The 144179-nt window shown below is 43.4% G+C and overlaps 4 protein-coding genes across 27 annotated transcripts in view; 2 read left to right on the forward strand and 2 right to left on the reverse strand.

The window, feature by feature from the left end:
• LOC106569536 (F-BAR domain only protein 2) overlaps nucleotides 1-38279 on the reverse strand; it is a 78764-nt gene extending 40485 nt beyond the window's left edge. For 21 of the 22 annotated variants that reach the window (XR_006758429.1, XR_006758433.1, XR_006758431.1 and 18 more), the window contains exons 1-6: nucleotides 38039-38279; nucleotides 13162-13253; nucleotides 3362-3436; nucleotides 3046-3187; nucleotides 2007-2159; nucleotides 1006-1110 (exon numbers count right to left, since the gene is read on the reverse strand). Coding sequence is in view for 17 of the 22 variants with exons in the window: in XM_045692628.1 (XP_045548584.1) it covers nucleotides 1006-1110; nucleotides 2007-2159; nucleotides 3046-3187; nucleotides 3362-3436; nucleotides 13162-13253; nucleotides 38039-38071 (600 nt within the window). In the remaining 5 variants the exon portion in view is untranslated. Of the gene's footprint in view, nucleotides 1-1005; nucleotides 1111-2006; nucleotides 2160-3045; nucleotides 3188-3361; nucleotides 3437-9522; nucleotides 9599-13161; nucleotides 13254-38038 lie in introns of all 22 variants that reach the window. The other variant, XM_045692617.1, reaches the window with a different exon arrangement.
• A 7831-nt stretch (nucleotides 38280-46110) lies between these two features.
• LOC106569531 (transportin-1) lies at nucleotides 46111-96336 on the reverse strand. Of its 2 annotated transcripts, XM_014140980.2 has the most exons (25): nucleotides 96152-96336; nucleotides 95907-96020; nucleotides 94584-94659; nucleotides 91739-91888; nucleotides 90651-90757; nucleotides 71819-71952; nucleotides 71209-71290; nucleotides 68032-68154; nucleotides 63534-63652; nucleotides 62653-62713; nucleotides 62080-62269; nucleotides 61726-61878; nucleotides 60562-60787; nucleotides 59308-59479; nucleotides 58835-58921; nucleotides 57372-57479; nucleotides 56593-56751; nucleotides 55602-55689; nucleotides 54317-54415; nucleotides 54111-54206; nucleotides 50249-50324; nucleotides 48974-49073; nucleotides 48704-48778; nucleotides 48434-48573; nucleotides 46111-48265 (listed from the first exon to the last, which is right to left on the reverse strand). In XM_014140980.2, the coding sequence occupies exons 2-24, from the start codon at nucleotides 96009-96011 to the stop codon at nucleotides 48466-48468; spliced, it is 2694 nt and encodes an 897-aa protein (XP_013996455.1). In that variant the 5' UTR covers nucleotides 96012-96020; nucleotides 96152-96336; the 3' UTR covers nucleotides 46111-48265; nucleotides 48434-48465. The 2 variants fall into 2 exon arrangements, 1 of the variants encoding a protein (XP_013996455.1); XR_006758437.1 differs by lacking the exons at nucleotides 46111-48265; nucleotides 50249-50324.
• Nucleotides 96337-101338: 5002 nt separating this feature from the next.
• On the forward strand, nucleotides 101339-110286 carry mol1a (Mps one binder kinase activator-like 1A). Its single transcript, NM_001140270.1, is given in 6 exon segments — nucleotides 101339-101418; nucleotides 104325-104491; nucleotides 105306-105399; nucleotides 107050-107183; nucleotides 107317-107480; nucleotides 107881-110286. Coding segments are annotated over 6 exon segments (651 nt in total). The 5' UTR covers nucleotides 101339-101404; the 3' UTR covers nucleotides 107959-110286.
• A 124-nt stretch (nucleotides 110287-110410) lies between these two features.
• On the forward strand, nucleotides 110411-119355 carry dck (deoxycytidine kinase). 2 transcript variants are annotated; one of them, XM_045717704.1, is made up of 7 exons: nucleotides 110411-110706; nucleotides 111208-111323; nucleotides 114872-115065; nucleotides 116610-116757; nucleotides 116953-117068; nucleotides 118392-118491; nucleotides 118991-119355. In XM_045717704.1, the coding sequence occupies exons 1-7, from the start codon at nucleotides 110616-110618 to the stop codon at nucleotides 119105-119107; spliced, it is 882 nt and encodes a 293-aa protein (XP_045573660.1). In that variant the 5' UTR covers nucleotides 110411-110615; the 3' UTR covers nucleotides 119108-119355.
• Nucleotides 119356-144179: the final 24824 nt, after the last annotated feature.

The following is a 144179-nucleotide window of genomic DNA, read 5'->3' on the forward strand; positions in this document are numbered from 1 at the left end:
CCAGGGTCAGGCCAACCGTCAGGCCAACTGCCAGGGTCAGGCCAACCGCCAGGGTCAGGCCAACCGTCAGGCCCTATACACAAACTCGAAACACACACAAGTGATTTCACAGAAGACGTGTGCACCCGTGCCATGTTTAGAACTCATGTTCACATATGCTGAATTTGCGAGGAGCCATGGACTGCTGTTGTCTCTGGGGGAAAACAGAAACGCTGCCCTAACTCAAACCAGTTTGTCCGTGTGGCTCGCTGCAGTGCAGGATACGAAGGGTCAAATTCTGTTGTCTGATTTGAATTTAGAGTTTATCTAATCAGTCGTTCAGATGGTTCCAATCAGAGTTTTCCACAATGATTCCGTTGGTGAGGAAATAACACAAGCTGAGACGATGCCGAGCACAGAACACACACAGCATGGAATACTGAGCAGTAAACACGCACACACAAGAGCAAGGGTCTTAAAACATGCACACAAAACTAGAGTACAGTACACCACACACAAAAACAAGAAACCCACACAAACATATTGTCCTGTGGTACTAGAAAGTGGATGGAATACCAATACAGAAACATATTGTCCTGTGGTACTAGAAAGTGGATGGAATACCAATACAGAAACATATTGTCCTGTGGTACTAGAAAGTGGATGGAATACCAATACAGAAACACATTGTCCTGTGGTACTAGAAAGTGGATGGAATACCAATACAGAAACACATTGTCCTGTGGTACTAGAAAGTGGATGGAATACCAATACAGAAACACATTGTCCTGTGGTACTAGAAAGTGGATGGAATACCAACACAGAAACATATTGTCCTGTGGTACTAGAAAGTGGATGGAATACCAATACAGAAACATATTGTCCTGTGGTACTAGAAAGTGGATGGAATACCAATATAGAAACACATTGTCCTGTGGTACTAGAAAGTGGATGGAATACCAATACAGAAACGCATTGTCCTGCGGTACTAGCAAGTGGATGGAATTGCAACACACAAACCCACACCTGTGCAGTTTCAGCCATCTTCTGTTCAAACTCGGACTTGGCTGTGGCGTATTTTTCCACAAAGCTCTTGTAGGTTTCCGTGGCTTTCTTGGCCTTCACTCCAGCCTGCAGAGATCAGAGATCAGAGATCAGAGACAAGACAGACAGACAGACAGACAGACAGACAGACAGACAGACAGACAGACAGACAGACAACAGGAAAATGACCATCTGTTTTCACGTGTCACCATCAGCCTCAGTCACACAGTCCTCTACAGAGCACCAGATCTCACCAGAGCAGAGACACCCATGTGATCTCCCACCTCACATCGCTCTGTGTTGCTCTCTCCTAGTGTAGTTTAGTGTACAGTACCTTGTTCACATCTCTCTGTGTTGCTCTCTCCTAGTGTAGTTTAGTGTAGTGTACAGTACCTTGTTCACATCTCTCCGTGTTGCTCTCTCCTAGTGTAGTTTAGTGTAGTGTACAGTACCTTGTTCACATCTCTCTGTGTTGCTCTCTCCTAGTGTAGTTTAGTGTAGTGTACAGTACCTTGTTCACATCTCTCCGTGTTGCTCTCTCCTAGTGTAGTTTAGTGTAGTGTACAGTACCTTGTTCACATCTCTCTGTGTTGCTCTCTCCTAGTGTAGTTTAGTGTAGTGTACAGTACCTTGTCCACATCTCTCTGTGTTGCTCCCTCCTAGTGTAGTTTAGTGTAGTGTACAGTACCTTGTTCACATCTCTCCGTGTTGCTCTCTCCTAGTGTAGTTTAGTGTAGTGTACAGTACCTTGTCCACATCTCTCTGTGTTGCTCTCTCCTAGTGTAGTTTAGTGTAGTGTACAGTACCTTGTCCACATCTCTCTGTGTTGCTCTCTCCTAGTGTAGTTTAGTGTAGTGTACAGTACCTTGTCCACATCTCTCTGTGTTGCTCTCTCCTAGTGTAGTTTAGTGTAGTGTACAGTACCTTGTTCACATCTCTCCGTGTTGCTCTCTCCTAGTGTAGTTTAGTGTAGTGTACAGTACCTTGTCCACATCTCTCTGTGTTGCTCCCTCCTTGCGGAGTCTCTCCTGCTCCACAGTTTTGGCGTTGTAGTTCTCCTTGGACTTCTGTAAGGCTACACCGGTGGTCTGGATGGTCTGGACTGACTCCAGGGTGGACGCCACCTCCTCCTTGGTCTGAGTAGGACAGAGGAAGACAGCAACCATTGAAACAAACATTCATTTTAGTGTCCTTGTATGAAAAGCCCATGATTGAAACCACTAAATGGAAGCAAAGATCATTATAATGGTAGAAAGTAGCTTAGCTAAAACGGCAACTTGACATTCTGTGTGTGTGTGTGTGAGTGAGTGAGTGAGTGAGTGAGTGAGTGAGTGAGTGAGTGAGTGAGTGAGTGAGTGAGTGAGTGAGTGAGTGAGTGAGTGAGTGAGTGAGTGAGTGAGTGAGTGAGTGAGTGAGTGAAAGTGTTGTGTGAAAGTCTTTTTTGTTATGCTGAAAGCTCAAACCCAACTCTGCTAATTCACAGGCATTGTTTGGTTAGTTAGACCTGCTGACACATACATGTCATAGGAGGTTACGCTCCGCTGGTTACTCCAGGCAGGATAGAGAACACACACATTCTCTCCAGAATCCATCAGTAGAATCACTTCCCCATAGCAGTGACTGAAAGAAGTCAACTTTATTGATCTCCAGAGGGTAAATATAGGTTCTCACCAGCAGCAGCCTACACAGGCAGAGCACACCAGCAAGGACAGACTAGTTGACGCAGCAGGTAACCTAGCGGTTAAGAGTGTTTGGCCAGTAACCGAAATGACGCTGGTTCGAATCCCCGAGCTGACGGTGAAAAATCTGTCGATGTGCCATTGAGCGAGGTACTTAACCCTAATTGCTTCTGTAAGTCGCTCTGGATAAGAGGGTCTGCTAAATGACTCAAATGTAATGCCTTAAGGAACAAAGTGGCGTGTTGTGTTGTGTGATTCTGCCTGCCGGGCTGTTTGTGGGTCTGGGCTTGTTATAAGGAACCTATGTGATGTGTGGTGTCGTGTTTGGTTCTCCGTCCCGCACCTTTTTGTGGGCCTTGGCCTGGTCATCCACGTACTTCTGCACATCTTTGATAAGCTCCTGTAGCTTCCGCACCAGCTCCAGGTGGCAGCTGGCCAGCTTCTCTGTGGACGTCTTAAACACATCCCACACCGGGGCAAACGTCCTGCAGCAGACAGACTTTATTAACTGGAGTTCAGTAGATCATTCATTCTGTGAAGACTGGTCTCATCATTAAATAGAGAGGGTTGATATGGGACACAAATGCCTTCTCTTCACCTGACACACGAGCATGGTGTGTGTGTGTGTGTGTGTGTGTGTGTGTGTGTGTGTCTCTTACCCGAGCTGAGAGAAGTTGCCAGCTGACTTGGCAAGTTTGGTCATTGACCTGGCATAGACCTCTTCTATGGTAGCCCTAGAGGGTCAAAGCACAGAACTTCATTACCTTAATCATTTTTAGCTACTGAATCAGTAACCTCACTCAGCATGCGTTCCAAATGACACCCTATTCTCTATAAAGCGCACTACTTTTGACTAGGGCCATTTGTGATTCAACTTTCCTCTAGTGAATCAGTTCAACCATAATAAATCCATCAACACAGCACTAAAACCCTCAAATCATCTACCGGTTGAGTGATTACAACAAGTACTATACATGTAAGTCAAAGCACAAGACAACTCCACACCCACTGAACACTCACAAACACTTGGAACATAAACGTTTGAGTGTTAGTCACTTTGAGTATTAGTCAAAGCAATGCCCAACCAAGTGTGGTCATCTAAGTGGAGAGCTCTGTTCATCATGGTCTCCCATTTAGTCTAATGTCGAAGCACAGAGAAGAGATAGCATCCCATCCCTCCCCTCCCATCCCTCCCTCCCTCCCCTCCCCTCCCTCCCATCCTCTCCTCTCCTCTCCTCTCCTCTCCTCTCCTCTCCTCGTCATGCCCCGTTGTCCTGCATGGAAGTGACAGAACTAAAAAACTTAAAACATTGTTTTAGTGGAGGCCTGAATAATGCATATGTGATTTACTTAGCCTCCCACTGCAGTCAGGTCACCACAGGAGGGTCAGGCAGGGACAACCAGGGGACAGGCACACACACTCACGCATTCACAGGGAGGCACAAGCGCGCACACGCAAATACAGAATGCACGCACACACACGATCTCACTTTACTGACTGATATCAGTGTAACTTACATGTACACATGGCTTCCATCTCACTTTACTAACTGATATCAGTGTAGATGCAGCGGAACTCTACCAAAGGTTTGTATAAGTTCTTCTTGACAGGTTACCATGGCAGGTTACCATGGTTTGTCAACCTTTTTGCCATCATCATTTGTGGCACCCTCATCACAGGAAAATGACATCGCCCAGTTCCCAAAACCACAACTCAAGTCAAAGAAGGATTCCCATTGGTATATGCACATTTATGAACGTGTGACGTGGCTCACTCGGCCAATAGGCTTCTTCCCCTGAACTCATTCACACACACAATGCCATAACTCCAGAGAGTAAAAGCACTCCAAGTGTGTAAATACACTCTGGGCAAAGACAGCTCTCCCCTCCTAACTAAGACAGACCTGCCTGCACCCCTCCGCTCCACACTCAAAACACTCACAGATTCAACGTTACAGATGAAACGCCTCTCAAATCTATTTATATTTGACTTATATAGATGCTAGTGAACACCTGCCTGCAGGACGAATATTGGCTGTGTGTTATAGTAGCCCTATATCAAACTTTACACATGGTACAGTACTGTAGGTGCATGGTCTGTTTCTAGCCACCAGAGGGAGCCACAATGCAGCATTTCTGAGATATGAGAGACTTCCTCAAAGGAACACAGAAAACCATGGGAACACTGATTCGGATTTTAGTTTTTTTTATTGAACATTTATTATACTAGGCAAGTTAGTTAAGAACAAATTATTAATTACAATGACGGCCTACCCCGGCCAAACCCGGACGACGCTGGGCCAATGGTGCGCTGCCCTATGGGACTCCCAATCACGGCCTGTTGTGATACAGCCTGGAATCGAACCAGGTCTGTAGTGACGCCTCTAGCACTGAGATGCAGTGCCTTAGACCGTTGCGCCACTGATGGGTAGGTAGGTGTGCAAGTTGAGTCTCAGTTACACAGAACAGTAACGATACAGGCCTAACCTTGAGATGTAGGCTAGTGAGCTACCTGTGACCCATCTACACCACAGACTGGAAAAAGATACGGTATAGGAGAAGTCTACGCCTCCGCTAACAGGAGCTTCCTTACCCACAGTGTCAAAGCAAACTGCAAGCTGTGGAAACTTTACTGTTTGGGTGGTAGCCTAATATTTACAGTCTGTGGCAAAACATAGTGTGGTAAATGCAGTGTCTGTTTGAGTGATGAGCACATTTTTGTGTGGGCCAGCCCATCCTGAATTCCAACAGGAGACCTTGAGCAGACGAGGTTATAAAAATAGTCCTCAAACACAATGAAAGACATCAAGGCGTGAGAGGAATTCTAAAGGAGGTATGATTAAGCTCTTTATTATGGCTGAGAGGCTACAGGTATGCAGTCCACAGCCAGAGTGTTTTACAGTCTATGGAGGGTTCAGGTGTGCAGGTGGCCTAAATCAGGCCTAAGCCTGGGAGAGTAGGCGACACCTCATGCTCCTTCCACAGCTAATTCTCTCTGTTATGGGTAGAGGACTGGATTTCCTTAGGTTGGATTAATCAAACTGTTTGCTCCTGGGTGATATAAAATACTGTACTTCAATATTAATCTCCTTTCTCCATAGCCTTTCGTACTTACCTAAATATAATGTACCTACATGATACTTTTCATTAGTAAACAAATGACATTATCAAGTTAATCAATCACTTAAAGAATTGTGAGACTAGGTTTAGACTTCCTATTTGCTATAGGAGGGAGCCTGTGTTGTAGTCAATCAATTACTTGAATTATATTTAGGTGAGTACGAAAGGCTATGGAGAAAAGAGATGGTCGAAGTACAGTATTTCATAACACCCAAATCAAATTTTATTTGTCAAATGCCCCGAATACAACAGGTGTAGAACTTAGAGTGAAATGCTTACATACAAGCCCTTAACCAACACTGCTTTAAGTTAATAAAAAATAATAAAAAAATTGATAAGTAGAAAATAGAAAAAAAAAGATTTAAAAAAAAAAATTAAACAGCAGCTGAAAAATAACAAGCAAGGCTATATACAGGGGGTACCGGTACAGAGTCAATGTGCGGGAGCACAGGTTAGTTGAGGTATTTGCGGTAATATGTACATGTAGGTAGATTTAAAGTGACTATGCATAGATTATAAACAGAGTAGCAGCAGTGTAAAAGAGGGGTCTGGGTAGCCCTTTGATTAGCTGTTCAGGAGTCTTATGGCTTGGGGGTAGAAGCTGTTAAGAAGCCTTTTGGACCTCGACTTGGCGCAACGGTACGTTTGCCGTGCGGTAGCAGAGAGAACAGTCTATGACCACGGTGGCTGGAGTCTGATAATTTTTAGGGCCTTCCTCTGACACAGCCTGATATAGAGGTCCTGGATGGCAGGAAGCTTGGCCCCAATGATGTACTGGGCCGTACACACCACCCTCTGTAGTGCCTTGCGATCGGAGGCCGAGCAGTTGCCATACCAGGCAGTGACGCAACCAGTCAGGATGCTCTCGATGGTGCAGCTGAAGAACCTTTTGAGGATCTGAGGGCCCATGCCAAATCTTTTCAGTCTCCTGAGGGGGAATAGGTTTTGTCGTGCCCTCTTCACAACTATCTTGGTGTGTTTGGACCATGATAGTTTGTTGGTGATGTGGACACCAAGGATCTTGAACTTGGTCTCAACTTGGTCCACAACAGCCCCGTCGATGAGAATGGGGGCGTGCTCAGTCCTCCTTTTCCTGTAGTCCACAATCATCTCCTTTGTCTTGATCACGTTGAGGGAGAGGTTGTTGTCCTGGCACCACATGACCAGGTCTCTGACCTCCTCCCTATAGGCTGTCTCAATGTCGGTGATCAGGCCTACCACTGTTGTGTCATTGGCAAACTTGATGATGGTGTTGGAGTCGTGCCTGACCATGCAGTCATGAGTGAACAGGGAGTACAGGAGGGGACTGAGCATGCACCCCTGAAGAGCCCCCGTGTTGAGGATCAGCGTGGTGGATGTGTTGTTCCCTAGCCTTTCCACCTGGGGGCGGCCCGTCAGGAAGTCCAGGATCCAGTTGCAGAGGGAGGTGCCCTTAGCTTAGTGATGAGCTTTGAGGGCATTATGGTGTTGAACACTGAGCTGTAGTCAATGAATAGCATTCCCACATAGGTGTTCCTTTTGTCCAGGTGGGAAAGGGCAGTGTTGAGTGCAATAGAGATTGCATCATCTGTAGATCTGTTGGGGCGGTATGCAAATTGGAGTGGGTTTAGGGTTTCTGGGATAATGGGATTGATGTGAGCCATGACCAGCCTTTCAAAGCACTTCATGGCTACAGACGTGAGTGCTACGGGTCGGTAGTCATTTAGGCAGGTTACCTTCGTGTTCTTGGGCACAGGGACTATGGTGGTCTGCTTGAAACATGTTGGTATTACAGACTTTGACAGGGAAAGGTTGAAAACGTCAGTGAAGACACTTGCCAGTTGGTCAGCAAATGCTCGGAGTACACGTCCTGGTAATCCGTCTGTCCCTGCGGCCTTGTGAATGTTGACCTGTTTAAAGGTCTTACTCACATCGGCTACAGAGAACGTGATCACAGTCCTCCGGAACAGCTGGTGCTCTCATACATGTTTCAGTGTTACTTGCCTCGAAGTGAGCATAGAAGTAATTTAGCTTGTCTGGTCGGTTCATGTCACTGGGCAGCTCGTGGCTGTGCTTCCCTTTGTAGTCTAATATTTTGCAAGCCCTGCCACATCCGACGAGCGTCGGAGCCGGTGTAGTAGGTTTCAATCTTAGTGCTGTATTGACGCTTTAACTGTTTGATGGTTCGTCAGAGAGCATAGCGGGATTTCTTATAAGCTTCCGGGTTAGAGTCCCGCTTCAAGAAACCGGCAGCTCTACCCTTTAGCTCAGTGCAAATTTTGCCTGCAATCCATGGCTTCTGGTTGGGGTATGTACGTACAGTCACTGTGGGGACAACGTCATCGATGCACTTATTGATGAAGCCAGTGACGGATGTGGTGTACTCCTCAATGCCATCGGAAGAATCCCGGAACATATTCCAGTCTGTGCTAGCAAAACAGTCCTATAGCTTAGCATCTGCTTCATCTTACCGCTTTCTTATTGACCGAGTCACTAGTGCTTCCAAGTTTTTGCTTGTAAGCAGGAATCAGGAGGATAGAATTATGGTCAGATTTGCCAAATGGAGGGCGAGGGAGAGCTTTATACATGTCTCTGTGTGTGGAGTAAAGGTGGTCTAGAGTTTTTCCCTCTGGTTGCACATTTAACACGCTGATAGAAATTAGGTAAAACTGATGAGTTTCCCTGCATTAAAAGTCCCAGGCCACTTGGAGTGCCGCCTCTGGATGAACGTTTTCCTGTTCGCTTATGGCCGTATACAGATCATTGAGTGCGGTCTTAGTGCCAGCATCGGTCTGCGGTGGTACAAGAAATGTAGTTGTAAACTCTCTTCGTAAATAGTGTGGTCTACAGCTTATCATGAGATACTCTACCTCAGGCGAGAAAAACCTTGAGACGTCCTTAGATTTCGTGCACCAGCTGTTTACAAATATGCATATGCCACCGCCCCTTGTCTTACCAGAGGCTGCTGTTCTATCCTGCCGAAAAATCTTAAAACCAGCCAGCTGTATGTTAATCATGTCGTTGTTCAGCCACGACTCATAGAAACATAAGATACAGTTTTGAAATGTCCCGTTGGCAGGATATACGTGCTCGTAGTTCATCCATTTTATTATCGAATGATTGTACGTTGGCTAATAGGACCGATGGTAAAAGTAGATTACCCACTTGGCGACGGATCCTTACAAGGCACCTGGACCCTCGTCCACGATATCTCTGTCTTTTCATCCTGCGAATGATGGGGATGAGGGCCTTGTCGGGTGTCTGGAGTAAACCCTTCCCATCCGACTCGTTGAAGAAGAAGAATTCCTCCAGTACCGGGTGAGTAATCGCTGCCCTGATATCAAGAAGCAATTTTTGGTCATAAGACACAGTGGGAGAAACATTATATAACAAATAAGTTACAAATAACGCAAAAAAAAAAAACATACACAATAGCACAATTGGTTATGGGATCTTAAAGCGGCAGCCATCTGCTCCGGCGCAATTATTAAACCAGGAGTAAACAGTTTGATTAATCCAACCTAAGGAAATCCAGTCCTCTTTCAGCTCTCCTTAACAGAGAGAATTAGCTGTGGAAGGAGCATGAGGTGTCGCCTACTCTCCCAGGCTTAGGCCTGATTTAGGCCACCTGCACACCTGAACCCTCCATAGACTGTAAAACACTCTGGCTGTGGACTGCATACCTGTAGCCTCTCAGCCATAATAAGGAGCTTAATCATACCTCCTTTAGAATTCCTCTCACGCCTTGATGTCCTTCATTGAGGTCTATTTTTATGGCCTCGTCTGCTCAAGGTCTCCTGTTGGAATTCAGGATGTGATTAATGAAAAAAGGCTTTGGCTAGAAAAACCTCTATTAGTGTCAATGGGAAATGTGTGCAAATCTCAAGTTAGCTATTTAGATTTGGGTCAGGCTCTGAATGGCAAATTACTCAAGTCCAATGGAAAAGCCACAACACTTAAATTTGCATAACCATTGAACAGGAGACTCAAAAACTACACCTGCACTGAGAGATAGCAAGACTAAACCGAAGTAATAAACTAATATATGCCAATTAGCAGACACTTTTATCCAAAGCATACAAGACATGTTTTCTTAAAGGGAATCCTATTTCCCAGAGTGACCAAAAACATCACCCATAATATTTTTTCACAATTAAATTCCTCAGAATTTTTGAAAATGAACCCTCTCTCATCTGTTACTATCAGTGAGGCTGCATGCTTGGATTAGTGGGGGGCGGGGAACAATATTATAATGAGCTCAGATTGACACGCTCATACAGCGGGGGAAAAAAGTATTTGATCCCCTGCTGATTTTGTACGTTTGCCCACTTACAAAGAAATGATCAGTCTATAATTTTAATAGTAGGTTTATTTGAACAGTGAGACAGAATAACAACAAAAAAATCCAGAAAAACGCATGTCAAAAATGTTATAAAATGATTTGCATTATAATGGAGGGAAATAAGTATTTGACCCCTCTGCAAAACATGACTTAGTACTTGGTGGCAAAACCCTTGTTGGCAATCACAGAGGTCAGACGTTTCTTGTAGTTGGCCACCAGGTTTGCACACATCTCAGGAGGGATTTTGTCCCACTCCTCTTTGCAGATCTTCTCCAAGTCATTAACAGGGCTCCGGGCAGCCGAGCGGAAATGGAGGAAAACTCGCCTCCCTGCGGACCTGGCATCCTTTCACTCCCTCCTCTCTACATTCTCCTCTTCTGTCTCTGCTGCTAAAGCCACTTTCTACCACTCTAAATTCCAAGCATCTGCCTCTAACCCTAGGAAGCTCTTTGCCACCTTCTCCTCCCCCCCTCCTCCCTCTCTGCGGATGACTTCGTCAACCATTTTGAAAAGAAGGTCGACGACATCCGATCCTCGTTTGCTAAGTCAAACGACACCGCTGGTCCTGCTCACACTGCCCTACCCTGTGCTTTGACCTCTTTCTCCCCTCTCTCTCCAGATGAAATCTCGCGTCTTGTGACGGCCGGCCGCCCAACAACCTGCCCGCTTGACCCTATTCCCTCCCCTCCAGACCATTTCCGGAGACCTTCTCCCTTACCTCACCTCGCTCATCAACTCATCCTTGACTGCTGGCTACGTCCCTTCCGTCTTCAAGAGAGCGAGAGTTGCACCCCTTCTGAAAAAACCTACACTTGATCCCTCCGATGTCAACAACTACAGACCAGTATCCCTTCTTTCTTTTCTCTCCAAAACTCTTGAACGTGCCGTCCTTGGCCAGCTCTCCTGCTATCTCTCTCAGAATGACCTTCTTGATCCAAATCAGTCAGGTTTCAAGACTGGTCATTCAACTGAGACTGCTCTTCTCTGTGTCACGGAGGCTCTCAGCACTGCTAAAGCTAACTCTCTCTCCTCTGCTCTCATCCTTCTAGACCTATCTGCTGCCTTTGATACTGTGAACCATCAGATCCTCCTCTCCACCCTCTCCGAGTTGGGCATCTCCGGCGCGGGCCACGCTTGGATTGCGTCCTACCTGACAGGTCGCTCCTACCAGGTGGCGTGGCGAGAATCTGTCGCCGCACCACGTGCTCTCACCACTGGTGACCCCAGGGCTCTGTTCTAGGCCCTCTCCTATTCTCGCTATACACCAAGTCACTTGGCTCCCTCATATCCTCACATGGTCTCTCCTATCATTGCTATGCAGACGACACACAATTAATCTTCTCCTTTCCCCCTTCTGATAACCAGGTGGCGAATCGCATCTCTGCATGTCTGGCAGACATATCAGTGTGGATGACGGATCACCACCTCAAGCTGAACCTCAGCAAGACGGAGCTGCTCTTCCTCCCGGGGAAGGACTGCCCGTTCCATGATCTCGCCATCACGGTTGACAACTCCATTGTGTCCTCCTCCCAGAGTGCTAAGAACCTTGGCGTGACCCTGGACAACACCCTGTCGTTCTCCACTAACATCAAGGCGGTGACCCGATCCTGTAGGTTCATGCTCTACAACATTCGCAGAGTACGACCCTGCCTCACACAGGAAGCGGCGCAGGTCCTAATCCAGGCACTTGTCATCTCCCGTCTGGATTACTGCAACTCGCTGTTGGCTGGGCTCCCTGCCTGTGCCATTAAACCCCTACAACTCATCCAGAACGCCGCAGCCCGTCTGGTGTTCAACCTTCCCAAGTTCTCTCACGTCACCCCGCTCCTCCGCTCTCTCCACTGGCTTCCAGTTGAAGCTCGCATCCGCTACAAGACCATGGTGCTTGCCTACGGAGCCGTGAGGGGAACGGCACCTCCGTACCTTCAGGCTCTGATCAGGCCCTACACCCAAACAAGGGCACTGCGTTCATCCACCACTGGCCTGCTGGCCCCCCTACCTCTGAGGAAGCACAGTTCCCGCTCAGCCCAGTCAAAACTGTTCGCTGCTCTGGCACCCCAATGGTGGAACAAGCTCCCAGGACAGCGGAGTCAATCACCACCTTCCGGAGACACCTGAAACCCCACCTCTTTAAGGAATACCTAGGATAGGATAAAGTAATCCTTCTACCCCCCCCCTTAAAAGATTTAGATGCACTATTGTATAGTGGTTGTTCCACTGGATATCATAAGGTGAATGCACCAATTTGTAAGTCGCTCTGGATAAGAGCGTCTGCTAAATGACTTAAATGTAATATAAATGTAACGAGGCTGACGTTTGGCAACTCGAACCTTCAGCCCTTTAAGAGTGTGCTCCTAATCTCAGTTCGTTACCTGTATAAAAGACACCTGGGAGCCAGAAATCTTTCTGATTGAGAGAGGGTCAAATACTTATTTCCCTCATTAAAATGCAAATCAATTTATAACATTTCTGACATGTGTTTTTCTGCATTTTTTTGTTGTTATTCTGTCTCTCACTGTTCAAATAAACCTACCATTAAAATTATAGACTGATCCTTTCTTTGTCAGTGGGCAAACATACAAAATCAGCAGGGGATCAAATACTTTTTTCCCCCCACTGTAATTGCCCCGTCACATACTCCCCCTGAAGTCATTATTTTGACAGAAGGGGAAGCAAGACATTTTCACATTGGGCTTTACTAATGAGCCAGCATGTGTCACTTTATCGATTGTACCATCAGCTGGCATCCTCCACACGTGACCCAATTTGACTGTGCTTGACCTTTAATGGACGGTGAACTTTTAAGTTAACTAGAAAAATTGTGTTGAGTAACTTTTAAAGTAAGTCTCGAATTCACCTCTATGATGAGAACAGCATTGGGTTAAACGGAACCCTCAAAACGAGGGTGAGTGGAAGTTTAACTAAGGAAGCACCAAATGGCATAGCCTGGTTACAAACATAATAGTTAGCACATGACACAGAACAAACAGATCCAGAACCAGCCTACCAACAACTTACCTTTCTCTGATGAACTCCGTAAGTTCCTTGGAAGAGATTTGACCATGCTTCATGTTGTGGTAGAGAACATCAAATCCATTGTTTTTTTCGCCCTGAGCGGAAAGAAAAGAATAAAAAAAGAAGAGATGATTAGCCTAGTCAACTGAAATACCGGTTCCTCCATGCTTTACTGCCCTGGCCTTCTCCACTATGAGCCTCCTCAAGGTCTGCATGGCTGTTGGTTGCATCGCCAGCAGCCTCGACTGGTCCACCATAGTCATCCTGGCCATAGTGTTTAGGTTCTACTATGCTCCCTACAATGGTTCTAACAATCCATGTACAGTTCTATGCTCTCTAAAATATGGTCCCTATTCGGTTTTATGCTCCCTAAAACGGTTCCAACGGTCTCTATATGGTTCTATGCTCCCTGGAACATTTGTACAATCCCTATACACTCAGTATGTCCTGAATAACGTTGATGGAGCAGGTTGAAGATGAGACTGTGTAGATTGTGACAGTACTGACTATAGACCACTATTCTGTGTGTTTGTGTAGCAGTAACCATCACTACTCTGGATTGGTGTCCAGTCGCAACAGTGGGTTTAAAAAAAAAATACATACACCACCCACCACTCAATAATTCATATGCCGTGGACATGTGTAAAACTGTCTGAAGTTTGGCTAGTGTTTGTTCAGAATCTAAGTAAAAACCTCAAACCAAGTTTATTCAACCCACTAGGTGCCTCAGCTGCAACCGCAACATACAAGCACATATTTATACCTTCTGACTAGGCAGAGTCACCTCCTTGCATGTCTAAGATAAACATTCATTCTCTGTTGCTAGGCAGGAACTCAGTCTGTTCCTCTTACTGGTATTGTCAAGCCTGCCTAAGTCCTCTGGCCCCTTTCCAGAGGTTTCTTCTCTTCAACTGTTGAGCTTAACTGGAGTTGAGTTCCACATCCCTCCTTGTCCTAGTTCTACAGAAACTGGAACTGAGACTAGATTGTTACCCTTCACCTCCTTCCTTAGAAATATTCACTTCACTGAGACAACATACACAACAAATTTTACCAAACCACATTACAAACAGCAGCTTTTCTGTAGCCCGGGTACCAGTCTCTTTAGCACACATTCCATTCCTTGTACTCCTTGTCATGCCAAAGTTGTTTAACATGACAGGAGTGGCAAGGAGTGGAATGATAGCTAAACAGACTGGTACTCAGACTTGCTTTCCTGACCTCAGGCTCTCTGTTTGAATCGTAGGCTATGCGTTAGGGAAGTTCAAAGGTCGTTTGAGGAATACCTGATCTGACTCCTACGCATTATGAGGTCAAACACAAAACTGACCTAAGATCAGTTTAGGCATCCGCATGCTTCCCACCAGAAACAGTTCAGAAGAGTTTGTGCATATATTATGACGACATTTTGTGACGTTTTTGTTCGTTTTGGACTTCGGCTAGTCGGGCACCCAAGCCTACGCCCCTTCGTCAGTGAATGGTCAACAATAGGGATTCATCAATAAAGTCTTTGTTGTCATTTAAAAGAGAGAAGAAGATTTGTTTTCATGCACATTTTTCCATTGAGAAATACTGCACCAAATCTTAGATGTAAAATTGCACGCCTAAGATCTCCTCTGTAAAAACGCCAAAATTACTGACAGATTTCTTGAGTTATATTTGATTAATTCTGATTATTTTGAGTAAATGTATACTGGCTACAGCGTCTGAAAATGGACAAACAGTACTATTCTCGTTTTTCAAGCGTAGGTATTTTAAGGGTGTATGTGAGCACACTCGTTTGGTTGACCTAGCCGAGTTCCAGCCCAACTGAAGCATGCTGATACCTAGAGGCTACTTCCTCCAGCAGCAAAGGGCTGCTCTGTGGCAGAGCCTAGGTATGTCCAACAGGGGGAAGAAATGAGCAAGCGCATAGTAACTGACCTGGATCCAACCTGGTTTATCAGGCCTACTCAAGGGAAACTCAGGAAACTAATTCCACAACTCCTCAACCTTTGACTTCCTCTTTAGCATGTGGCCCTGTATAACAGAGATCACATGCCAACAAAGACCAAATGTTCCTCTTACATGAATAAATTACACAATCAATAGTTATTTCTGTACTATGAAACACAATCAATAGTTATTACTGTATTATTAAACAATCAATGTACTATGACAACTTCAGTACAAATGACTAACAACTGACTGCCACATCCTACAAAACTAGCTTTGAAACACAATAGCAAGGGGATGAATAAAGGGACAAAACCTTGGCAGGACGCTGTGGTTCACCGTGTCAACTGAACTAACCCATGACTGCCACACAGCCACTTCCTGGTCGCTTCCACAGTCAGCAATTTGTATCAGTACCATACATCATCATGACACCCCGCTGTGCTCATTTAACACATGGGTTCATCCAAGAGGTCAGGGGAGGCTCATGCCAAACAAACCTGCAGCCTGGTGCAAATGACGATAGATATTTGCAGGGCAAAGAAAAATAATTAAATTAAGAGGAAAAGCAGAAAAGTAATTTCCTGCAGCCAGACAGAACAGTAATGATATAGAAGACTTCCTGTTAGAGTGTGGTTATTTAAAACAGTCCAGACTGTGTCAAAATTAAAAATACCAAATGGCACTCTATTCCCTATATAATAGTGCACTACTTTTGACCAGGGCCCGCACAGTGCTCTGCTAAAAAGTATTGCACTATAGGGAATAGGGTGCTATTTCAGACACAGCCCATGCCTCAGCTCTGTGGCTATAATCAATAGTGTGACTTAAGCTTTAGCACATGACTCACACAGCATGCATCACATAGGCTATCCTAGGCTAACAGCTGCAAATTCTGTCCCGTCTGCTAACTACTGTACAGACCTCAGTCACTGACTGCAATAACTAGATACCAGGGAAGCTGCAGAGAGTGAGAGAAACTTAGACAGAGGAAGAGACAGAGAGTCTGAGACAAAATACAACTCCAAAAACAGGAAGGGCTAATATTCTGTGCTTTTGGAATGCAGCAATATAAAATATATTAAATACAAAAGCAAAATTTAAAAAAACTAAAAAAGGAAGGAAACAGGTCTGGGCGTTTTGGCTTTTTCCACCCCACCAGTACAATGCCCCATAGTAACTTGTGAAGAACAGAGACACATTCTATACAAGGCAACAACTTCTGTGGTTTTGAGTCTGAAAACCAACCATGCTGCGTTATATCACTACTCAGAGTTGAAGAAAGAACAGTATAAAGAAGTGTGGTACTAGAAGTGGCACATGGCTCTTGACTTGAAATGCACCCTTTGGAGATTCATTGACCAAGTGATTAATATTCTAACCACACATTGTGAAATTCAAGACCAGTCATTACTCTTGGCCTGGCAGTGAGTGGCCTGTTTAAGACTGCAGTGCCCTCCACCCCAGTGAGAGATAGCATGTGGAGGGGTTGGGCGCGCATATCAATCCATGCCTCTGTGGAGTGAGACTGGAGATGCTCACAATGTCCAATTGAAAGAGCTCAAAGCTTCCCAAGAACTGAGAGAGCTAAGAGAGAGAGAGAACGAGAGCGGAAGTCGAGAGAGCGGGAGCCGGGGAGAGAGAGATAGCCGGAGAGAGAGAGGGAGCGGTAACTTAAATGTCATGAACAGTCAAAATCATGTTTTTCATGAAATTTGGTTGAAACCAGATCAAAGTATGATGACCAAAGTGGGTTCGATTACAGGCTTAAATTGTTTCTAGCCATTTTGAGCCTGTAATCGAACTCACAAATGCTGATGCTCCAGATACTCAACTAGTCTAAAGAAGGCCAGTTTTATTGCTTCTTTAAAATCAGCACAACCGTTTTCAGCTGTACTAGCAAAATTGCAAAAGGGTTTTCTAATGATCAATTATCCCTTTGAAATGATAAACTTGGATTAGCTAACACAATGTGCCATTGGAACACAGAAGCGATGGTTCCTGATAATGGGCCTCTATATGCCTATGTAGATATTATTATTGTATTTTTTTTTTAAATCAGCCGTTTTCAGCTACAGTAGTCATATACAACATTAACAATGTCTTCAATGCATTTCTGATCAATTTGATGTTATTCTTTTCTTTAAAAAACAAGTGAATTTCTAAGTGACCCCAAACATTGGAATGGTTGTGTATACATTTAACATACATGATACTTTTATATAAAGAAATCACATCAAAAATAATACATGACTGAACATAAGCTCTTTAATCCCACCCCTCAGCCCATCACCAGAGACCACCCTCAGCCCATCACCAGAGACCACCCTCAGCCCATCACCAGAGACCACCCTCAGCCCATCACCAGAGACCACCCTCAGCCCATCACCAGAGACCACCCTCGTTTGGTGCCATATTTCAACTGTGCTGTTTTACATACATTTGTGTCCACAGATTGTGAGCTAAAAGATGAAAACCTTTCCTACGAGTATTATTATATAACTTATTGGCTGACTACGGCTTTCCAAATCGACCAACACTGCTATTTGTAAGGTTCATTTTAAGTGAATGTTGTGATTTAACCATTCCTGAACCTGTGAGCTGTGAGTGTGGGAGTGAGAAATGGGGCATAAGACATTCTGTTGGTGGCAAGAAGTTTGTATAATGATTTAAATGACTTGTTTCTGCACTGATCAAGTTTGATAATAAAAGTTACTGGTCCCTTCCCCTATGTCAAACACTTGGATTCAGGAGACAATACAACCACAGTACAACAACATGCTACTTTTATACCACAATACACAGTGGTGAGCTTTTTGAAGTCGGTCCTTAGTACAAAATAATAAAGTTTTCAATTTCGGTAAAAAATGTTTTACATTAAATGCATTATGAAATTATATTAAAATCATGAGCTTTTTTAACGAAATTACAAAGCCAAAAACAGTGAAAATATTCCATTGTCTCTGTCAGGTCCACATTGGGTAGACAGAAAAATAGGAAATTACCAAACATTTCAGTTGTGTACATTACTTGGTTTTCATTTGATTACTTAATTATTTTTTAAATATAAATATATATATATATTTTTTTTTTTTAATTATAAAGCCATCGCCTCATCTCTGAGCAGCCAGCCAGCCAGCCAATCTAATGTTATCTTTGTGCTCTCCATACTGTGCGGTCTTTATTCATCCTATTTAGCTAGACTAGCCTGCCTAAGTATGCTGCAGAGCTGTCTGACGAAATCATTCTACTAGTTCTTTAAAGTAGATAAGGCATACTTTCACAAACTGTCTCTATCCCTCTCATCGTTGTGTACATTGCTCTCTCATGCGGTCTGAGTGTATCTAACATCGCAGGCATAAAAGTGTATCCGTCTCTGTCTGAGCCTTATGCTGTACCTTAGTGGTCGGAGCCGGAAAGAACAGGTGCAATTGGTGGTCATTACAGTTGATTACCACATTTCTGCGCTGAACTGTTGAATATTTGCTTAATGAAAACTACGTCCCTTCAACCCAGCGTCCCACATAGTTCTGGATTTAATCTCTCTAGAGCAGTGGTCACCAACCTTTTCTGAGTCAAGATCACTTGGAGTCAAAATGGGGGGGTTTAAATCGCTCACTACTAACAATACAACATGCTATGTTTATACCACAATACAACAACATACTATTTTTATACCACAATACAACATCATGCTATTTTTATGCTACTTATATGCAGCGTAAAAGACTGGATAGCTAGAGCGCTGCTATGCTTCTCTGCTACAGTCAGCAAAAAATGTGGAACAGTACACTTTGCTTCTTGAAAGTGCTGTATCTTGAAAACTTGATTGTTGTCATGCAAACCAATTTTGGGACTGTATCAACAGTAGACTAATGAACAAAATACCTAAAGATAGTTTTTGAGTGGATTATTCCTTTAAAGTCAAGATGGTGTCTGTTGAACTCTTGATTGGAACAGGTGAATGGAACCTGCTTAGAAGACACCCAAGATACAGTTTTCAACCGTTTAATACCTCTCATTTGTATACCTTTGTCAAATGTACTTTTTAGCCATCTATTGCTTTGGTATTAGTTTATCCTTACTGGAAATCATTCTTGCTTTGTCAATCATCATCATGGAACTATGTGACAAATCTGGGCCTTTTGTGAGTATAAAACATTTACATTTTTGTTGATGCCAAGAAACTACATCAAGTCTTTTCTTGGAAACATAAACAAATATGTTGGAACCTTCTCTGTAGAGTGTCTAAGGAAGTGGTTAGTTATTAAATAATGTTTAGACATTGCTTAAAAAAAAAGGTCAAATGCAACAGTTTCTATCTCAATATCAAATAATTTAGGTAACAATTAAGTACCTTACTGTGATTGTTTGTTTTCAATTAAAATGGTCAAAAAACAAAAATAGCTTCTTAGCAAAGAATTTAGCTAGGACTGTCTGGGAGTGGTCTTAGTGGGGAGGAGAACATTTTTATTGACAGAGAGGTTGGAACTCTTATTGGACTATTAACCAATATATACAACATTTATGAAATGTATGCATTCACTACTGTAAGTCGCTCTGGATAAGAGCGTCTGCTAAAAGACTAAAATGTAAATGTATATGTTGATGTCACCATGCAGGCCAAAACTCCATCCCAAGAAAATGGTCTTTTAAAAAACAACTCTTACACTAAAAGGGCATTATCATAATTTTCACAATATTATTCCAACCTCAATGTGTTTTTCTTTATTTTTACTATTTTCAACATTGTAGAATAATAGTGAAAACATAACTGAAATAACACATATGAAATCATGTAGTAACCAAAAAAAGTGTTAAACAAAGCAACATATTTTAGATTCTTCAAAGTAGAAACCCTTTGCCTTGATGACAGCTTTGCACACTCTTGGCATTCTCAACAAGCTTCATGAGGTAGTCACCTGGAATGCATTTCAATTAACAGGTGTGCCTTGTTAAATTTGTGGAATTTCTTTCCTTCTTAATGCGTTTGAGCCAATCAGTTGTGTCAATGTAGGGGTGGTATACAGAAGATAGCCCTATTTGGTAAAAGACTAAGTCCATATTATGGCAAGAACAGCTCAAATAAGCAAAGAGAAATGACTGTCAATCATTACTTTAAGACATGAAGGTCAGTCAATTGGAAAATTTCAAGAACTTTGAAAGTTTCTTCAAGTGCAGTCGCAAAAACTCTCCAGTGCTATGATGAAACTGGCTCTCATGAGGGCCGCTACAGGAAAGGAAGACCCAGAGTTACCTCTGCTGCAGAGGATAAGTTCATTAGTTACCAGCCTCAGAAATTACAGCCCAAATAAATGCTTCAGAGTTCAAGTAACAGATACATCTCAACATCAACTGTTCAGAGGAGATTGCGTGAATCCGGCCTTCATGGTCGAATTGCTGCAAAGAAACCACCACTTAAGGACACCAATAAGAAGAAACTTGCTTGGGCCAAGAAACATGAGCAATAGACATCAGCCCGGTGGAAATCTGTCCTTTGGTCTGATGAGTCCACATTTGAGATTTTTGGTTCCAACCGCCGTGTCTTTGCAAGACGCAGAGTAGGTGAACGGATGATCTCTGCATGTGTGGTTCCCACCGTGAAGCATGGAGGAGGAGTTGTGATGGTCTTGGGGTGCTTTGCTGGTGACACAGTCTGTGATTTATTTAGAAGTCAAGGCACACTTAACCAGCATGGTCACCACAGCATTCTGCAGCGATACGCCATCCCATCTGGTTTGCGCTTAGTGGGTGGGACTATCATTTGTTTTTCAACAGGACAATGACCCAACACACCTATTCCATGTGAGAAATTGCCAAGAAACTGAAGATCTGGTACAATGCTGTGTACTACTCCCTTCCCAGAACAGCGCAAACTGGCGCTAACCAGAATAGAAAGAGGAGTGGGATGCCCCGGTGCACAACTGAGCAAGAGGACAAGTACATTACAGTGTCTAGTATGAGAAACAGATGCCTCACAACTGGCAGCTTCATTAAATAGTACCCGCAAAACACCAGTCTCAACGTCAACAGTGAAGAGGTGACTCCAGGATGATGGCCTTCTAGGCAGAGTTGCAAGAAAAAGCTATATCTCAGACTGGGCAATAAAAATAAAAGATTAAGATGGTCAAAAGAACAAAGACACTGGACAGAGGAAGATTGGAAAAAAAGTGTTGGACAGACAAATCTAAGTTGGAGGTGTTCGGATCACAAAGAAGAACATTTGTGAGACGCAGAAAAAAAATGAAAAGATGCTGGAAGAGTGCCTGATGCCATCTGTCAAGCATGGTGGAGGCAATGTGATGGTCTGGGGGTGCTTTGGTGGTGGTAAAGTGGGAAGTTCGTACAAGGTAAAAGGGATCTTGAAGAAGGAAGGCTATCACTCCATTTTACAAAGCCATGCCATACCCTGTGGACGGCGCTTAATCGGAGCCAATTTCCTCCTACAACAGGACAATGAACCAAAGCACAGCTCCAAACTATGAGCTATTTAGGGAAGATGCAGTCAGCTGGTATTTGGTCTATAATGAAGTGGCCAGCACAGTCACCGGATCTCAACCCTGTTGTGGGAGCAGCTTGACCGTATGGTATGTAAGAAGTACCCATCAAGCCAATCCAACTTGTGGGAGGTGCTTTAGGAAGCATGGGGTGATATCTCTTCAGATTACCTCAACAAATTGACAACTAGAATGCCAAAAGGTGTGCAAGGCTGTAATTGCTGCAAATGGAGGATTCTTTGATGAAAGGAAAGTTTGAAGGACACAATTAATATTTCAATTAATAATCATTATTTATAACCTTGTCAACGTCTTGACTATATTTACTATTCATTTTGCAACTCATTTCATGTATGTTTAAGGAAAACAAGTGACCCCAAACTTTTAAACGGTAGTGTATCAAATGTCCTACCACTCCTATGTCCGCGCCACTAAGGTCTATGACAGAATCCTAAATCTAACTGAAGGGTGGGATGACAACCACCACGCTGCTCCATGTCCTGTGAAAAGAGGCCATTCTATGCCAGGGTTCTATGCCAATAAGAGGCATCCATTCTATGCCAGGGTTCTATGCCAATAAGAGGCATCCATTCTATGCCAATATAACCACATGTAGTCAGCAATAAGACTACAACTTTCCATATCCTGTGGAAGTTTACTTTATGGCTGAATTGCTGCTTATGTAAATGTATGGGATTAGAACTTGTCTATTCCACTTTCCCCTCCTACTGCAATAACGCTACAATATACCCTTTCTCTACCTACTATGTGTGTGCACGTGTGTGCATGCGTACCAAACCTGTTGGTACTGTGGTTTGGCAATGCCTTGTGAGAGAGAGACAGTACAGAACTGAACTCTGATGATCATGAATTCACACTAATTTCAGTCACAAAACGTGCTTTAGTTAACAAGAGGTGGCCTGTGGCTTTTCTCTCTGGTCTTAGCAATTATCTTTCTGAGCAACACCAACATTGTGTTAATTGTACCGTTTGCTTTAGGTCGAACAAATGATGCTAAATTTGATTTATGGGAAATAGCATCAATCTTCCCATTTGAGCCAACCATGAAATGTACACAATGGCAAATAAAATGGATTTGGCAAGTGAAAACAAAGGAAAACAGGAAATTGCTGTGCATAGAGCAGAACTATAGCCCCGGAGCAGAAAAGGGTAGCTTTGAAACTCAGACAAACTAGAATATAAGAGAGAATTAGCAATAGCAACCAGACTAATGAGCACATTAGCCAGCAGAAAAGAAGATGAATCTTCATCCAAATTTCATGATTTGATTCGTAAGATATGGAAAAACAAAACATGGTTTATTTTTCTCATGAAAATAAATAGCGCTACAATCCTTGGTTGAGGCAACGCCCTGAATCATCAACGCCCATCACTGTGTAAATAAATACTGCCCCATAAGTCCAAGAATGCAATCTCCGGTTCTTTGCTCTCGCTAGGCTAGAGCTTGGCCAGGAGCATTCTCTTGTTTTGTGTACATTTAGATCAGATAATATCAGATCAGAGATTCTTCAGTAGTGGAAACTGATTCAGTGACGAACCCAAAAGAAGCCTTAGAGCAGTGGGCAAACGATACTTGAAACCCAGGTGGACAGTCCAACACTGGCCAAGTGAAAGATATGGAAAAACATCCTTGTCTGTACAAAATGCACTAAGCCCTTGTTCAAACACCGCTCTATTACTGCAGTGAAGAAAAAAATGCATAACTTTCTCTTTGGAAGAGCAGGGATAGAATGCCACCTGAATCTCAATTGACCCAGCATTGTCCGGGTTAGTGGAGGGTTTGGTCGGCCGGGATTTCCTTGTCTCATCGTAGTGACTCCTTGTGGCGGGCCGGGCGCCTGCAAGCTGACTTGGTTGTCAGTTGGACGGTGTTTCCTCCGACACATTGGTGCACCTGGCTAAGCAAGCAGTGTGTCAAGAAGCAGTGCAGCTTGGCAGGTCATGTTTTGGGGGATGCATGGCTCTCGACCGTCGCCTCTCCCGAGTCCGCCAAGAGAATTGGATATAATGAAATTGGACCCATGAGCACCAACATGTGAGGTTCATAGGAGCACATTAAATTGGGTTTAAAATGAAAGTTATTAGTCTTTATTTTTGGGAAATTAGAAAACATCTACATGAAAGTCTGAAGGTATCTGAAATACATCACAACAAAATAATGTTGACGTAAAGACCCAACTAATATCAACACATATTTAGTTTGAGATATTGTTTACCTTTCTGTTACCTAAACCCCACATATCTTGAAGATATTTTCTAATTTCTCTCCCTCGTGAGGAGTGAGGATATTGAAAGTTCACAGAAGTAACAAGTAAGTCTGGACAGCCCCTACCTCTCCCAGTTCTTACTGACACCTACCCATGAGCCTCCTCTTTCCATTTATTTTAACCAGCATCCTCACCCACTGAGCACCGACCGATACCCGACATCCATGCACGTTGAAAAGTAATTGAAATTTGGTCAGTCCACCCTTGATGTTAATGTCCACAGCAGTGCCGGTTCTAGACCATTTCAACTGGGGGGGCCAAGCTGGGGCCAGTTGTACTGTTAGAGGGGCCAGTTACAGACGTTATTGTTGCCATATCGTTTTCTTCACGGCATTGCAGGCATTAGCAGGCAAAAGACCATGTTCATAATCATCATCGTTGCCACTGTCTAATAACGGATGTAAAAAAAGAACGATAGCAAAAATGTGTTATGTCAAATTATTTCATACTCCACATTTAGGGGGGCCACAAGGGGGTCCAAAATTGTTGTCACAGGGGCACTCCCCCCCCAGAACCACTAGTGGTCCACAGATGGACCAAATCTGAACCCATCATAAACACGTTTGGATAGTACAGTACAGTATGCAGAGCACATTAGAGTACAGTCCAGTAAAGAAAAATATAGTATAGTACAGTATATTGTGCTGTATTGTACTGCACTCTACTGTGCTGCAATGTGATGTCCAAACTTATTAAAACATGAAGAGAAATGACATTCATATCCATAATTATGCATTTCTGTGTTGCACAGATCACGGACCCATGAGGTAATTCCGTTACCGGGCGTAAATCCACTTCATTTAGTGCAGACCTAGTTCAATAACCAAAACACAAGGTGCCATGTTATAGCTGACACCCCATTCTTTTAAAGACATCTTTAAATCTTAATTCAGAGCTGATAAGAGTTTTTGGAAAATGTGGTCACATAAAAACCTGAGAGATTTTGCCGTAATTCCGTTTCCAAAGTTTGCTCTGCACAGTTCTAACACTAAATTAGTTTTAGTACATTTTTCTGTGGAAATTCTGTTAACATGGAATCGCCCATATTAATATATGTTAATTTCATGCAAATTAAAGGCTGCTTCGCTACCACTCCCACAACAGAAGCACAATCATGGCCTTAGATTCGCAGGTGCTCACGTTAGAACAAGCCCAGGGTCAGTTTCTGTGGTGGCAGAAAAGCCCAGTGCACACTACAGGACTTTCAAAATCCTAACATCACTGAGCCTCTCACATTAAACAACTGTCTTACCTGTAGTTGTTTTGTGTTGCCAAAGTCGTTTTGCGCACGCTAACCATCTGGCACAGATTGTCACACACTACAAGATTATTCACTTGGTCGTGAGGATTCTCTATACCACGCTGTCTCGCCAAAACAATGATGTGATATGATTTAACGTAGCTACGAGCAGTGGCTCAAAGCAGCCTCATAAAGGTTCAGTTAGACATTCACGCTTGCCATATAGAGTTGAAAGATCTAGCCAACGTTTTGAATTGAATAACATTGCTAGTGAACTTCAGAGCTGTAACGATTTGACACTTTGGTTAAAGGCAAGTACAATACACATACTAGTAGTAGTCATAGCTCCTGCTCCAGTCTATACATTCTGGGTGATGTGAAACAACGTCAGCATCTCACTGGCTTCTTCTCTGGCCAGCTCTCATTGGCTATTGCTGATCACGTTCTCAAAACTTGTCGTTGCACATCTCACAAGAGCATTGCAGATTGTGTCAATAAAATCAAACCTGTTTGAAAACATCTGGGACTGCTCAAAGATGAGATCAGAAGCCCTCAGATTGAGTCTTTAACCCGGTCAGAAACAAGCGTTGAGTAGGCAACAACAAAAACTTGTCTGGGACAGCAGTAAAAACACGACTTCTCAACACAGAGGTTTAAACATTCGTAAGTGATGGGCACTACATCAACATACAAATTGTTTTACAACTTCGGCTCTCTTCACAACATGTGTAAACCAAGACGCCTTTATAACACCATCAGAATATCTGCCTGCCGATGGTCGTGTGATTACAGAATATCTGCGAGGCATATTAACATATTATTACGCATAAACAATAACCATGGCAAGTACAGCTACCATCTAGCCACACTACACAAACAGGACATTTCCCCTTCTCCTCCAGGCATTGTGAACAAACTGAGCTAACCCCCCTGTCTGAAACAGAAGCCTGGTCTATGGGTGAGGCCTCCTCCTCAATGTACGCTATTCACAACAACATGATCATGTAGCTCCTACCATTCTAGGCTTATATATTTTACCACCGTCTCCACAACACCCCCTTCATAATCAAGCATTCTGTCATTAGAGGAATAGTTCATTTTCCAAGGTGCTCCCAGATACAATTGTCCAGGGCCAGGAGCTTCCCTAACAACGTGACCTGACCAGTAGAAACTCTGGCTAGTTATTGACCTTATTTATGAGGTAAAATATCAATTGACTCAACTCCGAGAGTAGCCTTTCCCATGTAACCCAAGTTACCCAACTCAATGTTGACCTAAACCTCCCAACCACAGATGCCAGGGGAGAGTGAAGAGATTCCTCCAGCTCTCCTCTCACATGGCTAGGCCCCATGTCGGTTGACCTCACAATTCAACCTCATGGCTACAACCCAAAACAAAAACATGCTATTCCTTTCTACAGAGTTAGAGATTAAAATCACATTTTATTTGTCATGTGTCGAATACAGTAGCATGGAGAGAGAGGAGCTATCCTATCCGATGTCGGCCATGATATTTTGTGATGACCACATATTCCATGCTCAGTGGAAGAGAACAAATAAAAGGCAAGACAAACAAAGGCAGCCATTATTATTTGGACAGTGGCTATTTACAGGGAGGGAGAGGGCAGAGGCTATGGTACTGTAGCTAGGCCACTGAACAAAAATATAAAAACGCAACATTTAAAGTATTTGTCCCATGTTTCATGAGCTGAAATACAAGATCCCAGAAATTTTCCAGACACACAAAGAGCTTGTTTCTCTCAAGTTTTGGCAACAAATGTGTATACATCCCTGTTTGTGAGCATTTCTTCTTTACCAAGATAATGCATCCACTTGACAGGTGTGGCACATCAAAAAGCTGATTAAACAGCATGATCCTTACACAGGTGCAGCTTATGCTGGGGACAATAAAAGGCCACTCTAAAAATGTGCAGTTTTGTCTCACAACACAATGCCACAGATGTCTCAAGTTGAGGGAGCTTGCAATTGGCATGCTGACTGCAGGAATGGCCACCAGATCGGTTGCGAGAGAATTGAATGTTAATTTCTCTACCATTTAGGTATGGACAGGCATATGCTACGGACAACGAACACAATTTAATTTTATCAATGGCAATTTGAATGCACAGACATACCGTGACGAGGTCCTGAGGCCCATTCATCTGCCGCCATCACCTCATGTTTCAGCATGATAATGGACAGCCCCATGTCGCAAGGATCTGTACACAATTCCTGGAAGCTGAAAATGTCCCAGTTCTTCCATGGCCTGCATACTTACCAGACATGTCACCCATTGAGCATGTTTGGGATGCTCTGGATCGACATGTACGACATGTGTGTTCCAGTTCACACCAATATCCAGCAACTTCGCACAGCCATTGAAGGAATGGGACAACATTCCACAGGCCACAATCAACAGTCTGATCAACTCTATGCGAAGGAGATGTGTCGAGCTGCATGAGGCAAATGGTGGTCATATCAGATACTGACTGGTTTTCTGATCCACGTTCCTACTTTTTTTTTTAAGGTATCTGTATTCCCAGTCATGTGAAATCCATAGATTAGGGCCTAATGAATTAATTTCAATTGACTGATTTCCTTATATGAACTGTAACTCTTAACGCATGTTGCATTTACACTACCATTTAAAAACTTTGGGGTCACTTAGAAATATCGTTGTTTTTGAAAGAAAAGCATATTTTTTGTCCATTAAAATAACATTAAATACAGTGTAGACATTGTTAATGTTGTAAATGACTATTGTAGCTGATTTTTTTAATGGAATATGTACATACAATGGATCTGATCCCAGTAGGTAACCCAAAACAACAGCTCCACAGAAGGGGCAGACGGAGTAGTCTTCTGGTCAGGCTCCGTAGATGGGCACATCGCTCCCGAGTATACTACGCGCCAATGTCCAGTCACTTGACAACAAGGTAGACGAAATTCAAGCAAGGGTTGCTATCCAGAGAGATATCAGATTGTTACATTCTCTGTTTCACAGAAACATGGCTCACTCGGGATATGTTATCAGAATCGGTACAGCCACCCGGTTTCTTCACGCATCGCGCCGACAGAAACAAACATCTCTCTGGTAAGAAGAAGGGCGGGGGTGTATGCCTTATGATTAACGACTCGTGGTGCAATCATAACAACATACAGGAACTCAAGTCCTTTTGTTCACCTGACCTAGAATTCCTTACAATCAAATGCCGACCGCATTATATTCAATCAATCCCTGTCCCAGTCTGGTGTGCCCACATGCTTCAAGAGGGCCACCATTGTTCCTGTCCTCAAGAAAGCTAAGGTAACTGAGCTAAATGATGATCACCCCGTAGCACTCACTTCTGTCATCATGAAGTGATTTGAGAGACTACTCAAGGATCATATCACCACCACACTACCTGATACCCTAGACCCACTCGATTTTGCCTACCGCCCCAATAGGTCCACAGACGACGCAATCGCAATCACACTGCCCTATCCCATCTGGACAAGAGGAATACCTATGTAAGAATGCTGTTCATTGACTACAGCTCAGCATTTAACACCATAGTACCCTCCAAACTCGTCATTAAGCTCAAGACCCTGAGTCTCGACCCCGCCCTGTGCAACTGGGTCCTGGACTTTCTGAAGGGGCCGACCCCAGGTGGTGAGGGTAGGAAACAACATCTCCACCCCGCTGATCATCAACACTGGGACCCCACAAGGGTGCGTTCTCAGCCCTCTCTTGTACTCCCTGTTCACCCATGACTGCGTGGCCATGCACGCCTCCAACTCAATCATCAAGTTTGCAGACGACACTACAGTGGTTGGCTTGATTACCAGCAACGACGAGACGGCCTACAGGGAGGAGGTGAGGGCCCTCTAAGTGTGGCGTCAGGAAAATAACCTCACACTCAATGTCAACAAAACAAAGGAGATGATCATGGACTTTAGGAAACAGCAGAGGGAGCACCCCCCTATTCACGTCGACGGGACAGTAGTGGAGAAGGTGGAAAGTTTTAAGTTCCTCGGGGTCCACCCACACAGACAGCATGGTGAAGATGGTGCAATAGCGCCTCTTGAACCACAGGAAACTGAAGAAATTTGTCTCGTCACCAAAAACACTCAAACTTTTACAGATGCACAATTGAGAGCATCCTGTCAGGCTGTATCACCGCCTGGTACGGCAACTGCTCCGCCCACAACCGCAGGGCTCTCCAGAGGGTAGTGAGGTCTGCATAACGCATCACCAGGGGCAAACTACCTAACCCTCCAGGACACCTACATCACCCAATGTCACAGGGAAGGCCAAAAAGATTATCAAGGACAACAACCACCCAAGCCACTGCTTTTTCACTCCGCTATCATCCAGAAGGTGAGGTCAGTACAGGTGCACCAACGCTGGGACCGAGAGACAGAAATACAGCTTCTATCTCAAGGCTATCAGACTGTTAAACAGCCATCACAAACATTGAGTCAATATGTTGGCAGCAGCCACTTGATCTCTAGCCACTTTAATAATTTGATGTAATAAATGTATCACTAGTCACTTTAAACAATGCCACTTTATATAATGATTACATACAGTATATACATATGAGATGAGTAATGTAGGGTACTATATACAATCTACTGCATCTTGCCATCTTGATGTAATTAAATGTATCACTAGCCAGTTTAAACAATGCCACTTTATATGTTTTCATACCCTACATTACTCATCTCATATGTATATACTGTATTCTATACCATCTACTGCATCTTTCCTATGCTGCACGGCCATCGCTCATTCATTTATTTATATGTACATATTCATACACACACACAAATGTAAAGGGATACGGTAGTTGTTGTGAAATTGTTAGATATTACTGCACTGTCGGAACTAGAAGCACAAGCATTTCGCTACACTCGCATTAACATCGGCTAACCATGTGTATGTGACCAATATTTGTATTTATCTTTTTATTTCACCAGGTAGGCCAGTTGAGAACAAGTTCTCATTTACAACTGCGACCTGGACAAGATAAAGCAAAGCAGGCTGGCAAAAACAACAGAGTTACACATGGGATAAACAAACGTACAGTCAATAACACAATCTGTATACAGTGTGTGCAAGTGAAGGAGGTAAGGTAATAAATAGGCCAATAGTGGCAAAGTAATTACAATTTAGCAATTTACACTGGCGTGATATACAGTTGATGTCAGAAGTTTACACCTTAGCCAAATACATTTAAACTCAGTTTTTCCTGACATTTAATCCTAGTAAAAAAATTCTCTGTTTTAGGTCAGTTAGGATCACCACTTTATTTTAAAAATGTGAAATGTCAGAAGAGAGAGAATGATTTATTTCAGCTTTTATTTCTTTCATCACATTCCCAGTGGGTCAGAAGTTTACATACACTCAATTAGTATTTGTTAGCATTGCCTTTAAATTGTTTAACTTGTGTCAAACGTTTTGGGTAGCCTTCCACAAGCTTCCTACAATAAGTTGGGTGAATTGTGGCCCATTCCTCCTGACAGAGCTGGTGTAACTGAGTCAGGTTTGTAGGCCTCCTTGCTCGCACATGCTTTTCAGTTCTGCCCACAAATTCTCTTTTGGATTGAGGTCAGGGCTTTGTGATCGCCACTCCAATACCTTGACTTTGTTGTCCTTAAGACATTTTGCCACAACTTTGGAAGTACGCTCGGTGTCATTGTCCATTTGCGACCAAGCTTTAACTTTCTGATTGATGTCTTGAGATGTTGCTTCAATATATCCACATAATTTTCCTCCTCATGATGCCATCTATTTTGTGAAGTGCACCAGTCCCTCCTGCAGCATTGCACCCCCACAACATGATGCTGCCCCCCCCCTCGGCTTGCAAGCCTCCCCCTTTTTCCTCCAAACATAACGATGGTCATGATGGCCAAACAGTTCTACTTTTGTTTCATCAGACCAGAGGACATTTCCCCAAAAAGTACAATCTTTCTCCCCATGTGCAGTTCAAACCGTAGTGGCTTCTTCCTTGCTGAGCGGCCTTTTAGGTTATGTCGATATAGGACTCGTTTTACTGTGGATATACATACTTTTGTACCCGTTTCCTCCAGCATCTTCACATGGTCCTTTGCTGTTGTTCTGGGATTGATGTGCACTTTTCGCACCAAAGTACGTTCATCTCTAGGAGACAGAACGCGTCTCCTTCCTGAACGGTTTGACGGCTGCGTGGTCCCATGGTGTTTATACTTGCATACTATTGTTTGTACAGATGAACGTGGTACCTTCAGGCGTTTGGAAATTGCCCCAAATGATGAACCAGAGTTGTGGAGGTCTACAATTTTTTTCTGAGGTCTTGGCTGATTTCGTTTGATTTTCCCATGATGTCAAGCAAAGAGGCACTGAGTTTGAAGGTAGGCCTTGAAATACATCCACAGGTACACCTCCAATTGAATCAAATGATGTCAATTAGCCTATCAGAAGCTTCTAAAGCCATGACATCATTTTCTGGAATTGTCCAAGCTGTTTAAAAGGCACAGTCAACTTAGGGTATGTAAACTTCTGACCCACTGGAATTGTAATACAGTAAATGATAAGTGAAATAATCTGTCTGTAAACAATTGTTGGAAAAATTACTTGTGTCATGCAAAGTAGATGTCCTAACCGACTTGCCAAAACTATAGTTTGTGAACAAGAAATTTGTGGAGTGGTTGAAAAACGAGTTTTAATGACTCTAACCTAAGTGTATGTAAACTTCCGACTTCAACTGTATGTGCAGATGAGGATGTGCAAGTAGAAATACTGGTGTGCAAAAGAGCAGAAAAACAAAAACAAAATATGGGGATGAGGTAGGTAGTTGGTTGGATGGGCTATTTACAGATGGGCTGTGTACAGCTGCAGCGATCGGTAAGCTGCTCTGACAGCTGTTGCTTAAAGTTAGAGGGAGATATAAATCTCCAACTTTAGTGATTTTTGCAATTCGTTCCAGTCATTGGCAGCAGAGAACTGGAAGGAAAGGCAGCCAAAGGGGGTGTTGGCTTTGGGGATGACCAGTGAAATATACCTGCTGGAGCGCATGCTACAGGTGGGTGTTGCTATGGTGACCAGTGAGCTGAGATAAGGCGGAGCTTTACCTAGCAAAGACTTATATATGACCTGGAGCCAGTGGGTATGGCGACAAATATGTAGCGAGGACCAGCCAACGAGAGCATACAGGTCGCAGTGGTGGGTAGTATATAGGGCTTTGGTGACAAAACGGATGGCACTGTGATAGCAAATTGGATGCAGTCTGAGTAGAATGTCGGAGGCTATTTTGTAAATGACATCGCCGAAGTCAAGGATCGGTAGGATAGTCAGTTTTACGAGGGTGGTTGGCAGCATGAGTGAAGGAGGCGGGGGGGGGAATTAAAGAAGCAATAAAAAAATTAAAATGGCCTTCTTTAGACTAGTTGAGTATCTGGAGCATCAGCATCTGTGGGTTCAATTACATGCTCAAAATGGCCAGAAACAAATAACTTTCTTCTGAAACTCGTCAGTCTTCCCTTGTTCTGAGAAATGAAGGCTATTCCATGCGAGAAATTTCCAAGAAACTTAAGATCTCGTTCAAAGCTGTGTACTACTCCCTTCAAAGAACAGCGAAAACTGGCTCTAACCAGAATAGAAAGAGAAGTGGGAGGCCCCGGTGCACAACTGAGCAAGAGGACAAGTACATTAGAGCGTCTAGTTTGAGAAACAGACGCCTCACAAGTCTTCAACTGGCAGTTTCATTAAATCGTACCCACAAAACACCAGTCTCAATGTCAACAGTGAAGAGGCAACTCCGGGATGCTGGCCTTCTTGGCTCTATTTGCTTATCACACTGCCATCTTATTTTCCCATGAAACACTGAGGGGGACAGACAGTTCACCACACACACAGGCCCTGCCTACACACAACACTATAGTGCTCTCTCAACCCAACCTTCTGAGAATATAGAGAAAACATTACAAATCAGAATAGAAAGAGGTAACAGATGTATTTAAAACACAGGTCCCTGCTGTGTGTGGGTAACACATCCATTGAAGGGGAAGCATAGCAGTGGCACAGCAAGTGATGCAACACACAGAGACAGTGTTCCTTCATTCCTAAAACACTTGTTTGTTCAGCTGAGGGTGATATAGGTTAACCCAAAACTAAAGTATTGTGTAATTGGTCAGATGCTCAATTAAGTTCTGGGTCCATACATGTCACTGGAACGAAGAGTATATGGGCTTTACAAAATTCTAGAACTAATTATCTCACGCATCCTGCTGTATTATGACAGATCTACGTTACCATTTAGCTGAGGGAAGAGATGCTGCCATGTCCACATTTGAAATTCAGTAAAATGTGTATGTGAGAGTGCGTGTGTGTGTCCTGCATCTTAACCACACGGCTGATCTCTGCTTGCACTGTGATCTTGGGGCTTGTATCTAAGCAGAGGGTAGGTTGAGAGATGAGAGCAAGACTGCCAGTCTCTCTCAGCCTTCAAGATACAGTACATGCACCACATCACATCTTCTCTCCCCTTTTCCTTAGATGGCTTAAGCTTTGCAGTGATACCACTCTCACCCAATTAAATTAGATGAACTATACAAGAGGTAGGCACTATAGCCTAGTTATTAATGCCCATTGTTTTTTTGTTTGATGATGACTGACTATCTAACAGAGGTGTTTCTCTGGACACAGAGCTTATTTCAGTAAACTAGGTAATAAGGCCCTATATTTTACTGGCTAGCTGTGGCTAAATTATATAGTAGACATCCGTGACCTTTAGCCTTTCAAGAGTAAACAAATAAAACTAACCAGAACACACAGACATTCAAGCTTAGGTCTAATGTTTTCTGAAGAGATCAAGGTTAGAGTTTTATTTTGATTGTGTGACCAGACATGATCAAATCCTTTCTCCCTGAGAACATCAGAGTGCTTGTGATATGTCAGAGTAAAAACACACCTTGTGGTTTTCTGCCTTCACTTCATTTCCTCCTATCAATTACCGGTTTCCCTAGTCCAGTACAAATATACTGCTCAAAAAAATAAAGGGAACACTTAAACAACACAATGTAACTCCAAGTCAATCACACTTCTGTGAAATCAAACTGTCCACTTAGGAAGCAACACTGATTGACAATAAATTGCACATGCTGTTGTGCAAATGGAATAGACAACAGGTAGAAATTATAGGCAATTAGCAAGACACCCCCAATAAAGGAGTGGTTCTGCAGGTGGTGACCACAGACCACTTCTCAGTTCCTATGCTTCCTGGCTGATGTTTTGGTCACTTTTGAATGCTGGCGGTGCTTTCACTCTAGTGGTAGCATGAGATGGAGTCTACAACCCACACAAGTGGCTCAGGTAGTGCAGCTCATCCAGGATGGCACATCAATGCGAGCTGTGGCAAGAAGGTTTGCTGTGTCTTTCAGTGTAGTGTCCAGAGCATGGAGGCGCACCCAGGAGACAGGCCAGTACATCAGGAGACGTGGAGGAGGCCGTAGGAGGGCAACAACCCAGCAGCAGGACCGCTACCTCCGCCTTTGTGCAAGGAGGAGCAGGAGAAGCACTGCCAGAGCCCTGCAAAATGACCTCCAGCAGGCCACAAATGTGCATGTCTGCTCAAACGGTCAGAAACAGACTCCATGAGGGTGGTATGAGGGCCCGACATCCACAGGTGGGGGTTGTGCTTACAGCCCAACACCGTGCAGGACGTTTGGCATTTGCCAGAGAACACCAAGATTGGAAAATTCGCCACTGGCGCCCTGTGCTCTTCACAGATGAAAGCAGGTTCACACTGAGCACGTGACAGACGTGACAGAGTCTGGAGACGCCGTGGAGAACGTTCTGCTGCCTGCAACATCCTCCAGCATGACCGGTTTGGCGGTGGGTCAGTCATGGTGTGGGGTGGCATTTCTTTGAGGGGCCGCTCAGCCCTCCATGTGCTCGCCAGAGGCAGCCTGACTGCCATTGGGTACCGAGATGAGATCCTCAGACCCCTTGTGAGACCATATGCTGGTGCGGTTGGCCCTGGGTTCCTCCTAATGCAAGACAATGCTAGACCTCATGTGGCTGGAGTGTGTCAGCAGTTCCTGCAAGAGGAAGGCATTGATGCTATGGACTGGCCCGCCCGTTCCCCAGACCTGAATCCAATTGAGCACATCTGGGACATCATGTCTCGCTCCATCCACCAACGCCACGTTGCACCACAGACTGTCCAGGAGTTGGCGGATGCTTTAGTCCAGGTCTGGGAGGAGATCCCTCAGGAGACCATCCGTCACCTCATCAGGAGCATGCCCAGGCGTTGTAGGGAGGTCATACAGGCACGTGGAGGCCACACACACTACTGAGCCTCATTTTGACTTGTTTTAAGGACATTACATCAAAGTTGGATCAGCCTGTAGTGTGGTTTTCCACTTTAATTTTGAGTGTGACTCCAAATCCAGACCTCCGTGGGTTGATAAATTGGATTTCCATTGATTATTTTTGTGTGATTTTGTTGTCAGCACATTCAACTATGTAAAGAAAAAAGTATTTAATAAGATTATTTCTTTCATTCAGATCTAGGATGTGTTGTTTAAGTGTTCCCTTTATTTTTTTGAGCAGTGTATATTTCAAAAAGGTCTTCAACAAGTCAGTGGCATACACATATATATACATACATATATATATTTTTTAAATCTACATTAAGATAAGGGCAACTGTCTTAAGAAAGTTGATAGTGATCAATCAGTTGTGTAGCCTACAGTCAGTGTAGTAGGCTATTACACATTAGGCTAATAACAGCTAGAAATCCTCTTCCTTCCTTTCCATGTACTGTGACTTAGCAGAGTAAAAATACACCTTGTGCTGTTCTCTCTGAAAATAATTTCCTTGTATCATATACCGGTTCCTCTAATACATAAACAAATATATTTAACAGGTCTTCGTGAAGTCAGTGGTGTATGTCTACATTATCTTGATCAAGATTAGGCCTAGTTCTATTGTCATGAATTAACCCTTGTTGATAGTGATCAACTACAGTCATAGCCTATATCAGCCTACAGTACCACAGACTAATCACAGTACTGTATCCAATACTTTGGGCCTCCTTCCTCTCCACTGTACAGTTCCACCTCAGCTGGACCTCATTTCAGGGTCTGGTTAGTCCAGCTGACTGACTTATGATTGTTATGAAACATAACAGAGGGCATCAACACTGGTCTGACATGGCTGCCACTTCCGCATGATCTCAAGATAACATCTGTGGAATGCAAGAACAACCACCTGTGATTACACACCATGACATTTCTTTTCATTTTACCTTTATTTATACTAGGCAAGTCAGTTAAGAAGAAATTCTTATTTTCAATGACAGTCTAGGAACAGTGGGTTATCTGCCTTGTTCAGGGGCAGAACGACAGATTTTTACCTTGTCAGCTCGGGGATTCGATCTTGCAACCTTTCGGTTTCTAGTCCAACACTCAACCACAAGGCTACCTGCCGACATGCACTGTCTGTCCGTCCATCTGTCTGCTTTTCTGTCTGTGTCCTTCAGTCAGGGAAATGTTATGGTAGGCCTACTGTATATGTATGTGATGTAAATTGGGCATGAAACAAAACGTGTCAAAGTCCATTGTAATAAAGACTAGGCTGTCACTAAAGCAGCAGGTGGCTGCAGCATATCCACACACATGTAGTACACACCTAGGGTCTAAGCAGTCATTATAATACCAAATAGTAGCTAACTTAAAATCTTGAATCCACATGTTATCCGGCAAATGGTTGACCCATGGTGTAAAATAGAATACCCAGAGACTGAATTTACACACTTGTATATCATAATATCTTGAACACAGATAGCTTTGTAGTAAAGGAAAGTAGGCCTATCCTTTCAACTACTTATCTAGTAAGCCTCGAAAGTGGGAGTTAATTTGTAATTCAGTAACATTGAGAATGCTGTTACATTTTAACAAGGGACCAATTAAACCATGTAGCTTGACATGCAAAAAAAACATTATGGGAAAGGTCTTCAGATGACTTAATCGATTAAGTCACAATGTAGCCACAAAGAACCGATCACTAAGAGAGAATGCATTCTGACTGTTCTGATATTCCACAGTAACGCAAACTGCAACATTGTTACAGTAAAATGTCTACATAATAATAATACTACATTTAATTTGAAAAGCGCTTCTCACACCCAAAGTGCTGAAGAAAAAAACAAATATTATAATAATAAAAACAATTCCAAAAAAACAAGAGCAGACAACAAGATCTGGTGGACAGAGAACATAATTAGCATATGTCCTTAGACGTTGTTCTGAACAGCTCAGTCTTTAGCTGTGCCACAGGCTGTGCTTTCAACGAGGCCAGAGAAATCAGCCCTGACAGTAACTGCGTTCCTTAGCGGAGGAGCCACACAACTGAAAACCCTGTCACCCATAGTTTTTAGTCTGCTGTTGGGTTGTGGCAAAAGTTGCAACACTGTAACAATCAACTAGCATAAGCCCCCCCTCACACTTGTTAAAACGTCTGGACTCTCACTGAAACTTCATTACGGAAGAAACTGACCCGTAGGGATTATGAATGACAACTACAAAACCGCAATGGGTTCCACGGAAAAAAATACAAACATTTCAAGATACTCCGTGACAGCCATTCAGCCAATTGACGGGACGAGGGGTGGATTCAATTCAGCACTCATATAAAATGGCATTCACAGAGGCCCAATCCAGGGGGGCAAAATAATATTCGCCGAGAAAAGTAGCTGGGCAATGGGTTAACGCATCGTATTGACCCAGATACTTCTATTTCACCAGCAAGATCCCGCATAAATCGGGTTTAAGCGAATTATGGAAGATGTCTCAATGTCCGGTTGTCACATCCACTTGCGGGACTGATAGGGGATTTGAGCTAAACAATTTAGCCTACTAACCCGGCTAAAGAAAATAAATAAAAGCAGAACCTACCCAGAAATTTTGTAGGAAGTAGGGCGTTATCATCTTGGTTTCTTCCTCTCTGCAACTATTTTCTTCAATGTAATTCAACCAAAATTCACGCAATTGCACCGATGTCCTCCCCTTTTCTGTTGTGTGCTTTTTCTCCTTTTTTTCTCCTTTTTCCTCACTCTTTCTTCACCCTCCCCACCGCAGACTCCACCTCCTTCAGAAAAATTCAATTCAGTTGCCTTTCGTCTTCTCCAAAATCCAGAGACAAGGAAACAGCGCCACCCATGGCGGGAACAAAAAAGGAACTGGGCAAATTACTGGAATGCAGTGATATTCTTGATTGGTTCTATAATTATTTAAACGTTCTAAATCACTGTGATGAATATCAGCCAAGGTGGGAAAGGTTGCCTGGCTATACTAACATATAAAATAAAATTACTTTTTATTATAAGTGTCTTCGCTTGCATTTTCAACCTCTCCCTCAACCAGTCTGTAATACCTACGTTTCAAGCAGACCACCATAGTCCCTGTGTGCAAATAGCCACGGTAACCGTCTAAATGACTATCACTCTGTAGCACTCACATCTGTATCCATGAAATGCTTTGAAAGGCTAGTCATGGCTCATATAAACACCATCATCACAGATATCCCTGGACCTACTCAAATTCGCATAACGCCCCAACAGATCCACAGATGACGCAATCTCTATTGCACTCCACACTGCCCTTACCCACTTGGACAAAAGGAACACCTACGTGAGAATGCTGTTCATTGACTACAGCTCAGCGTTCAACACTATAGTGCCCTCCAAGTTCATCACTAAACTAAGGACCCTGGGACTGGACACCTCCCAATGCAACTGGATCCTGGACTTCCTGACGGGACTCCCCCAGGTGGTGAGGGCAGGCAACAACACATCTACCACACTGACCCACAACACGGTGGCCCCTCAGGGGTGCGTGCTTAGTCCCCTTCTGTACTCCCTGTTCACCCACGACTGCATGGCCATGCACGACTCCAACACCATCATTAAGTTTGCTGACAAACAGGACAGTGGTAGGCCTGATCACCAACAACGATGAGACAGCCTATAACAGTAGAACTGTTTGAGGATCTGAGGGCCCATGCCAAATCTTTTCAACCTCCAGAGATGGAAGATGCAGGCTCGACGCTCCGTTTCTTTCTCCATGATCAGCTCCTTTGTATAATGGTGCCGGAGGTGATGGCTGCCATTTTACGGATTCCTAACCAACTGTACTATTTTGTTAGTTTTTTCGCGTTGTTTGTAACTTATTTTGTACATAATGTTGCTGCTACAGTTAATTTTTTTCCCCTACCTACAGTACATGTACAAAATAACTTGACTAACCTGTACCCCTGCACATTGACTCGGTACCGGTACCCCCTGTATATAGCCTCGTTATTTTTGTGTTACTTTTTATTTGTATTTTACCATTTTACTATTTTTACTTTAGTTTATTTAGTAAAAAAAAAATTAAACTCTTTCTTGAACTGCATTGTTGGTTAAGGGCTTGTAAGCATTTCACGGTACACCTCTTGTTTTCGGAGCATGTGACAAATAAAATTTGATTTGATTTGTCTTGTTGACATTGAGGGAGAGGTTGTTGTCAACGTCAACAAGACAAAGGAGCTGATCATGGAAAAAGAAATGGAGGGTCGAGCACACCTCTTCCATCTCTGGAGGCTGAAAAGATTTGGCATGGGCCCTCAGATCCTCAAAAAGATCTACTGCCGCACCATTGAGAGCATCTTATGGGCGGCAGGTAGACTAGCGGTTAAGAGCATTGGGCCAGTAAACGAAAGGTGACAAATCTGTCAATGTGCCCTTGAGCAAGGCAATTAACCCTAATTGCTCCTTTAAGTCGCTCTGGATAAGCGTGTCTGCTAAATGACGTAAATGTTGACTGCTTGGAATGGCAACTGCCTGGCATCCGACCGCAAGTAGCTGCAAAGGATAGTGCGTATGGACAAGTACATCACTGGGGCCAAACAGCTTCTACACCCAAACCCTAAGATTGCTAAATAGTTCATTAAATAGCTTCCCGGACAATCTGCATTGACCCTTTTTGCACAAACTTTGACTCATCACACACGCTGCTGCTACAATTTACAATCAGTCACTTTATTCCTAGTTATATGTACATACTGAGATGATTGTGGACTACAGCAAAAAGAGGACCGAGCACGCCCCCATTCTCATCGACGGGGCTGTAGTGGAACAGGTTGAGAGCTTCAAGTTCCTTGGTGTCCATATCACTAACAAACTAACATGGTCCAAGCACACCAGACAGTTGTGAAGAGGGCACGACAAAACCTATTCCCCCTCAGGAGACTGAAAAGATTTGTCATGGGTCCTCAGATCCTCAAAAGGTTCTACAGCTGCACCATCGAGAGCCTCCTGACTGGTTGCATCACTGCCTGGTATGGCAACTGCTTGGCCTCCGACCGCAAGGCATTACAGAGGGTAGTGTGAACGGCCCAGTACATCACTGGGGCCAAGGTTCCTGCCATCCAGGACCTCTATACCAGGCGTTGTCAGAGGAAGGCCCTAAAAATTGTCAAAGACTCCAGCCACCCTAGTCATAGACTGTTCTCTCTGCTACCGCACGGTAAGCGTACCGGAGCGCCAAGTCTAGGTCCAAGAGGCTTCTAAACAGCTTCTACCCCCAAGCCATAAGACTCCTGAACATCTACTCAATTGCCCCCCCTTACACCGCTGCTACTCTCTGTTGTTATCTATGCATAGTCACTTTAATAACTCTACCTACATATTACCTCAACTGGTACCCCCCTGTATATAGTCTCGCTATTGTTATTTTACTGCTGCTCTTTAATTACTTGTTAATTTTATTTCTTATCTGTATTTTTGTTAAACTGCATTGTTGGTTAGGGGCTCGTAAGTAAGCATTTCACTGTAAGGTCTACACCTGTTGTATTCGGCGCATGGGGCTAATACAAATGTTATTTTCTGCATCTACCTCAAACCCCTGCACATTGACCCAGTATTGGTACCCCTTGTATATAGCCAAGTTATCGCTACTCATTGTGTATCTATTACTTTTATTATTACAGGTTTTACTTTTGTATGATTTCACCATTTTCTATTCTCTGTATTGTTGGGAACAGCCTGTAAGTAAGCATTTCACTGTTAATTCACACTGATTGTTTACAAAACATGTGCCAAATCAAATTTGATAACAGAGGGCATCCATCCTGGTGTATGCATCCAATAAACTTTGATAACAGTATGAGGCCTAGATATTTCCATAACAATGTTGTTCTCATAAACACTTCAAGGTTGCACAATGATCTTCCACAGGGACATTCATGATTTTAGTGTAATCAGTCATCTACACAGCCACCGTGGCCATCTTTGTCACTACTAAATATGTTCTGAGTGGTGGATGAAAGTATGGGGTCAATGGTCTATCCAACCTGATATTACCAGGCTAAAAACCATTAGACAGATCACATCAAACTTTATTTAAAGTGCATTTAAAAATGTAACACACAGTAACAGAAAACAGCAGTCCCAGATTTTTGTAAACAATTTATTCTCAACAATGTACAGATCCAAGCAGTGATTACCATTCACATCCATCACATCTTTATACAAATATCATTACAAAATCACTACAGTACAATATAGATTCTTCACATGATCTAAAATATTTGGTGGCCCCCTAAATTATTCTTATTATTTTACCTTAAAATTCAGCAGTTTATAAAAACAATGTAAACCATATTCACTATTTCAAAATGAAGTTTCTCTCACATTATTCAGCGAAAACGGGTGAAGGCAGACTTGGAGAAATTCTAGTAAAGGTTTTTTCTCATGGCTAAATGAAAGTCACAGGCTATTGTTACAGGTGTTCTTTAAAGGGGGGGGGGCTGAAATTCCTGATTTGGCCTAATTTTTTGTTTTGGTCATTAAGAAATGCAGCGGCCATGACTGAAGCCAAAAGAGTCGTCTTGGAGGGGGTGGTTTAATGTGGGTGTCTCGTGTGTTCGCACGTGGCAAGTGCTTGTACATTCACTCTGTTAGAGAACTTGAAACAGCCTAACCAGGTCGTGTGTCTTGAAGTCACCTAGGCTAGCTAGCACTAGCCAACTTCTTTCGCCAATTAGCTTCAGCAGGCTAATGTGTGACCATGGCAAAGTTGGTTTGACAATGGATAGCCCATCTCTGGGGCTATTTAGTGTCCACCAATAAATTACAATGTAAATGGGAAATATATTTTATTGTTCCACATTTTTAGTTGTCTCATTAAATGTTTTTTATATTTGTATATGAATTTCTACAATTTATAGTCGTTTGAGGTTAAGTAATTGAGATGTGGAGCTATTGACCTTTTAAAATATTTTCTGATTTACATTGTGTAATTTACTGATGTACCCTAACTAGCCTCATAGGGATATCAAATGTCAAACCAAATTGACCATGGGCATGACAATAGGGTCAGTGCAGCTGTGCTGCGAAATGATTACTTGGGTGCTGCCTGCTGTGGGCAGGATTGAAATAAACCAAACCTAATGAATTTATGGGACCCTTCAATCCATGACACTTTTTTCACCATCATCTCGCAAATCTGTTATGGATGAGTGACGTTATGACCAAAATTATCCTTTTTACACTATGTAGTCAATTTTGATTAGAATAAATGTTTGACTCATATCGATGCCAAAATGGCTGTTTTCAAAACGAGAAGTTGCTTTTTAGGGGCAGTCGCTCTTTAGAGACATTCTAATAGACTATGATTTTTAAAAGATTTCCCCCCCGTTCTTCAAAATGAAAGACTTCAAAAATGCAAACATAGCTGTAAGAAGCCATGAGCATATTTACATTTGGCCTAATGTGCAAGGTCTTTTTTCATTATTGAAAATTACCAGCCATTACGAATCCCCAGCAAAATCATCCAGTTATCATCAAGGCATCATGTACATATTAATTAACTATCTAGACATGTCTTACAATCACTTTGCCACAGTTGCATTAATTATGTGCAAGTTAACTCTTCCCAATTGTATATTCTTATTCCTCCAAATTGGAGCTAAATTTGAATGCATGTGTTTACCTAGTTACAATTATTATTTCACACTGATCCTGGGTGTGTGTACATCTCAGTTCCTTATTGGTGAGTTAGCACACATATCAAACATTAGTGAACTGAACACCCATAGACGGGTACATCCTCTGTAGTTTAGGGTTAGAGCAGGAGCGGCTTAACCTTATCGGTAAAGGGAGATGGAAAAAGGCATACATTTGGAAACAATAACGGTAAACACAGACCTCCTGAGGTTACTACCAACAAATATTCAAGTACAGAAGCAACACATTATAGCAGCGGCTATGTCATTAAGACAGCACACAAACAGCGATTGTTTTATGTATTTTTCTTTTCATATTTTCTTGGGACGGTTTACTGGACACAAATGAAGCTTAGCACTAGGTTTAAAATGTGTCTGGGAAACAGGCCCTATATGTTTTTTTTTGTTGTTTTTAATTCAGTGTGATAAATCGCAGTAGGACGGAATCAATCAAGCCATGCGTCCTCCAGTTCTTGACATGCCAAACAGCTGGAATGTGACAAAGACAAAATAATTTCAACTTCAGGACAAAGATGTGGCAAAAAAACAAGAACTACAGAAACAAGCGCCTCCATATATCCCATTCCGCCTTTTTGTGCTACTTGATATTAGCCTGGTGAAGTAAAAAAGGAAAGAGCAATTCAGTTTGGATCCAGGCTAACTTGAAAAACCCCATGTTTTTGTTGTTACAAGTGTAAAAAATGTCTAATTATGTTCAAAACACCCATCCAATTAAAAAAATAAAATAAAAAAAAAACAGTATAATAAAGATTCAAGGAGACTTAAATATATTTTATTTTAAATGACTTACTCATCCAAGTTAAAGATTGTTGGCTTTGGAAAGGTTTTGTGGCAATACATGCGCATCTGCAGTATTTCATCTCCAGGCTTAGTTTACACCAATTATCTTTTAGAGAATTTATGATATTGGGAATGTTATCTTTAAAAACAGGTCAAACACACACACACTTGAAGTCGGAAGTTTACATACACTTAGGTTGGAGTCATTAAAACTCGTTTGTCAACCATTCCACAAATTTCTTGTTCACAAACTATAGTTTTGGCAAGTCAGTTAGGACATCTACTTTGTGCAAGACAAGTAATTTTTCCAACAATTGTTTACAGACAGATTATTTCACTTACAATTCACTGTGTCACAATTCCAGTGGGTCAGAAGTTTACATACACTAAGTTGATTGTGCCTTTAAACAGCTTGGAAAATTCAAAAAAATGTAATGGCTTTAGAAGCATCTGATAGGCTAATTGACATCATTTGAGTCAATTGGAGGTGTACCTGTGGATGTATTTCAAGGCCTACCTTCAAACTCAGTGCCTCTTTGCTTGACATCATGGGAAAATCAAACGAAATCAGCCAAGACCTCAGAAAAAAAATGTGGACCTCCACAAGTCTGGTTCATCATTTGGGGCAATTTCCAAACGCCTGAAGGTACCACGTTCATCTGTACAAACAATAGAGATGAACGTACTTTGGTGCAAAAAGTGCAAATCAATCCCAGAACAGCAGCAAAAGACCTTGTGAAGATGATGGAGGAAACAGGTACAAAATAATGTATATCCACAGTAAAACGAGTCCTATATCGACATAACCTGAAAGGCCGCTCAGCAAGGAAGAAGCCACTGCTCCAAAACTGCCATAAAAAAGCCAGACTACAGTTTGAACTGCACAAGGGTACAAAGATCATACTTTTTGGAGAAATGTCCTCTGGTCTGATGAAACAAAAATAGAACTGTTTGGCCATAATGACCATCATTATTTTTGGAGGAAAACGGGGGAGGCTTGCAAGCCGAAGAACACCATCCCAAACGTGAAGCACGGGGGTGGCAGCATCATGTTGTGGGGGTGCTTTGCTGCAGAAGGGACTGGTGCACTTCACAAAATAGATGGCATCATGAGGAGGAAAATTGTGAATATATTGAAGCAACATCAAGACATCAGTCAGAAAGTTAAAGCTTGGTTGCAAATGGGTCTTCCAAACGGACAATGACCCCAAGCGTACTTCCAAAGTTGTGGCAAAATGGCTTAAGGACAACATAGTCAAGGTATTGGAGTGGCCATCACAAAGCCCTGACCTCAATCCCATAGAAAATGTATGGGCAGAACTGAAAAAGCATGTGCGAGCAAGGAGGCCTACAAACCTGACTCAGTTACACCAGCTCTGTCAGGAGTAAATGGGACAAAATTCACCCAACTTATTGTGGGAAGTTTGTGGAAGGCTACCCGAAACGTTTGACCAAAGTTAAACAATTTAAAGGCAATTCTACAAAATACTAATTGAGTGCATGTAAACTTCTGACCCACTGGGAATGTGATGAAAGAAATAAAAGCTGAAATAAATAATTCTCTCTATTATTATTCTGGCATTTAACTTTCTTAAAATAAAGTGGTGATACTGACTTAAGACAGGGAATTTTTACTAGGATTAAATGTCGGGAATTGTGAAAAACAGTTTAAATGTATTTGGCTAAGGTGTATGTAAACTTCCGACTTCAACTGCGTCGGTGTATGTGTTATATATACACACACACACACACACACACACACACACACACACACACACACACACACACACACACACACACACACACACACACACACACACACACACACACACACACACACACACAGAGAGAAAAGGACTACAGAATATTTAATACTCAGTGAAGTAATACGAGGTGTTTAGTGGTATAAGTCTCCTGTAAACAAATACTATATCAGTATGTGATTGTGTGAGCTTACTACAGTATGCAGAATTCATTTTCTGTCTGAACAAGTGCTTTTAATATGCCCTGCGAGGCAGACAAAATACTGCAACAATTACTCTGACCTGCAGAGTGAATCTGATTGGTTGGCTGGGCATAAAACTGTATTCCCACCCATCATGGGATACATTCAGGCAATCAACGACCTCAAGGACTTTTGCACTTTACGGAGTCAAAACAATAACACACCAAAACAAAAAGGAACAAAAAACATTTTTTTTCTTTAAGTTCTAACTTCACAGTATTTAACAAGATAACAAACAATACATTTGCACGTGCGTTATAGGTTAAGGGGAAAATCGTCCTGCAGGTATGTATGAGATAAAAGTTGAACTTTCAAAATAAAAGTCTGATATTGTATGTCAGCAAAATGGGGTAGTGAAGAAATAAGAATTTCCTTAACTTTTTAGTTCAATTGAAATGCACCTCCCCCTGTCTAGTTTGGGATGTAAAAGGACCACCAACATGCAAGGAATCACGCATCCGAATACCCTGCATTCAAAACAGTCATTACAATCATCCTCAAAGATCATGCTTTTCACAAAAAACAACAATAACAAAAAAAACACATTACATACATTTTTTTTTTTTTTTACAATTGCTTGCTGTTGAGTTTTGGATTGACAACCAACCAAGGTCACAGACAGACACACTATCAAGACAAGAGGACTTGTGTTACAGTCCTAATAACAAAAGGGTGAACATTTTCAGCTAAAGTTCTGTATGCCGTTTCCATACCCCCCTCCCTCCGACACTGTTAAACAATATAGTCTTACGTTGCCACAATCGAGCCCAAGTACTGTTTTCACAAATGTGAGAAAGACAGAATTTGATATTTAAAACAATATGGGGTCAGGAAAGATGATATTATGGCAGCTAGTAAAACATCCATGCACACAGAACACGTCACTTCCACACCACAGAACAGAGGCAGCCTGAGAGTTTACCTCAGAGTTTTAACATGTAGCAGTGTTCAAGGTCTCTTTTTAGAATCACAACCAAAACCCTGCTACAGTATATGGATTCAACTAGATGAGAATATCAATATCAGACTTGTATGTTTATATAGCGTATGTATGTAAACCCAGTTCATGCTAGACACTGACTGGAAAGCCTCTGGTAAAACATAAGGGGGTGGTGGGCGGACAGAAAACTGAAGGACCAACTACATGTTTGTTTAAGAAACCTTATCACAAGGCTATGCAAGAAATACCACAACTATCCGATGATGCAACACACAGATCACTCTACTGATGTACACCCTCCTTACCCACTTCCCACTTTGATGTAAGCATGCTACTTAGTTATTTTCCTGTTTTTAAGACAAGTCACTTTCAACCACAACAAATATAGAATCATATGCACTCTTTCTGTCTGTGACGTGTTTGACTGAATGGTTTATTCAACACAGCTTCTGACCTGCCACAAAAATACTGTTCATTACTCTATTACTTTAAATATGCCACTACCAATTTTTCTTTCATTAACTCAACGCAATTACTTTGATTGATGACTACAATAAAAGACAGGCTATTGTTTTTCGAAGATATACAAAGGCAGTGTCCCCCATCCAAAAAATTGCTGGTTAGATAAATACGATAATATCAGCATTTTCTTTACTCTATTACCTCTGTTGTGGTTGCTTGGCTAGCAGCTGTCCTGGCAGTTGAGGACAGCTGCTATGTTGTTTTCTATGAGACTTTTAATGTCATTTCTATGCCCACTACGTTATTTTATAACCACCCCCATATCAATTCTATGGTCGGTATCATTCTCTCTAGTTCTAAACTCCCTCCCCCTACACTTATCTCTGAGTGGCACTTTCCGGTCGATACGTATAGATTTAAAAGCTCTTCTTAACTGAAATCTGATCCTAAATCAGCATTATTACCCCCCCCGGTAAGTATAAACCCAGGATTTTACCACAACTAAATGACAGAAGCATTTACAAAGTTTTGCATTGTTTTTTTCCTGCGTTTTGATTCAAATGTCCACTCAGTAGTAGAGTCGCTGGAGAGCTCAAATGAAAATAACCAAAATAAAAAGAGAAAACAAAAATGGCTACGCTGACAATATCTTTTCATTTCTGAATGAGATGTTGAAATGAAATAAATGTTTCCTCCCTTGATTAAGTTAGCCCGCTGGTTCCCCCGTGTCCCCCTCGCCTGTTGCTTGGGGGGCGTTGACTGCCTCTGCTGGCTAACACCTCCCTCCCACCCCGCCCGTCAAGAAGGTTGAGGAGGGTCCCGGTCCGCACCCCCCTCCCTCCCCAGCTGGCAGACCCTTCCCCCAGTAAAGGGTAACATGTTCCCTGGGTATAAGAGGTTCCCCGTCCGTCGTCTCCCATAGTGAATGACCTGGAAACACAGTGAGACCAATATTATTAATTAAGCAAAATTAGGAATAAACCTTCCTAATTTTGCTTGCTTATTATTTTCTCAAATAAGGCGGCTAACAAACAGACACTAAAGTGGATAGGATCTCTCGGCTCTATAATTAGATTTGACCATGAATGTGCAAAGTACCCCCTTGAACAGGTATGTTCCTATGGAAAGCATTACACCCCGTAGAAGGCCGCCAGCCGTTCCTTCAGAGGCAGTGGAAACTGGTCTGAGAAACGCCTCCAGTTATCCTCGCCCACCTGGTTCTTGAACCCATGGAGGATCTGAAAATATCAAACAACAATTAGCACAAAGCTACGCATGCACACATTGTGGATCAGGATATTCACCCCTTTCCCTCACACAGATCAGGCCTAGAGTCTACAAGACTACATGGCAGTTATCAGTTTTTACCTTGCCAAACATGTCTCGCAGATCATCCTTTGGATTTACCCACGAGGCCACTGCATCACAGAAAAATATAAAGTCCTGGAGGAAATGAGAGTAAAGGTCTGCCTTGAGACAACAAGAGTTTCTCTGCTAACATCACTCACTCATGGGGCCATATAACCAGTAATGCAGTTCCTGTATTTTTCTTAGTCCTCAACTGATGGGGCCATGAGAAGAAGATAAGGGCAGTTCCCATGTTATCCTCTAGAGGGCAGCAATGCCTGGGGGCCTCACCTGTACCACTCCTCCAGGGTTGACACTGATCATAGTGCAGATACCTCGGAACGCTGAGTCTTTTTCCTCATTGTCTCTTATGTTCCTTAGAGAGGTGCACCTGTCAACAGGAACAGCCACGTTTTACACCAGGCCAGAGGGGCTGCCTTAAAGCACTGCATTACAATTCAATACCTTTACAGCACTCTGAAATGACCATTGACTGTATTCAATAATGTAATTGAACTTGCATAGGTATATCATATTACTATTACCTGTTAACACAAATTCCACTATGGATAAATTGAATACCTTGCAAAATATAAAAATACTACATCTATTGCATCAAGGTTTGTTGATCGTATGGCAACTAAAAAAAAGAAGAATAACCTATAGTATACTAAAAAATACAATTTGCCACTTTTACTTCATACTTGTGAATTCAATCTACAATCATTTATTTTAGACCTTTAGAAGATTTTATATTATCAGAACTCCTTTTACCAAAGACTACTTCAGAAGATACAAAATATTCTTGTGGGGAGAAAATGATTTCTCTCAGATAATCTAAAACAGTATCAGACTGGTGCATGCACATCAAACAAACCGGTCCTTCTGAAACTTTGTGTTAAAGCACTTAACTATACACTAATGAGTAAGTCACTAAAAACGGTTTAATCACTTTTAAAATAACTTAACTTTGGCCCATATGGCATTTAGGTTAACCTTTACTATTGCACTTTATAAATGCCAAATCTTTTTATATGAACTTTTTTCTTAAAGGAAGTTGAGGAATTCTGGGATAGGCGCATGCAGCTGGATGACTAGTGGACATGGGGGGGGGTGCGCTGTGAATGCTTTTGGGAATTTTTGTGGAATGCTTCGAAAAAATTTTGTGGAATGCTTTGGGAATTTTAGGGAAGCCTTTTGCTTTCACTTTCTGAACCAGCAGGCATGTGACAATCTAATCCCATGCACTAATTAGTAGTTAGCGACAATTAACAATGACAAACTGTAAAATAAATAAACCAGTAATGTATAAAATACATGAAGGTGCTACTGAAGCAAAATACATCACAGACAGAGGACCTAAAAGAGGAATGGATTAGTCACATGGTTGGCAATGATTACGGACTGATTCAGGAGAAACAGAAAATACTTATTTCAGAAAGAAAGAGAGGGAGGAAGAGAGAAAGACAGAGACAGGGAAGGAGAGAGAGACAGGAAGAGACAGACATGGAGAAAGAGGAAAGAGGAGAGGAATATGAATTAAATAAAAGATTGAATAATACACACCAGGGTCTTATAAACTGCTGTAGCATGGGTGCCACCTCTTGAGGACAAACGTAACCAAGACGACCAATTGTTATTGCTAAGGTAACGCAATCACGGTTATACACCACCAAACGCCAACCAAGACATGAGCAATGAGGAGAAAAAATAAAGAAAAAACAAACAACTCAGAAACATAAATCAACAGAATCCATGTATGATAATAAACAGAAGAATTCACTAGTGTTGATTATTACTGCCCCGTGTAGGCTAGTATGGCACTAAAAACAAACACCTCGTTTAAGGGAGAACACTTTGACAACACAATATCAATCAAACAGCAACATGCCTGCTCGGACGTCAGAAATATGAATGTTGAAATGGCCTCTGTTCTCTTACGACAAACTCCTCTTTCCAAAATGTTGAATGAATGTTCTTCGTCTAACTTTAAAGTGTAAAATGTGAAGTCATTAGTTAGCCAAATGCCAGTATGGAATGTTTACACGGTTCTTATTCTTCTCAAAGTTGGCAGCTGGGAATTGAGCTTTCAGAGGTTTCTCCCTTAAACTCACAAAAAGGTTCATCTTTCCATAAGAAACAGAAAAACGTTTCTTCTTTTTTTGGTTGTAAAGAAATGACCAACTACATGGGAGGAGACAAGTATCCAGTACAGCAGCTTCTTATGAGGAGACAGAGAGGAGGACCTACGTTTAAGAGACACAAAACTATGCAACATTCTCATTAAGAAACAGGCATTTATGAACAGTCCAATGAGACATGCAGAAAGCAGATGATAGGCTCATTAGAAATAAAGTTCAGTGCAGGATAGGCTGATTGGCTGCAAATGAGGATGGAGGGGAGGGGTTATAGCTATACAGTGCCTTCAGAAAGTACTCATACCCCTTGACTTTCACATTTGTTGTGTTACAGCCTGTATTCAAAAATGTATTAAATTGTTTGTTTTTCCTCACCCATCTACACACAATACCTCATAACGACAAAATGAAAATGTTTATTTTTTTATGTTTGCAAATGTATTGAAAATGAAATACAGAAATATCGAATTTACATAAGTATTCACACTACTGAGTCAATACTGGAAGCACCTTTGGCAGCGATTACAGCTGTGAGTCTTTCTGGGTAAGTCTCTAAGAGCTTTGCACACCTGGATTGTGCAACATTTGCCCATTATCCTTTAAAAAAATGTGTCAAGCTTTGTCAAGTTGGTTGTTGATCATTGCTAGACAAACATTTGCATAGATGTTTCTAAGTCAAAACTGTAACTCGGCCACTCAGGAACATTCAGTGTCTTCTTGGTAAGCAACTCCAGTGTAGATTTGGAATTGTGTTTTAGGTTCTTGTCCTGCTGAAAGGTGAATTAATCTCCCAGTGTCTGGTGGAAAGCAGACTGAACCAGATTTACTCCAGGATTTCCACCTGTGCTTAGCTCCATTCCACTCATTTTCTTATCCTGAAAAACTTCCCAGTCCTTAACAATTACAAGCATACCCATAACATGATGCAGCAACAACTCTGCTTGAAAATACGGAGAGTGGTATTAAGTAATGTGTTGTATTGGATTTGTACTCAGGACAAAAAGTTAATTGCTTTGCCACATTTGTAGCAGTATTCATTTAGTGCCTTGTTGCAAACAGGATGCATGTTTTGGAATATTTGTATTATTTTCACTGTCAATTAGGTTAGTATTGTGGGTTAACTACAATGCTGTTGAGCCATCATCTGTTTTCTCCTATCACAGCCATTAAACTCTGTATATGTTTTAAAGTCACCATTGGCCTCATGGTGAAATCCCTGAGCGGTGTCCTTCCTCTCCGGCAACTGAGTTGGGAAGGACGCCTGCATCTTTGTAGTGACTTGGTTTATTGACACACCATCCAAAGCTTAATTAATAACTTCACCATGCTCAAACGGATATTCAATATCAGCTTTTTTTTTACCCATCAACTAATAGGTGCCCTTTTCTGCGAGGCATTGGAAAATCTCCCTGATCTTTATGGTTGAATCTGTGTTTGAAATTCACTGCTCGACTGAGGGACCTTACAGATAATTGTATGTGTGGGGTACAGAGATGAGGTAGTCATTCAAAAATCATGTTAAACACTATTATTGAAACTTATTATGTGACTTGTTTAGCACATTTTTACTCCTGAACTTAGGCTTGCCATAACAAAGGGGTTTGTTTATTAGTTATTGAATCAAGACATTTCAGCTTAACATTTGTAAACATTGCGAAAAACATAACTTTGGAGTAATTGCATGTAGGCCAGTGACCAAAAAAAATCGATTTTAAATGCAGGCTGTAACACAACAAAATGTGGGAAACTCAAGGGTGTGAATACTTTCTGAAGGCTCTGTATATGGCCTCAAACCCCATCCACCTCAATAGAGTTGATGTGACTTTATACTGTATGTGTGTTTTAAAGTGCTTTGAAGGATCAAATTGGTGAGCTATAAGAGAATCAAAATGAATACATTTTCTGAATGTTTTGATAGGTTAGCTGAAAATGAAGATTAGGAGAGTTCTTGTATGAAACACTCCAAAGGAAACCAAGTCGATTATGTTTTGATTTATCGTACTAAAATAGAATGGTAGTGGACTGAGCCCAACAGCATAGACCTATGGCTCCATCAATCCATCACCTATCCTGCATCAAACGTTTGCCATCCTTTAACTAAACATTCAACATATATTGGCAGATATGCATTCACATTTAAAAAAACACTAACTAAAAACAACAAATAAATAAACTGACAAACAAACAGGAACAACAACTACAAATTCCCTAGTTTTCCTGGGGGGTGTAGGGGGGTTAGTTAAGCAGGTTACACTTCACCCTCATTTTGGCTCAGTTTGGGTTCTTGTTTCATGTTGGCGGCCATTTTGGATCACCCAAACACGGTTTCCAATTCGACTAGAGCCTCTAAATAAAAGCAGAGTGTAACCGAAGGTTTGTTTGATAAGTATAGGTGCTATAACATTTCTCTCAAAACCCCAAAAAATGTTTAGGATGGGATTAGCTCTTTCCTCAGTCAGCAAAGACAACTAGTTATTATTATTATTATGATGATGATCATCATCATGAGTGTTCAGTAAACATTCAGTTTGTCAAATTAACCGTATGAAAACTCTTGAAGCATTTAGCTATACACTCCACTGTCTCAGTTAAGACCTCACGGTCACCTACTGATGCTGCTCAACACTTCAGCTTCACTTCAAGGGAACTAAAGCTAGAAAAATCTGACAACCAACGGTGCAACAGAATCAATCCATTTCAGTTAATAATGCCAAGACTGTACACTTACAGGGTTTGCTCGGTTTTGGCATTTCCCCAGATTCTTACTCCATGAGGAATAAATACTTCATCTGTCACTCTTTCTCCCCTCCTTTATTTCCCTCTTTCCACCTCAGCCACATTTAATTTCTTTCAGCAGAGATCCAACAGCCCATAAACACAGCCTCTAAGCCATAGATCATTGGGTCCAAATAGTTGGGATGTTTGGTTGAAACCGGCAAAACCTGTAAGGCCCAGAGCATGGGGAGGCTTTCAGATGGAGATTAATGGCCTCTGCTCCAGTCAGAGGGTGCGTCCCAATAACCTCTCCTTCTTCCTGAAGTCTGCACTCGTTCACTACTCCCCAGATATTTAAAAGCATTGGATTGGTGTTGGCATGGGCTACGAGGAGTTTTCATATACCAGTAATTTCCCTTCAAATCCATGAAGGGAATTGAACGAGTGCACACTTCGGGAGAAAGGAGATTTCATTGGGGCGCACCCAGAGTGGCCCTGACTGACTGTGCTGTGTAACATCTCCCTGTGTGGATGGCAGGTTCAGCACAGCCTGCAGCACCACCTTGTGGTGGTACCTGTGTTCTCCAGCAGGGTCTTTGGGGTGTTGGGCCTGTTGATGATCTCAACCAGCTGGTGCAGCACCATGGTCACGTAGGGCTGCATCTCAGCCCCTGGGGAGAGGGGAAGGAGAAGGGAGGTCAGGGAGGCGTAGACACACATTCATGAGAATGTATCCAAGCTGGTATGTGTGACCACTTTCTGACAATTTCCGGACACTCACCCATTTGTATAGATATCTCTCCGATTGCCCACGTTGCATTGTTGCACACTGATATCAACTCTGGGTTCAGATTAGTGCCTAGTATAGGCATGAAATCAGCTGCAGAGAAGAGAAAGAGATAGAAGCTTAAACCATTGGTAACTGATAACCTGACATTCAGACTACTATACACATCTTGTATATCAGCTGGTTTGTTACTGCCAGTCTGGTGTAAGAGAACAGAGTACCAGGCTGTGTGTTACTGCCAGTCTGGTGTAAGAGAATAGAGTACCAGGCTGTGTGTTACTGCCAGTCTGGTGTAAGAGAATAGAGTACCAGGCTGTGTGTTACTACTCTTACTGTGTAAGAGAATAGAGTACCAGGCTGTGTGTTACTACTCTTACTGTGTAAGAGAATAGAGTACCAGGCTGTGTGTTACTACTCTTACTGTGTAAGAGAATAGAGTACCAGGCTGTGTGTTACTGCCAGTCTGGTGTAAGAGAATAGAGTACCAGGCTGTGTGTTACTGCCAGTCTGATGTAAGAATAGAGTACCAGGCTGTGTGTTACTACTCTTACTGTGTAAGAGAATAGAGTACCAGGCTGTGTGTTACTGCCAGTCTGATGTAAGAGAATAGAGTACCAGGCTGTGTGTTACTGCCAGTCTGATGTAAGAATAGAGTACCAGGCTGTGTGTTACTGCCAGTCTGATGTAAGAATAGAGTACCAGGCTGTGTGTTACTGCACTCTTACTTGTAAGAGAATAGAGTACCAGGCTGTGTGTTACTGCCAGTCTGATGTAAGAATAGAATAGAGTACCAGGCTGTGTGTTACTGCCAGTCTGGTGTAAGAGAATAGAGTACCAGGCTGTGTGTTACTGCCAGTCTGGTGTAAGAGAATAGAGTATCAGGCTGTGTGTTACTGCCAGTCTGGTGTAAGAGAATAGAGTACCAGGCTGTGTGTTACTGCCAGTCTGGTGTAAGAGAACAGAGTACCAGGCTGTGTGTTACTACTCTTACTGTGTAAGAGAATAGAGTACCAGGCTGTGTGTTACTGCCAGTCTGGTATAAAAGAATAGAGTACCAGGCTGTGTGTTACTGCCAGTCTGGTATAAGAGAATAGAGTACCAGGCTGTGTGTTACTGCCAGTCTGGTGTAAGAGAATAGAGTATCAGGCTGTGTGTTACTGCCAGTCTGGTGTAAGAGAATAGAGTACCAGGCTGTGTGTTACTGCCAGTCTGGTGTAAGAGAACAGAGTACCAGGCTGTGTGTTACTACTCTTACTGTGTAAGAGAACAGAGTACGTACCGATGCATGGCTTTACATGCTGGAAACAAGCTTTAGTCAGGTCACCCAGCAGAGCAAAGGAGCTCTGACGCACCTCTGGCATTTTGTCCTGAGAGAGATAGAGAGGGGGACAGAAAGAGACAGCCAGAGATTAGTCATGACTCACGGACCTGAGAGATTAACTATGTCAGGGTTGGTTGATCTGTAACACTGCGAGATCACTGGTTGGTTGGTTGATCTGTAACACTGCGAGATCACTGGTTGGTTGGTTGGTTGATCTGTAACACTGAGATCACTGGTTGGTTGATCTATAACACTGAGGTCACTGGTTGGTTGGTTGATCTGTAACACTGAGGTCACTGGTTGGTTGGTTGATCTGTAACACTGAGGTCACTGGTTGGTTGGTTGATCTGTAACACTGAGGTCACTGGTTGGTTGGTTGATCTGTAACACTGAGGTCACTGGTTGGTTGGTTGATCTGTAACACTGAGGTCACTGGTTGGTTGGTTGATCTGTAACACTGCGAGATCACTGGTTGGTTGGTTGATCTGTAACACTGCGAGATCACTGGTTGGTTGGTTGATCTGTAACACTGAGGTCACTGGTTGTTGGTTGGTTGGTTGGTTGATCTGTAACACTGAGGTCACTGGTTGTTGGTTGGTTGGTTGATTGATCTGTAACACTGAGGTCACTGGTTGGTTGGTTGGTTGATCTGTAACACTGAGGTCACTGGTTGTTGGTTGGTTGGTTGATTGATCTGTAACACTGAGGTCACTGGTTGGTTGGTTGGTTGGTTGGTTGATCTGTAACACTGCGAGATCACTGGTTGGTTGGTTGATCTGTAACACTGCGAGATCACTGGTTGGTTGGTTGATCTGTAACACTGTGAGATCACTGGTTGGTTGGTTGATCTGTAACACTGTGAGATCACTGGTTGGTTGGTCTGTAACACTGCAAGATCACTGGTTGGTTGGTTGGTTGATCTGTAACACTGAGGTCACTGGTTGGTTACCTGCATGCACTGGTACATGAGCGTGAGGATATTGCTACGGGCAACCAGCTGCTCGATGTTGCCGCCCAACCCCTCGGCCAGTCCACTGAGCAGGTCCAGAGCCACAATCATAAAGTCCTTATCAGGAGCCTCGTACTGGTCTGGCTGGGACTGGTGGAGCTGGATGGAGAGACAAAGGGGAGGGAGACAGGAAAAGGGGGCAGTAAGCAAGGGAGACAGACGATTGAATATATGGTAGAAGAGAGAGAGAGAGAGGAGGTAGTGTGACAGAGGGTGATGGAAAGAGGAGAGAGAGTGTGGATTAGATTTGGGAAAATAGTTATTTGAAACAATTAGATTGCACATTCCGCAAGCATGAAATCCAACCGCGAGCAGATAATCCCCAAATGTTCTCATACACACACAATCTGTGCCAATACCCTTCTCTATGGTGTGTTCAGGACTAACTCACACAGCCAGCTGGCACAAACAAGATGGTGTTTACAGGCAAGAAAGCAAGCACTAAACAAACGCTCCCTCACGCAACAGTCTCTCACACCCCCGTGTCCCTCACACACCCCCGTGTCCCTCACGCAACAGTGTCTCACACACCCCCGTGTCCCTCACACACCCCCGTGTCCCTCACACACCCCCGTGTCCCTCACACACCCCCGTGTCCCTCACGCACCCCCGTGTCCCTCACGCAACAGTGTCTCACACACCCCCGTGTCCCTCACACACCCCCGTGTCCCTCACACACCCCCGTGTCCCTCACGCATCAACGGACGTGTGTGTCTCACCATGGCCTGAGCGAGGGTCTTCTGCACCAGGTTGACACAGCGCTGGTACACAGGCTCACAGTAGGGCAGGAAACCACTCTGGAGAGATGTGGCTACTGACGACAGGCACTGAGAGATGGAGGGAGAGAAAGATGGGGGAGAAAAAGATGGGGGGGATTCCGAGAAGAGAGAAAGGTGATGTGACAAGAGAGGATGAAAGAGGAAGAAATAATAGGACACTTGATCACCTCAGTTAAAGGTAGTAATTCTTACAATTTTAGTAAATTGTTTAACAGAGTGAGCATGTATTTGCTGAAGAGTAGAAAACTCCCCTGGACGATAGTGCCTTGGTGTGATGAGAGAACGGTGAGGCTCACCTCTAGTAAAGGGAACATTATTAGAGAACGGTGAGGCTCACCTCTAGTAAAGGGAACATTATTAGAGAACGGTGAGGCTCACCTCTAGTAAAGGGAACATTATTAGAGAACAGTGAGGCTCACCTCTAGTAAAGGGAACATTATTAGCGAACGGTGAGGCTCACCTCTAGTAAAGGGAACATTATTAGAGAACGGTGAGGCTCACCTCTAGTAAAGGGAACATTATTAGAGAACGGTGAGGCTCACCTCTAGTAAAGGGAACATTATTAGAGAACGGTGAGGCTCACCTCTAGTAAAGGGAACATTATTAGAGAACGGTGATGCTCACCTCTAGTAAAGGGAACATTATTAGAGAACGGTGATGCTCACCTCTAGTAAAGGGAACATTATTAGAGAACGGTGAGGCTCACCTCTAGTAAAGGGAACATTATTAGAGAACGGTGAGGCTCACCTCTAGTAAAGGGAACATTATTAGAGAACGGTGAGGCTCACCTCTAGTAAAGGGAACATTATTAGAGAACGGTGAGGCTCACCTCTAGTAAAGGGAACATTATTAGAGAACGGTGATGCTCACCTCTAGTAAAGGGAACATTATTAGAGAACGGTGAGGCTCACCTCTAGTAAAGGGAACATTATTAGAGAACGGTGATGCTCACCTCTAGTAAAGGGAACATTATTAGAGAACGGTGAGGCTCACCTCTAGTAAAGGGAACATTATTAGAGAACGGTGAGGCTCACCTCTAGTAAAGGGAACATTATTAGAGAACGGTGATGCTCACCTCTAGTAAAGGGAACATTATTAGAGAACGGTGATGCTCACCTCTAGTAAAGGGAACATTATTAGAGAACGGTGAGGCTCACCTCTAGTAAAGGGAACATTATTAGAGAACGGTGAGGCTCACCTCTAGTAAAGGGAACATTATTAGAGAACGGTGATGCTCACCTCTAGTAAAGGGAACATTATTAGAGAACGGTGATGCTCACCTCTAGTAAAGGGAACATTATTAGAGAACGGTGAGGCTCACCTCTAGTAAAGGGAACATTATTAGAGAACGGTGAGGCTCACCTCTAGTAAAGGGAACATTATTAGAGAACGGTGATGCTCACCTCTAGTAAAGGGAACAGATCCTTGTCTTCGTCCTTCAGCTGGTTCCACTTTGCTATCAGTGGAGGCATCAGCATCTGAATGTACTCCTAAACACATACAGTAAAGACCACATTAGACATCACAACTAAACACATACAGTAAAGACCACATTAGACATCACAACTAAACACATACAGTAAAGAGCACATTAGACATCACAACCAAACACATACAGTAAAGACCACATTAGACATCACAACCTAACACATACAGTAAAGACCACATTAGACATCACAACTAAACACATACAGTAAAGAGCACATTAGACATCACAACTAAACACACACAGTAAAGAGCACATTAGACATCACAACTAAACACATACAGCTGAAAGGGGAAACTACATGCAAATGCAGTTTTGCTCGAGTCATAGCTGTGACATCATTGGGAGACAGAGAGCGTACATAGTGTGTGTGTGTGTGTGTGTGTGTACCGGCTTGTTGAGGTGGTGTCCCACAGAGTCAGCGAGCGTCCCTATAGCATCGTACAGTATAAGCAGGTTCTTGTGTTGGTACTTGTTGAAGGCAAACACCAGAGTGTCCAGGATGTAAGCCAGGTAGGGAACCAACTCTGTACACGCCTCTTCTTCCAGAGTGGCAAAGGCACTGGGGGGAGAGTTAGTGGAAAGAGAGATAGGAGAGAGAGAAAGGTGAGGGGGGATAAGGCAGGAGAGAAAGGTGAGGGGGAGAGAGGGGGATAAGGCAGGAGAGAAAGAGAGGGGGATAAGGCAGGCGAGAAAGAGGGGGAGAGAGGGGGATAAGGCAGGCGAGAAAGAGAGGGGGAGAGAGGGGGATAAGGCAGGCGAGAAAGAGAGGGGGAGAGAGGGGGATAAGGCAGGCGAGAAAGAGAGGGGGATAAGGCAGGCGAGAAAGAGAGGGGGATAAGGCAGGCGAGAAAGAGAGGGGGAGAGAGGGGGATAAGGCAGGCGAGAAAGAGAGGGGGAGAGAGGGGGATAAGGCAGGCGAGAAAGAGAGGGGGAGAGAGGGGGATAAGGCAGGCGAGAAAGAGAGGGGGAGAGAGGGGGATAAGGCAGGCGAGAAAGAGAGGGGGAGAGAGGGGGATAAGGCAGGCGAGAAAGAGAGGGGGAGAGACGGGGATAAGGCAGGCGAGAAAGAGAGGGGGAGAGAGGGGGATAAGGCAGGCGAGAAAGAGAGGGGGAGAGAGGGGGATAAGGCAGGCGAGAAAGAGAGGGGGAGAGACGGGGATAAGGCAGGCGAGAAAGAGGGGGAGAGAGGGGGATAAGGCAGGCGAGAAAGAGGGGGAGAGAGGGGGATAAGGCAGGCGAGAAAGAGGGGGAGAGAGGGGGATAAGGCAGGCGAGAAAGAGAGGGGGAGAGAGGGGGATAAGGCAGGAGAGAAAGAGAGGGGGAGAGAGGGGGATAAGGCAGGCGAGAAAGAGAGGGGGAGAGAGGGGGATAAGGCAGGCGAGAAAGAGGGGGAGAGAGGGGGATAAGGCAGGCGAGAAAGAAAAGGTTGTTTAGAACACCACTTCGCAGTCAAGCTGTTGTTCAAAAACTTTGATTGGATCAACTGATCGTCACAATGATCATCATCTTTACTTCCACTCCCAGGACCGTCGTCCCCAGCTTTAGAACCCAGAGCCACTTATTACTGATCATTTACAAATAAATCAGACATCTGGTCAAACATAACCACAGCTACCAACAGCTGACCACATGCTGACTCACCTGCAGGCGGCCTCCTGCACCCTCTTGTTGGAGTCCAGGATGCGTTTGAGGAGCTCAGTCATCAGTGGCTTCAGATAGGTGTCAGGAGGCTGGCTGACCACCCAGTGGGCATATCGACTCAGGGTCCAGCAGGTGATGGAGCGCACCAGGGCCTTCTCATCACTCAGACACTGCACCAGGTGGGGGATGAGCTCTGGCAGGTAGGGGATCATACCCTGCATACAACCTGGGAAAATGACATGGGGTTAGACTGTTGGGTTCTACTGGCTTTAAGATCAGCGGTGAAAATAGTGAAGAGAGATAGTCCTGTGTAGTCCTTCGTTCAGGTTGCATGGTAGAATACCCCTGATAGCTAGAATTAAGCAACTTCCTGACCACACAAGTGGATAAACACACTGTACATTCTCTTTCACCACTGTATAGTCCATCACTTCCTCCCCCTCCCAGTCTCTGCTAGTCCTTACCCTCAGCGATGGCCCCCAGGACCAGTATACCAGTCTCTGCTAGTCCTTACCCTCAGCGATGGCCCCCAGGACCAGTATACCAGTCTCTGCTAGTCCTTACCCTCGGCGATGGCCCCCAGGACCAGTATACCAGTCTCTGCTAGTCCTTACCCTCGGCGATGGCCCCCAGGACCAGTATACCAGTCTCTGCTAGTCCTTACCCTCGGCGATGGCCCCCAGGACCAGTATACCAGTCTCTGCTAGTCCTTACCCTCGGCGATGGCCCCCAGGACCAGTATACCAGTCTCTGCTAGTCCTTACCCTCGGCGATGGCCCCCAGGACCAGTATACCAGTCTCTGCTAGTCCTTACCCTCGGCGATGGCCCCCAGGACCAGTATACCAGTCTCTGCTAGTCCTTACCCTCGGCGATGGCCCCCAGGACCAGTATACCAGTCTCTGCTAGTCCTTACCCTCGGCGATGGCCCCCAGGACCAGTATACCAGTCTCTGCTAGTCCTTACCCTCGGCGATGGCCCCCAGGACCAGTATACCAGTCTCTGCTAGTCCTTACCCTCGGCGATGGCCCCCAGGACCAGTATACCAGTCTCTGCTAGTCCTTACCCTCGGCGATGGCCCCCAGGACCAGTATACCAGTCTCTGCTAGTCCTTACCCTCGGCGATGGCCCCCAGGACCAGTATACCAGTCTCTGCTAGTCCTTACCCTCGGCGATGGCCCCCAGGACCAGTATACCAGACTCCTTGATGACCCACTCTGGGTGGAAGAGCAGCTCTTTGAGGAGAGGCAGGATGGGCAGGAGCAGGTCATCTCTGAACACGTTTGCCAACACATCCAACGCTGCTGCTGAACACTTCCCTGGAGACAGTGAGAGGGGACGCGTTAATAAACAGAGGTACACAGCCACGCACACAAAAAGGTCAACAATATCGATGGCGCGAGAGGGAGCGAGCGCGAGAGGGAGCGAGAGACACACAGAGAGAGAGAGAGACAGAGAAAAAAAGCGAGACAAAGCAAGAAAACCAGAAGAGAAAACCAGATAATCAGAGGTCCACTCACGGAGGTTCCAGTCAGAGATGGTGTCATCATCGTCCAGGTCATCATCATCATCATCGTCGTCGTCATCGTCCTCGATGCCGTCACGGTCGCCCTCGTGTTGCTGGGCAACGGTACGGGAGCGGTGGAATCTGGGCCTAATGTCCTGCTCGTTGTCAGGGATGGCCTCATCATCATCCTCGTCCACATCACCCTGACCACACACACAGTTCCACACTCGTAAGGGTACACACACAAAGGTATGCAATTCTAACTATTGATACTACTTTAAGACAGTGAGCTGCCTTCAGGGCTGTAGCTAGGTAGCCGTCAGTACACCTATCAGACTATCTTAACAGCAGACAGACACACATACATATTTATGTATGTCTAAATATGAATTTCATTGTAACCATAGTGACAGGCCCGTGACAGGACCTACACACAGCCAGGGTTGAGACATAGCCATGCCTGGTCTGTAAAACCCTTAACTGACTCCCAGGGTTAAGGTGTGCTGTGTCCAGTACATAACCACAAGGTGCAGTCCAGCAGCAGGCCATAGATCCATTTCCTGGCTCACACTCAGAGCAGACTGACCTTGAGCAGAATGATGTCGATCTCGGAGTACTTCATCCCGTTGACGAGCACAGGAATCAGCCTGGAACAGACAGGGATCGAGAGGTGGGGGGTGGGGGAGAGGGGGATGGGGGAGAGGGAGCATGGAGAGGGTGGGGGAGAGGGAGCATGGAGGGGATGGGGGAGAGGGAGCATGGAGAGGATGGGGGAGAGGGAGCATGGAGGGGATGGGGGAGAGGGAGCGTGGAGGGGATGGGGGAGAGGGAGCATGGAGAGGGTGGGGGAGAGGGAGCATTGAGGGGATGGGGGAGAGGGAGCGTGGAGGGGATGGGGGAGAGGGAGCATGGAGAGGGTGGGGGAGAGGGAGCATTGAGGGGATGGGGGAGAGGTAGCATGGAGGGGATGGGGGAGAGGTAGCATGGAGGGGATGGGGGAGAGGGAGCATTGAGGGGATGGGGGAGAGGTAGCATGGAGGGGATGGGGGAGAGGTAGCATGGAGGGGATGGGGGAGAGGGAGCATGGGGGAGAGGGAGCATTGGGGAGAGGGAGCATTGGGGAGAGGGAGCATTGGGGAGAGGGAGCATTGGGGAGAGGGAGCATGGGGGAGACAGGGTAGGGACAAGCATTAATGTCAGCAGTGTCACAGATGAGCTCTGACAGCTATGTCTCTGATCAACGGCCAGGGTGACAGGATGAGGACAGTACACCAGGGGGAGGCCTAGAATGACAGCGTAGAGTGGGAGCAAATGTTGGAGCTAAACTTTGACACTGAGGCTGGTGTTGTACTGTGTGTGTCACAAAGCTTTTGTGCTACTATGACCAGCTTTTCTTTCCTACATCCCATCTCTGACATTCTTGTAACATTGTCTTTCAGTTATTTTGTCTGTATGTGTGTTACTCACTTGGAGAGGTGGTTACACAGCACATCCTTACAGACAGGCTGTTCAGCCAGTGTCAGCCAGAACTCACAGGCCTCCAGAGCCACATTCTCATCCTGGTCCTGAGTCCTCTGCAGCATGTACTGAGGAGATGACCATGGGAAATGTAGTACTATTAGCATTATATTTGTAGTTCACTACCTCAATCAAAATTCAGGATTCATTTCAAGGCCAGGAGCTGGGCAGCCACAATCACATTCACATGACAGATTATGGATGAACCTGTCCGGAGAACTAAATATTTCAGACGAACCTGTCCGGAGAACTAAAGCTTTCAGACCAACCTGTCTGGAGAATAAAGCTTTCAGACCAACCTGTCTGGAGAACTAAAGCTTTCAGACCAACCTGTCCGGAGAACTAAAGCTTTCAGACCAACCTGTCTGGAGAACTAAAGCTTTCAGACCAACCTGTCCGGAGAACTAAAGCTTTCAGACCAACCTGTCTGGAGAACTAAAGCTTTCAGACCAACCTGTCTGGAGAACTAAAGCTTTCAGACCAACCTGTCTGGAGAACTAAAGCTTTCAGACCAACCTGTCTGGAGAACTAAAGCTTTCAGACCAACCTGTCTGGAGAACTAAAGCTTTCAGACCAACCTGTCTGGAGAATAAAGCTTTCAGACCAACCTGTCCGGAGAACTAAAGCTTTCAGACCAACCTGTCTGGAGAACTAAAGCTTTCAGACCAACCTGTCTGGAGAACTAAAGCTTTCAGACCAACCTGTCTGGAGAACTAAAGCTTTCAGACCAACCTGTCTGGAGAACTAAAGCTTTCAGACCAACCTGTCTGGAGAACTAAAGCTTTCAGACCAACCTGTCTGGAGAACTAAAGCTTTCAGACCAACCTGTCTGGAGAACTAAAGCTTTCAGACCAACCTGTCTGGAGAACTAAAGCTTTCAGACCAACCTGTCTGGAGAACTAAAGCTTTCAGACCAACCTGTCTGGAGAACTAAAGCTTTCAGACCAACCTGTCTGGAGAATAAAGCTTTCAGACCAACCTGTCTGGAGAATAAAGCTTTCAGACCAACCTGTCTGGAGATCTAAAGCTTTCAGACCAACCTGTCTGGAGAATAAAGCTTTCAGACCAACCTGTCTGGAGATCTAAAGCTTTCAGACCAACCTGTCTGGAGAATAAAGCTTTCAGACCAACCTGTCTGGAGAATAAAGCTTTCAGACCAACCTGTCTGGAGAATAAAGCTTTCAGACCAACCTGTCCGGAGAACTAAAGCTTTCAGACCAACCTGTCCGGAGAATAAAGCTTTCAGACCAACCTGTCTGGAGAATAAAGCTTTCAGACCAACCTGTCTGGAGAATAAAGCTTTCAGACCAACCTGTCTGGAGAACTAAAGCTTTCAGACCAACCTGTCTGGAGAATAAAGCTTTCAGACCAACCTGTCTGGAGATCTAAAGCTTTCAGACCAACCTGTCTGGAGAACTAAAGCTTTCAGACCAACCTGTCTGGAGAATAAAGCTTTCAGACCAACCTGTCTGGAGATCTAAAGCTTTCAGACCAACCTGTCTGGAGAATAAAGCTTTCAGACCAACCTGTCTGGAGAACTAAAGCTTTCAGACCAACCTGTCTGGAGAACTAAAGCTTTCAGACCAACCTGTCTGGAGAACTAAAGCTTTCAGACCAACCTGTCTGGAGAACTAAAGCTTTCAGACCAACCTGTCTGGAGAACTAAAGCTTTCAGACCAACCTGTCTGGAGAATAAAGCTTTCAGACCAACCTGTCTGGAGAATAAAGCTTTCAGACCAACCTGTCCGGAGAACTAAAGCTTTCAGACCAACCTGTCTGGAGAACTAAAGCTTTCAGACCAACCTGTCTGGAGAACTAAAGCTTTCAGACCAACCTGTCTGGAGAATAAAGCTTTTGAACACAAGGTGGCATCTTGAGCTGATTTGATGAGACCAAGAGGAATCCATTCAATTGGTTTGTTTTCCTCCCTCCTTTCCTCTCTATAACCCTCCCTCACTCCCTCACTGCCTCCCTCGCAACTTCATTCGCTCCTTCCGCCCTGCAGCTTAAACCGTGTGTACACTACACCATTATGGCCGTGGTTTAGCTGTCCCAGACAAGTTTGAGAGATCGTAGACAGAATACCCATGTCGTTGCTGTCATCAACACTCGTTTAATGTGAGCGGGTCAAAGACGCAATCTAAGGGTTTTTGAGCTCCGCTCCGTCTTTGAGCAGTCCCAGATGTCACGATATTTTCAAGCATGTTTGATTTTATCAGCACAAAATGAGCAATGCTCTTGTGAGATGTGCAACGACAAGTTTTGAGAACGTGATCAGCAATAGCCAATGAGAGCTGGCCAGAGAAGAAGCCAGTGAGATGCTGACGTTGTTTCACATCACCCAGAATGTATAGACTGGAGCAGGAGCTATGACTACTACTAGTATGTGTATTGTACTTGCCTTTAACCAAAGTGTCAAATCGTTACAGCTCTGAAGTTCACTAGCAATGTTATTCAATTCAAAACGTTGGCTAGATCTTTCAACTCTATATGGCAAGCGTGAATGTCTAACTGAACCTTTATGAGGCTGCTTTGAGCCACTGCTCGTAGCTACGTTAAATCATATCACATCATTGTTTTGGCGAGACAGCGTGGTATAGAGAATCCTCACGACCAAGGGAATAATCTTGTAGTGTGTGACAATCTGTGCCAGATGGTTAGCGTGCGCAAAACGACTTTGGCAACACAAAACAACTACAGGTAAGACAGTTGTTTAATGTGAGAGGCTCAGTGATGTTAGGATTTTGAAAGTCCTGTAGTTTACACCAGGCATTACAGAATACAAGCCCAAGTCCTACCCCCAGCCCCAGTCCTACCCCCAGCCCCAGTACCCCAGTCCTACCCCGAGCCCCAGTACCCCAGTCCTACCCCGAGCCCCAGTACCCCAGTCCTACCCCCAGTACCCCAGTCCCAGTCCTACCCCCAGCCCTACCCCCAGCCCCAGCCCCAGTCCTACCCCCAGCCCTACCCCCAGCCCCAGTCGTACCCCTAGCCCCAGTCCTACCCCTAGCACCACAGTCCTACCCCCAGCCCCAGTACCCCAGTCCTACCCCCAGCCCCAGTACCCCAGTCCTACCCCCAGCCCCAGTCCTACCCCCAGCGCCCCAGTACCCCAGTCCTACCCCCAGCCCCAGTACCACAGTCCTACCCCCAGCCCCAGTCCTACCCTCAGAACCAGTCCTACCCCCAGCCCTACCCTCAGAACCAGTCCTACCCCAGCCCCAGTACCCCAGTCCTACCCCCAGCCCCACCCTCAGAACCAGTCCTACCCTCAGTCCTACCCCCAGCCCCAGTACCCCAGTCCTACCCCCAGCCCCAGTACTCCAGTCCTACCCTCAGCACCAGCCCTACCCCCAGCCCCAGCACCCCAGTCCTACCCCCAGCCCCCCAGTCCTACCCCCAGCACCCCAGTCCTACCCCCAGCACCCCAGTACTACCCCCAGCACCCCAGTACTACCCCCAGCACCCCAGTCCTACCCCCAGGCCCAGTACCCCAGTCCCAATCTCACCTCTATGATGTTGTGCATGTGAGGTAGGAGATGGTCCATGTCCTAGCCCAACCCAGTCCTACCCTCAGCCCCAGTACCAGTCTCACCTCTATGATGTTGTGCATGTGCGGTAGGAGACGGTCCATGTCCTAGCCCAACCCAGTCCTACCCTCAGCCCCAGTACCAGTCTCACCTCTATGATGTTGTGCATGTGAGGTAGGAGACGGTCCATGTCCTAGCCCAACCCAGTCCTACCCTCAGCCCCAGTACCAGTCTCACCTCTATGATGTTGTGCATGTGCGGTAGGAGATGGTCCATGTCCTAGCCCAACCCAGTCCTACCCTCAGCCCCAGTACCAGTCTCACCTCTATGATGTTGTGCATGTGAGGTAGGAGACGGTCCATGTCCTAGCCCAACCCAGTCCTACCCTCAGCCCCAGTACCAGTCTCACCTCTATGATGTTGTGCATGTGCGGTAGGAGATGGTCCATGTCCTAGCCCAACCCAGTCCTACCCTCAGCCCCAGTACCAGTCTCACCTCTATGATGCTGTGCATGTGCGGTAGGAGATGGTCCATGTCCTAGCCCAACCCAGTCCTACCCTCAGCCCCAGTACCAGTCTCACCTCTATGATGTTGTGCATGTGCGGTAGGAGACGGTCCATGTCCTAGCCCAACCCAGTCCTACCCTCAGCCCCAGTCTCACCTCTATGATGTTGTGCATGTGAGGTAGGAGACGGTCCATGTCCTAGCCCAACCCAGTCCTACCCTCAGCCCCAGTACCAGTCTCACCTCTATGATGTTGTGCATGTGCGGTAGGAGATGGTCCATGTCCTAGCCCAACCCAGTCCTACCCTCAGCCCCAGTACCAGTCTCACCTCTGATGTTGTGCATGTGCGGTAGGAGACGGTCCATGTCCTAGCCCAACCCAGTCCTACCCTCAGCCCCAGTACCAGTCTCACCTCTATGATGTTGTGCATGTGCGGTAGGAGACGGTCCATGCGGACTTCCAGCAGCATGACCAGAGCTCTGCAAACGTTCTTCCTCACCTCTGGCTCCTCATCAGTCGCCAGGGCAAACAGGTTCTACAGGGAGGGAGGAGGGTCAAACATCACAACACAAGCACACATACTAGTCCCAACTTTCACTACTTGGAGATGCATCCTGTGTTTTTTGACATTGCATTACTAATGAAGGAAAGCAGACATTGGCTTTTTTTGTAAGTAATTGACACAGAGCCAAGGAAAGGAGACCAGAATGTCTTCATATGTCATGAGTTCTGACCAGGACCCGTAACCATAGAGCGTCTCAGAATATAAAATTGTTCATAAGTGGTTAGAATATAGACATTTTACTCCTACTCTTAAGGGTAAAAATAAAAGCTTTGCATGATGCCTGTTTAGTGATGAGTCCCACCTCGTCGACAGATATTTAGGACACCTCATGAGCTGTCCTAATCAGTTAAGAGTTTCCAGCAGGTGTCTTGATAATGGAAAAATGCAGCGAGTCAGTGGTTCCTGCACCACATGCAATTGCTTTGGAGTTGTTAAAATAATGTTTTGATATTTCTATATAATCAATCTGTAAATAATCTAGACCTACATGCAACAGTATCTCTTGTGCCTTTGACAATGATTTCATATGAGGCCTATTTCACATCATATGCCTAAATACTTACAACCACTAGGCTAATAAATAAACATGTTTTTCTTTATTATTAAATTATCTATACTGAACAAAAATATAAATGCAACATGTAAAATGTTGGTCCCATGTTTCATGAGCTGAAATAAATCTCAGAAATGTTCCATATGCACAAAAAGCTTATTTCTCTCACATTTTGTGCATAAATTTGTTTACATCCCTGTTAGTGAGCATTTCCCCTTTGCCAAGATAGTTGATCCATCTGTCTGGTGTGGGATATCAAGAAGCTGATTAAACAGCATGATCATTACACAGGTGCAACTTGTGCTGGGAACGCTGTTTATCTATGCATAGTCACTTTACCCCTACCTACATGTACAAATTACCTCGACTAACCTGAACCCCCGCACACTGACTCTGTACCGGTACCCCCTGTATATAGCCTCTTTTTTGTGTTACTTTTTTATTTTATACTTTATTTAGTAAATATTTTCTTAACTATTTCTTCAACTGCGTTGTTGGCTAAGGGTTTGTATGTAAGCATTTCACGGTAAGGTTGTATTCGGCGCATGTGACAAATAACATTTGATTTGATTTAACAATAGAAGGCCACTAAAATGTGAAGTTTTGTCACACAACGCCACAGATGTATCAAGTTGAGGGAGCATGCAATTGGCGTGCCGACCGCAGGAATGTCCACCAGAGCTGTTGCCAGAGAATTGAATGTTCATTTCTCTACCATAAGCCACCTGCAACGTCATAGTAAATTTGGTAGTGCGTCCAACGGGCCTCACAACCACAGAGCACATGTAACCACGCCATCCCAGGACCTCCACATCCGGCTTGTTTACCAGCGCAAAAGCAAATAATCAGTGCTGTAAGCAGTAGTTGTTTTCCCACGCTAACGCCTAGATCAGACGGACAGCGTCATTGCATCAATGATGCATAATATATTCTGCAGTTAAACTTTTTCTATTATGTAATCCAACACTGTTACTGGATATGTGCAACAAAACTTCAACATTCACCTTTAGCTATTATTTCTGTCAAGTTTATGCATACAATTTGATGCATACGTTAGATAAATCCAACGTATGCGCCACACAGAAAACAAAACGCACTACAACTGCCTCTGCAACGCAATGCTGCACAGCGTTCCATTGGAAAAGAATGTACCTCTGGTGTACCAAAATACAACGATGCTGTCGGTGTGATCGGGGCGTAAAGCTAGTAACGTTAGCTAGCTTGTGTTGTAGTAGTCTGACCACGGCGACGGCGTCTGGAGCTGGCTCTCCTTCAGCGCCATGGAGTGCACAGGTATTACGTTCGCTGTCCTTTCAGCACCACAAGCCTGTCACCTTTGATGTGACACTTGTCGCTATTGGTCAGAGTGTAATAGTGGTGTCAGGCTACCATAGCTTGTGTAAATTGTGTTTTTTGTTTGACTGTTCACATTATTTGATGCTCTGTGTCACGTGGTGTCCGTGCCAGTTCGGTCTGTGTGTGTGCGGCAGCCCAAAGCGTGTCCAGGCCTGTTTGATTCATTCATAATGTAATCAAAAAAGCATTGCTCCTCTTTCACTAGAACAGTCCGACTACAGAAGATATGTCGGGCACATTAAGTGATGCTATGTTTTCGGTTATTGTCTTGATTTTTGAGTTTGATGCAACGTATTGCAAGATATTTGGTCCCTCTGAAGCCCTGGGTCCTACACTGCATCTCAACAGTAGGATTGCTGACCTCGGATCAGTTTAGCCTTTCAGATCACTTTCTGTACCAATTAGACTACTAAGCCTCTGGTCATCTACTGACCTAATGAGCATCTCCGAGCCTGCTATTAACTCTGGCCTTCTGCCCATTATCACAAACAACTCACCATTGAAAATAGCTCTAAAAAGCCCTACAGAAATAAACGGACACTTTAGAGTATGCAAATTGGATTTCATGTGACCTGTGCCCCTTCTATGCAGAGTGCCCTCACTCTCGCCCCCACAGCTGAAGACGTGACAGAGGGACTTTAAACAATAGCTCTTTATCTCCTATCCGCTTGCTGTATTGTCATTGTCACTGTGCGGTTGCTGAATGCATCCGTCCTCATCCAGGGCCCAGCTGGCTGGAAGTTAAGCTCATCAGTGGTTAATGTGATCTAGTCCTAACGGATTATCAGCCCTGATCCAATCGGTGGAATTGGGGTTGGTGTACTGAACTGAAGCTAGGGCCTGGCTCTTGGTAGTGCAGCGAAGTGCTGTGTAGAGGCTCAGACCTAACCTACTGACACACTGTACTGAGAGCTGAGGCCATATACCTGCCTGCCTGGCTGGCTGCACTGAGAGCGGAGGCTAGTTGGGTAGGCTGTGTGTATGACTTGATTGCAGAAGGCTCATGGCATGTCTGAATTTGTGGGCATATTAGATAGTCACAGGGCTGTCTGGGGATTATGGGAGGTCAGAGTATATAGGTCAGACTGCAGAGGTCACGGCAGGGTCAGACTTGCCTCGATGAAGTCGTCGATGTGCAGCATTAGGGCCTGGGTCCTACTGATGATGAACTGGTTGACGCAGGCGATGGCATGAGACCTGCAACACCACAACAAGACAACAGAGCTCAACCTCACAGAACCCAAACTCATGTGTTCCCTTTATCAATGCTGCCTCTGTCTGTGTTCCTCCCCTTTCTATCCCCTTTCCACCCCCCAGTCTCCAAACTGGGATCTCAGACACTGATAACGCCTAAAGACAGACAGAGAGAGAGAGACAGTCATCTATAAGCCTGAGGAAAGAGGGATCTGAGAGAACATTTTGGATCAAAGTGCCTGTAAATATAGCGAGATCTGAAAACAACCCCTGGCTACGGGTTGTTTGGAACCAATTAGAAGAGAGGCAAGGTGTTGGCTCCCCCAGGAGTGAGGGAAAGAGGCAAGGCTGTGAGCAGGGAGAGGGAGGAAGGCCCAGTACACTCATACTCTAGGGACTTTTGCTTACCACGGTGCTTCTGCTTGCTTATTGGGGTCTAGGCCGGGTTACTGTAAGGCACTTTCTGACAACTGCTGATGTAAAATAAAAAAATAAAAAAATAGGCTTTATAAATACATTTGGTTTGAGTACCTTATCTTGGGGCTGCTGTGTTTGAAGAACTGCAGGAACTTTGGGATCATAACGTTGAGCGGACGGTCCAACACATCACTGTCCAAGATCTCTGCTGAGTCCTCACAGATCTTCTGAAGAGCGCCAAACGCACCCTGAGAGAAACAGGAGGAGAGAGGGAGGGAGATTTTCTTATTTCACCTTTATTTAACCAGGTAGGCTAGTTGAGAACAAGTTCTCATTTATAACTGCGACCTGGCCAAGATAAAGCAAAGCAGATCGACACATACAACACAGAGTTACACATGGAGTAAACAAACATACAATCAATAATACAGTAGAAAAGTCTATATACAGCATGTGCAAATGAGGTAGGATAATGGAGGTAAGGCAATAAATAGGCCATGGTGGCGAAGTAATTACAACATAGCAATTAAAACACTGGAATTGTAGAATGTGCAGAAGATGAATGTGCAAGAAGAGATACTGGGTGCAAAGGAGCAAGATAAATAAATAAATACAGTATGTGGATGAGGTAGATTGGATGGGCTGTTTACAGATGGGCTATGTACAGGTGCAGTGATCTGTGAGCTGCTCTGAGAGCTGGTGCTTAAAGCTAGTGAGGGAGATAAGAGTCTCCAGCTTTAGTGATTTTTGCAGTTCGTTCCAGTCATGGCAGCAGAGAACTGGAAGGAGAGGCGGCCAAAGGAGGAATTGGCTTTGGGGGTGACCAGAGAGATATACCTGCTGGAGCGCGTGCTTCGGGTTGGGTGCTGCTATGGTGACCAGTGAGCTGAGATAAGGCGGGGCTTTACCTAGCAGAGACTTGTAGATGACCTGGAGCCAGTGGGTTTGGCGACGAGTATGAAGCGAGGGCCAGCCAACGAGAGCATTCAGGTCGCAGTGGTGGGTAGTATATGGGGCTTTGGTGGCAAAACGGATGGCACTGTGATAGACTGCATCCAATTTGTTGAGTAGAATGTTGGAGGTTATTTTGTAAATGACATCGCCGAAGTCGAGGATCGGTAGGATAGTCAGTTGTACGAGGGTATGTTTGGCAGCATGAGTGAAGGATGCTTTGTTGCGAAATAGGAAGCCGATTCTAGATTTAATTTTGGATTGGAGATGTTTAATGCGAGTCTACAGTCTAACCAGACACCTAGGTATTTGTGGGGAGATGTGGGGGAGGGGGGTTAACCAATATGTTTCAGGGCCAGAGAGCCCCCCCCCCCCCAGGTGTTTTAATGTCTATTTATCAGCCAGCCTCAAGGACAGGAGACCATATGGACAGAAAGATGTCATAGTCCATCAACCCTGAGTCAACCTATAAAAACAACAGGTATGAGAAGCCTTCATCACCACATACTGTACCCGACTCACACCCCCCGGTACTGTACCCGACTCACACCCCCCGGTACTGTACCCGACTCACACCCCCCGGTACTGTACCCGACTCACACCCCCGGTACTGTACCCGACTCACACCCCCGGTACTGTACCCGACTCACACCCCCGGTACTGTACCCGACTCACACCCCCGGTACTGTACCCGACTCACACCCCCGGTACTGTACCCGACTCTCACACCCCGGTACGGTACCCCAACACACCCCGGTACGGTACCCCAACACACCCCGGTACGGTACCCCAACACACCCCGGTACCGTACCCCAACACACCGCATACTGTACCCTAACACCGCATACTGTACCCTAACACATCCCGTACTGTACCCTAACACACCCCGTACTGTACCCTAACACACCCCGTACTGTACCTAACACACCCCGGTACTGTACCCTAACACACCCCGTACTGTACCTAACACACCCCGTACTGTACCCTAACACACCCCGTACTGTACCCTAACACACCCCGTACTGTACCTAACACACCCCGTACTGTACCTAACACACCCCGTACTGTACCTAACACACCCCGTACTGTACCTAACACACCCCGTACTGTACCTAACACACCCCGTACTGTACCCTAACACACCCCGTACTGTACCTAACACACCCCGTACTGTACCTAACACACCCCGTACTGTACCTAACACACCCCATACTGTACCCTAACACACCCCATACTGTACCCTAACACACCCCATACTGTACCCAACACACCCCGTACTGTACCCAACACACCCCATACTGTACCCAACACACCCCATACTGTACCCTAACACACCCCATACTGTACCCAACACACCCCATACTGTACCCTAACACACCCCATACTGTACCCTAACACACCCCATACTGTACCCTAACACACCCCATACTGTACCCAACACACCCCATACTGTACCCTAACACACCCCATACTGTACCCTAACACACCCCATACTGTACCCTAACACACCCCATACTGTACCTAACACACCCCATACTGTACCCTAACACACCCCATACTGTACCCTAACACACCCCATACTGTACCCTAACACACCCCATACTGTACCCAACACACCCCATACTGTACCTAACACACCCCATACTGTACCCTAACACACCCCATACTGTACCCTAACACACCCCATACTGTACCCTAACACACCCCATACTGTACCCAACACAGCACAAGGAGAAACACAACCTGGCCAGGCTGGCCACTTCGGAAATTAACAGCAGGACAAAATGGTGAATTTGACAGTGAAAACATAAAACAGCTAGAGTACAGGCTTATTCATGTGAGAGGCTGTCAGTGTGTGTGATGGAATTCTAGAACGACTACATTAAAGAAAGCTTCCTCTGTAAAAAAGTCACTAGGGGTTCCATAATACAGTGTGACATGCACACAGTCACACACCCAACACAAAACGCCCAAAGCAGGGAGGACAAAAGTATCTGTGTGTCACATATGATCATGTGTCTCAGCAAGACAACTGAAATCTACTCCACAGGAGTGTCTAAGGTAGGTATTACCACTTCACAATGACCTTACGTCCACAACCAGCAAACATCACAGCTATGAATTATATAGATAAAAACACACAAGCCCCTTGAACAGCTCTATTATCTAAACCTGAATAGGAAATTGATGATACAAGCAGCTGATGATGTGTAGTTAATGTCTATACGGGCAAATAATGCAGCAGCCTTGGACCGTCTCTTCCCAGGGAAATATAGATTGAGTTGATGGCAGTGGCTGATACGCATTCAATATGCCGCCACACGTACATCACACACACACACACACACACACACACACACACACACGAGAGGAATCTGATCAGATGCAACAAAGAGCACGGCGACAGTGGTGCTGTCTGAAGGCCGTTTCCATGGAAACCGTTTCCAGGGAGGGAGCTGTTTCCTTCCAGCCAGAATGCTTAGAGAACGAGACGGCGTGGTTAAAGAAAATACAAGGTTTCTGTCATTATGAGAGAGCCAATTGAGGAGCATTCCAACCAAGGTTAAACCAAGGTCAGCAATAGCTTACAAGGAAGTGGACACATCCAATTGGGATGGAGACTGTGTCGGGCAAAGGTTATGGAGACTGTAGGGCAAAGGTTAAAGTCTTTCTCCAGTCTCCTTTTCAGCTCATTTATCAGCTGATTTCCTTAACATGCCCATCTCAATAGGTGGTCCAGGTATTCTCCACAAGCGAAGGGGTGGGCCTTTCCTCTTTTGTTCTCTATTGTTCCTCAAGCAAGGGGGGAGGCCGATGACATCACAATCCCCATCAGACCAACGGCATGAAGTTTGTGTCTAAAAAACACTATTTTGCTCAAAACATTTATTTTTTACTCTTTAGTGTGTACTTTACAGTATTTATACTTGGGATATTTTTATGTATTTTTTTTGTATTTAAAAAAAATTGCCCTTTTTCTCCACAATTTCGTGATATCCAATTGGTAGTTACAGTCCTGTCTCATCACTGCAACTCCCGTACGGACTCAGGAGAAGCGAAGATTGAGAGCCGTGCATCTTCCAAAACACAACCCAACCAAGCCACACTGCTTCTTCACACAATGCCCACTTAACCCGGAAGCCAGCCGAGTCGCTAGTGCACGATGGTACAAGGACATCCGTGCAGGCCAAACACTCCCCTAATCCGGAAGACGCTGGGCCAATTGTGCACCGCCCATTGGGTCTCCCGGTCGTGGCCGGCTGCGACAGACTGGACTCGAACCTAGAACCTCTAGTGGCACAGCTAGTACTGCGATGCAGTGTCTTGCACCACTCGGGAGAATACATATACATGCCCGTATGAAGTTTGAATCATTCAGATGTTCATTGGCAGAGGACAACTGGTGAAAGTATTGTGGTCAGATGAGACCAAAATGGAGCTCTCTGACATCAACTCAATGTGTTTGGAGGAGGAGGAATGCTGCCTATGACCCCAAGAACACCATCTCCACCGTCAAACATGGAGGTGGAAACATTATGCTTTGGGGGTGTTTTTCTGCTAAGGGGACAGGACAACTTCACTGCATCATTTGACGGGACCATGTACCGTCAAATCTTGGGTGAGAACCTCCTTCCCTCAGCCAGGGCATTGAAAATGGGTCGTGGATGGGTATTCCAGCATGACAATGACCCAAAACACACGGCCAAGACAACAAAGGAATGGCTCAAGGAGAAGCACATTAAGGTGCTGGAGTGGCCTAGCCAGTCTCCAGACCTTAATCCCATAGAAAATCTGTGGAGGGAGCTGAAGGTTCAAGTTGCCAAACGTCAGCCGTCAGAAGATCTGCAAAGAGGAGTGGGACAAAATCCCTCCTGAGATGTGTGCAAACCTGGTGGCCAACTACAAGAAACGTCTGACCTCTGTGATTGCCAACAAGGGTTTTGCCACCAAGTACTAAGTCATGTTTTGCAGAGGGGTAATATACTTATTTCCCTCATTAAAATGCAAATGCTTTTATAACATTTTTGACATGCGTTTTTCTGGATTTTTTGTTGTTGTTATTCTGTCTCTCACTGTTCAAATAAACCTACCATTAAAATTATAGACTGATCATTTCTTTGTAAGTGGGCAAACGTACAAAATCAGCAGGGGATCAAATACTTTCCCCCCCACTGAAGCTGGACAGTCCTTGTAGGAGCCTTGCTGTCAAAATGGGAGGTGCAATGACAATTATGCAAAAGAATGCAAGTCTGCTGAGAGAAAAAGGGGTTAAATAAACAATTCCTTTTAATCTTCCTCTTCCATTCTTACTCTGTTTGAACGCTATGTTCAGACACGACACTGTAGAGTTTACAGAAGTGTCTGAATGCGCACGCACCAGCCAGAGCTGGACCCGGTCGGTAGACACGCACAAGCACCTTCCAACTGCCCGGTCACCATTGAAAAACTGCTCTCCAGCAAAAACCTACATAAAGCCATCAACCAACATCCTATAAGCGTTAGGCGACATCACACACACACCTGATTCGGTCTTTTTATAGAGCGAGGGGTGCAGAGGGAAAAGAGAGAATACAAAGGGGTGACCGAGGAGAGAGAAAGGGGGGAGAGAGAGAGGAGAAAAAGGGGTGACAGAGGAGAGAGAACAGTACAGAAACACAAATGTAACTGCCAAAATAATTGAAACACTTCAGTAAATGAGGGATATTAAAGTATATTGAAAGCAGGTGTGGTTCCTGAGTGGAGAGACTCATCTGTCATCAAGTCAAGATTAGGTCATTCTAAAGTACAAAGGCTGTTTGTTCTGTGTGTCAGATCAGTGAGTAACAAGGAAATGAGAGGATAACGTATGTCTATGCTTTATTGTATGTGAATGCATGTAGGTGTGTGAGCTCCCGTGTGTTTCCTTCAGAACACAGTGATTCTACGCCACACATCTGTTTGGAGGCTACTGTCTAGAGCTGGGCGACAAACACCAAAATCCATTTTGCGATTAATTGGCCCATTTTCTGCTATAACTTCTTAGGGATCAAATCCCGTTACCGGAATAGATCTGACAATATCCGGTGAAATTGCAGAGCGCAAAATTCAAACTACAGAACAATAAATATTTAACATTTATGAAAATACAAGTGTAATACATCAAAATAAAGCTTAACTTCATGTTAGCCGCTGTGTCAGATTTCAAAAAGGCTTTAAGGCGAAAGCACACCATGCGATTATCTGAGGACAGCGCCCGCATACAAAAACATGAAAGACATTTTTCAACCAGGCAGGTGCGACACGAAAGTCAGAAATAGCCAATATAATAAATGCCTTACCTTTGAAGATCATCTTTTTGCAATCCCAAATGTCTCAGTGACATAATGAATGGTCGTTTTGTTCGAGAAATTCCTTCTTTATATCCCCAAAATGTCAATTTATTTGGCGCGTTTGATTCAGAAATACACCGGTTCCAACTCGCCCAACATGACTACAAAGTATCTAATAAGTTACCTGTAAACTTGGTCCAAACATTTCAAACAACGTTTCTAATCCAACCTCAGGTACCCTAAAATGTAAATAATCGATAAAATTTAAGACGGAATAAACTGTTTCCAATACCGGAGAAAAACAACGAGGAGCGTGCTCCTGTTCACACGCACCAAAAGACTAGAGTCCACCTGAGTGACACTTAAAAAGAATAGGACTACTTCTTCATTTTTCAAAAGAAAAACATCTCAAAATTTCTAAAGACTTGACATCTAGTGGAAGACATAGGAACTGCAATCTGGGCCCTAATAAATCAGGTTTCCCATAGAAAAGCATTGGAAAACACAATCGCAAAAAAATTGTTCCCTGGATGGATTGTGCTCGGGGTTTCGCTTGCCAAATCAGTTCTGTTATACTCACAGACATTATTTTAACAGTTTTAGAAACTATAGAGTGTTTTCTATCGAATACGACCATGCATATGCATATCCTATCTTCTGGGCCTGAGTAACAGGCAGTTTACTTTGGGCACACTTAATCCGGATGTGAAAATACTGCCCCCTGCTATAACAATGAACCAGCAAAAAAAATTATAAAAAGAACTGGGCGATCAGGACATAAAGTAAAACAATGAATAACAATGAAATAGACCCATAAACAAAATATTTGAACGGACAATAAGTTCTCATTAGCAGGCAGTGCTCTAGACAACAGAGACAGTAGCCTATGATTAAAAAAAGGTTACCTATTTCATCTAACATATCCAGGGAATGCATGAATGATATTTACATGTGCAACCTGTCAAAATAGGATCCAGAATTATCTGATTTATTTTTGGCTCTTCAGAGAATTTGCCAACATCTTTGCGCATATTGGCCTGCGCTATAGTCCATTATTGACCACCTGAAGAAGTGGAAACTCAAAACACTTAGCTAGATTGCTAACTCTAAATATGATAGTTGCTATAGCCAAGTAGGCTAATTGATTGATCTATCATTAAATGTAGACTAAATGACCAACAAAAACTTTCCAATGCTAGACCTAGGCTAGTGTTGCATGGTATACCGAAACATCTGTACTTTTTCGATACTAGAACGTGGAAAAAAGGTTAGGTTTTTCATGTTGCTAGCCTGCACTGGGAGTCTGTGCAGTATCATGATAACTCCCCATTCACGGTTCACAGAAGTTAACACAGTTGAATAATGCGGCACGGCATGTAGAAATGTTTAAACTGTTCATTACGGTTCACAGAACAATGTCCATACAGGCTACAACACGTTACAATGCATGGAGATACCAGTAGCTTCCAGCTTTGTAGGCTAACACTCCTTGTCATCTTACAGCTGAAGATAACATTACATTTCTACTCAAGTACTTTGTTTGTGATAATATGCTACTTCAAACCAAAAACGTTTTTTAATTCTCTTCGTCACGTCTCGCCATCAGCCAAAGATTATCTATTGCCTCAGCGAACATTCAGTGTGTGAATCACTGTGATGTGAATAGGGCGGACGGGCAGCACCCCTCTTGCATCGTCAATGACTTCATACTGGTTAAAGAGACAGCTTATTTTATTGAAATTGTGCTTCTATGCAAATGTTGATCAGTACAAGTCACAAATGGAAGGTAAACAGATTGTCATGAAATCAGGCAAAACGAGCACAGTAACTTAATGCATTCACACACTTATTGAATATGTATTCACCTGTACTGTGAATAGGCCTAGGCTACATCTTGATTTACCAAGTTTATAGAGATTTACCATTCAAATAAAATGATTACAATTGTTGTTAAGTAGTTAGTTTGGTAATAAAGTCAAATTGATTATATGATTTGCATAATTGATTCATTAATGCATACATGGTTGTCTCTGAAAAAAGTTGATGTAATGTTTTTTTAAATGTTATAATACTGAACTCAAGATGCCAAAAATTGAACAGAGCAGTAGCTGTGGTATAGTTTTGGTATGGAGTATCGTGATGGTATTGAGTACTGTGATACTAAACCTTTTGACACAGTGAGCCATCAGATCCTCTTCACCAGGCTTGAGGGTCTGGGTTTTGAGGGTACCGCACTCTCCTGGCTACAATCATACCTCACAAACCGGACCCACTACATTTCCCTCAGTGGCCACACCTCAGACTCAGCTGCAGTTACACAGGGTGTCCCCCAGGGCTCTGTGCTGGATCCCTTACTCTTCATCATCTACATCCTCCCACTTGGTCGCATCCTCCGTCACTTTAACCTTGACTTCCACTGCTATGCCGATGACACACAGATCTACCTCAGCACCAAATCCCTCCTCAACCACCTCTGACCCACATTGAATCCTGCCTCTGCAATAAAAACGTGGATGCAACAAAACGTCCTCAAGCTCAACAGTGATCAAAACTGAACTCCTCCTCATAGGCACCAAATCCACCCTCACTAAAGACGACACCACGGTCTCTCCCTCCCCCCAACACACACAACCTTGATGTCATCCTGGACACCACCCTCTTCTTTGACCACAACATAAGACTGACTGTCAAATCCTCATTCTTCCACCACCGCAACATTGCAAAAGTCCGGTCCTTCCTCTCCCATCCTGCCACTGAAATCCTCATACAACCATTCATCTCCTCCAGTCTTGACTACTGCAACTCACTACTCTCTGGCATCAACTCAAGCTCCCCCCATAAGCTCCAAATGGTTCAAAACTCTGCAGCACTACTTCTCACCCACACTCTGAACTCCACTGGCTGGCTCCCTGTCTCCCAACGCATGGATTACAAGATCTTCTTTCTGATCTACAGAGCCCTTCAACATCTTACCTGCCAGATCTTCTCCCCTACCAACCCACCACACCAGGCCACCTCGTCATCCCCAGGTCCAAGCTCCAGAGTGTCGGCCACAGGGCCTTCTCCAATATTGCTCGTAGGCTCTGGAACGCCCTCCCTCCAGGCATTTGTGACTCAGAGTCCATATCATTAAACATGATATCGAAGTCAAAATTCTGGTATCGTGACAACACTAGCCTAGGCTACTTGATGCACAGGCTTATTCACTGCAAATGGGGCACTCTGCACCACTCGGGCATCAAAGCGATACTACAGCCTACTCCGGTTGTAAAGTGGTGCCATTAACTCAATATTAAATAGGTGAAAAATGTATGATATTGTCACAGAAAGCTGTGGCTCGCCTTTGTAACTAGAAAACTGTAATTAGGCTTGGGCGGTATACCGTAAATATCGTATACCAGGTTATTTGGAAAAAGCCACAGGATGGTTTTTCCAATAGCGTCAAAATTATTTATTAGAAGTTTTTCTATAAATTGTAATATTTGTAGATACTTTAAGTCACCTTGTGCAACTTCTGCAGTCAACTTGCGTTCTGCAATTTACCCGTCACATTTTAAATGACGAAGCTTACCGTAGTTCCCCAGAACAGTTGAGCCAGTCACATGTCTGTTTGTAAATAGCACAACGGAAGAAAGCGAGCTGGTGAGTCCATAGCGTTCTATATCTATCGGCGAGTCTCTGGTGTGCGGCGCACGAGGAGATGAAGTTACACTTTTATGCAATTCACTACTAAATGTTTGCCATCAGATATCTAATAATGGCTTTCTGCCAGGAGTAAGAGCTCTGGATGAGTTCTGTACAGATGCCATTTTTTCTCTGCTCTTCCTACTAGCGAAATCCTGGTATGAGAGGACAGTACAACAATATGAAAATCTGGATACTGCCCAAGCCTAACAGTAATTGCTTTGTAAAAGTGTATTTTTCCCGCAATTGCATTTCAGGGAACGGTCATATGCTTGTCAGAATGCATCTCCCCCTCCTCCATGCTCACAGTGGGGAGAGGGAGTGAGAGTGGCTCGCTCACACAGCAGCCGACAGCGAAACGAGGACAGGCTGATACTTTTATAGCAGGAATCAACATAACGCATAGGCTATTACTGTTGACCAAATAATGGTTTTAGAACAATCTACAGGAGCGTTGGGTAGCAAAATCATAGAAAATGAATGCCGGTGTAGGTCATTTTCAGTTTATCGTCCCAGCTCTACTGCTGTCCCGTGTGTATGTGCAGAAGAATTGTATGCGTGTGTCACCATCAATCAGCTCATTTGTGGTGCGGCTTCATATTTAGTGCTGCTGGCAAGTCGTCAGGGGCCAACCCAAAGAATTCTGGGATGGCTATTTTAGGAGCTGTTACAAGGGAGCGTTTACCGAAGATGCAACTCTGCATGAGCAGCATGCAGCGTCAGGCTTCATGCAAAGTATGACACTCCCATCAAATGTATGATTTAAATAGGGTATCCTCCATGCAAACACACTCCATTTATTCCTTCATGGAGATTTCTTACCCCCTCCACACCAGCCACATGCACACCCTTTACCAGACTTGAATATCTATGAGTGCAACACACATGTTCAGCAGGGCCACATGATGGATGTCCCTGGTGTGTTCTGTTCTACAGAGAGAGGGCTATAACTCGGTTAGGACACACCCATAACTCCAGGCTTGTCAGTTTAGAGCAGGACTGCCCAATTCCGGTCCTGGAGGGCAGAAACACTTCTGGTTTTCATCCTCGCCTTGTAATAAGGGACTAACTCAAACCTTGGACTCCAGGTGAGTGTAATTAACTAACAGGTGGAAACAAAAAACAGAAGTGTTTCGGCCCTCCAGGACCAGAATTGGGCCACCGTGGTGTAGAAACAGGGCTGAGAGAGGGCTGGCTGACCAACCAAGAGCAGAAAGAGTAAGACTTGGTCCTAAAAATGTCCATCCAACATGGCATCATGACACATCAACCGAATTGATTAAGATCACAAATCTGACTGATGGATGAAGCACAGATGTGCTGTGTCAACTAGGAGAGACATCTAAAAATTATTGAGAGGAGTCTGTGTTATGTTAGTACTGCTAATAGCAGGGCAACCACCCAACACTGAGTTATCACTAAGTGCTAAGAATATTCCCCTAAAAAAGAACACCACTCTGATGATGCGTTGTCTTGCTCGTTACGAAAGCCAGTATTCTGGGAAATGGTGTGAGCCAGTCAGGAAACAAGGTCAGATGATGTTCACTGGTTTATGTATATACACACACAGCGCATTCGGAAAGTATTCAGACACCTTGACTTTTTACACATTTTGTTACAGCCTTTTTCTAAAATTGATTAAATAGTTTCTCCCCTCAATCTACACACAATACCCCATAATGACAAAGCAAAAATAGACTCTTGGAAATGATTGCAAATTTATAAAAAAAAAAAGAAATACACTGAAATATCACATTTACATAAGTTTTCAGATCCTTTACACAGTACTTTGTTGAAGCACCTTTGGCAGCGATTACAGCCTCGTGTCTTCTTCGGTATGACGCTACAAACTTGGCACTACAAGCTTGTATTTGGCGAGTGCCTCCCATTCTTTTCTGCAGATCCTCTCAAGCTCTGTCGGGTTGGATGGGGAGCGTTGTTACACAGCTAGTTTCAGGTCTCTCAAGAGATGTTCGATCGGTGTTCAAGTCCAGGCTCTGGCTGGGCCAATCAAGGACATTCCGAGACTTGTCCCGAAGCCACTCCTGCGTTGTCTTGACTGTGTGCTTAGTGTTGTTGTCCTGTTGGAAGGTGAACCTTCACCCCAGTCTGAGGTCCTGAGCATTCTGGAGCAGGTTTTCATCAAGGATCTCTTTGTACTTTGCTCCGTTCATCTTTCCCTCGATCCTGACTAGTCTCCCAGTTCCTGTCGCTGAAAAACATCCCCACAGCATGATGCTGCCACTACCATGCTTCACCTTAGGGATGGTGTTAGGTTTCTTCCAGAAGTGACGCTTGGCTTTCAGGCCGAAGAGTTTAGAAAATCTTGTTTCTCGTGGTCTGAGAGTCTTTAGGTGCCTTTTGGCAAACTCCAAGCAGGCGGTCATGTGCCCTTTACTGAGAAGTGGCTTCTGTCTGGCAACTCCAACATAAAGGCCTGATTGGTGGAGTGCTGCAGATGGTTCTCCTTCTGGAAGGTTCTCCCATTTCCACAGAGGAACTCTGGAGCTATGTCAGAATGGCTATCAGCTTCTTGGTCACCTCTCTGACCAAGGCCCTTCTCCCCTGATTGCTCAGTTTGGCCGGGCGGCCAGCTTTAGGAAGCGTCTTGGTGGTTCCAAACTTCTCCCATTTAAGAATGATGAAGGCCACTGTGTTCTTGGGGACCTTCAATGCTGCAGATATGTTTTGGTACCCTTCCCCAGATATGTGCCTCGACACAATCCTGTCTTGGAGCTCTCCGGACAATTCCTTTGACCTCCTGGCTTGGTTTGTGCTTTTCCAAATCATGTCCAATCAATCAAATTTCCTACAGGTGGACTCCAATCAAGTTGTAGAAACATTTCAAGGATAATCACTGGAAACAGGATCCACCTGTGCTCAATTTCTAGTAGCACAGCAAAAGGTCTGAATACTTATGTAAAGTAGGTATCCGTTTTTTAAATAAATGTACAAAAATGCCTGAACTTGTTTTCGCTTTGTCGTTATGGGGTATTGTGTGTAGATTGAGGGTAAAAATGTAATCAATTAATTTTAGAGTAAGGCTGTAAGGTAACAAAATGTGTAAGAAGTATTTGTATGAACAAAAATAAAAAACACAACAACTTAAGATCTTACTGAGTCACAGTTCATAAGGAAATCAGTCAATTTAAATAAATTCCTCCGTGAAGAGCACACTTCTCCAGCGTGCCAGCGGCCATCGAAGGTGAGAATTTGCAGACTGAAGACCATTACGTAGCCGAACTGCGGTCAAGTCAAGACCCTGGTGAGGACAACGAGCACACAGATTAGCTTCTCTGAGATGGTTAATCTATGAGCGATTTCATCAGCAGTCCGAGGCGCTGGTTTGAAAATGATCCCGCAGGTGAAGAAGCCAGATGTGGAGGTCCTGGGCTGGTGTGGTTACAAGTGGTCTGCGGTTGTGAGGCCAGTTGAACCTACTGCTAAATTCTCTAAAACGATGTTGAAGCGGCTTATGGTAGAGAAATGAACATTCAATTATCTGGCAACAGCTCTGGTTGACATTCCAGCAGTCACCATGCCAATTGCACGCTCCATCAAAACTTTACTTCAGCTCATGAAACATGGGACCAACACTTTACATGTTACATTTATATTTTTGTTCAGTATAATAAAATATCTAAACACAGCTGTTTCAAATACAATCTAGGTCTCTCTAATTTAACTTAGCATAGGCATTAACATTTTAATTAGGCCTAAAAAAACATGGCTGTCTAAGAACACCAGGGCCGGCTAAAAGGGATCAAGGCCTAAAAGGAACACCCAAACTGCCAAATGCAGGTAGATTCTGGCATTGGTGGGTAAAATGTCTATTTCACCAGCCACGTTGTAAGGTGGTCAGGTCTCCAAAGTGTGAGCATTTCACTCGCAAGTATGATCACATTTATAGTCAAATAAATTCTGCAGTAGCCGTTTAAAGATTTCTGCCGTTTGTTTCATAGCTGGTAAATGAAAACGCAAAATAACTATGAATCCTATAGCTAACAATATACCACATTACTTCTTACGAGTAATACACTATCGGTCAAAAGTTTTAACACCTACTCATGCAACAGTTTTTCTTTATTTTAACTTGTTTCCACATTGTAGAATAACACATTGAATTATGTAGTAACCAAGTGTTAAACAAATCAAAATACATTTTATATTTGAGATTCTTCAAATAGCCACCCTTTGCCTTGATGACAGCTTTGCACACTCTTGGCATTCTCTCAACCAGCTTCATGAGGTAGTCCCCTGGAATGCATTTCAATTAACAGGTGTGCCTTCTTAAAAGTGAATTTGTAGAATTTCTTTCCTTCTTAATGGATGAGCAAATCACTTGTGTTGTGACAAGCTAGGGGGGTATACAGAAGATGGTCTTTTACCAAATAGGGCTAAATCCATATTATGGCAAGAACAGCTCAAATAAGCAAAGAGAAATGACTGTCAATCATTACTTCAAGACATGAAGGTCAGTCAATACGGGAAATTTCAAGAACTTTAAAAAGTTTCTTCAAGTGCAGTCGCAAAAACCATCAAGCGATATGTTGAAATTGGCTCTCCTGCCACAGGCATGGAAGACCCAGAGTTACCTCTGCTGCAGAGTATATGTTCATTAGAGTTACCACCCTCAGAAATTACAGGCCAAACACATGCTTCAGAGTTCAAGTAACAGACATATCTCAACATCAACTGTTCAGAGGAGACTGCGTGAATAAGGCCTTCATGGTCGAATTGCTGCAAAGAAACCACTACTAAAGGACACCAAGAAGAGACTTGCTTGGGCCAAGAAACATGAGCAATGGACATTGGACTGGTGGAAATGTGTCCTTTGGTCTAGAGTCCAAATTGGAGATTTTTGGTTCCAACCGCCGTGTCTTTGAGACGTGGTGTGGGTGAACGGATGATCTCCGCATGTGTATTTCCCACCGTAAAGCATGGAGGTGGTGGTGCTATGGTGTGGGGGTGCTTTCCTGGTGACACTGTCAGTGATTTATTTAGAATTCAAGGCACACTTAACCAGCATGGCTACCACAGCATTCTGGTTTTGGCTTAGTGGGACTGTCATTTGTTTTTCAACAGGACAATGACCCAATACACCTCCAGGCTGTGTAAGGGCTATTTTACCAAGGAGAGTGGAGTGCTACATCAGAGTGCTACATACGTTAATTTAATAAAAGCTGGATCCCTTCTAGCCATGACCGAGCAGGCCCGCCACACTCCACATTCCCGCTGCGATTCAGCACCACAGCAGAGGAACGAGGACACTCTAGGCAGCCACAAAATTAAGAAATGATATAACTAAATATGTAAATAAAAGAAATTAGTTAAGGCTGGTTCCTTGCTAAAAAGCGTATTTTACAATGATCCTGTGAAATGAGGCATGCGCCATGCATTTATGAAAGCACAGTTCTACTGGATGACATTAATATATGTTATGTTTATTGTAATTTGAACTATCATGGGGTTGTGTCATGTGTGATATACGTGGCTTATTGATAACTCTGTTTCCTACTATAGGCAGTTGGCTGCCTGGTGATGGCAACACTGTAATGCTCCGAAATGAAAAGTTGGCAACGATGTTTTGTTTCCAAGTGCTACTGAATAAGCTCAACTTAAACGCACGATACACATCATTACTGTAGCAATCCATTCCAAACCTTTATACATGACACAGTCGCGGCATACACTACATGACCAAAAGTATATCTGACACCTACTCATCGAACATCTCATTCCAAAATCATGGGTATTAATATGGAGTTGGTCCCCCTTTGCCGCTATAACAGCCTCCACTCTTCTGGGAAGGCTTTCCACTAGATGTTGGAACATTGCTGCGGGTAGTTGCTTCCATTCAGCCACAAGTGAGGTCGGCCACTGATGTTTGGCTATTAGGCCTGGCTCGCAGTCGGCGTTCCAATTAATCCCAAAGGTGTTCGATGGGGTTAAGGTCGGGCTCTGTGCAGGCCAGTCAAGTTCTTCCACACCGATCTCGACCACAGAATTCTCTACAATGTCATTGTATGCTGTAGGGTTAAGATTTCCCTTTACTGGAACTAAGGGGCCTAGCCCGAACCATGGAAAACAGCCCCAGACCATTATTCCTCCTCCACCAAACTTTACAGTTGGCACTATGCATTAGGGCAGGTAGGGTTCACCTGGCATCAGCCAAACGCAGATTAGTTTGTCGGACTGCCAGATGGTGAAGCGTGATTCATCACTCCAGAGAATGCGTTTCCACTGATCCAGAGTCCAATGGTGGCAAGCTCTACACCACTCCAGCCGATGCTTGGCATTGCGCATGATAATCGTAGGCTTGTGTGCGGCTGCTCGGCCACGGAAACCCATTTCATGAAGCTCCCGACGAACAGTTCTTGTGCTGACGTTGCTTCCAGTGGCATGTTTGGAACTCGGTAGTGAGTGTTGCAACCGTGGACAGATGATTTTTAAGCGCTACGCACTTCAGCACTCGGTGGCCCCGTTCTGTGAGCTTGTGTGGCCTACCACTTCGTGACTGAGCCGTTTTTGCTCCTAGACGTTTCCACTTCACAATAACAGCACTTACAGTTGACCGGGACACCTCTAGCAGGGCTGAAATATGGTACATAAATTGAAAGGGTGTCGACATACTTTTGTACATATAGTGTATGTTGATCTTGCCTTGGGCGGCAGCAGAACTGCTGGGATTGGGCCTGACGAACACAATAATTTGCCTCTAATTTACTTGGACCTTGACCTGCTCAAACTGAGCCGCTGGGAAGTTAAAACTGTCCAAATCGTTGAAGCAGCTTGCGATGCGAATCAGCCTCCTTACTTTTTACTCAAGGGTGAACTTGAGGCCGTCTTCACGTTTTGGAGAAAGAATCCCCTCTCGGCAGGTACACTGGAAACTGGAATAATCAACACAATCTTCCAAGTTTGGCCAGTCGGGATACACTTAGCTAAGGTCCCTAATGAAGAACACGTATTTTGCATGAGTGAAAAGAGAAACACACACAACACTAATTTCCAAGCAGCTAGAGGATTTATTAACCTATGAAGTAGCCTATATTTGCCTTTGAAGTTGGAGCACATCGATTGGAATTTCCATCAACGAACAAAAAGCTTTATTTTGCTATGGATTTTTTCTTCCTCCCAGACAATTTGCCTTTGAACAATTGTTTAAAAATCACCTTTTCATTTTTTTGGGGGGGGGGGACAAAAGCCGGCATTTACCGGCTAACGGGAATCCTTATTCTAAAATATATATATTTTAAAGAATACTCAATCTAAACACAATACCCAATAATGTCAAAGCGAAAATAGCTTTTTTGACATTTTTATAAATGTATTAAAAATAAAAAACAGATACCTTTTTTTACATAAGCATTCAGACCCTTTGCTATACGACTCGAAATTAAACTGGTGCATTCTGTTTCTGTTGATCATTCTTGAGAAGTTTCAACAACTTGGAGTACATCTGTGGTAAATTCTATTGATTGGACATGATTTGGAAAGGCACACACCTGTCTATATAAGGGACAACAGTTGACAGTGCACGTTAGAGCAATAACCATGCCAGGAGGTCGAAGGAATTGTCCGTAGAGCTCAGAGACAGGGTTGTGTCGAGGCACAGATCTGGGGAAGGGTACCAAAAAATGTCTGCAGCATTGAAGGTCCCCAAGAACACAGTGGCCTCCATCATTCTTACATGGAAGAAGTTTGGAACCACCAAGACTTCCTAGAGCTGGCCACCCGGCCAAACTGAGCAATCAGGGGAGAAGGGCCTCGGTCAGGTAGGTGACCAAGAACCCGAAGGTTACTCTGACATAGCTCCAGAATTCCTCTGTTGAGATGGGAGAACCTTCCAGAAGGACAACCATCTCTGCAGCACACCACCAATCAGGCCTTTATGGTAGAGTTGCCAGACAGAAGCCACTCCTCAGTAAAAGGCACATGACAGCCTGCTTGGAGTTTGCACCTTAAGGACTCTCAGAAACAAGGTTCTCTGGTCTGATGAAACCAAGATGGAACTCTTTGGCCCGAATGCCAAGCGTCACATCTAGAGAAAACCAGGCAACATCCCTACGGTGAAGCATGGTGGTGGCAGCATCATGCTGTGGAGATGTTTTTCAGCAAGGGGAAGATGAACGGAGCAAAGTACAGAGAGAACCTTGATGAAAACCTGCTCCAGAGCGCTCAGAACCTCAGACTGGGGCAAAGGTTCACCTTCCAACATGACAAGGACCCCAATTACACAGCCAAGACAATGCAGGAATGGCTTCAAGACAAGTCTCAATGTCCTTGAGTGGCCCAGCCAGAACCCAATCGAACATCTCTGGAGATCTGAAAATAACTGTGCAGCGACTCCCCATCCAACCCGACAGAGCTTGAGAGGATCTGCAGAGAAGAATGGGAGAAACTCCCCAAACACAGGTGTGCTTAGCTTGTAGCGTCATACCCAAGAAGACTCAAGGCTGTAATCGATGCCAAAGGTGCTTCAACAAAGTACTGAGTAAAGTGTCTGAAAGGTTATGTCAACGTGATATTTCTAAAAACCTGTTTTTGCTTTGTCATTATGGGGTATTGTGTGTAGATTGATGAGGGGAAAAAACAATTCTGAATTTTAGAATAAGGCTATAACGTAACAAAATTTGGAAAAAGTCAAGGGGTCTGAATACTTTCCGAATGCACTGTAGCTATATATATTAGAGAGTATAGCTGTATATAGAGTATAGATGTATATAGAGTAGGGATACTCAACGTTTATCCGACAAGGTCTGGAGCCTGCTGGTTCTGTTCTACCTGATAATTCATTGCACACACCTGGTGTCCGATGTCTAAATCAGTCCCTGATTATAGGGGAACAATTTAAAAATGCAGTGGAACAGGCTTCGAGGTCCAGAGTTGCGTTTGAGGGATAGAGAGTATAGATGTATAAAGTATAGCTGTACAGAGTATAGATGTATAGCTGAGCTCAGACACAGCAGCTCCTGTCTTAGTCTTGTCTAATTCCTCACCTCACAGGTGTTGTAGTCCTCAGAGTCCAGCAGGAGGCAGAGTTTGGGCAGCAGCTCGGGCCAGTTCTGCAGCTCCCCTTTGGAGGCGATGGTGGTGATGAGGATACCTAGGACAGGAGAGAGAGAGTGAGAGATGAGACGGGTCTCCTCGAAGTAATTCTACAACCAATCAATCCTTCCTTATAACAAATCTCCAAGCTTGGCTTGGAAACCATTACTCCGTTTGAGGATTTCCAATGAACTCCACTGTGTCATCATCAGGACTGACAGAGCCAATATCCTGCACTGAGTCAGTTTATAACAGGTGATTCACACACTCCTGTTCGTTCCTGTCAGATGTTTGGTAACTGTGGCAACAGAGCCCTGGCATCGTCTGCTGCCTCTGATAAGGACACCATGCAAACCCCATTGGCTCTCTCAACAGGCCAGCTGGCCAATCAAAAGCTTCAGAAAAAAACATGCAGCCAGACACTAGCGAGAATGACTAACAAGGTTTCAGGTCAATTACGAAGGTGGAGAAAAATAACCAGAATATGTCATGCTAGGGTACGGTCTAAAATGAACCCCACGCTAAAGCCTGATGGACAGCAATTAAACTACTGACATGACTGACACGAAATTAATGCAATTAAAATGCATTGCAATTCATTTCCTGTTCAACTAACCTGATCAAAGGTGGGCAAGCCATACAAACATGATATCATCACATTATTAAGTGCTTGTGAAAAAGGGATTTTGTTATGCATCATTGAAGGAGCAAACCATGTAGAATTTAAACAACCAAGACTGTCTTGATCTGATCTAGTCTGCCTCTTGACCTAGCCGCGTCACAGATCTGTTTCTGCTGTGTTGCCCACTCCTATTGTCATGCCAAACATACACTAGTAGGATACAGCACAAACAGATCTGGAACCAAGCTACATCTGACCCCGTATGACTTATTCAACAAGATATACAGTACACTCTGCTTACTGAATGTGGTTATCATGATCAAATTATCCAGCGCGGATGTGATCACTAGAAGAGGAGTGCACTGTAATTCAATGAAGAGAACATACTCTGTTACAAATGCAGGCTACTTCACTTACCCGCAGTGGCCCGGATGAGGGGCGAGGAGTCCCCAATGTTCTGTAGACACTCGCTCTTAATGAAGTCAGACACTCCATTGGGGAAGTTCTGGTAGTGGGCCTTCACATTGTTCTTTAGGATCAGACCACTAAGAGAGCGGGTCGCCTCATCTGGAGAGAGCGAGAGATTGGGGGGGGGGACAATGAGAAATGGGTGGTAGATTTTAGGGCTCAATTCCATTTCAATTAAGTCAATGATTACTCTAAACTGAAATGCGTAACAGAATTAGGCCTAAACATCCAATGAAGAGTTTTCCCAATTCACACCGAATTCCAATTTGTCTCCAAAATTGAGTTTTAATAGAATTATCTACCGCAACTTGGCCTACCTTCTACATGTTTTTGAATAGCGTATACATAGAGGGGAGCTTGAATAGAGGGCCCGCGGGACCTGCGGGACGACACAGATCATTCCGAAGCAGATCATTATGATTCTTGCTGCTTTAAGTTCAGTAGCCATACCTGCGAGATCAGGTGTGCGTGTGGTCTCAATTTAATAGAGTAGGCTATAGCCTATACATGGGAGGAGAAGCACGGGGCAGTTACCTATCCAATAAAATGTACTTCCTAAATATGATTAGGCTATAGTTTACATTGCCTAGAAATAAATATTGATCACCCATATTTCTCAGTCTGAAAATCTTCCCACTCCTACAAGGTAGGCTCTAAAAATAGCTCAAGAGAAAGTCTCTCCAACTCTGCACTCTTCAAACTACATCTAACATATTGGCTGATATAGCCTAATATGAAATGGGCACGTGAGAATCTCTGATCATTTAACCTATTTTTGCACATTTCATATTGCCTATAAGGTGCAACATTTCTGGGACCATGGCTGGCAAGTGGGCTGGGTCACATACTCCTAAAATAAACATTGCGAGACTGCGTTAGAGTGGGTTGGAATCGGACAGAATGTGCAGGCAAGGTGCAGTGTGAAAAGCAGCAGTTGCAGGCGGGAGCGGGATGAAGAAATCAGTCCTGCGCAGACCTCTACTTGAAAACACTATTAAGTACATTAGAGACAAACAGGTTAAACTACTAAAGTGAGAAAGGGGTTGCTGTATAGCCATGTGTCATATTGCAACACTACTAGAAAACCAAAACATACAAACTCCCATACCGTCTACCCAGTATGAGGCACTCAGCCAGCTAAACCAAAATAAGAGAAGCATGTAGCTAGGTTCCTGTTGATGCTAAGGAAAAAGTAGGAGTGTGACCTCATAGCAGAAGGCTGAGAAGGCATTAGCAAAGCTGGATAGCAACAGCAAATCAGCCAATGGCAAATTATTGCTTTCACTGACTTCTCTGAATCAAAGCTGAAGAAAATTGAAACATTCCCCTTACAAAACATTGCTCTATTTCAGAGTTTCCCCATACTCGGTCCTGGGCCCCCCTGGGTGCACGTTCAGTTTTTTCCTTAGCACTACACAGCTGATTCAAATAACCAACTCATCATCAAGCTTTGATGATTTGAAATCAGCTGTGTAGTGCCAGGCCTACAATCAAAGTCATGGCCTCAGAGTCATTGAGTATGGTTACATGCACACAATAACATAATTATTGTGGACAGTCAGATTAATATAATAATTTGAATAAAACATTTTGCATGCTTTGCAAGAAGAATGATTTCCCTAATAATCCTGTTTACATGGACCCATCTGAAATCAGGCTACCTGATGGCACTCTGATAAATGCAGAAAGTCACCAATCAAAATGAATTTTCTACTACAGCAACAAATGTATTTTTGGGAAGCATATTTGATTTTGAGCACGGACATATAACGTTTGTATGTGACAAGTACTTCTCAGACGCATTCATTCAGATGTTCCGAACTCACTTCACTGGCGCTAGAGGGAGGCTCGTTTGGCTGCTGCTAGCACATGCACAGATCAAATACGTCGCTGGAACGCAGATTAAGGTGTTTACATGTACTAATAATGTTAAAGATAGTGCAGAAAATCTGGTGTTTTAAATCTGGTGTTTTAATCAGCGTATGCTTACTTTGATTTTGACCTTAAGACAATTACGATAAGCAGAGGAAGGTGTTTACATGACTATTTCATAATCTGCCTAGTGTCATAATCGGTATAATAATTACTGTGCATTTAAACGTACAGTGTTTCCGTTTGGTCAAAGGTCAAATCAGCAAATGATTGTGTTATGTAGTGAGGGATAGTTTCCTTCAGGCTAATCAATGAGCATCACCCAGTGATATCTTACTGTCTGATAATTCTCCTTCATGTGCATGGCTGTCTGATCCAATGTCTCCCTCTGTTCTGATTGAAATTACACTCAAATTCCATTTTCGCTGCTCCTCTCTTGACCCAGAGCGGTGTAACAAATGCCTTCCTAAAAGGCAATGGCTCATCAGCCCAAACCATTGGGTCATCTACTGCTAGTGTACAGTAACAGGCTGTCAGGCAGGTCAGGATTTGAGTGTCTCCCCGCCAGGCATAAGACTTTAAAATTAGAGTGACCCATATTCTCGTGGTGCGGTGTGGTGCCATATCATCAGTGACAAGACAGCAGACACCGGCTGTGGGGTTCGTCGCCAGGGTTCTCCACTCCTAGAACAGACAGCCACGTTGCCCCTGTTTTAGATGGTCTGAAAGTCAGCCTGTGTGTAACCTCACCCCCAGAGAGAGCTGGCTAGTGGACGTGATTAGCCTGTCTGACTGCCAGTGGCCATACTGTAACCTGCAGTAGTGCTGTGTACTAATATGCATTGAAAGAAATTAAACATAGCTTCAGGGCATTGGTGTAAATATGACATGGAGAATGAGGGTGGAGTGGTAAATGTCCTACCTTCTGATTTCAACTTCGTCAGCACGAATATCAAGTAGTTGTTGAAGTCTGGGTATTGGTTGAGCTGTTCCAATCTCTGAAGAGGACATTGGTTAAGGTGCAATTCTACATTGGGTGCAAAACCATAGGAGTAGACATGTGTGTGTGCTGTATAAAGGTCGATGTTGACCAGCCATTAGTGTTAAACGGCCTGCAAACACTTGCCACATGAAGACGGCACAGTGATGCCGAAACGTTGCTGATTTACCCAATAAATTACTGGGAGCTTGTATACAGAGTGTGACTCTATTCTTACAGCATACAGTTTACTCGCCGTTAGTCAGCACCTCTACCAACTTTTTGGGGGTGTGCGCCCGCTCATGCTTTTTAATAAAATTGTTTTTTTAGAGACCATCAATGGACACCATGAATAACTGATTATCAGAAATCAGTCACAGTTATCATAGGGTGCCCAACAGGCTGATGCTGTGCAGTTTGCACACATACCCAAATAGAAGCACTTGGTATTTCAACAACATTGACTAGTGGTGCTAAGCCTTGACCAGACAGACAGAACTCTAATCTGTATGACATACATGGACAATATTGCATCACTCAAACACTACACATGGTAGGTTGACTATAAAGACGTTATAACAAAACAACAACGAACAAGGTCTTCAATGCACACCAACATTCATGATTTGATTGTGCCTTGATACTGTAACACCTGCGGTGATGACAATGTGGATCGGATTTATTATCCGATCACAAGCGCGTGTGGCTGGCTACAAAGTCACCTTCCTACACTCAGGTTAAACAAGATGTCAAGACAAAAGTTTCCAACAAAATGACAACGTTGTTTTGAGCTTTCTTTTTAACATCACATTGTATAACGGGAGAGAATGGAAACCCGACTGGGGCCGACAGGGGCTGGGGTGACTCTCTAAACACAGGGCTTGCAGTTTCTTTGTTGCATTTAAGCCCCCAAGGGTCAGTAACACCCCCAGCAAGCTAGTTACACTGTACCCGCTATGACATTATTTCAAAACACTACTAGGAAATCAAAGGATTTTAGATTATACGAAACTGTCATAGGGAATACATTTGTTGAAATTATTTATGGATTCGGTAAAGATTGTGGTGTCATGCAACAGCTGTCACTTATGACATTTCCATCATACTGTAACTGATTCAATGTACTTTGGTCATATTTGTGACATTGTACAGTAAGTAGCTAGCTGGCTAACTATATTGTAGTAATGTTAGCCAAGCTAACCGAAAAGCTACCACAGAAACACCTCAAATCTACCACTTTTACATTAAGCCGAGAGCGAAGGATACTTGCTGGACGGATCTTTGAGTGGACGTATCGGGAGACTGGGACTCTTTCAAAAGCTGTAGAATTTGCTGAAGTCCTTGCTCATCTGGTTTCCACTCGCACTCCATCTTGGTTTGCTGCAATGAGATGAAACGGATAATGCAATTGTCAACACACACTGTAAATTAACGTTTTCCTCTTCCCAGTTGAAGAGTCGCCATTAGATTTGCTAAGCAGTGTAAATTGCATATATTATTGTTTCACCTACCCGATATATCGTTGTCTTTCTTCCTCAAATGCTACTGTGTTGAATTTATAACGTTAGACTTGGGCCTGTCAGCACAGAGACATTCCGTTTTTACAACAAGCTACTCATACGGATTCATGGCGCATTTACAAGACCCAACTGTGCTGTGACGTCTGCAAGGTCCTAGTGCACGTCAAGTTCATTCCACTCTATTCCACTCAGGTCCTTCTTCTTCTTCTTCTTCTTCTTCTTCTTCTTCTTCTCCTGTGTTCGCACACATTTAATGTGCATGTCGCCACCTATTGTACTACAACAACAACAAAAAATCCATTGCAGAAAAGGGGGAAAACTACATCACAAAACCCCAAAACAATTGTAAAAATTGTCTGTCCTTAGTTGCAACTCTCACTACCGAGTTACAAACTGCCTCTGGAAGCAACGTCAGCAAAATAACTATTCATCTGGAGCTTCATGAAATGGGTTTCGATGGCCGAGCAGCCGCACACAAGCCTAAGATCACCATGCGCAATGCCAAGCATCGGCTGGAGTGATGTAAAGCTCAGACATTTAACTCTGGATCAGTGGAAAGGTGTTCTCTGGAGTGACGAATCACGCTTCACCATCTGGCAGTCCGACGGACAAATCTGGGTTTGGCAGTTGCCAGGAGAACACCTACCAGCCCCAATGCATAGTGCCAACTGTAAAGTTTGGTGGAGGAGGAATAATGGTCTGAGGCTGTTTTTCATGGTTTGGGCTAGGCCCCTTAGTTCCAGTGAAGGGATAGCTTAATGCTAAAGCATACAATGACATTCAACAATTCTGTGCTTCCATCTTTGCGGCAACAGTTTGGGAAGGCCCTTTCCTGTTTCAGCATGACAATGCCCCCGTGCACAAAGCAAGGTCCATACAGAAATGATTTGTCGAGATCGGTATGGAAGAATTTGACTGGCCTGCACAGAGCCCTGACCTTAACCCCATCGAACACCTTTGGGATTAATTGGAATGCCGACTGCGAGCCAGGCCCAATCACCCAACATCAGTGCCCGACCTCACTAATGCTCTTGTGGCTGAATGGAAGCAAGTCCCCGCAGCAATGTTTCAACAGCGGAAAGCCTTCCCAGAAGAGTGGAGGCTGTTATAGCAGCAAAGGGGAGACCAACTCCATATTAATGCCCATAATTTTGGAATGAGATGTTCGACGAGCAGGTATCCACATACTTTTGGTCATGTAGTGTATGTTACATCAAACCCCATCCCACTCCTTCAGTCACAGTCCAGTCCAAATCACATCCCTACACAGGCTCAGGGGCCAGGGAGGGGCGAAATCTTCATACAGAATTTCCTGCAATGCCTTGGCCGTGAGGTCCTGTAGATCCAAGTACCTTTTAGGCGCATTCACAATAATGTCCAGTTTCTCTGACTTCTTGTTAGTTTGGCCAGTATAGTTTATCACCTGCACAATAAAAGCAACAAAATCTACCTTCTTCACAATCAGAGTTTCAGGATCTCTCAGCTGCTGAACTACATTCTCAGCAGACTTCGAGGCATCCACTACCATATCTTCCTTATCTCACTGTCTCCACATAGTAGACCTGCTTGACTGCCCTGATTCTTGCTACTGCCAATGGCGATTTTAGCATGTAAATCTTGGTGGGGCAAAAAAAAAACTAAAAGTGGAATGCATGCCAGCAAAGCCACTACACAACACAACACTAAACAATACATTCATTGCACTATAACGGTCACCGAAAACTGTTAGGGCCTAAATAAAGCTGTCCCAACATCTTACCACTGCTACACCTGGCTATCAGAGGAGCCTTGTCTGGCAGCAAAACACTTCATTCAGCCTCATTTACTGCCTTTTAAAAAACATAGCAGATATGGCTGACTTGCTTAAACAAATGTGGTTTCTAATGACAATTGAGATATACAAACTATGGCATAAGGGGACGGCAAGTGGATAAGAGGCAATCCGTAATTTCGATTAAGACATTAATGAGCGAGCTAGGACAGACGTAGTCAATATAACTATTTGTTCAGCACTTTTGAAATGTACAACGGCAGAATTCAGAACATAGGCCATTCTTACAGTATTCTCCCTGTACACCAAGTCAGAACCGTAGGATAAATAAAGGGGCATATAAGCAGACAATGAAAGCTCTTACAAAATTTGATGATTACATTTCTCTAAAACAGGTTATAGGCTACGTGTGCACCACCAAGTCAGAACAGTAGGCGAAATTAAGAGGGGTAAATAGACCAAATTAATAGGGTGAGGCACATGGGCTACTAACATCTTACTACACAACATCACTTAGTATTACTTTCGTAGCTACAGTATACATATCTCCCTGGCATATTACATAATTTATGCAGCAGCATACAATACATTTTTGGACTCACCTTGTTGTGCTGTGCTCACCTGAACAGGAAGATGGCGCGGCGGTCCTTCGTGGGTATATTTTGTCATCAAAGTCTGGCATTCTCTGGATTTATGGTGCTTTCAAAACAACTGGGAACTCTGAAAAAAACAATGTCGAATCATGATGACGTCATTGATCTTCAGGTCTTAGCTCTAGAAAGAGGCTGGATTTACAACTCCGAGTTGACAAGACTCGCCTTTATCTAACCACACTGTCCGATTTCAAAAAGGCTTTACAGCGAAAGCAAAACATTAGATTATGTCAGCAGAGTACCCAGCCAGAAATAATCAGACACCCATTTTTTGATGATCTTCATCAGATGACAACCCTAGGACATTATGTTATACAATACATGCACGTTTTGTTCAATCAAGTTCATATTTATATCAAAAAACAGCTATTTACATTAGCATGTGACGTTCAGAACTAGCATTCCCACCGAACACTTCCGGTGAATTTACTAAATTACTCACGATAAACGTTCACAAAAAACATAACAATTATTTTAAGAATTATAGATACAGAACTCCTTTGTGCAATCGAGGTGTCCGATTTTAAAATAGCTTTTCGGTGAAAGTACATTTTGCAATTTTCTGAGTACATAGCCCGGCATCACAGGGCTAGCTATTTAGACACCCAGCAAGTTTAGCCTTCACCAAACTCCGATTTACTATTAGAAAAGTTTGATTACCTTTGGTGTTCTTCGTCAGAATGCACTCCCAGGACTGCTACTTCAATAACAAATGTTGGTTTGGTTCAAAATAATCCATAGTTATATCCAAATAGCGGCGTTTTGTTCGTGCGTTCAAGACACTATCCGAAGTGTAAATAAGGGTCACGCACACGACGCATTTCGTGACAAAAAAATTCTAAATATTCCATTACCGTACTTCGAAGCATGTCAACCGCTGTTTAAAATCAATTTTTATGCCATTTTTCTCGTAAAAAAGCGATAATATTCCGACCGGGAGTGGTGGTTTTCGTTCAAAGAGAGAGAAAATAAACAATGGAGTCGACTCGTGCACGCGCCTCAGTTTCATAGTACTGTGACTGGCCACTATCCAAACACGCTAATGTTTTTCAGCCAGAGCTTGCAAAGCCACGATTCAGCTTTTTGCCGCCTTCTGAGAGCCCATGGGAGCCGTAGGAAGTGTCACGTAACAGCAGAGATCCCCTGTATTGGATAGAGATAATCAAGAAGGGCAAGAAATTGTCAGACAGGGCACTTCCTGCATGGAATCTTCTCAGGTTTTGGCCTGCCAAATGAGTTATGTTATACTCACAGACACCATTCAAACAGTTTTAGAAACTTTGGAGTGTTTTCTATCCAAAGCTAATAATTATATGCATATTCTAGTTTCTGGGCAGGAGTAATAATCAGATTAAATCGGGTACGTTTTTTATCCGCCTGTGAAAATACTGCCCCCTATCCATAACAAGTTAACACATTTTTGGTTACTACATGATTCCATATGTGTTATTTCATAGTTTTGATGTCTTCACTACTATTCTACAATGTAGAAAATATTAAAAATAAAGAAAAACCCTTGAATGAGTAGGTGTGTCCAAACGTTTTACTGGTACTGTATATATATATATATAGGTGTTCATAAAGTTTTATATACTCAGTATAGATGTTATCGCAGTGCAGCGAAACGCTTGTGTTTCTAGCTCTAAGAGTGCAGTAATAGCAATATAAAATAATACACACATAATCCAAAAAGTTAAAAGAAAGACATTAAGAAATAACAGAACAAGCAATGTCAGAATAGAGTATATATATAAAATGTGCCGTTTTGTCACACAACATAATACCACAGATGTCTCAAGTTTAGAGGGAGCATGCAATTGGCAAACCATCTTCGCCTACTATACTGAGACTTGAGAAATAACAAATTGGACGTGTAGTACCTTGAGAGCTGTCGTGGTGTAACGCCTCCCAATTGGCACAGTGGTCTAAGGCAATGCATCACAGTGCTTGAGGCATCACTACAGACCCAGGTTTGCAACCAGGAGACCCCATGAGGCGGTGCACAGTTGGCCAAGCGGGCAGGGTTGCGTTTCAGAGGATGCATGGCTCTCAACCTTTGCCTCTCCTGAGTCCATACATTTACATTTTAGTCATTTAGCAGACACTCTTATCCAGAGCGACTTACAGTAGTGAATGCATACATCTCAATTAACTTCATACATCTTTTTTTTTTTCCCCGTACCTGCCCCCTGTGGGAATCGAACCCACAACCCTGGCGTTGCAAATACCATTGCAAACACCATGCTCTACCAACTGAGCCACAGTGAGTTGCAGTGATGGGACAAGACTGTAACTACCAATTGAGGGTAAAAAGTACAAAAAAGGAATAACACATGAAAAATGAAATACTGCAAAGCATATGGCAAGAAACAGGGCAATTGTCTGTTGGTGCCATCATGTCCAGAGAAAAACGATTCCACACTGCTCTCTGCTGGTGACAGTAGAGTACTATGAAAATGTGAATGGGATTCTATCGCGAGAATTAATTTCCAAATAGGGCTCGTTGAAGTTTGCTGTAAACAAATGTGCTGTGCAGTTTACCAGATCTCATAGTAATGCTAGTCAGTCATCCAGCTAAGCAAACGTTTTGGGCGGTCGACTTTATATCTTGGCTAGGTAGCTAGATGTTACAGAGCTCGCTGATGCAAAGCTACATTTTAGTCGTAGGACAAAGTTTTAGTTCAGGGTCCGCTTAAACAGTCCGTAATTTGGACCAGTTTGACAAGCCTGACACTGCACTGGAAGCATTTGTTTTGACTTCACTCTCTCCACACAGCGGTCTTACGAAGGTTCTACTTTTACGTTATAAAGAAGAGAAACATGAGCTTTCTATTGTGAGTATTCGTCTCCCACGTATTATGTTGTTCAATGTGCCTGCCTTTTCAAGCTAACGTGTTAACATTAACATAGCCAGCCGTGAAAATGTTATAGGCTAACGCATATAGCTAGGCTAAGTTTAGCTACAATATGGAAATGCTAGCTAGCTGAGTGTATGTGGAGTGTACAGTAACGTTAGTTAGTTGGATAGATAGTTAACGTTAACTACCTAGCTAGCTAGTTATCTACTTAGCTAGGTCTGTAGCCGAACGCTGAATTGTACTGTTAAATGCCACGATTTCTAACTAGTCCAGCTAGCTAGCTAACGTTATAATAAATAGGTAACTATTATTATCTATTGCTATCAAGTTGGCTAAATTTGCTATGACTGTCTCTCTCTAAATAATTAGCAAATGTGTGGCATCATCACGGTAGCCTGCGACCTAACGTTACATACAGTACATGCAAGCAAATGGGCCTTAGTTGTTAGCTAGCTACGCAGCTTATCTAGTTTGCTATGACTGAAAATATACGTTTTGCAATCAGTGCTTTTTCTTTGACATAACATTGTCAAACACTGGAGTTACATTCTTAACCAAATTGTTAACGTTACTAGCTGACTATCAAAGAGAGTACTTTGGCAGTTGCTATTTTTTCAGAGGGTGTGTGAAGTCAGCTTTTGTTGAACAAAATATTATGTGCTCTTCTATTATGTAACAATTTCTTTATTTTAAAGAACCCAGTAGCCTACTGTATCACTCCCTAGTTCACTTCCCTTATCTCCCTGCCTGACACACACACACACATAGCTAACAGAATGGCTACACGGACTATCTGAGTTGACCCTTGTATTTTATTCTTATTTTGCAGTCTCTATGAACACTCACAGGGCTGCACACTGACACACCAACACACATGCAAACACTAACTCAACCATTTGCTCATACATACATAATATGCACATACATTTATACTGACTTTACACACATGCACACCCACTCACATACAAACATCATATGCGCTGCTTCTACTCTGTTTATCATATCCTGATGCCTAGTCACCTTACCCCTATATATATCTACCTCTATTGATTCAGTGTCCCTGCACATTGTAAATATGGTATTGGAACTGGCCCTGTATATAGAATGCTTGCTTACTATATTGTGTTCTTATTTTTATATATTGTGTTAATATACTGCTCAAAAAAATAAAGGGAACACTTAAACAACACATCCTATATCTGAATGAAAGAAATAATCTTATTAAATACTTTTTTCTTTACATAGTTGAATGTGCTGACAACAAAATCACTCAAAAATAATCAATGGAAATCCAATTTATCAACCCATGGAGGTCTGGATTTGGAGTCACAATCAAAATTAAAGTAGAAAACCACACTACAGGCTGATCCAACTTTGTTGTAATGTCCTTAAAACAAGTCAAAATGAGGCTAAGTAGTGTGTGTGGCCTCCACGTGCCTGTATGACCTCCCTACAACGCCTGGGCATGCTCCTGATGAGGTGGCGGATGGTCTCCTGAGGGATCTCCTCCCAGACCTGGACTAAAGCATCCGCCAACTCCTGGACAGTCTGTGGTGCAACGTGGCGTTGGTGGATGGAGCGAGACATGATGTCCCAGATGTGCTCAATTGGATTCAGGTCTGGGGAACGGGCGGGCCAGTCCATAGCATCAATGCCTTCCTCTTGCAGGAACTGCTGACACACTCCAGCCACATGAGGTCTAGCATTGTCTTGCATTAGGAGGAACCCAGGGCCAACCGCACCAGCATATGGTCTCACAAGGGGTCTGAGGATCTCATCTCGGTACCTAATGGCAGTCAGGCTACCTCTGGCGAGCACATGGAGGGCTGTGCGGCCCCCCAAAGAAATGCCACCCCACACCATAACTGACCCACCGCCAAACCAGTCATGCTGGAGGATGTTGCATGCAGCAGAACGTCCTCCACGGCGTCTCCAGACTCTGTCACGTGCTCAGTGTGAACCTGCTTTCATCTGTGAAGAGCACAGGGCGCCAGTGGCGAATTTGCCAATCTTGGTGTTCTCTGGCAAATGCCAAACGTCCTGCACGGTGTTGGGCTCTAAGCACAACCCCCACCTGTGGATGTCGGGCCCTCATACCACCCTCATGGAGTCTGTTTCTGACCGTTTGAGCAGACACATGCACATTTGTGGCCTGCTGGAGGTCATTTTGCAGGGCTCTGGCAGTGCTCCTCCTGCTCCTCCTTGCACAAAGGCGGAGGTAGCGGTCCTGCTGCTGGGTTGTTGCCCTCCTGCGGCCTCCTCCACGTCTCCTGATGTACTGGCCTGTCTCCTGGTAGCGCCTCCATGCTCTGGACACTACGCTGACAGATACAGCAAACCTTCTTGCCACAGCTCGCATTGATGTGCCATCCTGGATGAGCTGCACTACCTGAGCCACTTGTGTGGGTTGTAGACTCCGTCTCATGCTACCACTAGAGTGAAAGCACCGCCAGCATTCAAAAGTGACCAAAACATCAGCCAGGAAGCATAGGAACTGAGAAGTGGTCTGTGGTCCCCACCTGCAGAACCACTCCTTTATTGGGGGTGTCTTGCTAATTGCCTATAATTTCCACCTGTTGTCTATTCCATTTGCACAACAGCATGTGAAATTTATTGTCAATCAGTGTTGCTTCCTAAGTGGACAGTTTAATTTCACAGAAGTGTGATTGACTTGGAGTTACATTGTGTTGTTTAAGTGTTCCCTTTATTTTTTGGAGCAGTGTATATTTTTGTTCTACCTTATGTTATTTTTAGTATTACATTGTTATTGACTACTGCATTGTTGGGGTTAGAGCTTGTAAGAAAGGCTGTGCGTGTGACATAACTTGAAACACACACACTTGATCCATTTCATTGTCTTTCCATTCTAATTTCTCCCACAGTGGCAATCGTTCGTCCAAGACTTTCAAGCCCAAGAAGAACATCCCGGAGGGATCTCATCAGTATGAGCTGCTGAAACATGCCGAGGCGACACTGGGCAGTGGGAACTTGCGCATGGCTGTCATGCTACCCGATGGGGAAGACTTGAACGAGTGGGTGGCAGTTAACAGTAAGGAACACATCCACTTCTCTAACCCCTTAACACCACTAACATTGTGTGAAATCTTGATCCCCTTCTAAGTGTCTACTCAGATTCAATAGCAATCTGCAAGGCTGAGGAGTTAATTTTCAGTATAGAATTGGGCCTAGTATCTGGGAAGGATTTTAACATAAACTCCAGACCAAAAACTACATTGAATGTTAAACAGAGATGATTGTCCACCCCTGTCGGTGCTTTCTTTGCTGTCTCTGTTTTTCCACCAAGACGGATGACTCGTCCAGCGGATGTCTCACTTCCTCTGGGACACACTGATGACCTAACCCAGTCATTCAGCGGACAAGCTGTCTGGGTTTCTGCTGTGAGATTAGCAAATAGAGAACCAGGCTACGCTAACCTCACTAAGTCAGAGCTGTCTGTGAAAAAGGACGTCCAATTTGTTATTTCTCAAGTCTCAGTATAGTAGGCGAAGATGGTTTGACAGGTGGAACTTTCAGAGCTTTGCTCTTCTACTGACTTCAATGTGCATAGTAGGTCATGTGTGATTGAGAGGGGGATGCATGGGCGTCTCAAGCTAATCTGGGGCCCTGAGCAAGATTTAATTTCCAGTAGTCTGCTTATCGGGAGAGGCGACTCTGGAGGGCTGAATGATTGTGTGAGAGGGCTATTGTGTCCCCTATGTCTGCCAACACACTAATTAGATCTGAGATCCCACACTATAATGTTTATTTTCTTCTATATGAATGTTGTCTGGAGGATATAAATGCTATGGAGCTCAGCTCACATGCCCCTCATGATGCCACATGTCCTTTCTTTATGTCCACAGCTGTAGATTTCTTCAACCAGATCAACATGCTTTATGGCACCATAACAGACTTCTGCACTGAAGAGAGCTGTCCTGTCATGTCTGCTGGGCCTAAGTAAGTGTGGGTGTGTGGACTTGCTTGCCTTTCTGCCTATGTCATAATGATACATTGCCATTCATGTACAGTGAGGGGAAAAAAGTATTTGATCCCCTGCTGATTTTGTACGTTTGCCCACTGACAAAGAAATGATCAGTCTATAATTTTAATGGTAGGTTTATTTGAACAGTGAGAGACAGAATAACAACAAAAAAATCCAGAAAACCGCATGTCAAAAATGTGATAAATTGATTTGCATTTTAATGAGGGAAATAAGTATTTGACCCCCTTTCAATCAGAAAGATTTCTGGCTCCCAGGTGTCTTTTATACAGGTAGCGAGCTGAGATTAGGAGCACACTCTTAAAGGGAGTGCTCCTAATCTCATCTTGTTACCTGTATAAAAGACACCTGTCCACAGAAGCAATCAATCAATCAGATTCCAAACTCTCCACCATGGCCAAGACCAAAGATCTCTCCAAGGATGTCAGGGACAAGATTGTAGACCTACACAAGGCTGGAATGGGCTACAAGACCATCGCCAAGCAGCAAATGGAAGAAACAAAAGAACTGTCAATCTCCCTTGGCCTGGGGCAAGATGCAAGATCTCACCTCGTGGAGTTGCAATGATCATGAGAACGGTGAGGAATCAGTCCAGAACTACATGGGAGGATCTTGTCAATGATCTCAAGGCAGCTGGGACCATAATCACCAAGAAAACAATTGGTAACACACTATGCCGTGAAGGACTGAAATCCTGCAGCGCCCGCAAGGTCCCCATGCTCAAGAAGGCACACATACATGCCCGTCTGAAGTTTGCCAATGAACATCTGAATGATTCAGAGGACAACTGGGTGAAAGTGTTGTGGTCAGATGAGACCAAAATGGAGCTCTTTGGCATCAACTCAACTCGCAGTGTTTGGAAGAGGAGGAATGCTGCCTATGACCCCAAGAACACCATCTCCACCATCAAACATGGAGGTGGAAACATTATGCTTTGGGGGTGTTTTTCTACTAAGGGGACAGGACACTTTCATCGCATTAAAGGGATGATGGACAGGGCCATGTACCGTCAAATCTTGGGTGAGAACCTCCTTCCCTCAGCCAGGGCATTGAAAATGGGTCGTGGATGGGTATTCCAGCATGACAATGACCCAAAACACACGGCCAAAGCAACAAAGGAGTGGCTCAAGAAGAAGTACATTAAGGTCCTGGAGTGGCCTAGCCAGTCTCCAGACCTTAATCCCATAGAAAATCTGTGGAGGGAGCTGAAGGTTCGAGTTGCCAAACGTCAGCCTCGAAACCTTAATGACTTGGAGAAGATCTGCAAAGAGGAGTGGGACAAAATCCCTCCTGAGATGTGTGCAAACCTGTTGGCCAACTACAAGAAATGTCTGACCTCTGATGGCCAACAAGGGTTTTGCCACCAAGTACTAAGTCATGTTTTGCAGAGGGGTCAAATACTTATTTCCCTCATTAAAATGCAAATCAATTTATAACATTTTTGACATGTGTTTTTCTGGATTTTTTTGTTGTTATTCTGTCTCTCACTGTTCAAATAAACCTACTATTAAAATTATAGACTGATAATTTCTTTGTCAGTGGGCAAACGTACAAAATAAGCAGGGGATCAAATACTTTTTTCCCTCAATGTAACTTTTTTTGTGTAGATATGAGTATCATTGGGCAGATGGAACCAACATCAAGAAGCCGATCAAATGCTCAGCTCCCAAGTACATTGATTACCTAATGACCTGGGTGCAGGACCAGCTCGATGATGAGACACTGTTTCCGTCTAAGATAGGTATGAGTTCATGTCCATCATGTTTTGTCATAACCATGTCTTTGTATATTGCATTTCCAGTGAAGCAACACCATTTGTCTTTAGTTGTTTTATACCCTGATAAATCAATATACTTTGTACCTTTGCCCTCAAGGTGTCCCGTTCAGGCGGAACTTTATGTCTGTGGCCAAGACCATCCTGAAACGCCTGTTCAGGGTCTACGCCCACATCTACCATCAACACTTTGACTCTGTGATGCAGCTGCAGGAGGAGGCCCACCTCAACACCTCCTTCAAACACTTCATCTTCTTTGTTCAGGTACTGGACCGGAGCCCACTATCAATGTAGTCTGGTTCCCAAGGCTATTATTTCAGCAGTAGGCCTACCCCTTATTCGTAATGGTGTAGTTCTGGCAAGGCTACATTTAAAAGTTAAAGATGGAAATACCTGGTTCCCAGTCTTTTTATATCTGCTTGAGCTAGCTCATTTGATGTTGACTCAAACAGTGGCAGCCAGGTTATCCTCAGTGTATGCGACCAAGATCTAGAGGCAATGACCCTTTTTACAGTAGGACTGAGACATAAAGATGGAAACACTTGATTGGGTTTATGTAGCGCTTTTCCAGATGTTCAAAGTGCTTTACAATCTACAATGTATCCATCACCAATCTGTAGCAATCGCCTGCTTTAATCCCGGTCTTCCTCTCTGTCGCTTTCAGGAGTTTAACTTGATTGACAGGAAAGAGCTGGTGCCACTCCAGGAGCTGATTGATAAACTGACCACCAAGGACAGATAAACCCAGACTGACTTATCCTTTTAACTCTATGGTAGTCTACTATTATTTCTGCACAGATGTCCCTTCTACCCTGCCCTGCACTGGCTATATGTATACAGCATACGCTAACTTTGGGGAAATGTTCTGAAGAAAGCCAGGTAAGTAAGGAAGAGTCTTACACTGTCATAGACAAAGGGGTTCGACTATGAGGGAGTACTATACTGCTGTCTGAGCTGGTATGTGCTCATTATGGTTGGATTAATTTGGACCGATCCTCAAACTGAAATCACTGGTATTTATTAGATTCCTCTATTTGGTGTATATTTATCAGATGCTTCTACAAAACCTACCACTAAAGTTGGCACGTTCATACATGGAGGCTATGTAAGAAATAAAGGACTACATAACTATTGTACAAATATTTGAGCATATTGGTCACATTGGTGATAACTGCAACAAAACTCCTTACATTAGGTTGAAGAAATGACCCCATTGCCTAGTCTTGGTATAATGAGATGACTGGATTTAATGTATTGTGGGCTAACCAAAACCCAAATAGAGTTGGTATATATAACCCATATATATAACCCATCAAACATCCATTGATAAACTGTAAACAGAGTTGGTATAATCCATCAAACAGAGTTGATATTTCGAAGTGCCTGATTTATGGTTCATGCTTAGCCTCGTACTACCATCCTCATCTTGTGAGCGTACATAAATATATCAGTGAACGCAAACATATTTATGTAAGCTTGCGAGTTCAGGATGGTAGTATGAGGCTAGTTCACACTCACTCTCCCACAGAACAACAAAATAAGTGCACAACATACTGGTGGCTGCAAAGGGAACATTTGCCCTCACTGGCTTTCTCTGAGATTCCCATTGAAGTGTTACTTTATGTAACTATAAAAGAGCAGCTTTAATATGAAGGGAGAAATTTAAATCTGAGGTTTGGGTCCATGTTTTAATTTGCCTCAACATATGGTCATTTTTTGTTGTTGTCTGTTTTCAAGTCAGTTCTAGATACGACTACAGTAGTTTAAACTGTTACAATACCAGTAATGGCACAAGCTGTATTTGATGGGCCACATACAGTCTACAAGAAAAATATTGTCTTTGAGGCCAAGAGCACCGTAGTTATAGCCTGGTCCCAGATCTGTTTGTGCTCTTGCCTTCTCCATTGCTGTCATTGTCAAGTCAAACAGGTTCGGCATGACAATCAGTGACTGAGGGTTGGCATGATAGCACAAAAAGACTGGTACTCAGGCTACCATAGTTACTGTACTTTTATAAACAAAGATGGGGTGCTCCCTTGCCCTTTGTCTTACCAGCCATGAAGCACTTTGAACAGTTTCCTGACCTCTGCCTGAATGTTTTTCCTTTACGGCAAATATGCTGTCTTCTTTTAGAAACTGTACTGAACTACGTCATTTAGGCTCTGTTGCATTATCTTCCCATATAATGTTACTAAAGTGATGAGCCACGTAGTCAACTATAACAGCATATTCAGTGCTATCAGCGTATGCTTCTTTCAATAGTGTGATTTCCTATGCCTTTTGTAAGTTCTGTTGAGTAATGTATTGCTGTGCTGCAGAGGGATGGAATCCAAAATGAAAATGTTTACTATGCAATAATGGTCATGCCACTCAAAGTATAAACAATTTACTATTTTCCACTCATACAGATGGGAGCAAATGCTTTTCTTTCTGTGTGTTATTCAGAGGTGTTTTAAAGTGGTAGATATTGGTACTGAGACAAGTCCTAGAACAGCAACGGAACTATAGACCTACTACTATAGTATGCAGTAAGACATGAGTACAATGGAATATGTTTAAATGCCATTTTATACCATCTTTTCAGGAAGATTTGATATGGAGATGCAACTAACTTCTGCTATGAAATCCATACTGTAAATACAACAATGGACAGAATTTTGCTTTGATATCATATTTTGGTAGCTGGCATGGACTGATGGGTGTAAGTCTATATTAAAGAATGTTATTAGGTCTCTTTTAGAGGTTGTTTCTTTCCCCCTTTTACACCATGTCATATTTCCTTCTTACTTATATCAATGTGTTATTTTGACATAGCTTAAAAAAATTAACATGATTGTGTTGATCAGAAGGTGGTAAAGTAACAAAGCCCATCTGCCATGCTTCTCTGAGAACAAGGAAATGCTTGTTCATCACATGCAGAATTTGGTGCCCTGTCTGTATATTCCCCTTGCTGTAAGAGTATCTTCTGATGACTGAGTTGTAAATATGAATTTGCTAAGGGTGGTAAGTTACTGAACTGTACAATACTGAATGCTGTTTATGATGGAAATAAAGGTGTTCTTTGACCAGATTATCGTTGTCTTGCGTCTCACTTCTCTGGAGAAGAAAGTAGACCTACAGTATCATGTTTATGGCTCTTGTTGATCAAATCATATCCGTTGATTAAGGTCGTTATAACCAGTGGTGCAACAAACAGTAAAATAGTAGGTGGGGCGATCTCCCTCCTTCCACAAACTTTAGAAAACTCCCATGACGGGCTGCTTACAGTGTGACTAAGAGATGTTGCCGCCAAAGTTTCATAACGTCACAACGCGCCATCTGAACCAATTTCATCAGAATTGAAGATACTATAGTCCAGACACCTGTAACGAAACCTTCGACACAAAATATTAAAAAAATATGTCGCCCACGCCGCCGAAGAGAGCAGGTCCTAGTCTCTTAAACGACAATATGGACAAGACAAAACGAATTTCAATAGAAGGCAACATTGGTAAGTAACGCTAGTTTAAAATGGTCACCAACTTGGATGTAGGATTGCTAAAAATAATACAATTGCTATACTGCCCCTAGCTAGCTCGTAACTGTAAAACGTTTAACTATAGAGCGTGCCATGTAGCTAGCGTTGTTGATTACATGATTTAATTTAACGTTAGCTAGCTGATGCGCAGGATAAGTAAAGGTTAAATTAAAATTACTATAAAATACAAAAAATGTTTTTTATAAATATGTACAAACAGTGTATTCCTAAAGACTAACATAACAAGGATCTACTATTTACAAAACTCACATGAAAACATTTTGAAAATGTTTAATGTCACGCACCAGGGCTTCCGTTTTATTCTAGTGAGAGATGTAGTCACAATACTGTAGTTATTTTCAACTGAAACGTCTGCAAAGATTGTAAATAGATATTGATATGGTTGAACTTGAAATTGTATAGCAGTCGGGGTTATTGTGGAAAAAGAAACTGACTTCAGTGTCATTTCCGCAGCGGCGGGCAAATCTACATTCGTGCGCCTTCTGGAAGAGCAGAGCAAAGACTGGGAAGTAGTGCCCGAACCCATCGCCAGGTGGTGCAATGTACAAACACAACACAGCGAGTTTGAGGTACAGTATGCTTATCTGACCGAACTTTCACCCATCCCTCAAAGGAGTTTGACCTGTGATTAATGAACACACACAGAGACGGTATACATACCAACCCATGCAAAGAGTTCAACTTCAGATGCTAAGATTGGCCACTTCTTACATGGCTCATGCATACATGTCTGGATCAGGGCTGAATATTTCTGATCTGTAGATAAGTGGAAGAGAGTGTTAGTTATCCGCTCCCTCCCTAGTGGTTTAAAGGTCTCATATCCACATCTATCCAGTTGCTAACGCCAGGAATTGATCAGAAATTAGATAAGGATTGTGTCCCAAATGGCACCCTATTCCCTATGTAGTGCTCACTTTTGACCAGGGCCCATAGTGCTGTAGTCGTGTAAGTAGTGTACTATTTAGGGAATAGGGTGCCATTTTGAATGTAACCTAGATAACATTAATCCCTGGAGGAATGAACTGATGAAACCAGTCAGAGAGGAACCCTGAATGTTGTCATAATGGGACAGCTGGTAGTCAGGATCTAGTCAGGGTGTACGGCAGAGGTAAGCAAACCTGTTCCCGGAGTGCCACGGGTAATGCAGGGTATTGTTCTAACTAGGCACCACACCTGACCAACTGGGCTCATTGATCAGTTTAATGATTCAACAGTAAATTCAACAGTTCTGGTTTTCCTTGTCAGTTAAATAAAAAAATGAAGTGCCTGTGTCACTCCAGAAATAGGGTTGCCTACATCTGGTGTACGGATATTTAAAATGGAAATGTTGTGTAGATACATATTTTTCTGTGTGTGTGGTGGCTCTGTGGCATGATAGACAGCTCTGTGTCATGCCTGCCCTAAGAGATCTCAAGAGAGACATCTGAGTATGACAGTGTGCATTGTGAGTGTGTGTGTTTGGGTTGGGGGTATCGAGATGTTAATACCTTCATACCGTTCCTGTATCATACCGGAGTATACAGTATTACCGGCAGTGCATACAAGGGGCGCTATTTCTTTCCAAATGTATTTATTTACCGTGGGCAGATTCTCTGTTGTAACCTAGAAGCGTGATCTTGCAAGTTAGAAAACCAAATGCATAGCTGGATTCCTGAGCTGGAGATAATTTATTTGGCACATCGTAGATAGTTAAAGTGGCAATATGTAACTTTTTGGGCGACCTGACCAAATTCACATAGAAATGTGAGTTATAGACCTATTATTCTACTTGAAAGCAAGTCTAAGAAGCGGTAGATCTGTTCAATGTGCGCTATTTCTATACTCCCTATTCTTAAGTTTTGTTTTCGTATCTTTTACTTTCTGGTTTGTACACCAGCTTCAAACAGCTGAAACAACAATATTATTGGTTATTGAAAATATATTTCACAGCGGTTTGGATGGTACAATGATTCCTCTACACTATACTATCTTATTTTGTCACATAAACTGAAATTAGGCAAACTATTTGAGTTTTAGCAACAAGGAAATGGCGGTGCAACTTTAACTTATAGTTAGTTCTAAGCGTTGGCATAGCACGCAACCCCACAGCCAATGATTTAATTTTTTGTAATTATTTTTTACGGTATTCTAAATCCCTCTGGATACGGTACATACAGTATACTGTCCAAGTCTAGTGTGTGTGTACAGTATGTGCTGTGTTTAGAATAATACAGCAGCTGCCATCTGTCCCACTGCACTGGTCAGTGTCTGTTAGAATAGACACCCAGGGGAAAAGATGGCCCCCACCCTGAACAGCTGAGTATGGCGACAGGGCAGGGCACCACTACTGACCACCACTACACCCAGGCTGTCCCAACCAACATACATCACCCCACCACAAACTTCAGTTCAGTCATGTCAAATATGTCTGTCCTACTATTTCAGTTCCTCAATCTACATAGTCAGATGGTTTTGTCTACTGTAATATCAAGAGGTGTTCTGACATTATTGTTACACCACATGGTGAATAAGTACTATGCCCATCCCCAACACTCTCCCACCACCATTACAATTAGACAGGCTACCTTTGGATGTTTTCATTGAGAAATGCCAGTGGTGTAAAGTACTTAAGTAAAAATACTTTAAAATACTACTGAAGTAGTTTTTGGGGTATCTGTACTTTACTTTACTATTTATATTTTTGACAACATTCCTAATTAAAATGATGTACTTTTTACTACATACATTTTCCCTGACACCCAAAAGTACTCATCGCATTTTGAATGCTTAGCAGGACAGGAACATTGTCAAATTCATGCACTTATCAAGAGAACATCCCTGGTCATCCCTACTGCCGCTGATCTGGCTGTAACGGCTGTCGGGAGAGAGAGTAGACCAAGGCGCAGCGGAGTTAGTGTTCATCATGATTGTATTTAATTAACATAAGAACACTATACAAAAACAAGATAACCGACAGCAAAACAGTCCTGTTCGGAAATAATCTAAACAGAAACAATTACCCACAAAACCCCAACAGAAAAACAGGCACTTATGTGTGACTCCCAATCAGCAACAACCAACAACAGCTGTGCCTGATTGGAAGCCACACGGCCAAAATCAATGAAACAGACAACATAGAAAATGAACATAGAACGCCCACCCAATGTAACACCCTGGCCTAACCAAAATAAAGAACAAAAACCCCTCTCTATGGCCAGGGCGTTACACTGGCGGACTCGCTAAACACACATGCTTTGTTTGTAAATTATGTTGGAGTGTGCCACTGGCTATCCGTAAATAAATAAAAAACTAGAAAATGGTTCCATCTGGTTTGCTTAATATAAGGAATTTGAAATTATTTATACTTTTACTTATACTTTGTAAGTATAATATTTGAGCAATTACATTGAATTTTGATACGTAACTATATTTAAAACCAAATACTTTTAGACTTTTTACTCAAGTAGTATTTTACTGGGTGACTTTCTCCTTTACTTGAGTCATTTTCTATTAAGATATCTTTACTTTTACTGAAGTATGACAATTGGGTACTTTTTCCACCACTGGAAATTGCTACTTAGTTTCTACACGGACCACACCCATGCCGAAATTGAAGAGAGGTTTTGAATGATGAGTTATGTGTGCAGTGAGCGAACTGGAAACACATTCCGTAACCTGTGGTCAGATTGGACCACCTAACCAACCACATACACACCAGTGGAGGCTGCTGAGGGTAGGACGGCTCATAATAATGGTTGGAACGGTGCAAATGGAATGGATTCAACACATGGAAACCGTTTGTTTCATGTATTTGATACCCTTCCACTTATTCCGCTTCAGCCATTACCACGAGCCCGTCCTCCCGAATTAAGGTGCCACCAACCTCCTGTGATAAACACACACACAGAGCCTGGCACCACTCTCTGTTCACTCAGTAGTGGTTAGCCTACAGCGCGATACTACAGAATATACACACACACAACACAATATATCTGTGATTACTCTTTGATTATAACTGTATTGCTGTGGTATTTCTGTGGTTGGTATTCTTTGATGTGCAAGGGTATACAGTACATTTAATGGTACTGTATCTCTCTTAGCCTCAGTATTAAACCCACCTTCTCCTCTTTGTCCCCAGGAGCTGACCGTGTCCCAGAAGAATGGTGGTAACGTGCTGCAGATGATGTATGAGAAGCCAGAGAGATGGGCCTACACCTTCCAGACCTACGCTTTCATGAGTAGGGTCCGCGCCCAGATGAAATCCACCAATGGGAAGCTCAGAGAGGCAGAGAACCCCGTGCAGTTCTTCGAGCGCTCCGTCTACAGTGACAGGTATGGATGAACCGGACATCTCACCAGGAGAGTCAACCTTGGTAACGTTACATGTCGTCTTTGATTGGATGCCAAGGATTAGGTCTAAGATATGATACCAAGAATAGGGTTTAGAGTTCTATTTCCAAGGAAATAGTTCTCTAACATTGCTTCTAAGCACACCACTCTCATCTGTCCTTTGTTGTTGTTGTGTCTGTGTCCAGGTACATCTTTGTTGATGTTGTGTCTGTGTCCAGGTACATCTTTGTTGATGTTGTGTCTGTGTCCAGGTACATCTTTGTTGTTGTTGTGTCTGTGTCCAGGTACATCTTTGTTGTTGTTGTCTGTGTCCAGGTACATCTTTGTTGTTGTTGTGTCTGTGTCCAGGTACATCTTTGTTGTTGTGTCTGTGTCCAGGTACATCTTTGTTGTTGTTGTGTCTGTGTCCAGGTACATCTTTGTTGATGTTGTGTCTGTGTCCAGGTACATCTTTGTTGATGTTGTGTCTGTGTCCAGGTACATCTTTGTTGATGTTGTGTCTGTGTCCAGGTACATCTTTGTTGTTGTTGTGTCTGTGTCCAGGTACATCTTTGTTGTTGTTGTGTCTGTGTCCAGGTACATCTTTGTTGTTGTTGTGTCTGTGTCCAGGTACATCTTTGTTGTTGTTGTGTCTGTGTCCAGGTACATCTTTGTTGATGTTGTTGTCTGTGTCCAGGTACATCTTTGTTGTTGTTGTGTCTGTGTCCAGGTACATCTTTGTTGATGTTGTGTCTGTGTCCAGGTACATCTTTGTTGTTGTTGTCTGTGTCCAGGTACATCTTTGTTGTTGTTGTCTGTGTCCAGGTACATCTTTGTTGTTGTTGTGTCTGTGTCCAGGTACATCTTTGTTGTTGTTGTGTCTGTGTCCAGGTACATCTTTGTTGTTGTTGTCTGTGTCCAGGTACATCTTTGTTGTTGTTGTGTCTGTGTCCAGGTACATCTTTGTTGATGTTGTGTCTGTGTCCAGGTACATCTTTGTTGTTGTTGTCTGTGTCCAGGTACATCTTTGTTGTTGTTGTGTCTGTGTCCAGGTACATCTTTGTTGTTGTGTCTGTGTCCAGGTACATCTTTGTTGTTGTTGTGTCTGTGTCCAGGTACATCTTTGTTGATGTTGTGTCTGTGTCCAGGTACATCTTTGTTGTTGTTGTGTCTGTGTCCAGGTACATCTTTGTTGATGTTGTGTCTGTGTCCAGGTACATCTTTGTTGATGTTGTGTCTGTGTCCAGGTACATCTTTGTTGTTGTTGTGTCTGTGTCCAGGTACATCTTTGTTGTTGTTGTGTCTGTGTCCAGGTACATCTTTGTTGATGTTGTGTCTGTGTCCAGGTACATCTTTGTTGTTGTTGTGTCTGTGTCCAGGTACATCTTTGTTGTTGTTGTGTCTGTGTCCAGGTACATCGTTGTTGTTGTTGTTGTCTGTGTCCAGGTACATCGTTGTTGTTGTTGTTGTCTGTGTCCAGGTACATCTTTGTTGATGTTGTTGTCTGTGTGCAGGTACATTTTTGTTGATGTTGTGTCTGTGTCCAGGTACATCTTTGCGGCAAACCTGTATGAGAGTGAGTGTCTGAACGAGACAGAGTGGTCCATCTACCAGGACTGGCACGGCTGGCTCCATGAACAGTTTGGGAAACACATCGAGCTGGATGGCATCATCTACCTCCGAGCCGCACCAGAGGTCAGCAACTAATTAGGAACTTACCGTTCAAAACATTTAAATTACATTGTAGTCGATTATATGGTGTAGCCTATTGGTTTTTTACGTACTGGTATACACCTCATGCTAAAAATGTTTTTTTTAAAACATTAAATTAAGGTACACTTATACCTGTGTGGTAACAATGTAATTGCACTGGTCCTTGTGTGTGTGTAGAGATGCATGGAGAGGCTGCATCGGAGAGGCAGAGAGGAGGAGCAGGGCATTCCACTGGAGTACCTGGAGAAACTTCACTTCAAACACGAGAGCTGGCTGCAGCACAAAACCATGTGGTGAGAGGAAGGGAGGGAGGGAGTGTTGGTGGTATTGTAAGGGAGGGAGTGTTGATGGTATTGTGAGGGAGGAAGGGAGTGTTGGTATTGTGAGGGAGGAAGGGAGTGTTACGGAAGGGAGTGGGTTGTTGCAGGGATGTGTGTCTGCGCATGTGTGTGTAGGAGCATTAAGTAAAAAGCTTAAACGTTTACATTTTATAGATGGATGTAACCTCGTATCCAGGCTATTGCGCACATCACATGTAAGGCTGGGATATCAACCACTCAAAGTTGGCCATAGTGGGAGTGACCATAAAATTCTATGGGTGTGATCTAGTGAGTATAGTATATGTCATCATTTCATTTGAGGGAATCACACGAGTGTACGGGGGAGGGTTAAGGGGAAGGTGTTGTGGGACATGATTGGCTGGTAGATAAAACCAATGAATCTCTGTATTGGCTAACAAAGGCCAAGTTTGATGTGTTGGTCCACCAGACTTCATGCATTTGGGTGGAAGTGTGGGAACAAGATTAAGGTGGATGAGACAGGAAACAGGCTTGTTTCTAAGGTCTATTGTGAGCTGTGAATTTCCTTATAAAGATGGATGTCTTCCCTTACAAAGTAATTTCTGCTTAAACCCTCAGTTGTGAATGAGAAAAAATGGAGTTTGAACAAAAGCATTGGATTTGGCCCAGCCATAGCCGCTGGGCTGGCTTGGGGATATGAGGGACAATGAAGATCATTAGAGTGTGCGGGGTTTAGCGCAAAAACGCATTTTCCCCAAGCCCAGTCCAGCAGCTATGGCTGGACAAAACCCACATGTTTTCGTTCAAACAAAAACATGTATCTCTCACAACACAAGCAGTGGGGCGGCTTCTGTGGGGAAAAGAAGCTGCAGATCAGGCCTCGGATCCACAGTTGCTTTTCACAACAGAAGCTGCCCCACTGCTTTTGTTGTGAGAGTGAAGAAATAGAGTAGGGCTGGGCCAAACCCCAGTTTTTCCATCAAACACTATTTTTTTCTCTCTCAACACAAGCAGCTTCTGTTGTGAAAAGCAACTGCAGATCCAGGCTTTAAAGGAAATAACCTTTAAATAACAAGGAAACAACCATTAAGAAGCCTGACCTGAGTAAAAAATATGTAGTTTATTGCATAAGCTGTGTGTGTGTGTGTGTGTGTGTGTGTGTGTGTGTGTGTGTGTGTGTGTGTGTGTGTGTGTGTGTGTGTGTGTGTGTGTGTGTGTGTGTGTGTGTGTGTGTGTGTGTGTGTGTGTGTGTGTGTGTGTGTGTTGTGTTGTTGTCACTAACCGTATGTCCCGTTCCCTCTTGGCCCTGACCCACAGCATGGAGTATAAGTATTTGAATAACGTGCCCATTCTGACGCTAGATGTTAACGAAGATTTCAAAGTTGACAAGGTCAAGGGTGAGGACATGGTGGAAAAGGTAAGAATATAGGCCATTTGTTTTTCATGGAAATTGGTCATTATTTCTAATGAAGCAGTGTCTTTCAGAAGTACATAGATGTGACTATATTTAGCTGGTATTTTTGTTAAGGAAACATACTGTTTGGAGGGCAGTAGTGAAAAACATCCTGTTATCACTGACTACAGTCAAATTATTAGTAGAGGGATGTTGATAAAGATACACACACACACACACACACACACACACTGTTTAATTTCTGGAAATGAGGCCTGAAGAGCTGCTAATGTAGCTGTTACATGTTGAGGGTTAACACAGATGCTACAACTGATATCAAAAAGCCATTAGTAGAACACACACACATTGAGGTAAATTGTTCCTGCACTTCCTGTCCAGTTGTAGTACTGTCATCCTCTCGCACATCCAAGCTTTGCTCCATATTGTGTCCACATCAAATGCTTAGACTGACCGGACACACCAATTACATTGACGCTAATCCATATTTATTGTGTGCTAACAGCTTGTTATGTGCTTTTCATCCAGGTCAAAGAGTTTCTCAGTACCTTGTAAACATCAGCTGATGACCATCACATCCTGCACTGAAGGGGAGCCAGATGTGAGGAGACGTGGAACCTGACACGCTTTTTTGTAATGAATGATTTTGATTATTTGTATATATTATTTTTAAAGAATTTTAAATGTATCGTACTGCATGGGTACTATAATGATTTTGTATAGCTTGGTTTCACTTTCATGGCGTGTGGTGTTGTTATTTAAGCAATATGAATGAGAAGGGGAGAACATTGATATGTATTTCATCATTGGTAATCATTTGGACAGTTTAATGAAAACCTAAAATAAAATAGGTCTGCCAGTATGAGGGAACCTAAGGACGTTTTGTGTGATTCTTGTGGAAACAAAAATTGCCTGTGGCCCTAGGTCCCTGCAAACCCTACCTGAAGTGCTGTGCATAGCATACTGTATGCCCAGGAGATGGAGCTAAACTAAACTACCTGGTCTGGAGGGTCAGTGTGAGCTCAGCAAACTGCCTATAATCTACAAAATAAAATAGGTTGTCACAGGTGAAAAGGTGTACTTGTAAGATAAACGTTTCATGCGCATGAAATATACAGGTAACTGCCAAAATAAAAGAAACTCCAACAGAAAGCGTCTTAATAGGGTGTTGGACCACGAGCTGCCAGAGCAGCTTCAATGCGCCTTGGCATAGATTCTACAAGTGTCTGGAACTTTATTGGAGGGATGTGACACAATTCTGCAACAAGAAATTCCATAATTTGGTGTTTTGTTGATGGTGGTGGAAAATGCTCTCTCAGAATCTCCCATAAGTGTTCAATTGGGTTGAGATATGGTGACTGAGATGTGCACACACACACACATAACACTTTAAACCTCCTATGCTCTCTTTCAACGTCACAGATCTTTTCTAAAATCAAATTTTATTTGTCACTTCGTAAACAACAGTAAAAAGCTTATTGATTTACTTCACAACAATTCAGAGAGGAAATGTTTAAATGCAAAGCAGTTGCCATACCAAGCGGTGATGCAGCCAGTCAAGATGCTCTCAATGGTGCAACTGTATAACTTTTTGAGGATCTAAGGGCGATGTGGATGGGGTGTACTCGGCCTCAGTTTCCTATATTCCACAATCAGTTCCTTTGTCATGCTGACATTGAGGGAGAGGTTGTTGTCCTGGCACCACACTGCCAGAACACTAACTTACTCCCTATAGGCTGTCTCATCGTCTTCGGTGAACAGGTCTAGTACTGTTGTGTCGTCAGCAAAGGTAATGATGGTATTAATGTCGTGCGCGGACAGGCAATCGTGGGTGAACAGGGAGTAAAGGAGGGAACTAAGCACTCACTCCTGAGGGGCCCCCGTGTTGAGGGTCAGCGTGGCAGATGTGTTGTTGCCCTCACCACCTGCGGGCGGCCTGTCAGGAAGTCCAGGTGTTCAATCCCAAGGTCCTGAGCTTAGTGATGAGCATGGAGGACACTATGGTGTTGAACTCCACAAATGTGAGTGCTACGGGGCAATAGTCATTTAGACAGGTTTTTGGCATTCTTGGGCACAGGGACTATGGTAGTCTGCTTGAAACATGTAGGTGTTACAGACTGGGTCAGGGAAAGGTTTAAAATGTCAGTGAAGACACTTGCCAGCTTGTAAGCGCATCCTCTGAGAACACATCCTGGTCTGGCCTCGCAGCCTTGTGAAGGTTAACCTGTTTAAAGTCCTTCACATCTGCTATGGAGAGCAAGATTACATGGTCGTCCAGAAACAGTAGGGGCTCTCATGCATGGTTCAGTGTTGCTTGCCTCAAAGCAGCACAGAGTAGGCATTTGGTATCAAGGCGAGACCCAAATGCACACACAAGAGGCAGATGGTAGAAGTCTTACAATATTTATTAATCCAAAGGGGTAAGCAAGAGAAGGGTCAAGGACAGGCAAAAAGGTCAAAGCCAGATCAGAGTCCAGGAGGTACAAAGTGGCAGACAGGTTCGTGGTTAAGGCAGGCAGAATGGTCAGGCAGGAGGGTACAAAGTCCAGAAACAGGCAAGGGTCAAAACCAGGAGGACTAGAAAAAGGAGAATGCAAAAAGCAGGAGAATGGGAAAAATGCTGGTTGACTTGGAAACATGCAAGACGAACTGGCACAGAGAGACAGGAAACACAGGGATAAATACACTGGGGAAAACAAGCGACACCTGGAGGGGGTGGAGACAATAACAAAGACAGGTGAAACTGATCAGGGTGTGACATTTAGCTGCACTTTCTGAGAAGTGCTTTCTCTGGATGTGCATTTTCTTGTTTGCTTATGGCCCTATACAGCTCATTGAGTGCGGTATTAATGCCAGCATCGGTTTGTGGTGGTAAATAGACAGCTACGAAAAATATAAATGAATACTCTATTGGTCAATAGTATGGTCTGCAGCTTATAATGAGGTATAACTCAGGCAAGCAAAAACTTGAGCATAACTAACAAAATTACAGTTAACAAAAATGAACACTTAAGCCAGTATAAACAAATGTATAGAATTTATTATACAAGAGTGTAACGGCTGTCTATGGAAGAAGTGGACCAAAATGCGGCAGAGTTAGGGTTCGTCATTTTTAATGTTACGAACACTATGCAATTAACAAAACAACAAAACTGACAGCCAACACAGTCCTGTCAGGTGCAACAACAGTGACAAGCACAATTACCCACACCACACAACGGAAACGTAGGCAACTTATGTGTGACTCCCAATCAACCACAACCCTCTACAGCTGTGCTTGATTGGAAGTCACACGGCCAAAATTAAATGAAACAATAAAACACTTACTCCCTTCTGCCACGTCCTGACCCAACTACACCCTCTACTGGTCAGGACGTGACAGTACCCCCTCAAGGTGCAGACCCCGGGATGCACCTAAAAAAAGGAAAACACAAAAAAAATCCCCAACAAAAAGGAACACCTAAACAATAAGTGAGGGAAGGGAGGGTGGCTGCCGTCACCGACGGCACTGTGCTACACCCTCCCTCCCCAACCCACCTATCCTGGAGGTGGCTCAGGTGCAGGACGTGGACCTCGCTCCACCTTCGGCGTCGCCCACTCTGTTGGCGCCGATCGCTGCGCCGGGCAGACGGGCCACTCGGGCTGACCCTGGCAGACGGACCACTCGGGCTGGGTCGGAAGGCATGCGGGCCACTCGGGCTGGGCCGGAAGGCATGCGGGCCCCTCGGGCTGGAAGGCATGCGGGCCCCTCGGGCTGGAAGGCATGCGGGCCCCTCGGGCTGGGCCGGAAGGCATGCGGGCCCCTCGGGCTGGGCCGGAAGGCATGCGGGCCACTCGGGCTGGGCCGGAAGGCATGCGGGCCACTCGGGCTGGGCCGGAAGGCATGCGGGCCACTCGGGCTGGGCCGGAAGGCATGCGGGCCACTCGGGCTGGGCCGGAAGGCAGGAGGACCACTCGGGCTGGACCGGAGGGCAGGAGGACCACTCGGGCTGGACCGGAGGGCAGGAGGACCACTCGGGCTGGACCGGAGGGCAGGAGGACCACTCGGGCTGATCCTGACAGGCCGGGCACCCTGGCAGATCAGGGCAGGCGGGCACCTCTGGCAGAACCGGGCAGTCCGGCCACTCTGGCAGAACAGGGCAGTCCGGCCACTCTGGCAGAACAGGGCAGTCCGGCCACTCTGGCAGAACAGGGCAGTCCGGCCACTCCGGCAGAACAGGGCAGTCCGGCCACTCCGGCAGAACAGGGCAGTCCGGCCACTCCGGCAGAACAGGGCAGTCCGGCCACTCCGGCAGAACAGGGCAGTCCGGCCACTCCGGCAGAACAGGGCAGTCCGGCCACTCCGGCAGAACAGGGCAGTCCGGCCACTCCGGCAGAACAGGGCAGTCCGGCCACTCCGGCAGAACAGGGCAGTCCGGCCACTCCGGCAGAACAGGGCAGTCCGGCCACTCCGGCAGTTCAGGGCAGTCCGGCCACTCCGGCAGTTCAGGGCAGTCCGGCCACTCCGGCAGTTCAGGGCAGTCCGGCCACTCCGGCAGTTCAGGGCAGTCCGGCCACTCCGGCAGTTCAGGGCAGTCTGACCTCTCTGGCGACTGTTGACTGGCGGGCAGCTCTGACGACTGTTGACTGGCGGGCAGCTCTGACGACTGTTGACTGGCGGGCAGCTCTGACGACTGTTGACTGGCGGGCAGCTCTGACGACTGTTGACTGGCGGGCAGCTCCGACTCAGGATTCACCAGGCTGGGGAGACATAACGGAGGCCTGGCTTGATGAGGTGGAACAGGAGAGACCAGGGTGGAGAGACCCACTGGAGGACTGGTCTGTGGAGGAGACACGGGCTTGACCAGGATAGGGAGATCCACTGGAGGACTGGTCCGTGGAGGAGACACGGGCTTGACCAGGATAGAGAGACCCACTGGAGTACTGGTCCGTGGAGGAGGCACGGGCTTGACCAGGATAGGAAGACATGCAGGAGGCTTGGTTCTGGGCGTAGGTACAGGATGTGCAGGGCTGGGAAGACATGGAGGAGGCCTGTTTCTGGGCGCAGGCACAGTCTTTACCAGACAACCAGCACGCACCTCAGGACGAGTATGGAGAGCTGCCTCAGGTGACATCATACCCACGACACGCTCATTAGGGCGAATGCCGTACTTTATGCACCACACTAGCAGCTCTCTCATCTCTCTCTCTCCTAATTTTCCCATTAACCCCGTCACAGTCTCTGTCTCATATCCCTCGCTCACCTCCAATGTCATCCCGACTGGCTCTGGTTCCGACCTCAGCTCCACCGACTGTCCCGTGTGCCCCCCCAAAAAAAAATATTGGGGCTGCCTCTCGCGCTCGTTGCGCTCTCTCTCCTCGTAGTGTCGCCTCTCCGCTCTCGCCGCTTCAATCTCCCACTGCGGGAGGCGATAATCCCCAACAAAGTCCATGGTCCCTCTCCATCCAGGATCTGTTCCCATGTCCATTTGTCCATAACGCAGTAGTCCTGCTGCTCCTTCCTCTTCCGCCGCTTGGTCCTGGTTTGGTGGGTAATTCTGTAACGGCTGTCTATGGAAGAAGTGGACCAAAATGCGGCGGAGTTAGGGTTCGTCATTTTTAATGTTACGAACACTATGCAATTAACAAAACAACAAAACTGACAGCCAACACAGTCCTGTCAGGTGCAACAACAGTGACAAGCACAATTACCCACACCACACAACGGAAACGTAGGCAACTTATGTGTGACTCCCAATCAACCACAACCCTCTACAGCTGTGCTTGATTGGAAGTCACACGGCCAAAATTAAATGAAACAATAAAACACTTACTCCCTTCTGCCACGTCCTGACCCAACTACACCCTCTACTGGTCAGGACGTGACAAAGAGACAAAATTCACACATTCTCCAGCAAACAACAGTCATGTCTTAAGTGTAAAACTAATAATGACTCAATAATCCATGCTTTCTGGGAACGCTATGAAGTCCAAAAATTATGGGCGGAGCTAGAAAGTTGGCTGTCAAAAGTATTACAATGTAAATCTAATTTTAATCCGTCTGTCTGCATATTTTAAGACATGGCATTTGGGGGTGTAGTGAGCTACTCAATAGAGTACCACAGTATGAGTCATAATACCCATAAAACCTAGCGGTCAAACAGGGAAATGGTTCCAATCATTTTTCACAATTATTTTTTCGCAAAGTTTTTTTTAGAAACACTTAAAATAAGGTCTGTGATCCGTATAGGCTTACCCTGGTGTGACGTTTTTATAAATCTCTCTAGGACAAGGTGGCTTTTATCAATATATTTGCCTGTATTTACCCCCCCCCCCAAATGAAACGCTAATTAGCTGCTAATGTGACTATCATAAAAAACTACAAATGCCATGATGATTTGGACGAGTCTGCCGAATCGAGGCAAAGGTAAGAATCTCTGGATTATAACGATCTAATGTTAGCTAAATGTAGTAATGAATAAATAAGCTACGTTTCTTTAAATGAACAATTCTGTGAACTGTCTTGTGCAAGTTTTAAATTGACACAATACCTGTTAGCAAAGATGTCAGCTAGAGATGATGTGCAGGAGTTTGCAGGTATTTGTAGTCTTGCGTGATGTCAACTTTGATGCTAATTAGCATTTTCGAAACAGAGTAAATAGAGCCGAATATATTGATAAGTCACCTTGTCCGAGAGAGATTTACATGGTTTTCAAAAAGTCATGCCAGGGTAAGCCTACACAAAACACAGCCCATATTTTTGGTGTTTTCTAAAATCCCTTATGGGAAAATTGAATGTTGGAAAAACGATTGGAACCATTTCCCTGTTTGACCGCTATGTTTCATGGGTATCTTGACACCTCCGCTGTGGGGCTCTTTGGGCTGGATGATTATCTTTTCATCACTCATCTTGAAATAACATACTAAAAACATGGAAATCAATCAATCTGCCATCATTAACGCATCATTAAAAATCGAATGATTTATTATTGAAATATTGAAATAGCAGCGGCGACCGAGAAAATTCATTTGTACAGTTTTAGGTCAAGTGGCAAACAATAATGCAGGCACTGGGGATAGGGGTGTGAGCATGCGGGTCTGGGCAGATGAGATTTAGTCATTGTTTGTGTGCCTCTGTAAGTTGTTGTTCATATGTATAAGTTTGTATCTGGAGTGGGGGGAAATATAAAATATATATAATAACAATTTTAAAAAGTGCTGTATTGCAAAGTTAAGTTTTATTAATTTAATAACTCACATTTAAGAATCGTTATCTAAAGAATATGTGTTGTAGGGCCTATGTATTGGACATTTATCAAATATTTTATAATAAGCTACTATTAGGCTATCAATAGGCCTTTGAATGCTGTCCTTTAATTCCTTTGTTTAGAAAGTAAACAGATAGGCTTACACATCAGTTTCACCTTGAGATTTTTATACATTTTTTACCCCGTGCTGCTGACAAATGGATTATTGGAAGAATGTGTGATAACTAGAAATACAGCAGAGCCCGTATGTCTAAGTACATAGATGTGACTATATTTATCTGGTATTTTTGTGTTGTTTGGAGGGCAGTAGTGGAAAACATCCTGTTATCACTGACTACAGTCGAGTTATTGGTAGAGGGATGAGATGGGTTTACCAAGAAAAACTTCCAAAAGGACTCATTCAAGGCACTCAACAAAAAGGCACAGATTGATTTCTTTTAGCTCACTTTAATCCATTGTACAGAATGAGAACAGGTGACTAAAGTTTTGTTGTCAAGCGGGAAATCTTCCTTAATAGTAGATAAAGACACGCACACACAAATGTTTCACTCATGGAAATGAAGCCTGCTAATGTACTGTAGCTGTTTCATGTTGAGGGTAAACACCAATGCCATGCCTGATATCAGAAAAAGCCATTAGTAAGACACTGATGGAAATTTGTCCTGCACTTCCTGTCCAGTTGCAGTACTGTCATCCTCTCGCATGTCCACATCAAAAGCTTGCACTGACCTGGCACACCAATTACACTGACGCTAATATCCATGTTCATTATGTGCTAACAGCTTGTTCTATATCGTGGGGCTTCGCTGCTCGTGGTCTAGCCCACTGCCTAGGCAGCCAATAGCCTGACGAAATAATTATGCACGCGCTCCAGCCAATGGGAGTACAGCTCCCCCTATATATAGGAGCGTGTCTCTACAGTCAGCCTCCCACTTTCTTCAGCGCGACTGAAGATTTGTCTGAAGAACTGCATGACAAGATAAGTCTCAAGCTGATCCTGCCCAAATTGATCCAGTCACGGCGTCATATATCATGAGCAAGAAGCCACCACCAAAAGCTCTTTTAAAAGGAGACTTCAGGATTTTGGCAATGAGGCCCTTTATCTACTTCCTCAGAGTCAGATGAACTCATGGATACAATTTGTATGTCTCTCTGTCCAGTATAAAGAAAGTTAGAGGTTGTTTCGCGAGCCAATGCGAACTAGCATTAGTGCAATGATTGGAAGTGTATGGGTATTTGCTAGTATGCACATAGACATAAAGATGGTATGCATGAGTTCCTCTGACTCTGGGGAAGTAGATAATGGGCCTCGTTGCCAAAATCCCGAAGTATCTCTTTAAGAGCTGAATGTTGCTGTTCCTCTTGCTCGGCATCTGTGGACTCACGTGTTTTGTTTGCTTGGGCTCACAGCTGCGCCCTGCTGTCCTCCAAGGTGCGGTGGAAACGCTTGGCATTTTTCAGTGTGCATGTCCCCTCAAGCGTTTTATACGCACTCTCAGGTTCTGAGGGCTCTTCCAGAGATGATGATGTTCCTTCCTCTCTCTTGGTTAAGGCGGGTCCCTCGTGTCCTCAGCAGGCTTGCCACCACCGGTATCCTTACCTCACTCCGCCTCTAGTGCTGTAGCTGGTCCTCTCATGCACACAGATGCAGGGGTAGAGCGGGTTTGTCCCTCACTCACCACGACCCCCCTAAGGAGTACCCTTCCAGGTCTAGTAAAACAGCGTCTGTGTTACCACATATGGCTATTCTACGGCCCCTGCACTACAGGTTCCACTTCCAACCATGCCAAGTATGGGCATTGGGCCCACACACGACAGGCTCACACGCTTGGGTTACGGATGTAACCATCACGCCGATGCCTCCGGTTCACACAGAAGGTATCCTTTCCCTTTCAAGGGGGTCCCCATGGGCTGTGTCAACGTCCAACGGGCCGCGACTGACAGGGCCATAGAGGACTACAGACTTTTTCTACTGAACGCTCCTCGACTTTGCGCTCTCCTGCTATCAGATAATTATTGGGAGTGGCGTTAAATCTGTACTCTGCCCACCTGATAGATCGGACGCTGAGGCGAGGTTACGCCATTCAATTTTGTTGCCCCCTCCACCTTTTGTTGTAGAAACGGTGATGTCGTAACCAGAGAAGTTTACAGGTCTGAACAAGGAAATTGCAGAGCTTCTGGTGAAGGAGGCGGTAATAGTAGTTCCCCAAGAGCAGAGAAACAGCGGGCACTACTCACCCTATTTTCTCATGCCAAAGAAGGCAGGGTGTTGTGAGGCCAATTCTGGATCTGTGGGCTTTAAACAAGTCTGACCTTTCCGCATGATCACGACAAAGCGCGTTCTGGAGCATATCCACCAGGGCGACTTCTGCACGAGCATCGACTGGAGGGACATGTACATCCATGTGCCGTTGCTTCGGCATCACAGGAAGTTTCTGAGCTTTGCTTTTCAAGTAGTGGCATACGAGTACACAAGATACGTCCTAGCTCCTCGCGTCTTTTCCAAATGCGTGGAGGCGGCAATAGAACCGCTACATCGCCAGGAAGTCAGGGATCTGGCATACTTGGACCACCTGCTGGTTCTCACCCCATCAGTAGAGCTGGCGATCGTACACATGACCCGACTGGTGACTCATCTCATGCGACTGAGTGTCCTCGGGATGGAGCGGAACATGACAAGCTCTGGTAAGCGGAGGTGTGTGGCCTCCAACAGAACGCCACATCAACCTCCTGGAACTAGAAACGTTTTTGTTGGAGCTACGGCACATCGCACCCATGCATCGAGGACACCATGTGTTGGTTTGCTCAGACAACCGGACCACAGTGACGTACGTGAACCGCCAAGGAGGGGTGAGATCTCCTGCTCTTCACACCTTGGTGGAGGAACTGTAGCTGTGGCCTAGTTATCCTCAACATTGTGGTCTGAAAATCTTGGCTCATGGGCCACATCCGACCTGCAAATATGTCAAGGCTCAGGAGAAGACCCAGATGCAGACAGTTTTGAAGTAACAAAAGTTTATTACAAAAGCAGGGGGGCAGGCAAACAGCAGGTCAAGGGCAGGCAGAGGTCAGTAATACAGAGCAGAGTCCAAAAGGTACATAACAGCAGGCAGGCTCAGGGCAGGCAGAGGTCAGTAATCCAGGTTGGTGTGACAAGGTACAGAATGGCAGGAAGGCTCAGGGCAGGCAGAATGGTCAAAACCAGGAAAACAGGAATTAGAGAAAGACAGGAGCATGGAAAAACACTGGTATGCTTGACGAAACAAAACAAACTGGCAAGAGACAAACAGAGAACACAGGTATAAATACACTGGGGATAATGGAGAAGATGGGAGACACCTGGAGTGGATGGAGACAAGCACAAAGACAGGTGAAACAGATCAGGGTGTGACAAAATCACAATATGATGGTATGTGAAGCGATTAGTAATTTCTATTGGAATCCAGCCAGAGGGAGGAAATCCAATAATTTGAATATTTTATCACCCACAACCTGCATTCAGTATGGCTGCAATGGCCAAGGACTTGACAAACCACACTTTTTACCTTAACACTGAGATTTTAACAATTACAAATTTGCTGTGAATATGATTGAGAAGTGTAAAAAAGCATGAATATGTATTTCTTCATTGGTAATCATTTGGGCTGTTTTATGAATGCCTAAAATAAATTAGGCCTATCAGAATGAGGGAACCTAAGGATGTTTTGTGGGATTCTAGTGGAAACAAATATTCCCTGTGGCCCTAGGTCCCTGCAAAGCCTACCTGAAGTGCTGTGCATAGCATACTGTATGCCCAGAAGATAGAGCTATACTCACTACCTGGTCTGGAGGGTCAGTGTGAGCTCTATAGGCTGAGCAAGGTGCCAGGCAGTGTTAAGTTGCAAACCAATCTGTTATTACCCACTTACTTGGAAATTAGTTCATAATCAGACAGTCGGTGAAGAGCCTTGATCAAGCGGGCCCTCGCAGCAAACTGCCTGTTATCTGCACAATAAAATAGGTTGTCACAGGTGAAAATGTGTACCTGTAAGATAAACGTTTCATGTGCATGAAATATACTGCTCAAAAAAATAAAGGGAACACTTAAACAACACATCCTAGATCTGAATGAAAGAAATAATCTTATTAAAACCTTTTTTCTTTACATAGTTGAATGTGCTGACAACAAAATCACACAAAAATAATCAATGGAAATCCAATTTATCAACCCACGGAGGTCTGGATTTGGAGTCACACTCAAAATTAAAGTGGAAAACCACACTACAGGCTGATCCAACTTTCATGTAATGTCCTTAAAACAAGTCAAAATGAGGCTCAGTAGTGTGTGTGGCCTCCACGTGCCTGTATGACATCCCTACAACACCTGGGCATGGTCCTGATGAGGTGGCAGATGGTCTCCTGAGGGATCTCCTCCCAGACCTGGACTAAAGCATCCGCCAACTCCTGGACAGTCTGTGGTGCAACGTGGCGTTGGTGGATGGAGCGAGACATGATGTCCCAGATGTGCTCAATTGGATTCAGGTCTGGGGAACGGGCGGGCCAGTCCATAGCATCAATGCCTTCCTCTTGCAGGAACTGCTGACACACTCCAGCCACATGAGGTCTAGCATTGTCTTGCATTAGGAGGAACCCAGGGCCAACCGCACCAGCATATGGTCTCACAAGGTGTCTGAGGATCTCATCTTGGTACCTAATGGCAGTCAGGCTACCACTGGCGAGCACATGGAGGGCTGTGCGGCCCCCCAAAGAAATGCCACCCCACACCATGACTGACCCACCACCAAACCGGTCATGCTGGAGGATGTTGCAGGCAGCAGAACGTTCTCCACGGCGTCTCCAGACTCTGTCACGTCTGTCACGTGCTCAATGTGAACCTGCTTTCATCTGTGAAGAGCACAGGGCGCCAGTGGCAAATTTGCCAATCTTGGTGTTCTCTGGCAAATGCCAAAACGTCCTGCACGGTGTTGGGCTGTAAGCACAACCCCCACCTGTGGACGTCGGACCCTCATACCACCCTCATGGAGTCTGTTTCTGACCGTTTGAGCAGACACATGCACATTTGTGGCCTGCTGGAGGTCATTTTGCAGGGCTCTGGCAGTGCTTCTCCTGCTCCTCCTTGCACAAAGGCGGAGGTAGCAGTCCTTCTGCTGGGTTGTTGCCCTCCTACGGCCTCCTCCACGTCTCCTGATGTACTGGCCTGTCTCCTGGTAGCGCCTCCATGCTCTGGACACTACGCTGACAGACACAGCAAACCTTCTTGCCACAGCTCACATTGATGTGCCATCCTGGATGAGCTGCACTGCCTGAGCCACTTGTGTGGGTTGTAGACTCCGTCTCATGCTATCATTAGAGTGAAAGCTCCGCCAGCATTCAAAAGTGACCAAAACATCAGCCAGGAAGCATAGGAACTGAGAAGTGGTCTGTGGTCCCCACCTGCAGAACCACTCCTTTATTGGGGGTGTCTTGCTAATTGCCTATAATTTCCAACTGTTGTCTATTCCATTTGCACAACAGCATGTGAAATTTATTGTCAATCAGTGTTGCTTCCTAAGTGGACAGTTTGATTTCACAGAAGTGTGATTGACTTGGAGTTACATTGTGTTGTTTAAGTGTTCCCTTTATTTTTTTGAGCAGTGTATATAGTCGTGGCCAAAAGTTTTGAGAATGACACACATATTCATTTTCACAAAGTTTGCTGCTTCAGTGTCTTTAGATATTTTTTATCAGATGTTACTATGGAATACTGAAGTATAATTACAAGCATTTCATAAGTGTCAAAGGCTTTTATTGACAAGTACATGAAGTTGATGCAAAGAGTCAATATTTGCAGTGTTGACCCTTCTTTTTCAAGACCTCTGCAATCTGCCCTGGCATGCTGTCAATTAACTTCTGGGCCACATCCTGACTGATGGCAGCCCATTCTTGCATGATCAATGCTTGGAGTTTGTCAGAATTTGTGGGGTTTTGTTTGTCCACCCGCCTCTTGAGGATTGACCACAAGTTGGGGAGTTTCCTGGCCATGGACCCAAAATATCGATGTTTTGTTCCCCGAGCCACTTAGTTATCACTTTTTCCTTATGGCAAGGTGCTCCATCATGCTGGAAAAGGCATTGTTTGTCACCAAACTGTTCCTGGATGGTTGGGAGAAGTTGCTCTCTGAGGATGTATTGGTACCATTCTTTATTCATGGTTGTGTTCTTAGGCAAAATTGTGAGTGAGCCCACTCCCTTGGCTGAGAAGCAACCCCACACATGAATGATCTCAGGATGCTTTACTGTTGGCATGACACAGGACTGATGGTAGCGCTCACCTTGTCTTCTCCGGACAAGCTTTTTTCCGGATGCCCCAAAAAATCGAAAAGGGGATTCATCAGAGAAAATGACTTTACCCCAGTCCTCAGCAGTCCAATACCTGTACCTTTTGCAGAATATCAGTCTGTCCCTGATATTTTTCCTGGAGAGAAGTGGCTTCTTTGCTGCCCTTCTTGACACCAGGCCATCCTCCAAAAGTCTTCACCTCACTGTGCGTGCAGATGCACTCACACCTGCCTGCTGCCATTCCTGAGCAAGCTCTGTACTGGGGGTGCCCCGATCCCGCAGCTGAATCAACTTTAGGAGACGGTTCTGGCACTTGCTGGACTTTCTTGGGCGCCCTGAAGCCTTCTTCACAACAATTGAACCGCTCTCCTTGAAGTTCTTGATGATCCGATAAATGGTTGATTTAGGTGCAATCTTACTGGCAGCAATAATCTTGCTTGTGAAGCCCTTTTTGTGCAAAGCAATGATGACGGCATGTGTTTCCTTGCACGTAACCATGGTTGACAGAGGAAAAACAATGATTCCAAGCACCACCCTCCTTTTGAAGCTTCCAGTCTGTTATTCGAACTCAATCAGCATGACAGTGTGATCGCCAGCCTTGTCCTCGTCAACGCTCACACCTGTGTTAATGAGAGAATCACTGACATGTTGTCAGCTGGTCCTTTTGTGGCAGGGCTGAAATGCAGTGGAAATATTTTTGGGGGATTCAGTTCATTTGCATGGCAAATAGGGACTTTGCAATTAATAGCAATTAATCTGATCACTCTTCATAACATTCTGGATACAAACTGAGGCAGCAGACTTTGTGAAAATTAATTTTTGTGTCATTCACAAAACTTTTGGCCACGACTGTACAGGTAACTGCCAAAATTAAGGAAACACCAACATATAGTGTCTTAATAGGGTGTTGGGCCATCACAATCCGTCTTCGCATAGATTCTACAAGTGTGTGGAACTGTATTGGACGGATGCAACACCATTCTGCCACAATAAATTCTTTAATTTGGTGTTTTGTTGATGGTGGTGGAAAACACTGTCTCAGGTGCTGCTCCAGAATCTCCCATAAGTGTTCAATTGGGTTGAGATCTGGTGACTGAGACTCAACCCTTTAAACCCCCTATGCTCCTTTGAGACCCCTCTTTGAAAGACACTGAGATCTCTTTTTCTAGCCATGGTAGCCAAAATAATGGTCAACTGCGCATGTGTTTACATGACCCTAAGCATGTTGGGATGTATTAATTGCTTAATTAACTCAGGAACCACACCTGCGTGGAAGCCCTGCTTTCAATATACTTTGTATCCCTCATTTACTCAAGTATTTCCTTTATTTTGTCTGTTACCTGTAGATGAGCTTTGAGTGCAGTTTAGTGCAGTTACATTTGGTGGAGTTCTTGGTTTGCCAAAAGTGTGTGGCCGCTCCAGCCCTTTATAAGGTGCTGCATAGCAAAGTTATGTTTCTAACTTAAAGTAGTGGATTACATATTTTATTAATCACATTTGTCAGTCATTCTTTATCTAAAAAATACAATAATTGTGTGGTAGGGCCTATTTATTGGACATTTATTAAATATTTTATAATAAGTTATTATAGGCCTTGGAATGTTGACCTACAATTAATTTGTTTAGAAAGTAATCAGATAGGCCTACACATCAGTTTCACCATGAGTTTTTGTGTGTTTTTTACACCGTGCTGTTGACAAATGAACTATTGGTAGGATGTGTAGTAACTACATATCCTGTGGAGCCCGCATCTCTAAGTAAATAGATGTGACTATATTTAGCTGGTATTTTTGTTAAGAAAGCTGTTTGGAGGGTAGTAGTGAAAAACATCCTGTTATCACTGACTACAGTCAAGTTATTGGTAGAGGGATGAGAAGGGTTTTCCAAGAAAAACAATGAATCTATGGCAGCACCCAAGGGGATTGAATGTTTTTAGCTCTACCCATAGATTTTGCACTCACATAGTGTCCCCATGAGTGACAGAACACTGAGCAAGGCTGAAACACCTGCATTTTAGAACTGCAAAAACTCAAGAAAGCAAAAAAACAAAAAAAAACATGTTTGTATGCGGCTTTATTAACTCAATGATTGTTTTTACATTGTATGCAAACTGATATGTGACACGTATTAATGCAAAAATAACATGCAAAACAGGTGGGGCTCAAAACAGGTGGGGCTCAAAACAGGTTGGGCTCTGCCCTGAATGACGGGTTGCCACTGAACAGGTGACACGTTTCAACGTAAGTCTTCCTTATTAGTACAGGGATGTTGATAAATGCCGCGTTCATGTGCTAGTCGGTACTAGGAAACTGAAATTTCCAACTTGCTAACTGGTTGAATGTGGCACATTTATAACTACAACCAGTTAGCAAGTCGTACATTTCTGAATTTCCTAGTACCGACTAGTACGTGAACACAGCAAAAGACGGCTACATACATATGTTTCACTTATGGAAATTAGTCCCGAAGATCTGCTAATGTTACTGTTTCATGTTGAGAGTAAACACCAATGCTATGGCTGATATCACAAAAAGCCATTAGTTAGACACACACACACACACACTAACTGGGTTTCCATTCAATTGGAGACAGATTTTCATGCAAATATTCTAGAATCCGCATAACGAAAATATGTGAATTCTTCAACTAGTGTTTTTTTTCCCTCAAAGTGGACTTGGTTTTTTTGTATTCTTTTTTTATACAAATTACCAGCAATCAACAATTTACATCACTACATCAAACATGTCTAACGCAAAACAAACCACACAGGTAAAAACAAGAAGAGGCTTTAAATACATACGTACTAAAACCACACAGGTAAAAACAAGAAGAGGCTTTAAATACATACGTACTAAAACCACACAGGTAAAAACAAGAAGAGGCTTTAAATACATACGTACTAAAACCACACAGGTAAAAACAAGAAGAGGCTTTAAATACATACGTACTAAAACCACACAGGTAAAAACAAGAAGAGGCTTTAAATACATACGTACTAAAACCACACAGGTAAAAACAAGAAGAGGCTTTAAATACATACGTACTAAAACCACACAGGTAAAAACAAGAAGAGGCTTTAAATACATACGTACTAAAACCACACAGGTAAAAACAAGAAGAGGCTTTAAATACATACGTACTAAAACCACACAGGTAAAAACAAGAAGAGGCTTTAAATACATACGTACTAAAACCACACAGGTAAAAACAAGAAGAGGCTTTAAATACATACGTACTAAAACCACACAGGTAAAAACAAGAGGAGGCTTTAAATACATACGTACTAAAACCACACAGGTAAAAACAAGAAGAGGCTTTAAATACATACGTACTAAAACCACACAGGTAAAAACAAGAAGAGGCTTTAAATACATACGTACTAAAACCACACAGGTAAAAACAAGAAGAGGCTTTAAATACATACGTACTAAAACCACACAGGTAAAAACAAGAAGAGGCTTTAAATACATACGTACTAAAACCACACAGGTAAAAACAAGAAGAGGCTTTAAATACATACGTACTAAAACCACACAGGTAAAAACAAGAAGAGGCTTTAAATACATACGTACTAAAACCACACAGGTAAAAACAAGAGGAGGCTTTAAATACATACGTACTAAAACCACACAGGTAAAAACAAGAGGAGGCTTTAAATACATACGTACTAAAACCACACAGGTAAAAACAAGAGGAGGCTTTAAATACATACGTACTAAAACCACACAGGTAAAAACAAGAGGAGGCTTTAAATACATACGTACTAAAACCACACAGGTAAAAACAAGAAGAGGCTTTAAATACATACGTACTAAAACCACACAGGTAAAAACAAGAAGAGGCTTTAAATACATACGTACTAAAACCACACAGGTAAAAACAAGAAGAGGCTTTAAATACATACGTACTAAAACCACACAGGTAAAAACAAGAAGAGGCTTTAAATACATACGTACTAAAACCACACAGGTAAAAACAAGAAGAGGCTTTAAATACATACGTACTAAAACCACACAGGTAAAAACAAGAAGAGGCTTTAAATACATACGTACTAAAACCACACAGGTAAAAACAAGAAGAGGCTTTAAATACATACGTACTAAAACCACACAGGTAAAACCAAGAAGAGGCTTTAAATACATACGTACTAAAACCACACAGGTAAAAACAAGAAGAGGCTTTAAATACATACGTACTAAAACCACACAGGTAAAAACAAGAAGAGGCTTTAAATACATACGTACTAAAACCACACAGGTAAAAACAAGAAGAGGCTTTAAATACATACGTACTAAAACCACACAGGTAAAAACAAGAAGAGGCTTTAAATACATACGTACTAAAACCACACAGGTAAAAACAAGAAGAGGCTTTAAATACATACGTACTAAAACCACACAGGTAAAAACAAGAAGAGGCTTTAAATACATACGTACTAAAACCACACAGGTAAAAACAAGAAGAGGCTTTAAATACATACGTACTAAAACCACACAGGTAAAAACAAGAAGAGGCTTTAAATACATACGTACTAAAACCACACAGGTAAAAACAAGAAGAGGCTTTAAATACATACGTACTAAAACCACACAGGTAAAAACAAGAAGAGGCTTTAAATACATACGTACTAAAACCACACAGGTAAAAACAAGAAGAGGCTTTAAATACATACGTACTAAAACCACACAGGTAAAAACAAGAGGAGGCTTTAAATACATACGTACTAAAACCACACAGGTAAAAACAAGAGGAGGCTTTAAATACATACGTACTAAAACCACACAGGTAAAAACAAGAGGAGGCTTTAAATACATACGTACTAAAACCACACAGGTAAAAACAAGAGGAGGCTTTAAATACATACGTACTAAAACCACACAGGTAAAAACAAGAAGAGGCTTTAAATACATACGTACTAAAACCACACAGGTAAAAACAAGAGGAGGCTTTAAATACATACGTACTAAAACCACACAGGTAAAAACAAGAGGAGGCTTTAAATACATACGTACTAAAACCACACAGGTAAAAACAAGAAGAGGCTTTAAATACATACGTACTAAAACCACACAGGTAAAAACAAGAAGAGGCTTTAAATACATACGTACTAAAACCACACAGGTAAAAACAAGAAGAGGCTTTAAATACATACGTACTAAAACCACACAGGTAAAAACAAGAAGAGGCTTTAAATACATACGTACTAAAACCACACAGGTAAAAACAAGAAGAGGCTTTAAATACATACGTACTAAAACCACACAGGTAAAAACAAGAAGAGGCTTTAAATACATACGTACTAAAACCACACAGGTAAAAACAAGAAGAGGCTTTAAATACATACGTACTAAAACCACACAGGTAAAAACAAGAAGAGGCTTTAAATACATACGTACTAAAACCACACAGGTAAAAACAAGAAGAGGCTTTAAATACATACGTACTAAAACCACACAGGTAAAAACAAGAAGAGGCTTTAAATACATACGTACTAAAACCACACAGGTAAAAACAAGAAGAGGCTTTAAATACATACGTACTAAAACCACACAGGTAAAAACAAGAGGAGGCTTTAAATACATACGTACTAAAACCACACAGGTAAAAACAAGAGGAGGCTTTAAATACATACGTACTAAAACCACACAGGTAAAAACAAGAAGAGGCTTTAAATACATACGTACTAAAACCACACAGGTAAAAACAAGAAGAGGCTTTAAATACATACGTATCTAAAACCACACAGGTAAAAACAAGAAGAGGCTTTAAATACATACGTACTAAAACCACACAGGTAAAAACAAGAAGAGGCTTTAAATACATACGTACTAAAACCACACAGGTAAAAACAAGAAGAGGCTTTAAATACATACGTACTAAAACCACACAGGTAAAAACAAGAAGAGGCTTTAAATACATACGTACTAAAACCACACAGGTAAAAACAAGAAGAGGCTTTAAATACATACGTACTAAAACCACACAGGTAAAAACAAGAAGAGGCTTTAAATACATACGTACTAAAACCACACAGGTAAAAACAAGAAGAGGCTTTAAATACATACGTACTAAAACCACACAGGTAAAAACAAGAGGAGGCTTTAAATACATACGTACTAAAACCACACAGGTAAAAACAAGAAGAGGCTTTAAATACATACGTACTAAAACCACACAGGTAAAAACAAGAGGAGGCTTTAAATACATACGTACTAAAACCACACAGGTAAAAACAAGAGGAGGCTTTAAATACATACGTACTAAAACCACACAGGTAAAAACAAGAAGAGGCTTTAAATACATACGTACTAAAACCACACAGGTAAAAACAAGAAGAGGCTTTAAATACATACGTACTAAAACCACACAGGTAAAAACAAGAAGAGGCTTTAAATACATACGTACTAAAACCACACAGGTAAAAACAAGAAGAGGCTTTAAATACATACGTACTAAAACCACACAGGTAAAAACAAGAAGAGGCTTTAAATACATACGTACTAAAACCACACAGGTAAAAACAAGAAGAGGCTTTAAATACATACGTACTAAAACCACACAGGTAAAAACAAGAAGAGGCTTTAAATACATACGTACTAAAACCACACAGGTAAAAACAAGAAGAGGCTTTAAATACATACGTACTAAAACCACACAGGTAAAAACAAGAAGAGGCTTTAAATACATACGTACTAAAACCACACAGGTAAAAACAAGAAGAGGCTTTAAATACATACGTACTAAAACCACACAGGTAAAAACAAGAAGAGGCTTTAAATACATACGTACTAAAACCACACAGGTAAAAACAAGAAGAGGCTTTAAATACATACGTACTAAAACCACACAGGTAAAAACAAGAAGAGGCTTTAAATACATACGTACTAAAACCACACAGGTAAAAACAAGAGGAGGCTTTAAATACATACGTACTAAAACCACACAGGTAAAAACAAGAAGAGGCTTTAAATACATACGTACTAAAACCACACAGGTAAAAACAAGAAGAGGCTTTAAATACATACGTACTAAAACCACACAGGTAAAAACAAGAAGAGGCTTTAAATACATACGTACTAAAACCACACAGGTAAAAACAAGAAGAGGCTTTAAATACATACGTACTAAAACCACACAGGTAAAAACAAGAAGAGGCTTTAAATACATACGTACTAAAACCACACAGGTAAAAACAAGAAGAGGCTTTAAATACATACGTACTAAAACCACACAGGTAAAAACAAGAAGAGGCTTTAAATACATACGTACTAAAACCACACAGGTAAAAACAAGAAGAGGCTTTAAATACATACGTACTAAAACCACACAGGTAAAAACAAGAGGAGGCTTTAAATACATACGTACTAAAACCACACAGGTAAAAACAAGAAGAGGCTTTAAATACATACGTACTAAAACCACACAGGTAAAAACAAGAAGAGGCTTTAAATACATACGTACTAAAACCACACAGGTAAAAACAAGAGGAGGCTTTAAATACATACGTACTAAAACCACACAGGTAAAAACAAGAAGAGGCTTTAAATACATACGTACTAAAACCACACAGGTAAAAACAAGAAGAGGCTTTAAATACATACGTACTAAAACCACACAGGTAAAAACAAGAAGAGGCTTTAAATACATACGTACTAAAACCACACAGGTAAAAACAAGAAGAGGCTTTAAATACATACGTACTAAAACCACACAGGTAAAAACAAGAAGAGGCTTTAAATACATACGTACTAAAACCACACAGGTAAAAACAAGAAGAGGCTTTAAATACATACGTACTAAAACCACACAGGTAAAAACAAGAAGAGGCTTTAAATACATACGTACTAAAACCACACAGGTAAAAACAAGAAGAGGCTTTAAATACATACGTACTAAAACCACACAGGTAAAAACAAGAAGAGGCTTTAAATACATACGTACTAAAACCACACAGGTAAAAACAAGAAGAGGCTTTAAATACATACGTACTAAAACCACACAGGTAAAAACAAGAAGAGGCTTTAAATACATACGTACTAAAACCACACAGGTAAAAACAAGAAGAGGCTTTAAATACATACGTACTAAAACCACACAGGTAAAAACAAGAAGAGGCTTTAAATACATACGTACTAAAACCACACAGGTAAAAACAAGAAGAGGCTTTAAATACATACGTACTAAAACCACACAGGTAAAAACAAGAAGAGGCTTTAAATACATACGTACTAAAACCACACAGGTAAAAACAAGAAGAGGCTTTAAATACATACGTACTAAAACCACACAGGTAAAAACAAGAAGAGGCTTTAAATACATACGTACTAAAACCACACAGGTAAAAACAAGAAGAGGCTTTAAATACATACGTACTAAAACCACACAGGTAAAAACAAGAAGAGGCTTTAAATACATACGTACTAAAACCACACAGGTAAAAACAAGAAGAGGCTTTAAATACATACGTACTAAAACCACACAGGTAAAAACAAGAGGAGGCTTTAAATACATACGTACTAAAACCACACAGGTAAAAACAAGAAGAGGCTTTAAATACATACGTACTAAAACCACACAGGTAAAAACAAGAAGAGGCTTTAAATACATACGTACTAAAACCACACAGGTAAAAACAAGAGGAGGCTTTAAATACATACGTACTAAAACCACACAGGTAAAAACAAGAGGAGGCTTTAAATACATACGTACTAAAACCACACAGGTAAAAACAAGAGGAGGCTTTAAATACATACGTACTAAAACCACACAGGTAAAAACAAGAAGAGGCTTTAAATACATACGTACTAAAACCACACAGGTAAAAACAAGAAGAGGCTTTAAATACATACGTACTAAAACCACACAGGTAAAAACAAGAAGAGGCTTTAAATACATACGTACTAAAACCACACAGGTAAAAACAAGAAGAGGCTTTAAATACATACGTACTAAAACCACACAGGTAAAAACAAGAAGAGGCTTTAAATACATACGTACTAAAACCACACAGGTAAAAACAAGAAGAGGCTTTAAATACATACGTACTAAAACCACACAGGTAAAAACAAGAAGAGGCTTTAAATACATACGTACTAAAACCACACAGGTAAAAACAAGAAGAGGCTTTAAATACATACGTACTAAAACCACACAGGTAAAAACAAGAAGAGGCTTTAAATACATACGTACTAAAACCACACAGGTAAAAACAAGAAGAGGCTTTAAATACATACGTACTAAAACCACACAGGTAAAAACAAGAAGAGGCTTTAAATACATACGTACTAAAACCACACAGGTAAAAACAAGAAGAGGCTTTAAATACATACGTACTAAAACCACACAGGTAAAAACAAGAAGAGGCTTTAAATACATACGTACTAAAACCACACAGGTAAAAACAAGAAGAGGCTTTAAATACATACGTACTAAAACCACACAGGTAAAAACAAGAAGAGGCTTTAAATACATACGTACTAAAACCACACAGGTAAAAACAAGAAGAGGCTTTAAATACATACGTACTAAAACCACACAGGTAAAAACAAGAAGAGGCTTTAAATACATACGTACTAAAACCACACAGGTAAAAACAAGAAGAGGCTTTAAATACATACGTACTAAAACCACACAGGTAAAAACAAGAAGAGGCTTTAAATACATACGTACTAAAACCACACAGGTAAAAACAAGAAGAGGCTTTAAATACATACGTACTAAAACCACACAGGTAAAAACAAGAAGAGGCTTTAAATACATACGTACTAAAACCACACAGGTAAAAACAAGAAGAGGCTTTAAATACATACGTACTAAAACCACACAGGTAAAAACAAGAAGAGGCTTTAAATACATACGTACTAAAACCACACAGGTAAAAACAAGAGGAGGCTTTAAATACATACGTACTAAAACCACACAGGTAAAAACAAGAGGAGGCTTTAAATACATACGTACTAAAACCACACAGGTAAAAACAAGAAGAGGCTTTAAATACATACGTACTAAAACCACACAGGTAAAAACAAGAAGAGGCTTTAAATACATACGTACTAAAACCACACAGGTAAAAACAAGAAGAGGCTTTAAATACATACGTACTAAAACCACACAGGTAAAAACAAGAAGAGGCTTTAAATACATACGTACTAAAACCACACAGGTAAAAACAAGAAGAGGCTTTAAATACATAACGTACTAAAACCACACAGGTAAAAACAAGAAGAGGCTTTAAATACATACGTACTAAAACCACACAGGTAAAAACAAGAAGAGGCTTTAAATACATACGTACTAAAACCACACAGGTAAAAACAAGAAGAGGCTTTAAATACATACGTACTAAAACCACACAGGTAAAAACAAGAGGAGGCTTTAAATACATACGTACTAAAACCACACAGGTAAAAACAAGAGGAGGCTTTAAATACATACGTACTAAAACCACACAGGTAAAAACAAGAGGAGGCTTTAAATACATACGTACTAAAACCACACAGGTAAAAACAAGAAGAGGCTTTAAATACATACGTACTAAAACCACACAGGTAAAAACAAGAAGAGGCTTTAAATACATACGTACTAAAACCACACAGGTAAAAACAAGAAGAGGCTTTAAATACATACGTACTAAAACCACACAGGTAAAAACAAGAAGAGGCTTTAAATACATACGTACTAAAACCACACAGGTAAAAACAAGAAGAGGCTTTAAATACATACGTACTAAAACCACACAGGTAAAAACAAGAAGAGGCTTTAAATACATACGTACTAAAACCACACAGGTAAAAACAAGAAGAGGCTTTAAATACATACGTACTAAAACCACACAGGTAAAAACAAGAAGAGGCTTTAAATACATACGTACTAAAACCACACAGGTAAAAACAAGAAGAGGCTTTAAATACATACGTACTAAAACCACACAGGTAAAAACAAGAAGAGGCTTTAAATACATACGTACTAAAACCACACAGGTAAAAACAAGAGGAGGCTTTAAATACATACGTACTAAAACCACACAGGTAAAAACAAGAGGAGGCTTTAAATACATACGTACTAAAACCACACAGGTAAAAACAAGAGGAGGCTTTAAATACATACGTACTAAAACCACACAGGTAAAAACAAGAAGAGGCTTTAAATACATACGTACTAAAACCACACAGGTAAAAACAAGAAGAGGCTTTAAATACATACGTACTAAAACCACACAGGTAAAAACAAGAAGAGGCTTTAAATACATACGTACTAAAACCACACAGGTAAAAACAAGAAGAGGCTTTAAATACATACGTACTAAAACCACACAGGTAAAAACAAGAAGAGGCTTTAAATACATACGTACTAAAACCACACAGGTAAAAACAAGAAGAGGCTTTAAATACATACGTACTAAAACCACACAGGTAAAAACAAGAAGAGGCTTTAAATACATACGTACTAAAACCACACAGGTAAAAACAAGAAGAGGCTTTAAATACATACGTACTAAAACCACACAGGTAAAAACAAGAAGAGGCTTTAAATACATACGTACTAAAAAGAAAGAAAAAAGGGCAATTGTATTCACTCAGAAAAAAATCACATTATAATGACTGAAGAACATGTCATTCTTTTTGTTATTAACTACGGATGTCTTAACTAGATTATTACATTCAATCAGAAATATTTTAAATATTGTAGAATTATACCAAATTTTATTTGATTTATTTAACCTTTATTTAACCAGTAAAAGCCCATTGAGACCAAGAGTATTTTTCTAGGGAGAGCTGGCCAAGAAGGCAGCAACAATCAATACATTACAGAACTAAAACATACAACAATACAATTCAACATGATCCAGCCTAAAATAAGCATTTACACTCCTGTTGCCTTTTTGGGCCCCCTTTGTATGACCTTCTGCCTGGCCCTGGACCCAGCTACCTGCCTCCTCCTGTGGTCCTTTACCAATAAACACCTGCTGCGCCCTGCGCTTGAAACCAGCTCTCAGTCTCCCATCAAAATGTAAATTCATTCAGAGGCTATCTAGATGAAGCATGGATTGTAGACTATTCCATGCCTCTGGTGCACAAGATGAGAAGGCAGTCTTGCCTAATAGTGTAAATGTCCTGGGGACTTTAAGTAG

The sequence above is a fragment of the Salmo salar genome, chromosome ssa01 (assembly GCF_905237065.1).
Source record: "Salmo salar chromosome ssa01, Ssal_v3.1, whole genome shotgun sequence".
Classification (NCBI taxonomy): domain Eukaryota; kingdom Metazoa; phylum Chordata; class Actinopteri; order Salmoniformes; family Salmonidae; genus Salmo; species Salmo salar.

Excerpts from the sequence above, each read along its gene's own strand:
- LOC106569531 (XM_014140980.2), bottom strand. The coding sequence starts at position 96,011 with ATGGAGTGCGAGTGGAAACCAGATGAGCAAGGACTTCAGCAAATTCTA. Across the intron at positions 68,155-71,208 it reads ACATCGACGACTTCATCGAG|AACCTGTTTGCCCTGGCGAC; the intron begins GCAAGTCTGACC and ends CCCTCCCTGTAG. Across the intron at positions 54,207-54,316 it reads AGAGATATCTATACAAATGG|GGGCTGAGATGCAGCCCTAC; the intron begins GTGAGTGTCCGG and ends CCCTCTCCCCAG.
- dck (XM_045717704.1), top strand. The coding sequence starts at position 110,616 with ATGTCGCCCACGCCGCCGAAGAGAGCAGGTCCTAGTCTCTTAAACGAC. Across the intron at positions 111,324-114,871 it reads CACAACACAGCGAGTTTGAG|GAGCTGACCGTGTCCCAGAA; the intron begins GTACAGTATGCT and ends CTTTGTCCCCAG. Across the intron at positions 118,492-118,990 it reads GTGAGGACATGGTGGAAAAG|CTTGTTATGTGCTTTTCATC; the intron begins GTAAGAATATAG and ends GTGTGCTAACAG.